This window comes from Salmo salar, chromosome 27 (genome assembly GCF_965601325.2).
Source record: "Salmo salar chromosome 27, fSalSal1, whole genome shotgun sequence".
NCBI lineage: Eukaryota > Metazoa > Chordata > Actinopteri > Salmoniformes > Salmonidae > Salmo > Salmo salar.
Window position 1 is genome coordinate 4,491,025 of NC_138317.1, and position 144,179 is coordinate 4,635,203.

Consider the following 144,179-nt stretch of genomic DNA (forward strand, 5'->3'; position numbering starts at 1 on the left):
TGGTTTGAATTAATACATGAAACACAGATTTTCCGTTTTAACTGCTGTCAATAATAGAGAGAAATAGTGTAATGACTGGTGCACTAAATGTAAATACCTGTATTTTGCCACAGGCCTTTTTGGGGCAGCTTATCTTCGGGGAGACCCAGATTGCGTTGTGGTGGGTGGGAATCTCCCTCACGTTTTCTGGCCTCCTGGTGCTTCAGAGGGCAGCCCCCAATGACCGAGCCAGGAAGGACGAATGACAACCTGTCGGAAGGCACAACTAATTAACTGATATAGAATGAAACCAGTAATGCAACCTATAGCCTACTATCTGTGACAAACAATAGCATTTCTCGGGTGAATGGCAACTTTGGAAGGTAAAGCACTGTCAAAACATACCATGTAAGGAATATACAGTGATTTTTCTTGTTTTAAACACTTTGACATCATCAGCAATGTGTGCATGACATCAATACTTGAGAACACAAAAGCTGTATTTTGCTCACATATCCTAAGATGACACTCACTGTAAACTTCCACACCAACATTGCATGTTCAAGGTAATGTGTGAATGGAAGTGGTCTCACAAATGCTGCTACTGCTAGATATACGCAGATACAGCAAACACGTTGATATTCTCATAGCTTATTACTGTATATTACATGATGCGGCTCAGAGAATACACATCATGACCTTGTTAGGAACTTCTCAGTTGTATCATGTTTATAGCCTCATATCTTGAGGACTTGACCCTTACAGAGTTTTGACATGTTTTGTGGATTCTGAGGAGGTTTGGCCTTGCCTGCCTTTATAACAAATGTCTAATAGAAAGTTCCTAACAAGGTCTAAACCCAATTAAGTCAAACCAAAGTACCCAAATATGTTGATCCTGCCTTTTACCCATTGTAACCACAGCAGTGTCTCTGTCAATGCATTGTGAAGTCAAACTGCTATGTGGCCCAAAAAAAATCGTAGTGACCTCAGCTGTCTGTAAAGTGATACTGTCTAGTTCACTCAAAAATCAAAGTTTGTCAGACATATTCAAACCTCAAAAGTCCATCCTTTCCAATTCATTTGGAGTTGAGGCACAGAGCTGGATCTACACAGCAGACGGCCTGGACCTCTGTACATTAGCCCACGTCTGACCTCAACTAAAATTTTGGAGTGAACTATCCCTTATTCCCTTTGGCAGAAGAGACTCATTATTTAATTGACCTAATGGGGTGTCTAAACAACAGTTACTCCAATGTCAGGCCTTTTAATTGAGTGTCACCAGCTGTTTGTCTTCCAGCTGTGGCCTGTATCATCAACAATGTCTATCCTAGTTTTCCAATGCAATTAAAATCAGTTTGAGGTTATCCTTGGGGTAAGGGAGGCATCCGGTAGCACAGTCCCTCCCTCTGCATCTTCCAAGACTTCCAAAAGGTCAAATGTTGCTGTGGGGTTTCTAACCCAAATACTGAAAGTAGTGTTTATTACTAGCATGCTTGTCCTCCAACGATGTGTACTTCCCTGATATTCCTTAACACTGTGATGTGCTATTGTGGAAATGGGCTTTTTGCGTAACACTGACAACGTTACCATAGACTGGAGTTTGACTTGACAACTTTACTATATGATCACACTTAGCTGTTGTTTTTTTATACGTATCATATGCATGCAACAACCAACGGTAGCTACCTGTATTCTGACTATCTATTAGACAATGATATGTCTGTATAAATGCAGAAGAACGCACACTATGAAATCCGTTCTCCATCCAGTTGCAGTACATTACAGACTGCAGGTTTTGTATGTAATGTAACCTACTTCCCTGGCAATGTGACTATGGTATTGAATCAGGATGGGAGACATTGGTGCTGACATTTCTCCTGTGTTCTTCAGTCAGTCTAAACATTTACCTGTGAAGCCACTGTCACTAAGGGCAAGAGGAATCAATGCACTAGAGTAGTGGTTTCATGAAATGATTATTTTATCGCCAGCCCCTGAATGGGACATGTTTGTAACAGTTATACTGTAGATATGGATATCATGTTATAAACTGTAGATATTAGTTTGGGAGGTGCATATGACTGACTGACCTGTTAAGATGTGTGTTCCAGATTAGTGCAGCACTGGGGCCCTACTAGGGGGAATAAGGAAAGGCAATGTGTTAAACAAAAATGCATTATTAAAAGAGTCCTTACTTGGACAAGCCACCTCCCCATCCTTTGAATATGTTGCTTGGCTCTTAGTAAATTGTGTATGATAAGGGAGGAAGTCTCAGAAAGTGTCTGTTAGCCAATAGAATTTGATTGCACATACTGATGCTGTGTCTGTGTGTGACAAACTGTTAGTCATCACTTATTGGACAACGGGGAGAGAAAAACAGGTGTTTGGGCAGACTGCAAACTCTTTGTCTGCGCTGGTAAGAAATAAGAACCATTCATATCAAGTCTAATATAACTTATTTTAAAATAACATTTGTAAGTGTAACTATTTTCTATTTACAGAAAATATTATGGACATGTGTAACCACTCATCCAAATATGAGATGGTGCACAATGTGAAATAAACCTCATCTAGGAAAGTGAACTGTTATTTGTTCATTCTGTCACGTTAAGGTATGACCCAGGTGCAGACAGTGTAGAAGAAACTAAAGTTTATTCTTTAAAATGGCCAGGCAAATGACAGGTCAAGGCAGGCACGGGTCAAAAATCCAGAGAGGGTGTAAAGTACCGGAACAGCAGGCAGGCTCAAGTCAGGCAGAGGTCGGTAATCCAGAGTAGTGGGGCAAAGGTACTGGACGACAGGCAGGCTTGAATGGTCAAAACCGGGAAACTAGAAAACAGGGATTACAGCAACGACAGGAGCAAGGGGGAAGAAAAAAAATGCTGGTAGGTTTGAACAAAGAAAACGAACTGGCAACAGACAACACAGGTATAAATACACAGGATAATGGGGAAGATGGGCGACACCTGGAGGGGACTGGAGACAATCACAAAGACAGGTGAAACAGATCATGGTGTGACAGTAGTACCCCCCCCCCCCCTCCAGGGGCACGACCTGGTGTTCTACTTGTGTGCATACCTGGTTGACCGGGGTGCCGGCGGTGGAAGTCGGCGATGAGGGCTGGGGACCCAGCTCATCTAGCGGGGACCCAGCACCTCTCCTCAGGGCCATAACCCTTCCAGTCAACCAGGTACTGGAAACCCCTGCCCTGTAGTCGAACACTCAGGAGACATCTCACCATGTACGCCGGATAGCCATCGATGACACGGGGAGGAGAATTGGGCCTGGAAACAGAAGACAAAGGGCTGTGAGACATGGGCTTAATCCTAGACACATGGAAAGTAGGGTGAATACGGAGGGTACGAGGGAACAAAAGATGAACAGCAGTGGGGTTAATGACTCTAGAGATGGGGAACGGGCTGATGAAACAGAGGGAAAGTTTACGGGACTCCACCTGGAGGGGCAGGTCGCCGGTGGAGAGACATACCCTCTGCCCAAGCCGATAGCGTGGAGCAGGGGTCCGGTGGCGATCCACTTGTCGCTGATACCTGGAAGTGGTCTTCAACAGAGCGGCCCGGGCTCTCTTCCAAGTATGGCGACAGAGACAGGTGAACATCTGGGCAGAGGGATTGCTGACTTCCTCCTCTTGCTCTGGGAAGACCGGAGGCTGATATCCCAAGGAACACAAGGGCGAGAGACCCGTGGCAGAGCAAGGAAGAGTTTTGCAGGCGTACTCAACCCATACCAGTAGCTGACTCCGGGTGGTAGGGTTGGCGGAGGCAGCGAAGAGTCGTCTCTAAGTCCTGGTTGGCTCGCTCTGACTGGCCGTTGGACTGGGTGTGGAATCCGGAGGACAGGCTGGCCAACAACCCAATGAGCATGCAGAACGCCTTCCAGAACCGGGCCGAAAATGGCAGATCCCGGTTGGAGACCATGTCCACCGGGAGTCCGTGGATCCGGAAGATGTGCTGCACCATAAGCTGGGCCGTCTCCTTGGCCGAGGGTAGTTTGGGGAGAGGAATGAAGTGGGTGGCTTTGGAAAACCAGTCAACTACAGTCAGGATGGCTGTGTTGCCCTCAGATGGGGGGTGACCCGTGACGAAATCCAGGAAAAAATGGGACCAGGGACGGTGAGGGACAGGCAGTGAGATTTTTTGCTTATTGGGTTGAAATTAAATGATACTAGATTACTTTAGGAAAAAAAACTGGTGTTGACTGATCAGTTCAAATGATTGAGATAAAGAGCCGTTGTGTTGAACACTGCGATGTTTAACAGTGAGAACAGCAGAATGGTGAACTTACTAAATTAAATGAGAGTTTGACTGTGTGATAATAGGTTGCTTCTTGTGTAAATATTTTCTGTCTGGATGGACCAGCCAGAGCTTGACGAGGAGTCTTGTTCTGTGCGCAGACCGTGGAGGCAGCGACAAACACGGAAACATCCGGAACCATAGTAGGCCACCAAAAGCGCTGTCGCATGAAGGCCAGGGTCCGACGAGAGCCTGGGTGACAGGCAAGCCTGGAGGAATGGGCCCACTTCAGGACCGCGGAGAGGACAGTGTCAGGCACAAACATCCGGTTATCTGGGGCCCCCCCAGGGTTCTGCTCTGCCTCCCGGACCTGTCTCCCTATACCCCAGCTGAGTGCCGTCGCCAGGCACGAGGTGGGAAAGATGGTCTCGGGCTCCAGGGTGGTAACCGTGGGGTTATAGCGGCGAGACAGGGCATCCGGCTTGACATTCTTCGACCCTGGCCGGTAGGAGAGGGAAAAGTTGGGCCCTGCTGTTTACCCGGTTCATCTCGCTTGCCTGGAGTTGAGGCGCGGAGATACTCCAGGTTTTTGTGGTCGGTCCACACAATGAACAAATGTTCCGCCCCTTTTAGCCAGTGCCTCCAATGCCATCTTCACAGCGAGAATCTCCCGATTCCCCACATCGTAGTTCCTCTCATTCGCGTTGAGGTGGTGGGAGAAGAAGGCACAGGGATGCAGCTTAAGGTCCAGGGCAGAACGTTGAGACAGGACAGCCCACACTCCGACATCCGAAGCGTCGGCCTCCACCATGAACTGACGGGAAGGGTCAGGATGAACCAGGATAGGAGCAGTGGTGAAGCGGTGTTTAAGGTCCCGGAACGCCCAGTCAGTGACAGAGGACCACGTGAACGGAACTTTGGTAGAGGAGTGCAGACAGGGGGAGGCCAGGGTGCTGTAACCCCGGATAAAGCGGTGATAAAAAGTTGGCGAACCGCAGGTAGCACTGCAGCTGCACCCTGCACGTAGGCTAAGGCCAATCCACCACTGCTCTCACCTTCTCAGGATCCATCTGGACACTCCCAGCAGAGTGGATGTAGCCCAGAAAGGGAATGGTGGAGCAATGGAACTCGCACTTTTCCACCTTCACAAACAACTGGTTCTCCAGAAGGTGCTGGAGAACCTGTCGGAAGTGGAGCGCGTATTCTGGGGGGAGCGGGAGAAGACAAGGATGCCAATGTAGATGAAGACAAACCGGATCAACATGTCGCAGAGAACATCATTCACCAGAGCCTGGAACACGGCAGGGGTGTTGTTGAGGCATGACCAGATATTCGTAGTGGCCGCGTTGAAGGTGGTCTTCCACTTGTCCCCCTCTCGTATCCATACCAGGTAGTAGGCATTTCATAGATCCAGCTTGGAGACAACAGTGGCCCCCTGGAGTGGCTTGAAGGCCGAGAAAATGAGTGGTAGCGGATAACGGTTCTTCATAGTAATGTCATTGAGTCCGCAGTAATCAATGCACAGGCCTTGTCCTTTTTCTCCACGAAGAAGAACCCTGTGCCAGCGGGAGAGGGACGGATAAATCCTGTAGCTAGGGGGTCCCCAATGTAGGTCTCCATAGCCTTGGTCTCTGGTCCCGACAGAGAGTACAGACGTCCCCGGGGCGGCGTGGTGCTAGGGAGAAGGTCAATCCCGCAGTCATAGGAGCAGTGCAGCGGAAGGGAAGTAGCCAGGGACTTGCTGAACACCTGATTGAGCCTGGTCTTTTACCGGGCAAGAGGACACAAAATGAAGTCCCGCAATACAGACAGCTCCTTGTGTTGATCCTGTGTTGAGGTTCCGCTGGCGACAGCCCAGCCCGGCCTAGTTGCATAGCCTCGGTAAACAGTGCCTCGGCCATCTTCGGTGACTCTCAAGGAAAGTCGTAAACCTCAGGTGCTCTCGGCAGCGGGACCGTCAGGGACTTCTGGGATGACTCAGAGGCGAGGTGAAATCTCTGGACGTGCGAGCGAAAATGTATTTCTTCTCCATCCGTCGTTCCCGCAATCGCCCATCGATGGAGTCAAGATCTGTGGGTAACTCCCGAGCAGCAAGCTCGTCCTTAACTTCCTCCGAGATGCCGTGCAGGAACATGTCGAACAGTGCTTCATGGTTCCACGCACTCGCCGCTGCCAACGTGCGGAAATCCACCGCATAGTTGGCCACTCTGCAGGCGTCCTGCCGGAGCTGGATTAGCTTCCGGGCAGCTTCTGGGGCATCAAAAACCTTCCTCACCTCTCCCACGAACCCCTCCAGACTCGGGCACATGGGCACACTGTCGGGCACACTGTTGTTTCCATACAGCGGTAGCCCAGGCGAGAGCCTTCCCAGACATCAGCGTGATGAGTTAGGCTATCTTGGAGCGATCCAAGGGGAAGGAAGGATGAAGCTCGAAAGTGAGGGCACACTGAGCTAAAAATGCCCGACAGGTGCTCGGCTTTCCACTAAAGCGTTCCCGGGGGAGGTAAACGGGGCTCCCGTGAAGGTGGAGTGGTGGTGCTGCTAACCGCAGTGTTATTGAGGGGCGGTGGGGTTACCACCGTGGCAGGCAGCCCCCCAGACAACCTGCATAATTGCTCCAGCAGCATGTCCAATGCCAGGTCATGGCACTCAGCCAACGTTTGGACCACGTCCATAAGACCACAAAGCAATTCCTAGTGCCTACCAATGAAGGCTTCTTGGGAGGAGATGGCATTGCCACAGCTGGCCCGGGTCTGCTAGGTCAGTCATGGCCAGTTCTATCACGTTTTAAGATATGACCCAGGTGCAGAAGAAACTAAAGTACATTTTTTAAACAGGGGTAGGAAAACAACAGGTCAAGGCAGGCAGGGGTCAATAATCCAGAGAGGGTGTAAGGCACCGGAACAGCAAGTTGGCTCAGGTCAGGCAGAGGTTGGAAATCCAGAGTAGTGGGGCAAAAGTACAGGACGACAGGCAGGCTCAGGGCAGGCAGGAATGGTCAAAACCGGGAAACTAGAAAACAGGGACTATAGCAAAGACAGGCGCAAGGGAAAACCGCTGGTACGTTTGAACAAACAAAAAAAATGGCAACAGACAAACAGAGAACACAAGTATAAGTAAACGGGATAATGGGGAAGATGGGTGACACCTGGAGGGGGTGGAGACAATCACAAAGACAGGTGAAACAGATCAGGGTGTGACACATTAATTATTCTAAATGACTCATCTAAAACTCCAAGAGACTAATTAACTACTGTCAATGGAAAGAGATGCAGATACAGGCAGAATTTATAAGGTTACATGTCCAGTAAATTTCTCAGATGACCTAATAAATTGATTGTCAAATGAAATTGTATTTGTCACATGTGCCGAATACCACAGGTGTAGACCTTATCGTGAAATGCTTACTTTCAAGCCCTTAACCAACAATGCAGTTCAAGTAATAGAGTTAAGAAAATATTTACTAAATAAACTAAAGGAAAAGGAAAAAAAGTAACACAATAAAATAACAATAACGATGCTATATACAGGGGGTACCGGTACCGAGTCAATGTGTGGGGGTACAGGTTAGTCTAGGTAATTTGCACATGTAGGTAGGGGGAAAGTGACTATGCATAGATAATAAACCCCGAGTAGCAGCAGTGTAAAAACAAAGGGGGGGGGGGTCAATTTGATTAATTGTTCAGCAGTCTTATGGCTTGGGGGTAGAAGCTGTTAAGGAGCCTTTTGGACCTGGACTTGGCGATCCGGTACTGCTTTCCGTGCGGTAGCAGAGAGAACAGTCTATGACATGGGTGACTGGAGTCTTTGACAATTTTTGGGCCTTCCTCTGACACCGCCTACTATATAGGTCCTGGATGGCAGGAAGCTTGGCCCCAGTGATGTACTGGGCCGTACGCACTACCCTTTATAGCTCCTTACGGTCGGGGGCCGAGTAGTTGCCATACCAGGCATTGATGCAACTGGTCAGGATGTTCTCGATGGTGCAGCTGTAGAACTTTTTGAGGATCTCGGGACCCATGCCAAATCTTTTCAGTCTCCTGAGGGGGAAAAGGTGTTGTCGTGCCCTCTTCACGACTGTCTTGGTGTGTTTGGAACATGATAGTTTGTTGGTGATGTGGACACCAAGGAATTTGAAACTCTCGACCCGCTCCTCTACAGCCCCATCGATGTGAATTGGGGCATGTTCGGCCCTCCTTTCAGACAAAGTCCAGTGTGCTACTAGCATAACAAGTAAGGCATACGATAAATTGAAACTGTACAGAGAAAATAGGCCTATGAAAACATGAAGGTCATTCAGAATGCACCACTACATTAACTATTCCACAGGTACAGTATATTGTCTACCTGGAAATAGTCTTAATGGGATAGTTCACTGAAAAACTAACTTTATCTATTTAAATACGTTTTTGAGTGAACAATCCCTTTAATAAGACAAAAATGTTGACAGATGGACGACCATTTAAAAAAAAAACAATACATTTATTGTCATTAATTTCCATATAACTCCAGTAACTTCAACTTTTGCATTCGGATAAACATTGAAAGAGATGCACTTTGTAAAACATTTATTTATAGCAGTGTGTTTGAAAAATGTATAAATAAAGAGACAGATATGAAAGAATACTAGTCCCTTTGTCCAGTGGCGTAAAAAACGTAAGTAAAAATACTTTAAAGTACTACTTAAGTAGTTATTTGGGGTATCTGTACTTTACTATTTTACTTTTAATTCACTACATTCCTCAAGAAAATAAACCACTTTTTACTCCATACATTTCCCCAAACACCCAAAAGTACATTTTGAATGCTTAGCAGGTCAGGACAATGGTCCAATTCACACACATATAGAGAACATCCATGGTCATCCCTATTTCCTCTGATCTGGCCAACCCACTAAATATACATGCTTCGTTTGTAAATTACGTCTGAGTGTTGGAGTGTGCTCCTGGCTATCCGGAAATTTAAAAAACAAGAAAACGGTGGCATCTGGTTTGCTTAATATAATGAATTTGAAATTATTTATACTTTTGATACTTAAGTATATTTTAGCAATTACATTTACTTTTGATACCTACTTAATTATATTTAAATTCAAATACTTTTAGACTTTTACTCAAGTAGTATTTTACTGGGTGGCTTTAACTTTTACTTGAGTAATTTTCTATTAAGGCGTCATACTTTTACTCAAGTATGACAATTGGGTATTTTTTCTACCACTGACACCTTTCGCTAAAACTAGATTTGTCCGTCGGACTACCAGATTGTGAAGCGTGATTCATCACTCCAGAGAATGCGTTTCCACTGCTCTAGAGTCTAATGTTGGCGTGCTTTACACCACTCCAGCCGATGCTTGGCATTGCGCATGGTGATCTTAAGCTTGTGTGCGGCTGCTCGGCCATGGAAACAAATTTCATGAAGCTTCAGACGAACAGTTATTGCGCTGACGTTGCTTCCAGAGGTAGTTTGGATCTCAGTAGTGAGTGTTGCAACTGAGGACAGACCATTTTTACACGTTACGTGCTTTAGCACTCAGTGGTCCCGTTCTGTGAGTTTGTGTGGCCTACCACTTCACGGCTGAGCCGTTGTTGCTCCTAGAAGTTTTCACTTCACCATATGTGCAAGTACAGTTGACCGGGGCAGCTCTATCAGGACAAAAATTTGACTAACTGACTTGTTGGAAGCTAACTGACTATGGAGATTGCATGGCAGTGTGCTCGATTTTATACACCTGTCAGCAATGGATGTGGCCGAAATAACCAAATCCACAAATTTGAAGGGGTGTTCACATCCGTTTGCATATACAGTGCATTCGGAAAGTATTCAGACCCCTTAGACTTTTTCCACATTTTGTAATGTTACAGCCTTATTCAAAAATATATATATTTTTTAAATCCTTTTATTCATCAATCTACATACAATAATGACAAAGCAAAAACAGGTTGTTTTTTTGGTGCAAAAACCTCCAGAAATATCACATTAACATAAGTATTCAGACCCTTTAACTTAGTACTTTGTTGAAGCGCCTTTGGCAACGATTACAGCCTCGAGTCTTATTGGGTATGATGCTAAAAGCTTGGTACACCTGTATTTGGGGAGTTTCTCCCATTCTTCTCTGCAGATCCTCTCGAGCTCTGTCAGGTTGGATGGGGAGTGCCGCTGTACAGCTATTTTCACGTATCTCCAGAGATGTTTGATCGGGCCACTCAAGGATATTGAGAGACTTGTCCCGAAGCCACTCCTGCGTTATCTTGGCTGTGTGGTTAGGGTCGTTGTCCTTTTGGAAGGTGAACCTTCACCCCAGTCTGAGGTCCTGAGCGCTCTGGAGCAGGTTTTCATCAAGGATCTCTCTGTACTTTGGAAGGTGAACCTTCACCCCATTCTGAGGTCCTGAGCACTCTGGAGCAGGTTTTCATCAAGGATCTCTCTGTGCTTTGCTCCTTTCATCTTTCCTTCGATCCTGACTTAGTCTCCCACTCTCTGCCTCTGAAAAACATCCCACAGCATGATGCTGCCACCACCATGCTTCACCGTAGGGATGGTGCCAGGTTTCCTCCAGATGTGACGCTTGGCATTCAAGCCAAAGAGAGAGTCCTTTAGGTGCCTTTTGGCAAACTCCTAGTGGGCTGTCATGTAGCTTTTACAGAAGAGTGGCTTCCGTCTGGCCACTCTACCATAAAGGCCTGATTGGTGGAGAGCTGCAGAGATGGTTGTCCTTCTGGAAGGTTCTCCCATCTCCACAGATGAACTCTGGAACTCTGTCAGAGTGACCATCTGATTCTTGGTCACCTCCCTAAGGCCCTTCTCCCCCGATTGCTCAGTTTGGTGGGCAGCCAGCTCTAGGAAGAGTCTTGGTGGTTCCAAACTTCTTCCATTTAAGAATGATGGAGGCCACTGTGTTCTTGGGGACCTTCAATGCTGCAGACATGTTTTGGTACCATTCCCTAGATCTGTGCCTCGACACAATCCTGTCTCGGAGCTCTACGTTCAATTCCTATGACCTCGTGGCTTGTTTTTTTCTCTGACATGCACTGTCAACTGTGGAAACTCATATAGATAGGTGTGTGCCTTTCCAAATCATGTCCAATCAATTGCATTTACCACAGGGGAACTCCAATCAAGTTGGAGAAACTTCTCAAGGATGATCAATTGAAACAGGATGCACCTGTGCTCAATTTTGATTCTCATAGCAAAGGGTCTGAATACTTACAGTACCAGTCAAAAGTTTAGACACACCAACTCATTCAAGGGTTTGTCTTTATTTTGACTATTTTCTACATTGTAGAATAATAGTGAAGACATCAACACTATGAAATAACAAATATGGAATCATGTAGTAACTAAAAAAGTGTTAAAGAAATTTGAGATTCTTCAAAGTACCCACACTTTGCCTTGACAACAGCTTTGCACACTCTTGGCATTCTCTCAACCAGCTTTATGAGGTAGTCACCTGAAACACATTTTAATTAAGAGGTGTGCCTAAAAGTTAAAAGTTCATTTGTGGAATTTCTTTCCTTCTTAATTCGTTTGAGCCAATCAGTTGTGTTGTGACAAGGTAGGGGTGGTATACAGAACATAGCACTATTTGATAAAAGTCCAAGTCCATATTATGGCAAGAACAGCTCAAATAAGCAAAGAGAAATGACAGTCCATCATTGTTTTAAGACATTATGGTCAGTCAATGCAGAACATTTTAAGAACTTTGTAAGTTTCTTCCGGTGCAGTCGCAAAAACCATCAAGTGCTATGATGAAACTGGCTCTCATGAGGACCGCCACAGGAAAGGAAGACCCAGAGTTACCTCTGCTGCAGAGGATAAGTTCATTAGAGTTACCAGCCTCAGAAATTGCAGCCCAAAAAAATGCTTCACAGAGTTCAAGTAACAGACACATCTCAACACCAACTGTTCAGAGGAGACTGCGTGAATCAGGCCTTCATGGTCAAATTGCTGCAAAGAAACCACTACTAAAGGACACCAATAATAAGAAGAGACTTGCTTGGGCCAAGACACACGAGCAATGGACGTAAGACCGGTAGAAGTCTGTCCTTTGGTCTGATGAGTCCAAATTTGATATTTTTGGTTCCAACCGCCATGTCTTTGTGAGACGCAGAGTAGGTGAACGGATGATCTCTGCATGTGTGGTTCCTACAGTGAAGCATGGAGGAGGAGGTATGATAGTGTGGGGGTGCTTTGCTGTTGACACGGTCTGTGATTTATTTCAAATTCAAGGCACACTTAACCAGTATGACTACCACAGCATTCTGCAGCGATACGCCATCCCAACGGGTTTGCGCTTAGTGGGACTATCATTTGTTTTTCAACTCGACAATGACCCAACACACCTCCAGGCTGTGTAAGTGCTAATTGACCAAGAAGGAGAGATGGAGTGCTGCATCAGATGACCTGGCCTCCACAATCACCCGACCTCAACCCAATTGAGATGGTTTGGGATGAGTTGGACCGCAGAGTGAAGGAAAAGCAGCCAACAAGTGCTCAGCATATGTGGAAACTCCTTCAAGACTGTTGGAAAAGCATTCCAGGTGAAGCTGGTTGAGAGAATGCCAAGAGTGTGCAAAGCTGTCATCAAGGCAAATGGTGGCTACTTTGAAGAATATAAAATATAACAAATATTTTGATTTGTTTAATACCTTTTTTGGTTACTACATGATTCCATGTGTTATTTCATAACAAAATAGTAAAAAATAAAGGAAAACCCTTGAATGAGTAGGTGTGTCCAAACTTTTGACTGGTAGTGTATGTAAATAAGCTATTCATGTTTTTTATTTTTAATATATTTGCAAAACAAATCTAAAAACCTATTTTTGCTTTGTCATTATGGGGTATTTTTATTTATTTAACTAGGCAAATCAGTTAAGAACAAATTCTTATTTACAATGACGGCCTACCCTGGCCAAACCCGGACGACGCTGGGCCAATTGTGCTCCGCCCTATGGGACTCCCAATCACGGCCTGATGTGACGCAGCCTGGAGTCGAACCAGGGACTGCAGTGACGCCTCTTGCATTGAGATGCAGTGCCTTAGACTGCTGCGCCACTCGGGAGATTGATGAGGAAAATGTTAGAATAAGGCTGTAGCATAACATGTTCAAACAGTAAAAGGGACTGAATACTTTCCAAATGCACTGTATAGTTTATTTTGAGTAGATAAATATTCAACCCCATGAGTCAATGCATGTTAGAAACACTGTTGGCGATTACAACTGTGAGTTTTTCTGGGTAAGTCTAAGAGCTTTCCACACCTGGATTGTGTAACATTTGTACATTATTCTTTACATTTTTCAAGCTCTGTCAAATTGGTTGTTGGTCATCACTAGACAACCATTTTCAGGTCTGCCATAGATTTTCAAGATGATTTAAGTCCAAACTTGAACTCGGCTACTCTTCAATATTCACTGTCTTCTTGGTAAGCAACTCCAGTGTAGATTTGGCCTTGTGTTTTAGCTTATTGTCCTGCTGAAAATGTATTAATCTCCCAGTGTCTTGTGGAAAGCAGACTGAACCAGGTTTCCCTCTAGGATTTTGCTTAGCTCCATTACTTGAATTTTTTATCCAGAAAAACTCCCCAGTCCGAATATGCCCATAACATGATGCAGCCACCACTATGCTTGAAAATATGGAGTGGTACTCAGTAATGTGTTGTATTGAATTTGCCCCAAATATAACACTTTGGACAAAAAGTTAATTGCTTTGCCAAACTGTTTTTGCAGTATTGTTGTTTTGGAATATTTGTTATACTGTACATGCTTCCTTCTTTTCACTTAAGTTATACATGTGGAGTAACTACAATGTTGTTGATCCATTCTCAATTTTCTCCTATCACCAATGGCCAATCACCAAAGTGAGCAATGGCCTCATGGCAACTGAGTTAGGAAGGATGCCTGTACTGAATCTTTGTAGTAATTGGTTGTATTGATACACCATCCATAGTGTAATTAATAGCTTCACCATGCTCATAGGGATATTCAATGTCTGCTTTTTTATTTCTATCCATTTACCAATAGGTGCCCTTCTTTGCAAGGCATTGGAAAACCTCCCTGGTCTTTGTGGTTGAAATTCACTGGTCAACTGAGGGCCCTTACAGATAATTGTATGTGTGGTGTACAGAGATAAGGTAGTCATTCAAAAATCATTGCACACAGAGCGAGTCCATGCAACTTATTATCTGACTCATTAAGCACACTTTTACTCCTGAACGTATGTAGGCTTGCCATAACAAAAAGGGGTTGAATACTTATTGATTTAAGACATTTCAGCTTTTCATTTTGAATTCATTTGTAAACATTTTCCACTTTAATTTTATGTGAAGGCCAGTGATAAAAAAAAACTATATTGAGTCCCTTTTAAATTCAAGCTGTAACACAACAAAATGTGGAAAAAGTCAAGGGGTGTGAATACTTTCTGAAGGCACTGTATGTCATGTAGCGGAGTCTACCATTAATGTACTGAAAGGGGGTAACATGAGCCTTGAACCAGTCTCTTTCTAAGGAACCTCATACCCCATTACTTCTGATGTCTCTCCTCAAAGTGACTCTGGCACAGACAGACATCAATCAGATTCAGGAACATCTACAAAGAATTAATCTACAAATCTACAAAGAATTAATACATGCCTGTGAGGCGTGTAGATGATGAGCAGATAATTAGTTGAAGTTATTTGGTTAAAAGGTCAAACTGTAATGAGCTGGAAAAGGAAGCACCTTTTAAATATAAAATAATGTATTTTTGGAGAGCATTTAGTCTGATATGATAGTCAACTTTAGTCACAGTATTTGATAGTTAGGTCATTCTACGAAAATGGTGGGTTTCCTGTCCCGGCCTTATTCACCAGGAAAAACATTTAAAAGTGTGAGATAATGACACAAAAAATATTGTTTCAGGAGTCATGGTTTAGTAACATATTTTGAGTTTTTCTCCCTCTTTAAATGTCATAATACAAAGACAAGTATTATAGTTATTTAGTGGACTACTTAAAAACTGAAATATCAAATAAATATTACAAATAATTTACAAGTAATAGCTGTCCCTCAATTTCATGTCACTGGTGTTAAAATGTATAAAAACCACCACTTTGAGAAAAATGCTACATCCTTGCCAACTTCTTCCTGGGTCAAAGGTTCATTAGAGACGGGACTGTTTTGAAAAGCACATGGTGAGTGTGCACTCTCTCTTCATATGTTAACAATTTGATGATTAACTTGGTAATTTCATGTGAGGACTTAAGATGTGTCACACAGTTTATAGTAAGGGGAAAGGAAATACAATTGCACGATTAAGTGATTTATTTATCATTTAAGAAGTGTGGTTTGAGCTACAGTGGCCGCCGTCTTAGATATGCCATCTTGTCTGCAGATTTGTCACTATTGTTATCGTTCTTGCTGGTAACGCCAGTGACAATCAATAACACCACAAACTTTTTTCTCAAAGTAATGTTTTATAAAACCCTCAACAATTATATAAAAAAAATACTTATTAGCATGTTATTACTGTTTCAATATTGTAATCACATAATTAAAAAAGACTGAAATTACATTCTAGAAAGCCTGAATTGTCATCTAAAATATAGGTAACACCAGTGACAAAAAGGCAGCACAAGCATTTAAAAAAAATGTAAAGTTGTAAAAATATAAAAATATGTTAAGCTGTCATTTATGTTGATTTATAACGTTAAGTGGTTAACTATTATCTGACTATATGTTTTGATAAAATAAAATAATTAACATTTGTAAAAGTTTGCTGTCCAAAAAGCCACCATTTTCATAGTTATATAATAGAGTTATACCCAGTTATATGTGAGTCACTACAGAGCTTATAAGGGTCCATCAGTTCAAGTAGGAGATAGCAGTATTGAGATTTAGGTAGTTGAGTGTTCTGCTTTAGAATTAAAAAAAGGTACACCAACTCAGAAAGATATGGTAGTAGATTTGATTGAAGCATCTTAAACTTTAAAGTCACCTATTCATAAACAAATTAACTACTTAGAAAAAGTGACTGTCCGGCCTCTCGAGTGGAGCATCACAGTGCTTGAGGCATCACTACAGATCCGGGTTCGATCCCGGGCTGTGACACAGCCGTCTGGGAGACCCATGAGGCGGCGCACAATTGGCCCAGCATCGTCTGGGTTAGGGGAGGGTTTGGGCGGTCAGAATTTCCTTGACCCATCGCGCTCCAGCGACTCCTGTGGCGGGCCGGCTGCCTGCACTCTGACTTCGGTCGCCAGGTGTATGGTGTTTCCTCCAACACATTGGTGTGGCTGACTTCCGGGTTAAGCGTGCAGTGTGTCAAAAAGCAGTGCTGCTTGGTAGGGTCGTGTTTCGGAGGACGCATTGCTCTCTACCGTCTCCTCTTCCGAGTCAGTACGGGAGTTGCAGCGATGGGACAAGACTAACTACCAATTGGGGAGAAAAAGGGGTAAAAATAAAAACAAACAGGAAAGGTGACTGTCATGATAGTGTCATGCTGCTTTAGTGACTTCAAAGTTTATTTTATTCTTCCTAATACATTTTTTAAAAATCTATCAAATGTGGTCCATACACATTTCAAATGACACCCATGCCGTGCAAATGCACTCTGCATTCTCAATTAAGAGAGAAACATTTTTGTTTGATGAATACATAACCATTGTGTTCATTCAGCATGGCTTTGACAGTCTGTAAAATGCATTTTCATAAAAGGCAAAAGTTTCTGAAAGTTCCCCTGTGGCCTCAATGGTACATTCCACCATAAGCTGTACAAAATGATATGCAGGGAGGGTGAAAGAGTTCAGAGATTCCTCATTCGTAAGCCAGAAAATATGGCACCAAAAATATTCTACATGAGTTAGGCTGTGTCCCAAATGGCACTCTATTCCCTACACAGTACACTACTTTTGACTAGAGCCCTGTGGGAATGGAGCCCCAATTGGGATGTAGCCATAGCCATTCTGTTCATCACCAACAGCCCATACTCTTTCTATAGTAAGGCTTGTGAACTCACGATTGATTGTGTGATCATTTTCTCACAGACAAAGGCATTTTCACTGAAGTATCTGCTTTGAATGAAGCTTGTTTGTTTGCCATTGGTGCCCAATTGCTTTGAGCCAATCTACACCGTCTCTTAGACTGTCTCTAGGAGACCGGTCTGTGCCTTTTCATAGTGTGTGAACTAGTTAGCATTGTCCACAATGTTCTTTCAGGTTTCAGTGCACGTTTCACTGGCCTAAATGTCATTACCAATGTTTGTCCCGCAAAGCTTAGCTGTGCCAGATTCATAAACACAATGTCAAGCCGGTAGCCTGGTTTTGATATGACATTTAACAAATTCCATTTAGTGAACACAGGGGAATTACACTTAGCTGCATGCTTCTGTTCCAAAAAGTTCAATAATATGTACATTTGATTTACCAGTTTTGGAGTTATTCAGTGATCAAATGAAAATCTCAGAGGGCATTACAGTACTTTTTCTATAGAAACAGTTGTCACATACACCAGCCAGTAAGACATCATTCTACAACAGACAACCATCCACCATTGTCACCAGCCGCTACTGCAGTTGGACTCTCAATCCATTGTTGTTCCCAATCTCATCCTGTCATGACCTTTGGAGGGGACCCATCCTGCACATGGACATGACTGACAGTCTGTGAGAGGAAGCAGATACCCTATTAAGCTGATATTTAAGGTTACAGAGCTACAAAAATATCTTTACCCAACTGTCATTGTCCATGGTGTACTGTCCTATAAGCAAACATTTGGGGGGGGGACTGAGCAAATTTTAGGTGTTGTGAGCAGAAACTTGAACGTTGTGAGAATTTTGTGCAAGTTCCGGCACACGATTACAGTGAATACTGAGGCGGTACCCTTACAGTTTTAGACAGTAGCCAATAGGCTATTGTGGCTATTTGAGCATAATGTAGTCCTACCGACAAAACCAATGGAGCAAATCCCATAACATGTTCAGATAGAAATCAACAGCTATTTCTATGATATAGCCTACAGTAGTCTATGTGGTGTTCAATGCAGGCCTACAGTAGTCTATATGAGGTGTTCAGGTCTACAGTAGTCTGTATGTGGTGTTCAGGCCTACAGTAGTCTATATGAGGGGTTCAACACAGGCCTACAGTAGTCTATATGAGGTGTTCAGGCCTACAGTAGTCTATATGTGGTGTTCAATGCAGGCCTACAGTAGTCTATATGTGGTGTTCAATGCAGGCCTACAGGAGTCTATATGAGTTGTTCAATACAGGCCTACAATAGTCTATATGTGGTGTTCAGGCCTACAGTAGTCTATGAGGTGTTCAATACAGGCCTACAGTAGTCTATATGAGTTGTTCAATACAGGCCTACAGTAGTCTATATGTGGTGTTCAATACAGGCCTACAGTAGTCTGTATGTGGTGTTCAATGCAGGCCTACAGTAGTCTGTATGTGGTGTTCAATGCAGGCCTACAGGAGTCTATATGAGTTGTTCAATACAGGCCTACAGGAGTCTATATGAGTTGTTCAATACAGGCCTACAGTAGTCTATATGAGTTGTTCAATACAGGTCTACCGTAGTCTATATGAGGTGTTCAGGTCTACAGTAGTCTATATGTGGTGTTCAGGTCTACAGTAGTCTATATGAGGTGTTCAGGCCTACAGTAGTCTATATGAGGTGTTCAGGCCTACAGTAGTCTATATGAGGTGTTCAGGCCTACAGTAGTCTGTATGTGATGTTCAATGCAGGCCCACAGTAGTCTATATGTGGTGTTCAGGCCTACAGTAGTCTATATGTGGTGTTCAGGCCTACAGTAGTCTATATGAGGTGTTCAGGCCTACAGTAGTCTATATGTGGTGTTTAATGCAGGTCTACATTGCATTATACCTTTAAACATTTTTACATTATGAAGGGTTTGACATTAATTAATGACTTTTTACTTGGTCTGTAACACCATGGGCCAAATATGTACATTGCATGATGCAAGAAACCACTTTAGAAATAATCAACTATTATTACCATTCAGATAATTAGACAATGTAGCCTACCCCTCTGCCTACTGGCTCATTTCCATATTCAAGCCGGTCTCAAAATACAACACTGTCCCCTTTAATTAAGACACACACATGCTTTTTACCTGACTAGTTTTCAAAAACAGCTTAAAGGGGCTGATATAATTAAGCAATAAGGCCTGAGGGGGTATGGTATATGGCCAATATACCACGGCTACGGGCTGTTCTTCAGCACGACGCAACGTGGAGTGCCTGGATACAGCCCTTAGCGGTGGTATATTGGCCATACACCACAAACCCCTGAGGTGCCTTACTGCTATTATAAACTGTTTACCAACGTAATTAGAGCAGTAAAAATACATGTTTTGTCATACCCGTGGTATACAGTCTGATATAGCTGTCAGCTATTCAGCATTCAGGGCTCGAACATCCCAGTTTATAATGTTGATTCAATCACAGAAAAAACGTTGATCTATGTAGTGCAAACTAATGAGGTGAACTCAGTGAAGTTCAATCTCTCGAGTCTGCGCGGCATGGCATTTCTTCTGTGCGGCAGTCCTGCAGGAGGTGAGCAGCCGCACATGCACGCTGCTTAGAGGGAGCATTGCCTATAAGGCAAAGAATCTGCAGCTTGCAGCAACAGATTTGACTGTTCTAAACAGCAAATGTAATGCCTTGTGGGTCGGTAGTACATCAACAGCGTGGCAACGGCACCAAGGCTATAGCTTATACCATTTAGGATACATTATGGAAAGGCTGATGTACTGCAACATTGGAAGAGAAAATATGCCTATCGGAACTGATCGTTTTCGTCCACTGAAAAGCCCATCTGAATTCAGCTCATGCGTTTGCTTTGTTTAGGCCTAGTCCTCAAACAGGACATGACCAAATACAGGAAATACTGTACGTTGGGTTTAAGAGTGTCTACCCTTTCTATCCCAATGGTAAAGTCTAGTTTATAGCCAAGTCAGATACAGTCTCTGGCTAGGTTACATCAATAAAGGCTTTCTTTAATGATAAACGTGAGAAAAGCAGAGACTCATTTTACAGTTGATGGTTTTGCAGGGCTTGGCTGTGATTGTGAACAGAAGGGAACAGAACGTATATTTCATACAGATATCAAAATCAACACCAGGCAAAGAAAGAAACCAAAATAAGTGACAAGTATTAAAAACGGGCAGATAAAGATTTTTTTTCACAAAGAAGATTTAAAAAAATTATCAAAAACAGAAAAGGAGAAGAAGTGTCAAGAGTTCATGCTCAGTGAAGTCAGGCGGTGGGAACACCATCGCCTCATCAGTCCGCACCCTGAAAGACAGGCTGGTAGCATGAGTGCTGGAGCTTGGCTTCTTCTTGTCAGACAACGTACTGGTAATAGTCTGCCTTCCCGTGGTCAGGGGTTGCAAAGGGACTTAGCCAGGCTATAGAGAACGGATGGCCAAATACCACCCTCATGTTCATCCACTTTGTCCTTTTAACCCATCTTCTCTCCTCCTTTTTCAACTGCTCTATGCCCTGTAGATAAGATCCAACAGGCAAAACATCAGGAGACCATGTGTCTCAAAATGATCCTAGCTTCTTATAGATCTTGGGGACAGTTCCATCAAGAAGCTGAATAAAGCCATGTGCAATCTGGATCTAATAACTCAGCAGCATGGTTGGGGCCAATTCCATTTCAATTCAGGAAGCAAACTGGAATTCTAATTCCAATTGTCCTCAACGCTTTTCCATGACAAAAAATGGAATTGGAATTCCAGTTGACTTCCTAAATGTTAAAATGGAATCAACCCCAAACCTGCTGAGCAGCGATGGTTAAGAAGGAAGAGGGGAGCATTGAGTGGGGGAGTGAATGGGAGCAAAGGGATGCTGGTAGTGTGTTCAGGTCACTTACCGTCTCATCGGTACAGATGGAATGGACCTGGGTCCCAAACATCACTGAGGTGAAAATGAGGAAGAGGAGTCCCTCAAAGCACAGGAAGATGAGGAGGATGACGGTCGCAGGAGGAGAGAATGTACTGCACTCTGGGGAGGGCCGAGGGAAGGAAGGGAGAGAAGAGGTGTAAACTGGAGGGCACTGATAGTCTGGAAACTGAGGAGAGGGGTGCTGGATTCCTTCTCATCAGGTAAGTATTATCTTAGGGGGCAGGAGAGACAAAGGTTGATATCCTGTATGTGTCATTGACCAATTAAGTCATGCTTTAACAAAGAGAGAGTCAAAGGATGTGAAAGGAGAAGAATCAGGGAACTGGAAAGGAAAACAACATGACACTTATGAAGTAGTGGAAATAAATAATTACAAATGGAAACCACAACACCAAATCCATGAAATGTGTTTCTCTGTTGCGGAATAACCACGCAAAGTTAAACACAGTATGGTGGATTTGACAGAGCATGCTAACGCATAGCTGAACAGCATGGTACTCACTCGTCCAGTCTGACTCAAAGCAGAAGATAAAATGGAAGGCCACCATCACCAGGGCATGGAGGGATATCAGTGCAATGTACATCTGAAGGGAGACAAATATTACATCATCAGGTAACACAGTAGTAACATTACATCAGTTAACCATGCAGTGCTCTTATTTTGAAAAAGTATTTATCATAATTTGGTCAAGATTTTGGACATAATGGAATAATGTGTTGTATTGATGAATGTGGGCGAGAATTTGCAGGTCTGTAGGAGGACATTTGAATTAGTCAGCATTAACTGTAAGGTATGATTGCTGGAGACAAGTAGCAGCACCTCATGTGCGTGAGTCAATAACAGCTTGTGGTGAATGTATGTTCGAGTAATAGCTGAGTAGCTCGAGGCTAAAAACACTCACTGTGAAAAGCACAAAGAATTTCTGGTTCTTCTCTCCTACGCAGTTGTTGACCCATGGGCAATGGTGGTCCATCTTCTTGATACAGCGTTTACACACACTGCGAGGGGCACACACACACACGAACATAACAGCATGGTGCAGCCACATAGAGAAGAGGCCTGGAAACACAAGCTGCTCCTTCTGGAAGCATGAAGACCAGCCACAACGCCTAGTTAATTCAATCCAGCAATTCAAAACACGCACACCAACACAGCAGAGTGAGTGGAGAGATCCTCCACTCCTTCTAGCCTTAGCTGCATGGTGCACACTGTCTGCGCCCCAAATGGCACTCTAGTCCCTATAATGGCACACTATATAGGGAATAGGGTTACATTTGGGACAAACGACATGTTGACATTGTTGGAGGTGAGCGATGGGAATAACCTGCTGAACTGGACTGTACTCCCCCATCACACAGGGGAGTCACGGCGGAGATATATTATTGAAGTGAGAGGGTAGCAGACTGACAACTCAACTAGGCCCTGACACATCATCAGCAATCATCTGCCATATGGAGCTGCAATATGCTTTAATAGAGGTGCTCTGATGCCATGGTATTCTCTGAAGGTGGAACAAGTGTTACAGTACGGTGTCATGATATTTATACTATATGGTCACATCAATTCACATTTTTTTGTTGCTACGTACTTTTTTTCCCAATTCCTACTTCAACTAATCCCTTTTCGTTTTAGCCATTGTCGTCCCCTTGAAACTAGGTTCAAGCACTTCAAAGTCCAGGGAACAACTCCTTAGCCATCCAGTAAGTACCAGTGGGTAGAAGTAATGCCGCAAGGCTGAGGCTAAACAACATTGGCAGGAGAGAACATTGGATGAAAATAAGTGTAACAGGACAGACTAGACTGCAGCAGTCCTGTACTGTACCTGCAGTGGTGAGCTCTGTCAGGCTTTATACTGCAGCACTTGGGACATTTGTAGACCACCTGACCGGGCTTGAGCTGCAGGCTCTCGATAAACTCCTTGGTGGCGTTCCCTTTAGGCACCGCACCCTGGGAGAGAGGCACGGGTTAGGACAGGGGCATTCACTCATATCTGAAACCTATCTGAAAACAATACACACAGTTCTGAAGGAGTTCTCTACAAGCAGGTTTTCTAGTGAAGACAACTTATTTCTAGACTGAAAGCACTGCATTTGACAGTTTAGCCTGAGAGTCCATTCACTGACTCACTGGGTGTTTCCCAATAAAATCTCCTTTCTCCTGAAGTGTGTACTCGTTCACCACTGCCCGCCAATCTAAAAGCATTGGATTGGTGGAGGCATGGGCTAGTAAGAATACCCACCATATTTTTTTATTCCAGTCATTCTCTTTCAAATCCGTGAAGGAAAGTGTACAACTGCATACTTGGGGGGGGGGGGGGAACAAAGCCACAGAATCACTGAGACAGACAGACAAAGCCAGCCAGACTAACCGGGTCTGTGCACATGGCCCGGGCGTGCGAAGCCAGAGCGAGGAAGGCGAGGGTACTGAACAGTGCCCCGTTGATTAGACTATAGAGCAGGTTCTTGGCGGGCAGCAGCATGACGAAGAGCACCACGAACTCGGCGTAGAAGACCAGGCACCAGGTGATGACGCCGCACACGATGCCGCAGCAGTCGCGGATAAACCACATGGCGTCGGAGCGGGGGCGGGTCGGGGGAGGGGCACAGTGCTCGGGCTGCAGGTAACCGGCTTGCCTCTCGATGTCCCTGCAACGGTGCGTCGGGCTCTTCTTCATTCTAGAACGGATGCAGCTCTCGCCACATGCTGCTGGGAAAAGGATTTGGATGGTTAGGAATAGGCTACAGATGTAGGTGTCAACGAAGTGATGTCTGATGTGCCAATGCATTTTCTATGTTGTTGGAATGTGCAGTTGTTGTAGTGTAAATATATAGAGGTGGTAAATGAGAAACTACAGGTGTATACAGAAGTGATAAGGAAGTGAAGTGTCAATGTTGCATTGACCGTACAGACAGTATTGTTGGAATGCGTTCGCTTTTCTATTATTTGTTGGAACGTGGCGTTGTAGACTGAAAACAAATGTTTGACTGAAAAGGCTAGAGACCTGTGTGTTGCATAATCTAAACGCATCTGAACTACGGCGACGTAGCAACGTTGACATGCAATTCAATCATCTGTCCGCGAACGGACAGGGAGTGAGTGGAGAGGAGAGTGAAGTTCCTGTTAGTCTGAGTATTCTAAAGCAAGTCAATTAGCCTGGTCAAAATGTCTCTGTGGTCAGTTTTGGCCCCCGTTTAGTAGAAACAGAATGTCAGGGTACTAAATATAGCTATATATGTCAAACAATATGAAGAAAAAAAAAACAAGTTCACAAAAACCAGAGTATTCACTGCCTTTTCAAATGTATTTATCAATCAAATGTATTTTATAAAGCCATTTTTACAAAAGCAGTTGCTACAAGGTGCTTATACAGATACCCAACATAAATCCCCAACGAGCAAGCAATGTAGATGTAGAAGCACAGTGGCTAGGAAAAACTTCCCCCTCTGAAATCTGGCCTACGAGAGGTCAGAATTACATCCATTGATGTGGCCAATTCAATCTCACTTTTATGATTAGCCAGACTAGCTTAATTGAGCTTTAGCCTATCGGCTTTGAGGGGAACCCTGGTCCAACTGACATTCCTGCCAAAATTGTTTTCATATCATGTTTGTAAAAGCATCCCTAACAGCCAGGGATATAGGCCAGTGAGTAAGTAGCCTCATAGTGACAATCAACATGAGATAAACACATTACTACACACACAAATGCACAAGACCACACAGTGCCCTCCCCCATCCTCTGGTTGTCTCCAACATACACGACAGTATTGTAGCCTGGTTAGTGCCTAGCGACAGACTCTGGACAGTCTGCCGACACACAACAGGCTTCGAGCCCACCTGCTGTGTTAGTGGGCATGATGTCCAGTCTGGCCATGGCTATCATTTTCCCCACTCAGCCCAGACATTACCATCTGCTGCTGATAGCCTGGATGTGTTAGCATAGCAGTAACTGCATCTAGCTAATTCACCGGGTCAGTGTGTCACTCTCTCTCTCTCACACACACACACACACACACACACACACACACACACACACACACACACACACACACACACACACACACACACACACACACACACACACACACACACACACACACACACACACACCCTGCAAATTGGGCGTAGCGAATAGCCAGAATGCAAGGATCCCTCTATGGATTTGATAAGCGCAGGTGTGGAATGTTTGCGTTAGCCTAGTTAATCATAAAATCATGATGCATATAATTTGTTTTGTCAAACAGCCAACAATTGAAAGGCCTTTGCTCCTATCCCTAAAATTAATTCAGTTTGAGTCATTTCTGGTAAAACTTGCTTTAGACAAAGGAAGTGGAATGCTAATATCTCGTAGGGGTTGTTCCATGTCATTTCAGCAAGCCATGACACCCACCATCTCAGATTGTTCTGAAATCATTTCTGTTGTTAGAAACATGTAAGATCTGCATTCCTGCAACATTATTTTACTGAAATATAATGATCTGAGAAATTAAGTAGATTGATTGCCCCAAATTGGCCATTTTAACTTCTAGGATTCATATAACATTCAATAAATATAGTACCTAACATCTGATTTAGACCAAAACATTTTCTAACAATGAGTAAGACATGAGGAATCCAAATAGGGTCAAAAGCCACCCCCCCCCCACCCCCCCAACGAGTATACAGTATCAGTTCTCCATGTCTGACAAGTAGTATGGAGCTGTGGCTCTGAGTATTGTTTCTTCATCCTATGTAATTGTTCTCAGTGAGGGAGCCTCCGTCGAGTCATTGAGCGTAGGGCCCCTCTCCTGACGGCGACCCTAGATGGAAGAACACCATCTAGTGGTCAGAACCGGGTAATATCAGGACGCAGGATGGGACATAAACCTAACAACTTTAATGACTCATTTCTCTGAACAGGGGGAAACTAGTATTTCCTAAATATATTTCCTAAATATTGGTGCATTACGGTAATAATAAGCAGGTTTTGGTAATTAGTGTTTCAGTTTGCCATTAAACTGTACTGAGCTCTATTAGAGATTCAGTAACCCAATACGTCATCAAACTGTACTGAGCTCTATTAGAGATTCAGTAACCCAATACATCATCAAACTGTACTGAGCTCTATTAGAGATTCAATAACCCAACACGTCATCAAACTGTACTGAGCTCTATTAGAGATTCAGTAACCCAATACGTCATCAAACTGTACTGAGCTCTATTAGAGATTCAGTAACCCAATACGTCATCAAACTGTACTGAGCTCTATTAGAGATTCAGTAACCCAATACGTCATCAAACTGTACTGAGCTCTATTAGAGATTCAGTAACCCAACACGTCATCAAACTGTACTGAGCTCTATTAGAGATTCAGTAACCCAATAGATCATCAAACTGTACTGAGCTCTATTAGAGATTCAGTAACCCAATACATCATCAAACTGTACTGAGCTCTATTAGAGATTCAGTAACCCAATAGCATCATCAAACTGTACTGAGCTCTATTAGAGATTCAGTAACCCAATACGTCATCAAACTGTACTGATCAAACTGTACTGAGCTCTATTAGAGATTCAGTAACCCAACACGTCATCAAACTGTACTGAGCTCTATTAGAGATTCAGTAACCCAATAGATCATCAAACTGTACTGAGCTCTATTAGAGATTCAGTAACCCAATACGTCATCAAACTGTACTGAGCTCTATTAGAGATTCAGTAACCCAACACGTCATCAAACTGTACTGAGCTCTATTAGAGATTCAGTAACCCAATAGATCATCAAACTGTACTGAGCTCTATTAGAGATTCAGTAACCCAATACATCATCAAACTGTACTGAGCTCTATTAGAGATTCAGTAACCCAATAGATCATCAAACTGTACTGAGCTCTATTAGAGATTCAGTAACCCAATACATCATCAAACTGTACTGAGCTCTATTAGAGATTCAGTAACCCAATAGATCATCAAACTGTACTGAGCTCTATTAGAGATTCAGTAACCCAATACATCATCAAACTGTACTGAGCTCTATTAGAGATTCAGTAACCCAATAGATCATCAAACTGTGTCACTTGTTAATCCCAAATTATTTGCATAAAACAACATCTTAATGCAATCGACTAAAATACCTCTTATTTTAGCATAAGTACTGTAATTATGTGCATGTATTTTCAAACGTCAAAAGTGGACTTAAGCATGAAAAAAATGCCTCTTTTTAGAAAAAGTAATTTCTCAAGTCTTTCAAATGTATTTAAAATGAGACACTGTGCCATAAACTAGGCATCTTAGTATTCAGAATGATAGTTGATTGTTGCAAATGCATAATGGTTTTCTAATTCAATTTGCTACTGCTATGGTTAACTGGTTTCTGAGAATCACCCGGTGGGTGTTGAAATCCTCTTTCTTGTGCTTTTTGAGGTGGAACAACCCATAAGCGAATCAATGTTGAGAGATGACTGAGCGTCACTCCCGTAAGAGTGAACAAAGCTAACAGTATCTTGTACAACATCATAAATACGGTTTCATAGAAACCCAATAAGTCAGGAACGTCACAGAAACGTTGCACTATATCATCTCTTAATGCTTCATAAATCCAGTGACAATCTGTTACCAAGGACAATACTACATAATGAAGTCACTATAGCTACTATGGCATTTGTACACATAAGCCAAAGCACTGTCAAGAAAAACACTTCCAAGCAAGCGTCGATTAGCTATTATGTGCTAAATCAATGCTCTTTTGTGGTTGGCTGGAAGGGGGAGTGTATAAACTACTCCTTCACTGAATGACATGCTGCTGTTATTCTGAATGAACTGATTTGATTTTAGTATCATCTTTGTCTTACAGCAGAAAGTCCTTTTACAAAACTGCCATTCTATTCTGCCGTTCCAGACAGCAATAGTTCATTTCTTTATTTAACTAGGCAAGTCAGTTAAGAACAAATTCTTATTTACAATGAGGGCCTACCCCGGCCAAACCCTAACTACGCTGGGTCAATTGTGCGCCGCCCTATGGAACTCCCAATCACATTTAGCCTAAGTTTCAGAATACAACTGATACTCAACCATTAATAAACATAACGGCATATAATGTCAAATAGATGACTTCAATGTACCATTTGCAGAAGACTGGAGTGTGAGCACTACACTGTATGAGTGCTATACCGCTGAACGAGACATCCGTTTAATACATGATTTATAGGGATGCAGGACGACCTGCTGCTTGGATGCCTCCAAACAGTAATTAATACAACTGAGGAATGATGGCAGACACCAAGGAAGAGAGGATGGGAGTGGAGGAGAGGTGAGTCTCAATAGGACGAAATAGCAGTTAACAGGCTGATGAGACTTCCGTTTATAACCTCTGCTGGCAGTGGCTGACTGACAGCTGAAAATATACTGCTAACCTAGCCGAAAGGCCGGCAGATGGCGATATCGATCTGCTATTGATGGTACTAACCCTATCCATTTATTTTGACATTTCCTAACAAAACACCTTACACTGAGTGTAATAGTAAGATGACAAATTGAATAAAACTGGTCTTTTGATCAGTTAACCTTCTATGTTAAGTCACAATCACTGTTATTGAGCTAGAATAATATGGTTCATTAGCTAATGCAACAAATCTCGATTCCGCTGTCAGATTCAGAATATAACGCGAGCTAGCTTCGTAGCTCCAATGATTAGCAATGGTTTCACAGGTTTTATGGCTTTACTTACTTAGTTAGCTCATTTGGTTAGTTTAAAATGAGACGCTGTGCCATAAACTATGCATCTAGTAGAAACAACCATGATGGTTTCAACTCACCTCTTTCCTGGTTGAGGAAATACTTTTCAAAGAGAAACGTTACTCTGTTTGACTGTCTGGCACGGAAACGTTAGCTAGGTAACGTTACACCATTCACAACAGTAAATCGTAGCTGATTATATCACGTTAGCTAGTTTACGTTCACTAGCTAGTTATCCTTGCTAGTGTGGAGGTAGTTAGCACTACCCCTTGTTGTGTCTCACTATTCACGCTTGACGTATCGAGTCCATCGTTAAACTACAAAACCACATAGTTTCAAGATGTCCTGTGATTCATTTGGAAATGTCCATAAGTGCAGACCTAACGTTACTAGTTAGGTGGGTGGATGCCTGTTTCCCCATTACTCAATATAGAAAGCGCTCTCTGGCAAGCAAGAAAAAAATCTGAGGAGAAAACAGGAAGTACCCTGCCTTCCATGCGCAACACTTCTGTGCGCTCCAAAGGTTATCTGGCGTTCCAAGCACCTGAACATGCCCCTTTCGTTATCAGTATATTTGTTGCCTCTCCAAGCACATCTAGGAACAGATTTGCCTACCCCAATCCCAAACTCAATCCCAAAGAACTGCATCTAAAAATCGATGTAGGATATTAAGTGTAGCTAATGGCCCCAAAGGCCGGCAGATGGTGATATTGAGTCGTTTTAGTGTAACGTCCAAAGCGAATGCATGCAGCTAGCTATTTAGTGTATAACACATATATCCTCCATGGACCAGTTTGTACATAAATCGAGTCTGAATTGAGAATGTTTTAATGATGAGAATGCGGAAAATATGGGTACTTTCTTTATGAAACACATTTTCCACCACCATGTAAGAGTGGCTAATGGTAGTTTTTAACTTTTGAATTTTTTAACATTTTTATTCATTTTAGCAGACGCTCTTATCCAGAGCGACTTACAGTAGTGAATGCATACATTTCATACATTTTTTCTCCGTACTGGTCCCCCGTGGGAATCGAACCCACAACCCTGGTGTTGCAAACACCATGCTCTGCCAACTGAGCCACACGGGACACTGTACTTCCTGATGATGTGCCACGCTTTCAGCCAGGGGTTGTATTCATGACAGAAACATTTACCATTTAAGAACCAAACCAGAGAAAACTGAACAAAACGGGGAGGGTTCTACCTGAATTTGTCCAATAGAAACTCTCGTTTGCGTTTTCTGTTTGGAGTAAACGGTTTGCAACAGAATCAGCATAATGATTACACCCCAGGACTAGCATTCATAGGCATTAGCTGCTCCAGCATGGTTATGGAAAGTGGTGTTTCATAAGGAAATGACGTCAATTTCCCCTGTTTTTTTCTCACCATGAAATCGAGTTGAGGAGGAAATCGAAGCCTTTGCAGCCTGAATGGAGAATGTTTTATGTTTGAACCGGTCCACGGGGATTCAAGTGTAGCCTGCTGCATGGGCTCCCTTTGGACAGTACGATGAAACGACTCAATATCGCCATCTGCCGGCATTTGGGCTATGCCTCTAACTCAATTTAAACTCCAACTGCACTATAAAGTAGTCTTTTGCAAAATATCATCCCTCGCCTACTTTTATGTAATAACTATAGCTATTTGGTTCATAAAAATGGCCAAGTTAAAACATAGCAGTAATCAAAGAAATATCGATCTTAAAATTGTCTGAGTTTGAATTCATAACAAGCTAAATCATTGACATGTTATCTAAAAGGAGCAACACTGGATAGTTTCTGCCACTGAGGTATAATAAGAAGCTGAGTTTTATCTGCGCCTTTTTGCCGCTCTTTGATGACGTAGCCAGCGGAAGAACACATGTGGTGTTTTAGTGCAACGCATCATGGCTACTGTACAAGTCAGTGAGGCTGAAAAGGTGTATATTTTGCATGGTGTACGGGTAGGTGGTATTCTGAAAGATATTGCTACGTGCTCTTGTTCAGTTGACCTTTTTGCGCGAATTCATTGTTTTATGGCTAGCTGTCTTTCTTTACCACAGCGAAAGGCATCCTTTTGACATAGCTAGCTAACAAGCTAACGTTAATGCCAAATTTGACAAGATATTGTTCTTATGTTCTATGGTCATTTTTTCACCAGGATGACTTACGGGTTGATGGACGAGGATGCGAGGACTACAGACACATGGAGATTGAGACAGAAATGGTGTCAAATACAGATGGCTCAGCCAAAGTGACACTGGTAATTTAAATGCTCCTTGCAAAACAATGTTGCACATCAAAAAGCTAACAGTGCAATCTCACATGTCAGACAGTGAGATACATGTATCATATCCCTGCATTCAATATATGTGTCTTGTCCCTTGTAGGGGCATACAGACGTGCTAGTGGGAGTCAAAGCTGAAATGGGAAAGCCAAGGCCCATGGTCCCAGGTGAAGGCTACCTGGAGTTTTTTGTTGATTGGTAAGTGCATTGTTGTTTTGGTTGGAGTACAGTATAATTCTAATATGAGAGACACTGGTGGTAGTGTTGTAACAAGTCATCTATGATGAATCGCCCTCTTCTTGTACCCCTACTAGCTCTGCCAATGCCACACCAGAATTTGAAGGTCGGGGTGGTGATGAGCTGGGCATGGAGTTGAGCAACACCCTCTACAAAGTGTTCAACAACAGATACAGTGTGGACCTGAAAAGCCTCTGCATCAGCCCAGGGGAACACTGTTGGGTGCTCTATGTGGACGTGCTGGTGAGTGACTGACACGGCAACGGGGCCTCAAAGTAGAGGTCTTAACAGGTTCCAAAATGGATCTGTGGCTTTCCCACCCGACACGATATGCATCAATTAAATATTTTTTCAAACCGTTCCGAATGGACCCAAGGACAGTCAGACCCATTCCGAAAAGGCCTGTGGCAAAACCGACCCGTGCCGTTTTGGATCCAAGAGACCCGTTCAGATCTGAGTAGAAAGAAACCTCCAACCTGGTGCTACCAGCACCCTCAAAAGAACGATATTGGCCAAATGATCCACAGTTACATGTCCTTAACTGCCTATAACAAATTACAAAAAACTATTTGTTTTGTCGTGTAGCATATTCAAAACTTCATAGCCGATTGTTTTATTGGTTTTTACTTTCCTAAAACAATAATTGTCGACCTCACGGTTCAGATGTATGAGATTTGAGCGCTAAATGCTTTGGGGCATTGCTTGCATTTAGGCCTATAGTCCACTGTAGGATATTGATATTTAAAAAAAAATAATAATAATGAAAGAAGAGAAGCTTAGGCCTTAGAGAGATGCCGGCTCCGTGTTCCCAACACCACTATGCATTCTTTATCCTTGTCAGATAGGCTATTGCTGCTATACAGATAAAGGTGTACAGAAGGAGGCAAATTCGTTAATTTTTAATCAGATTATTGTGTTTTTTTTAAAATAAAGATAAGCATTACATCTTCAATGAATAAAGGAGGAACTCTGGTAGGCCTAAAACATTCTTCCTCACTGCAAGTTCAACAGCAGGTGTCAATTGAAGCTCTGGTGCCAGGGGCGGATTTAGTGATTTGGAGGCCCCAGGCGAGGGCCAGTCTGATTGTCCAACAAATCACTTCAAAATGTAGGTCACATTTTACATGTTCATCCAAAATAATTCCAGCATCCAAATAGTTCACTGTGCACCTGCCAGCTTTTCTTCAAATCGCAAGTGGCTGAAACTACTGTATCTCACCGGAGAAAGCATCGGAACAAGCGAAACGGCGCCCCTCTGTCTTACTATATGTAGCCCATGTATCTGATTTTTGTCTGGCCCCCAAAAATTGTATTACATGCTATACTCTTTTTAGCCAGACAGCATCGATACATGGACTACACATGCATATCATTTGCCTTGACGATGATGGCAGTATTATCAGCAGCACCTGTCTTTTTACAAAAGAAATGTGTATTGTATACCCCTCTAAATACCCTTAGAGTCTAAGGGCCCGGGGCTGGATTTCTCCTAAGCTAGCCTCTTTGACAACCAGGCTTCCTTAATACGGGTAAGCCTGGGGAGGTTTAGGGGGAGGTTTATGGCAGAAAAATTGCTAAAAAGGGTGGAGACGCGATGTAAATCAGTGACCCCCGCGCTACATGTCAAACCAATCAAATGCCTTGCTTGGGCGAATCTCCAATAGTGCTCAGTAGATTAATGTCGCAGGTGCAACAGTGTGTGCATATTCGTTTTACAGTCTATGGCGGGAAACCGCTGATTAAAACCTCAGCAAATGTTGGCGTATGTCGATTTTTGTGTATAGAGCACACTTCTGACAAGACAGATTTATATTTTTCCTCCAGGTGTTCTTTCATTTTCTGCAATGTTGCTAACTAGCGTACGGAACAACTCTCTGCAAAATGTCCCTCCCGGTCTGGAAACAGTGACAAACCTAACACGTAGCACCAACAGGCATGTGGGGGGAGGGTTCTTAAAATGTAACATCCAATCAAAATCTTGCTGCTGGGAGCCAACGGACCATTCAAACCGTTTTTGCAATTCTCCAGACCTCCCAAGGGAGGCGTGACAGCGATGTGATTTTGGAGGTGTTGCGATGCTTCTACTAAGCTAAAATGTGGAATTGTTTTAAGATGTTCATATCAAGGATAAGTTGGCTATCTGATTTAGAGTTTTAGGATTCCTGTAGGTATACTTTTTTAATGAAACATTGAATTTGGCCTAACTGCCATTAGCCCATAGAAGTACATTGAATAACAGATTCATACATGGGGGGGGGGACAGTCACAAATGTAATCAAAAGGAAGAATGTTTAAGTGTCTGTCCTATATCTGAGCGAGATATGGGAAAAAAACGTTTTTAACCGTGGTTTTAGCTGTGTACCTTTGACGTGGAGATGCCCTATTCACTTCCATACATTTTTTGGTCCTGTACCGGGTTACCTTCAGACTAGTCCTGTGGCACTTGTGGGGTTTTTAGAGCAAAACGGAGGGAGTCTTTCCATAGAGGTATCATATTATTTTTTTATAAACTGGATGGTTCGAGCCCTGAATGCTGATTGGCTGAGAGCTGTGGTATATCACGTGTATGACAAAACATGTATTTTTACTGCTCTAATTAAGTTGGTGACCAGTTTATAATAGCAGTAAGGCACCTCTGGGGTTTGTGGTATATGGCCAATATACCACGGCAAGGGCTGTATCCAGGCACTCCACGTTGCGTTGTGCTTAAGAACAGCCCTTAGCCGTGGTATATTGGCCATATACCACACCCCCTCAGGCCTTATTGCTTAAGTAGACCAAACCATTCGGACACTGCAGACGTTTTAGTGACAAGACTGAATTTCGAGATGTCGCCTGGTCTGACAAACACAGCTGTAGTAAAGCCACCTTCCACTGCAGATGTGGAATGCCGACATCGGCAGATGCGGTGGATTGAAGTGCAGCCCATGTATAAAAAAAACTCTATCTTTAAAAGACAGATTTTGAGTGGGATGTTTTGGTTATTTATTGTCTCGAGGAGCATAGTGGACCTCAAGCGGATAAATTATTATATATACAGTACCAGTCAAAAGTTTGGACACCTACTCATTTAAGGGTTTTTCTTTATTTGTACTATTTTCTACATTGAAGAATAATAGTGAAGACATTAACTATGAAATAACACATGGAATCATGTAGTAACCAAAAAAAGTGTTACACAAAAGGTTTTTCTTATTACTGGTAGGTCCCTATAGTAGACCTACCAGTAATTCTATTTTATTGCTACAAATACAGCATTACAGTTGGAACTTAATTAGGCCAAAGAAAATCTCTCGGAATGAAATAAAAACACTACTTGCATATTTAAAGAACTGGTTTAAACTTTCACAAAAGTTTTGAACAGGCTAGGCCTATATTGCAGCAATTACCAACAAAGGCGAGTTCCCAATGTAGGCCTACGAATGACAGCAATAGGCTAATGATATTTATTTTACAACAGGCCTACTTCAGTAGCGGTGCGTGGGTAAAATCACTGGGGAAGTCGAGCCAGAAAATGTAAAGGCATATTAAAATATGTGTTGTGATAATTGCGTTGTTTGGTCTATAATCTGTTAGTTCATATACTGTACCTTGCGACCGTGATATATAGGCCTAAAAATACAGTGGCAGAATACATTCAACCACACCTTTGTTTCATCACACAAACTGGAGAGCGACCTCTGTCCAGTGAAGTCCACAAAGCATATTGCATGTAACAAATAGTTGCATGACCTACTAAACAACTATTGATTTAGAACCACGGAGAGTTAACTGCAAGTCGCAAAGAAAACAGGAGCTGCCTCCACTATTCCAGCACCATTTCAACATCATCAAATCGCCTCTGCTTAGGCTAATAGTGACAATTAAAAGATAACAAAAACAATTTAGTCCAATCAACTTAGAATTAGTGCATTCATGTTAGGTGAGTGAGACAACATATCACCATCAGGGGGGGGGGCAGGAAAGAGAAGAGCTTTGACTGAGCTGAGCGGGAGCTGCCCTCCGTAGGGCTGGGAGAGCCAAGAGACCAGAGGTGGCAGTAGTGCTCGGGTTGGGATGTAGGGTTTGCGCATATTTAAAATATATATATGTATGTATGTGAAGTCATCACTTTTTGTTTTGTTTCTCAGCTCCTGCAGTGTGATGGAAATCTTTTTGATGCCATCTCTGTTGCCATTAAAGCAGCTCTCTTCAATACAAAGTAAGGCACTAAGCTTCAGTTACCATTTTGCTCATTAAATTGCAATAAATAGATGCTGTGATTTCATAAAGTCTGTCCTACAGCGCTCAAACAATAGAACATCTAGTCCTGAGTCAAACACTTTCTTCACCTTCCCTCTCTCCCAACAGAATTCCCAAAGTGCACATCTCTGAGGATGAGGAAGGAGGGAAGGAAATCGAGCTGTCAGACGACCCCTATGACTGCATGCGACTCAATGTGGAGAACGTTCCCTGCATCGTGACCTTGTGCAAGGTGGGTTCGGTCATTCACATGGCAACACCTGCTGAGACGGTATTATTAGTGTAACAAATCGCATCATTTACATGAGTTTAGTTTAGACAAAGGATAGTAGGCTGGACGGTTTTGTCCACAAATGATGGTTAGTCACATATTATTTGTGTGTGTCCTCGTCTCACTCCAGGTGGGCCATAGGCACGTGGTGGATGCCACGCTGCAGGAGAAGGCGTGTTCAGTGGCCAGCCTAATCATCTCTGTCACACGCAAGGGGACGGTCACCTGTGTCAGGAAGGTGGGGGGAGGCAGCCTGGACCCAGAGAGCATCTTTGAGATGACAGAGGTGAAATAGGATGCCTGTGCTCTTTTTCATACCATCTGTCCTCACCCAGGCAAAGTTATTAGCATAGAATGTTCAGTTGTATCAAAGTTTAACCTTATCAGCACAACACAAAGTTGGTTACACAATTACACCTTTTGTGTAGAGGAAATTCATGAAGTGTGTGTGAATGTACAGTTTATTTTGTTTATGTGAATGCATTGCAATGTACAGTGCATTCGGAAAGTATTCAGACCCCTTCCCTTTTCCACATTTTGTTACGTTAAAGCCTTATTCTAAATTGGGGATTTTTTTTTTAATCCAATCTACACACAATACTCCATAATGACAAAGAGAAAACGGGTTTTTAGATATTCTTGCAACTGTGTTAAAAATAAGACACACAAGTATTCAGCCCCTTGCTTATTCACATAATTATTAAGATCCTTTGCTTTGAGCACCGAAATTGAGCTCGCGTGCATCCTGTTTCCGTTGATCATCCTTGAGATGTTTCTACAACTTGATTGGACATGATTTGAAAAGGCACACACCTGTCTATATAAGGTCCCACAGTTGACTGCATGTCAGAGCAAAAACCAAGCCATGATGTCAAAGGAATTGTCAGTAGATCTCCGAGACAGGATTGTGTCGAGGCACAGATCAGGGGAAAGGTACCAAAACATTTCTGCAGCATTGAAGGTCACCAAGAACACAGTGGCCTCCATCATTCTTAAATGGAAGAAGTTTGTAACCACCAAGACTCTTCCTAGACGTGGGCACCCGGCCAAACTGAGCAATCGGGGCAGAAGGGAAGGTGACCAAGAACCCGATGGTCACTCTGACAGAGCTCCAGAGTTCCTCTGTGGCGATGGGAGAACCTTTCAGAAGGACAACCATTTCTGTAGCATTCCACCAATCAGGCCTTTATGTTAGAGTGGCCAGATGGAACCTCTCCTCAGTAAAAGGCACATAACAGCCCTCTTGGAGTTTGCCAAAAGGCACATAAAGACTCTCAGACCATGAGAAACAAGATTATCTGGTCTGATGAAACCAAGATTGAACTCTTTGGCCTGAATGCCAAGCGTCACATCTGGAGGAAACCTGGCACCATCCCTGCAAAGTACAGAGAGATCCTTGATGATATCTGCTCCAGAGTGCTCAGGACCTCAGACTGGGGCGACGGTTCACTTTCCAACAGGACAACGACCATAAGCACACAGCCAAGACAATGCAGGAGTGGCTTCTGGACTAGTCTCTGAATGTCCTTGAGTGGCCCAGTCAGAGCCCGGACTTGAACCCGATCGAACATCTCTGGAGAGACCTGAAAATAGTGGTGCAACGACGTTCCCCATCCAACCTGACAGAGCTTGAGAGGATCTGCAAAGAAGAATGGGAGAAACTCCCCAAATACAGGTGTGCCAAGCTTGTAGCGTCATAACCAAGAATACTCAAAGCTGTAATCGCTGCCAAAGGTACTTCAACAAAGTACTGAGTAAAGGGTCTGAATACTTATGTAAATATGATATTTCTTTAAAAAAAAAAGTTTTGTATATAGAAAATTTTTGCGTGCCGGCGGAGATACAATCTTCGGCAAAATCATTCGCAAGGAGATTTCTGCAAAAATATTATTTGAAGATGAAGTTTGGGGTCACTTTGAAATGTCCTTGTTTTTGGAAGAAAAGTACTTTTTTTGCCAATTTAAAATAACATCAAATTGATCAGAAATACAGTGTAGACATTGTTAATGTTGTAAATGACTATTGTAGCTGGAAACAGCTTTTTTTAATACATACACATATGTATGTATGTATGTATGTATGTATATGTCTTTTTTTAATAGAATATCTACGTAGGTGTACAGAGGCCCATTATCATCAACCATCACTCCTGTGTTCCAATGGCACGTTGTTAGCTAATCCAAGTTTATAATTTTAAAACGATCATTAGAAAACGCTTTTGCGATTGTTAGCACAGCTGAAAACTGATTAAAGAAGCAATAAAACTGATTAAAGAAGCAATAAAACTGGCCACCTTTAGACAATTTGAGTATCTGGACCATCAGCATTTGTGGGTTCGATTACAGGCTCAAAATGGCCAGAAACAAATAACTTTCTTCTGAAACTCGTCAGTCTATTTCTTGTTCTGAGAAATGAAGGCTATTCCATGCGAGAAATTGCCAAGAAACTGTAGATCTCGTACAACGCTGTGTACTACTCCCTTCACAGAACAGCGCAAACTCTCTAAACAGAATAGAAAGAGTGGGAGGCCCCGGTGCACAACTGAGCAAGAGAACTAGTACATTAGTGTCTAGTTTGAGAAACAGACGCCTCCTTAGTCAACTGGCAGCTTCATTAAATAGTACCCGCAAAACACCAGTCTCAACGTCAACAGTGAAGAGGCGACTCCGGGATGCTGGCCTTCTAGGCAGAGTTGCAAAGAAAAAGCCATATCTCAGACTGGCCAATAAAAATAAAAGATTAAGATGGGTAAAAGAAGACAGACACTGGACAGAGGAACTCTGCCTAGAAGGCCAGCATCCTGGAGTCGGCTCTTCACTGTTGATGTTGAGACTGCTGTTTTGCGGGTAATATTTAATGAAGCCGCCAGTCATTTACAACATTAACAATGTCTACACTATTTCTGATCAATTTGATGTTATTTTAATGGACAACACATTTGCTTTTCTTTCAAAAACAAGAATTTCTAAGTGACCGCAAACTTTTGAACACACAGTACCAGTCAAAGGTTTGGACACGCCTACTCAATCCAGGGTTTTTATTTTATTTTTCCTAATTTTTGTAGAGTAATATTGAAGACATCAAAACTATGAAATGACACGTATAGAATAATGTAGTAACCAAAAAAGTGTTAAATCAAAATATATTTTGTATTTGAGTTTTGTCAAAGAAGCCACCCTTTGCATTCTCTCAACCAGCTTTACCTGGAATGCTTTTCCAACTGTCTTGAAGGAGTTCTCCAACTCATCCCAAACCATCTCAATTGGGTTGAGGTCAGGTGATTGTGGAGGCCAGGTCATCTGATGCAGCACTCATCACTCTCCTTGTTCAAATAGTCATTACACAGCCTGGAGGTGAGTTGGGTCATTGTCCTGTTGAAAAACAAATGATGACGCAAATCACATGGGATGGCATATTGCTGCAGAATGCTGTAGTAGCCATGCTGGTTAAGTCTGCCTTGAATTCTAAATAAATCACTGACAGTGTCAACAGCAAAGCACCATCACACCTCCTCCTCCTCCGTGCTTTACGGTGGGAACCACACATGCGGATGTCTATTCACCTACTCTGCCTCCACAAAGACACGGCGGTTGGAACCAAAAATCTCAAATTTGGACTCATCAGACCAAAGGGCAGATTTCCACTGGTCTAATGTCAATTGCTTGTGTTTCTTGGCCCAAGTCTATTCTTCTTATTGGTGTACTTTAGTGGTGATTTCTTTGCAGCAATTTGACCATGAAGGCCTGATTTCACACAGTCTCCTCTGAACATTTGATGTTGAGATGTGTCTGTTACTTGAACTCTGAAGCATTTTTCGGGCTGAAATTTCTGAGGCGGGTAACTCCTAATGAACTTATCCTCTGCAGCAGAGGTAACTCTGGGTCTTCCTTTCCTGTGGTGGTCCTCATGAGAGCCAGTTTCATCATACGGCTTGATGGTTTTTGTAGCTGCACTTAAAGAAACTTTCAAAGTTCTTGACATTTTCCGGTTTGACTGACCTTCATGTCTTAAAGTAATGATGGACTGTCGTTTCTCTTTGCTTATTTGAGTTATTCTTGCCATAATATGGACTTGGTCTTTTACCAAATAGGGCTATCTTCCGTATACCACCCCTACCTTGTCACAACACAACTGATTGGCTCAAACCCATTAAGAAGGAAAGAAATTCCACAAATGTAGTTTTTAACAAGGAACACATGTTAATTGAAATGCATTCCAGGTGACTACCTCATGAGGCTGGTTGAGAGAATGCCAAGAGTGTGCAAAGTTGTCATCAAGGCAAAGTGTAGCTACTTTGAAGAATCTCATTCAAAATATATTTTGATTCGTTTAACACTTTTTTTGTTGGTTACTACATGATTCTGTGTAATTTCATAGTTTTGATGTCTTCACTAGTATACAATGTATTTAATTTTTTTTAAATAAAAACCCTTGAGTGGGAGTGTCAGCTTTTGACTGGTACTGTGTGTGTATATATATCTCCAACACAAACATATTCTGATGCTCTGTTGTGTCTCTCTACAGACAGGGAAACGAGTAGGGAAAGCCCTCCACGCCCCCCTCATGCAGCTTCTGCAGGAGGAGGAGAGTCTGGGAAAGAAGAGACAGAAAGTGGGCTTTCTTGGTTAGCATCACTGTTTTTGTAAATGTTTGCTATTCTAATAAAGCATTTTTTATTTGTACAGTCTGTTTTTCCTTGTCTGTTTTCATTTATTTAAAGACTTATGCAATGTGTCTTCCTTACACATCAAAGCAGGGAAATTCTGAATCACCAATACAAATTGTGTATGAGTATTTTGAACAGTGTCTTCTTGGCATTCAAATGGCTCCAATAAAAACTAAAGTCCCTTACCTTTTGAGTCTTCCAGGTTGGGCAGGATTTCACAAATGTTCAGCATTAAGTGAAGTTAATATCAAAAGTGCTTATACTGTATATCTTTTAAACTGAATGTTTTTCTGTAATTGAGTAGATACAACTCTGAACGTCGCTGTGTCCTATTGTCCCTGCCACGTGTTAATGTCATCAGAGGAGCAGAAAGAGCACAGCTGAAAGAGCAGATGTGAGACTTGACCATTTCCACTGTGTAGGAACCCTGGCCTGGGGCGTCTGCTCTGAAAGAGCTACCACACAGCCTTCGACAACACGCCCTTGGGGGTGTAATCAGTACCCCCTTGTCCAAGGACTAGAACAACCATCTCAGCGACTACATCCACCAGCACATTGGCCCAGATGAGCTGATCTGGTTGGACATCAGCGACATGGTGACTGAAAGCAAATGGACGGACCAGGCAGGCAACAGCATCCTCTACAAGAACTCTTGATTCCAGATCCCCAAAGACAAATAGTTCCCAGAACTGTGCCATCCCCTCAGAGGCCATTGGTGGGACAAGAACTGTCATGAGAAGGCCTCTATCTACAAGTTCAACAGCAGCTGAGGAGTGCCATTTCTTTTATCTGCATTTCCCCTGCTTGAATTATATTTTATGTTGCCTACCAAAAAAAACATGTTATTTTCAACAATGTATGCTTTAAACCCCTGAATTTTGGACCTTTTAGAAAACGTTTATTTTCTAGAGCCAGACAAAAAGAACAGGTGAAACTGGTACATGTTGGAGAATTCTTTGTAAAATATAATGGAGTGGTTTCCTGGACACAGATTAAGGATTAATCTGCATCAATGACACATTTTCATGTGAATTTGCATATTGTTTTCTACATGTATGAAATCCTTAAATTACTATCCAGATTTTTGGTACTTAATCCAATGCTTTCCTATCTAATTTACAATAATTATTTCAGACAGCTTGCCTTTGAATACTTGTTTTATCACACAATATCTAGACTGAAAAATATATATAAAAAAACAATTATGAAATTAGAATGAAAACCCAACTATACTTTACTGAACAAAAAATGTTTTTGGGAATGTTCATTGAACAGTGATTAATATATTTAAAAAAGTGATAATATTTTCAGACCGAGGACAAGATTTTAAACCGAAGTTTATTGCCAATCTGATGACCCTTGGCTTCTGACTAAAGGTTTGGTTGTTTCCTGTAAGAGTCCCTCAACAAATACTCAACAATGGTAACCACTCCAATGAAAACCTTCCAAACAAATCGGTCTTCCGTGGTTCAAGGTTATAACAAGCTACAAGACAGGACTTAAAAGGTCACAGGTTTTAGCCAAAGGATTAAATAATGTCACTTTTCCCCATAACAAGGAAACCTTTTGTCTTTTCTTTGCAAGTTTTAGTATTTTTAAAAAGGCATCTTGTTTTGAATTGATTGCCTTGTCTATCCTAAAAAAACTATTATTCACAATATCACACTGTACACTTTCACAGACCACTCAAAATGTCAAATTCATTTATTAAAAGAATTGGCAAAGAAAAAGTTTGGTAATGTCTAAAAATACATTTACAGAGAAAAACATTTGGCAAACAGCATAAACAATGCAAAAAAAGCTAAAAGTAACTCAAGGTTACTCATTAGATACAAAAGAAACAAAACAAGCAACCCTGCTCCTAAATCCATGGCACACCAGTGGTCCAGGGCAACATTCATTCCATTAAGTACATACTAGCATATAAAACAAATAACATACAATCAAGAAATATACACAAAAACCAAGTCGACCAGTATTGTAAAAACAGAAGAGCAGCACCATGTGCTGTAAGGAAGCTTAGACTCAGAGGCTCCAATGAAATGTAGTACCAGTGTTGTCTGATGGTCTTATGCAGTAGACACCAGCAATACAGACTCCCCGATTGTTATGCAAAGGCGCATTTCCGCTCCATTTCTACACTGCAGTGAACTTGCAACAATGTGAAATGATTAACAGTACGCTAAATGGATTCCTCCCCATCCGAGCCGATGAAGATCTCTGGATCTAGGATTTGGTCTGCACCCGACAGTCGAATCGTATTTATATCCCCAGTGCTCTTGAATGTGTACAGCTCATTGTCTACCATCCTGCGGTCCATGAAGCCCATGCTGTTGTGACGGTTTATGGGCGTGCGAGGTCTTGATGGCATGAAGGATTCCGACGGGTCCAGGAAAGGTCTGTACATGTCTTTCTCAGGCACCAGTTCAGGCTCATGGTCTGCAGCAGTCTCTGTGATCTCTGGCACTCCGTCCTGGAGCGGCATGAATGTCCGGTAGGTGTCGACCGGCTGTCCTTGGAAGTGGGCCTGGATGGTGCCCACATAGCTGGGCTCGCGGAGCAGGTGGCCATACACCATGGTGTCTTCGATGGAGGCGTAGACATGAGACTCATTGTCCGACCGGGTTTTGGAGAACATGCCGTCGCCTGGGATGAAGATATTATTCCCTTTCCTTACGTAGATGGAAGCCTCATTGACCATCGTTCTTTTCTTCTTCCTGTAAAGCATGAAAGAGGAATACAAATGGTTTTGAGTCAGACAAACTACAGCGGGGGAAACAGCCAAGTCATGGATTGGCCTTAATATCAAAGCTATACAGATTGTTTTGGTGAGGCAGGTGTTCTCACCTTAGCACCAAGCAGACGACTGTCAGCACAATGACCATAAGGAGCAGCACTGCTCCCACAGTCCCCAGAATGGCACTCTGGAGCAGTTCTACAGAGACACACACACAAGAAGATAATCATGATTAGATATGGTAATAATTAGACAAATATAGCAGCATGTACTGTAGCAATGAAATGGGGTGCTGGTTTATGAGCAGGCTGAAAGACAGTTGCATGGAAGCATTATACTGTACATCCTCCCTTGTAACAAAGTTACTCCCATGTAACAATTCAAAACACTATGGCAAGTTTCAAGTTGACATTAAAATGTTTTACAAAGATTCCATTTTCTCATCCTTTGACGTATTGCTTAGATTTTCTCAAATCGTACTAGAGACAGTAATACATGCTAAGAGTTAAGGTTCACAACTGAATTGCATGTTGTTTATTTATACTTCATTTTTTTATCAACACCTGCTTTGGCATACACCTTCCTACCCTCAAGAACAGCAATCAGTTTCAAGTTGATAGAGCGAAGAAAAGTTGAATTAGGGTTTGAATGAGAGCGCAATATTATTTTGTAGAAAGTTGCGATTTTCTCTTCCATCTTTTGACATATCGCTGAGCTTTTTCATACTTAGTAGAGAGGGATGAACATATATTCTGAGTTGAGTCAAGCTTCACTGCCAGCACCCCTAAATACAGTGTTGATGATTATGAGACCACCATGTATCCCTAATAAGTGCCCTAAGTGTATTGATGTAATTTAAGAAATATAAACAATTGTTTTCATTTTCCCTCAAATTTAAGATCTCTTAAAGAGTTATTGAAATAACCAGAAATGGTCTTGAGAGAAAAATGCTAGAATTATGCAGATATCTTATCACAACCATAATTCAGTCAACTCCATAATAACATTACAAACAGGTCCTTACTGCTAGTATTCTGTAGGGTGACCTTGCTGAGCACACTGAAGTGTCTGTCCTCTGGCAAACAGTTGGACATGTTGAGGTAGAAGCTCTCAGGGACCATCAGCTTGTCCTCTGCAGCCTCATCCTCCCTTTGACTCAATATCTCCTCTGGAGAGCCCAGGGTCTGCACCTTGATGCACGTGTGCCCCTGGCCACACTTGGGCTGGCTGATGTTAGTGAACAGCAGGTTGGCCTGGAGGTGGCCCGGCAGATTGACGATCCAGGACACGGTGGAGTACGGCTTCATACCGCTGGGCCAGTTTGGGGTGGCCAGGAGGGCAGGGGAACCCATTCTGGGCTGGACAGTATATATGATGCTCTCTGATAGAGAAAAAGTAAGTGATGAGGAACAATCATTTTCAATACAGTTTGAAGAGAGGGAGAATGGAATTTTCCACTGAATCAATTTTTAAAACAAATCCCCTTGCTATTGCTGTATTTCAGTGCCCTCTTGTGGATGTTACACAAGGAATCATAAAAAGGTAAGTGAAGAGGGTATTAAAGTAGCTGTCCAGTGTTTCCAGATTTCTATGAATTGTGACCTATAATTAATTAAAATATGAGTGAAATAATTACACTTTTCTGGAAGGAAAACTAAGTAGGCCAAAAATAAGCTTTGTGTTGGAATGGTGTAGACGTACCTAGGGCTGTGGCAGACAACATTTTGTCAGCCGGTAATTGTCAAGCAAATAACTGCTGGTCTCACAGTAATTGACCATTAATTAACAAAAACACATTTAGCATCTCCTGGCTTCCACACACAGCCTACAAGCCACTGATGCAGACATTTGGAACATCTACATTTTATAAAGTATAACAAATCCATGTAACATAGCCTACACCTTCACAATAAATCCATTCTTTATTTAGACAGGTCTAAAGAAACATGATATGAAGTAAATGTGGTCCATTTCAGAAGAACAGAATAGCATACTCCGAGTTGTCTTTATGTTAGGTCCTGATCTGGCTATGCCATATGGCTGTGAGCTACACTAGTTCATTTAGCAGACAAGATTTGCGTGGCATAATTTTATAGTATGAAGAATACAATTTGAACAAAGCTGAATAAAATAAAGGATATTTTCTCCAAACAATTTGAGGGCGTGCGCACATGCGGCTATTCTGTGTTGAGCGGTTAGCAAAGAAATATGCATTCCTATATGCTTAATTTAGAGTTATTCATGTAACTTTAGATCTACCAACGTTGGGCTATATGTTTTGATTTTTAATACATTGTATGGCTGCATGATGAGACTAATGATGATTTGAAAAAGTCGCTTGAAAAGGCATGAGCTCTGCTTTGTTTTTTTGCGCAGGCTGTACACACTTCAATCCCTCATTCACAATTTGACAAGCACTTGATAATGCCTCGAATTTCCCAGCGGCATCCCCTTTGTGTGGCCGTAATGCTCCTTAAAAAAATCTGTGCCTTTTGCAGCCAGTGGCCGTTGAGCCCGAGGGCTAAATATAATAATTATAATTCTCTCCCTGAGTGCTACAAAGCACCTCTCACTCACATGGCTCTCCATCACGTGATCGGGTCTTTCTCACAGGCTACAAGTGAAGACTGACATTGGGGACGCACCTGCGCACGTCCTTATCCAATTCCGAGTGCATATTGAAGATATTGGAAGAACGGTCCACATTTACTTTTTGTCAGCAAACAAGATGAGTAGGCCAAATGAACAGCAAAGCACTAGCCTATGTCAATCTACTATCCCTCATAGTACAAAAGTTGACATATTCTATTCTGTGCGACTAATAAATATTCCAAACAGTCTGGGACAGTTGTGGGATGCGACAGATCCCAAATTAATACAACCACTAGCAACAAAAAAACATTTATTTTTTTACACTGGGCATCATTCTCAAGTGAGAATACATAATTCACAAGTGATAGGCTAATATTGTCACCCATCAGATTCTTGATTTAATGGTTTCTTTACATATACTAAATAATAGATGTGTGACATTTGTTTTGATTTAGAATGGACCATTATCATGCACCTGTATCGAAACAGGGGCAGCAGGAAAAAATACATGTCATCTATGCACTTAAATAGAGAATGGAGGATGTTTTTTCCGTGGTTCATTTTCATGCCAGCCAGGTAGGCTATACTCCTGTTGTAAAGAGAAGCAATGTGCTTAATATTAGGAAGGTTGATAAATAAATATAGTAGGTCTAGCCTATAGAAAGCTGATGGGATCTTCATATTTTTAATAAAGGCCATCACTCTGTTCTCGCACGCAATTGCATAGCCTATAGAAATGTTGCACAACATGAACTCATGGGCTTTCATTAAGTATTTGATTAGATTTTCAAATACTTTTGCATTGATGTAAGAGTGATTATATGGACAATAGAGTGCTGAGTACCAGGCAGTTAGCAAGTTTGGTAGGCTACTATATGACCAGCAGCAGCATCAGAGCTTGGAGAAGCCTAATTACCGTGACTAAACTGTCACATTGAATTTGACTGCCTTCATGACTCGCGACCGCCGCTGTGACGGTAATATGGTCACTGTAACAGTTCTAGGCATACCCCAACAACAGAATGGTGTGAGCGTATACCGTTCATTATAAATATACTGCTGATTGGCCAGCTCCTCCTCCTCAGAAGTATGACATCATACTCTAAGGAAATTGCAAATCTTTTTTAAACGGTCTGTTTGAGATACAAGTTTGATACAAGTTTTTGAAGTGAATTTATGCTTTGGCCACCAATGGGGATATAGGATGAGTCAATTTGGGTATGAGTTCAAATAATGAGATTTTCACTGGACAGTTACTTTAAAAGATTTAAAACGTGAAAAAAAAGACTGCAAATCCGGTTAGTTAGCATACCTGAGATTTCGTCACTGAAGGACACATTGAGGAAAGGCCCTTGAATCAGGCTAAGGTCCTTGGCTGTGGCAGTGACAGAGACGTTGGAGTGCACTTGGACTTTGCGAATGATGCCTTCGGAGCAGAAGTAGCCAATGGAGGACCCATCACCCTCGGCTATGTGAAGGGAGACACTCCCATTGCACTCCTGTCCTGGCAGGGACTGCCTGAGGTTTCCTGTGGGGGACAGTAGATCCACAGTGCCATATACTGGGACGTTGAGGTGCCAGGTGAAGCTTTGTAGTAGCGTAGGGAGGCACATCGGAATTTTGGGGACCGTGAGAAGAGTCCCACTCACAGAGCATGAGTCCAAACTCTGGCATCCTGGAATAGATCCACAAAGGCTTGAGAGGTTATAATGGTTTACACATAGTGCTTTCAGAGTATTCACACCCCTTTACTTTTTCCACATCTTGTTGTGTTACAAAGGGGGAATAAAATGGATTTGTCATTTTTTGTCAATGATCTACAATGATCAATGATCTTTATGTTTTAGGTTATCGTCCTGCTGAAAGGTGAATTAATCTCCCAGGGCCTGGTGGAAAGCAGACTGAACCAGGTTTTCCTCTATGATTTTGCCAGTGCTTAGCTCCATTCCCTTTATTTTTTATCCAGAAAAACTGTCCTTAAGGATTACAAGCATACCCATAACATGATACAGCCATCACTGTGTTTGAAAATATAGAGAGTGGTACTCAGTAATGTGTTGTATTTGCCCCACACATAACAGGGTATTCAGGCCAAATTTTGTACAGTATTACTTTAGTGCCCTGTTGCAAACATGATGCAATTTTTTGAATATTTGAGGCTTCCTTCTTTTCACTCTGGCAATTAGGTTAGTAAAAGCCTAAAATGATTTGGTTTTAAATATACTTCAGTATCAAAAGAAAATGTAATTGCTAACATATACTTGAGTATCAAAAGTAAAAGTATGAATAATTTCAAATTCCTTATATTAAGCAAACCAGACAGCAAAATGTTCTTATCTTTTTAATTTACGGATAGCCAGGGGCACGCTCCAACACTCAGACATAATTTACAAATGAAGCATGTGTTTAGTGAGTTTGCCAGATCAGAGGCAGTAGGGTTGACCAGGGATGTTCTCTTGATAAGTGTGTGAATTAGACCATTTTCCTGTCCTGCTAAGTATTCAAAATGTACTTTTGGGTGTCAGGGAAAATGTATGGAGTAAAAAGTACATTCTTTTTTTTTTGGAATGTAGTGAATTAAAAGTCAAACATAAATAGTCAAGTAAAGTACAGATACCCCCCCAAAAAAATACTTTAGTACTTTCAAGTATTTTTTTAGTACTTTCAAGTATGTACTTTACACCACTGAAAATTAATAACTTCACAATGCTCAAAGGGATATTCAGTTACATCTAACAATAGATGCCCTTCTTTTCATTGGAAAACCTCGTGGTTGAATCTGTGTTTGAAATTCACTGCTCGACTGAGGGACCTTAAAGATAATTGTAAGTGTTGGGTACAGAGATGAGGTAATCATTAAAAAAAATGTTAAACACCATTATTGCATACAGAGTGAGTTCATGCACCTTATTATGTGACCTGTACCTATGGTTTTCGTGGCTGTCAGACGTACGTCTTCACTTGGACAGTCCAGGAAAGAAAGACTTGCTTTGCTCCCTGAGGGAACGGTGATCTTCTCCTGGACCACAGAGTCCTTCCTCATCTCACAGTGGGAGTCAGAGCCCATCTTCTCAATGTGGAGGAATGGTCCTTCCTCCTCTGACAGATTTACAGTGCAGAGAACTGACCAGGGAATACAAGACAAACAGGCACAATCATCCTGAGAAATAGGTCACTGATCACCACTCAATTAATTTGATTGAATGATCAGGCTAATTTTAGGCCAAAAGTTTATAATGGAAATATTAGTGGTGTATTGGTTTTGAAAAGTCTAAGGTTGGTTTAACAGATTGCATGCACAGAATAAATAAGCATCTTTGGATCTTATTTGTGATTGCTTACAGCACAATCATGTCATATAACAATTTCTGATGGCCAATAGTCTTTGTACCTGGATGGCCGCTCCTCATTACCGAGATCCTGAAATGGAGGGACAGGCCCTGTTTGGTCTTGTCAGTCTCACAGTTAAACAAGGTCATGGTGAAGCTGCCCTGCCTGTGTGTTGGCTGAGGGTCCACCAGGGTCTTCTGGATGCCCACCTCCTCTCCCTCCTTGTCGTAAATCACCATCACGTTCTTCTTCCGGCAGAGAGGCGCCGTGTAATTCAGGAAGTTAACTGTGTAGTTATGCATGCCGGGCACCATGAAGTCCCACCTCATCAGGTCATTGTCAGAGAAACCTCTAGGGTAGTTGGCTGAGAGAAAGTTTGTATCGGACACCCCACGAGATAGGTTGACTTTTACCACAGCCAGCACTGGAAGGAAGAGGGTTAAATAAGGCATAATGACATGAGTAATTCTGTCAATAGAGGGAAACCGAATATATATAGGCTAATAGAGATGACCTAAGTGACCTCAACAGGCATTCATTTTCTATGGCTCCTCCAATAGCTGCCAGACACTCACTTTTAATCTCCGGCCCAACAGTGACCTTGAAGTCCAGCGGCTCCAGCTTCCTGTCCCCAGGGACCTGCAGGGACACTCGGCCCTTGTACAGCACCTGGACCGTGGTGATGGTGCCATCTGGGCAGAACATGCCAACGGTGGCGGGCCCGGTGCGCTGGTACGTGATGATGGTGTAGGTATGCTCCTCAGGACAGGTTTCAGAGGGTGGGATCTGTCTCATTCCCGGTGATGGGAAGTCCAGCTGGAAGGAGAGGCCAGGTGGAACCTTCAGGTCCCAGGTGAAGGTTCTGTTGAAGTCTGGGAAGAGGGAGGATTCCGCCTGGACGATGTTCCCGCTGCAGGCGATCTCTGTGCAATCTGGAGGAGGAAAAACATCCAATTGGCGACAGATTTTCATGCGAATATTCTAAAATCTGCATAAAGAAAATTAACTTGTTTCAGTGCATGATAACGTAGTGCTCACAAAATGTACTTTTTAAGCTACATTTTAATGTACTGAATAAAAATCTAAAAGCTCAATGTGTCTCCATCGCATTTTCAACTCACAAAAACTGTTAAATAGCAAATGTGTCTACTCTGGTCTTGGCACATGCGCTCTAGCCTACCGCTCAGATACAGTGCGGGCAGGCTGTGCGGGTAGGCTACTCTACATGATTAGATTATTATGGATGAGAGAATATTTTTATCTGTCAAACGGCAGTCAAGCATCGATCATCACGTCACAAGAATAAGAATCTCAATATTTATTGGAAAGGAGCATCAAGCTCATCCCCGTGTACCATGCTGTGAAGTTCATCATAACTTACTTCATCTGTAGCCTAATAAACTGCATGGTTTCCCAAGTCGTAGTGGGAGGACCACACACATATCATAACCTGACTCCAAGTTTACTTCGATATGATGATGATGATTATTATTATATAAATATTTGCGCATAATTAATTTTACAGACACAAAAAGATCCCAACATGTCTAATGAACAAATTATCTTTGAGCATTTATAAAATTGTAACGAAACCTCCTGTAGTTTCCATCCCAGCTTTTGAGATGTAGTTTTTATGGGGTATGACTACGTGGATGGAATCATGGTTAGTGAAGCTAACTGATGAGCAAGGGTTGACACTTTTAAAACTCTCTTATTGGGTCCATTGTGCCAGGAAAGCTCAATCAAGTGCTACTAGAAATCAGGTTTGGTCAGGGCCCTGTTGAGGCGAGGAAAATGGGTCAGAGGTGTCTTACCAATATCCCTGTTGATCTGCACACTGAAGACATCTTGTGGCTGTGGGCAGGTGAACTTCACAGAGGTGTTGTGGGCGTCTTTCAGGATGAGTTCTTTGGAGTTACAGGTAGGCCCCTCCCCAACACACACACTGCACTCTTTGGCTTTGGCATCTCTGCTGATGGTGACGATAGTGTCTGGCTCTGGGGTCACTGACATCATCCGGCTCTCTGAGGAAGATTTGAAACATAAGCACTCAAACTACACTGAACAAAAATATAAATACAACAAGTACTGGTCCCATGTTTCAGGAGATTAAATAAAAAGGTCCCAGAAATGTTCATACGCACAAAAAGCTTATTTCTCTCAAATGTCACAAATTTGTTTACATCCCTGTTAGTGAGCATTTCTTCTTTGCCAAGATAATTCATCCACCTGACAGGTACGGCATATCAAGAAGCTGATTAAACAGCATGATCATTACACAGGCGCACCTTGTGCTGGGGACAATAAAAGGCCACTCTAAAATGTGCAGTTTTGTCACAACTCAATGCCACAGATATCTCAAATTTTGACGAAGCATGCAATTGGCATGCTGACTGCAACAATGACCACCAGAGCTGTTGCCAGAGAATTGAATGTTAATTTCTCTACCATAAGCCGCCTCCGATGTCGTTATTGAGAATTTGGCAGTACGTCCAACCGGCCTCACAACCGCAGACCCATTGTGAGGCCCATTTTTTTAAGGTACACTACATACACAAAAGTATGTGGACCCCCTTTCAAATTGGTGGATTCAGATATTTCAGCCACACCCATTGCTGACGGGTGTATAAAATCGAGCACACAGCCATACAATCGCCAAAGACAAACAATGGCAGTAGAATGGCCTGTACTGAAGAGCTCAGCGACTTTCAACAAGGCACTGTCATAGGATGCCACCTTTCAAACAAGTCTGTTTGTCAAAGTTCTGACCTGTTAGAGCTGCACCCGTCAACTGTGCTGTAATTGTGAAGTGGAAACGTCTAGGAGCAACAACAGCTCAGCCGCGAAGTAGTAGGCCACACAAGCTCCAAGAACGGGACCGGCGAGTACTGAAGCGCGTAGCGCGTAAAAAATAATCTGTCCCTGGTTGCAACACTCACTACACTCACTTCTCTAGAGTGATGAATCGCGCTTCACAATCTGGCAGTCCGACAGACAAATCAGGGTTTGGCGGATGCCAGGAGAACGCTACCTGCCCCAATGCATAGTGCCAACTGTAAACTTTGGTGGAGGAGGAATCATGGTCTGGGGCCGTTTTTCATGGTTCGGGCTAGGCCCCTTAGTTCCAGTGAAGGGAAATCTTAATGCTACAGCATAAAATGACATTCTAGACGATTCTGTGCTTCCAACTTTGTGGCAACAGTTTGGGGAAGGCCTTTCCTGTTTCTGCATGACAATGCCCCTGGGCACAAAGTGAGGTCCATAAAGAAACGGTTTGTCAAGATCAGTGTGGAAGAACTTGACTGGCCTGCACAGAGGCCTCACCTCAACCCCATCGAAGACCTTTAGGGTGAACTTGGAACGCCGACTACAAGTGCAGGTGTCCACATACTTTGTAGTGCATATCTGCATTCCCAGTCATGTGAAATCCATAGATTAGGGCCTAATTTCCTTATATAAACTGTAACATCTTTGAAATTGTTGCATGTTGGGTTTATATTTTTGTTCAGTATAATTTATCATTCTGTTTTCAACAAAATATAATTTGTTGTACATAAACTACATTACCAAAAGTATGTGGACCGGTTGGAAAGGTGGCATCCTATGACGGTGCCACGTTGAAAGTCACTGAGCTCTTCAGTAATGCCATTCTACTGCCAATGTTTGTCTAAGGAGATTGAATATACGCCTGTCAGCAACGGGTGTGGCTTAAATAGCCAAATCCACTAATTTGAAGGGGTCTCCACATCGTTTTGTGTATATAGTGTCTATGGTTCACATTATTGTGAGGCATGAACAGAAGAGTTGAAAGAGCTTACGTTTCTTCATTGGTTTGGCAGTGGCCGTGAATATAGAGGAATTCACCTTCCCGCCGTTTTGAACTTGCAAAGACACCGTGGCGTTGCTCAGTATATCTAAGTGAGCCACAAGGCCATTTCTGCAGTATGTCTGAGTTTTGACCTCTCCTTCAGTGCTGGTCCTGGTTACAGCGTACTGGTAGCCATCTTGACACTTCTCTGCTTCAGTCATCTCCTTCAGCCTGTCACTAGGGAAGTCCAAACTCAAAACGGTCTTCTCTGGCACATTTAGGTGCCAGACGAGGGTTCTAATGAACTCTGGGAAGAGGGAAGGCTGAGCTGCACCTGTGGCAGGGCTGCAAGAGTCCTTGGTGCAATCTGGGTAAAATAAAAGGACATAACAGGTAACAGGAGAAGAAACACAAACAAAACCTGCTTAACAGTTCACCCTTAGTGCTAGATTTGAAAGGTGGCCTTAGCTGTTTTTATGCAGTATCCTTGTTGACACAACTACCACCCACAGTGTGCATATCAAATTCTGAAGCAGCTGTCTGTGGTGTATGTCTTTTTGACTGGTTAGATCGAATTGAGGTGGCAGCCTAAAGGGAAACCCAATACAACAACGTTTCTCTAGACTCACCAATTTTTCTGTGGATCTCGATGGCAAAGGCCCTCTGTGGCGGTTCAGTGCAGTTGAAGAGCAAGGTGATGTCCTCATCTGGGACCAGGGCCAGAGATGAGTGACAGGCCGTCTGGGTGTCATTCTCACGGACTGTGCACACGGAACACTGTTCCAATGGAAGGAACAGCGAGGACGACACATTCACAGCGGCATCTTTGTCAGGGTGGACATTCATGTGCAGACATTCTGAGGGAACAGAACAAAGAAAAAGGTTATTTTTCATATTTTGCAGTCCAAACAGAAAAGGCTAATCTACTACTATATTGTTGTATTGAGGAGTAAAACTGTTGTTTGAATCAATAAACAGGCTAAGATTTGTGAGGTGAAGGTAACAACAGATACATGAGAGAAAAAAGGTTATAAAACAGTGACATAGCATTTCAGTTTCACTGAACATTGGGAGTAGGCTAGAACCTATTTGCATGTCTGGACTCGAGGCTGCACTGGTTATTGCACAAATACACATCCTTCCAGAACACTCTGCTACATTTTCTTTCAGAGGAAAATATGAATTTAGGTTCTCTGTGACATTCAAATTGACAGGAAGTAGCCTGTATCAAGTCCAGTGTCAGATGACTGGTTTGTGCCTAAACCTACCACGGCGGAAGCTATTTTGTCTTTGAATAGCATATCAACATATAAAAAAATTCAACTTTAATAACAATCAAAAAATGTGACTTGTGTTGATGCTTCTGCAAACAGCGTGGTACCAAGCACACCGGCCACTGTGTACTCGACTGTAAAGTAGCACCCACAATTAAGTCAGTACTCAGACTGAAGTCTTATCAAAGCCCTTGTTACAGTTATGTAGGTGATCTAACAAGTGTGTTCGAAGAAAAAGTAGTGTACTCTCATATTGTTTGAGAAACTCATCCTTTATTTGAAAACCTAAATATTTTGAGGAAAGTCTAGTGGTTACATGGTGTACATCTTATGGTGTTAAGATGGAAGTTTGGTATGGTTAACTCAATACTTTCCATAGGCTGTTCTCTGTGAGAAAAATACTATTGTAGTGCACCTACAAGAACATGCAGGAAATGTTCATCACCTAAACTTGCAGAGACTTGAAGCAAGCCCAGAACAATGACAGAATTCACATCACACAGAATTGTAAAAAGTGTTGCCGAAGGGCGATTCCTCACAAAACTAGAATTTTGGGAGGATTTTTATGACAATTAATCAACAACAAAAAAAAGAGGGTCCTTTGGAGGAGAAGTTGTTGACATTTGTATCTTAAAGCATAATTGAGAAATAATTAATTGACATTGGAATATTTGACATTTTGGCCTTACCCAGGCCTCCTTTAATAAGACTCCATAATGTTTTATAGATTCCACAAAGCAAAAATTGGTGTCATATGAAGCTTTACTGATTTGGCAAATATATATATATATATATACACACACACACACAATAAAGCGAAGCCAGTTCAGAAAGAACACCTGATGCCGGATGCACACTCAGGTTATGACATCAGCTGATATTGCACCAATTAGATGAATCCTTCTACCTTTACATGGTGGTCTATGTAAAGTTTCCACACACATCCTAGGATGGCTGGCACGGGAAAGATACGATTTTTCCAGCCCACCACCACCCCCAGCCTCCATCTCTTTGGCTGTGCTTCTGTTTCATTCAGGGAGATTGAGATAGCATATTGAGCACACTGTCTGTAGTTATTTTATTATCTTAAATGATAGAGGCTTGCTCTGGCAGTGAGATGCCCCGGAAGAGCAGAGTGTAAACCCAAGACCTAATGAAATGTATTTTTTAATAAATCGTTAAACAAATGTAAGTAGTGTTTTCTGTCTGAAATATACAGCATATCAAAGTTCCAAAGTGGGATCTCTGCTACTTTTAGAGTTGGAATGCTTAAACTGGATTCTCAGAGTAGCCTCTACCAGGCTTTCACCTTAACTTCGGTATGAATGCCTATAGAAGACCTTTTCAGAAATAGGCTTAAAGAAGGTGGAATGTAAACAGAGACTGAAGAGAAAGTGAGACATCCGGCTCCCTAATTTTTTCCTGATAGGGGCGGGGCCGCTCTGGTTTGCTTATTGCCCCCAACCCGTGGAGGAGGTGTCCCAGAGCGAGATATCTCACGAGCAGGGAACAATGGGCACATTCCTCTGCTCACGTTGCTGACACCTGCCAGATCTTACAACACCTGGATATGTATTTTACATATCAGCTAACCACATATTTATTAGCAATCTGTCAGTCGATGACAACGTCTGAGCAGGGGACCGCAACCAATAAGTAGGACAGAGCAAGCTGTTCCCTCTCTCACATGAGCATGCCAGATATTGATCACGTTTCCCTGCTCAGATTTTGCATGCATAAATACGCTGCACGCAATATCGGAGCAGGGGAATGCGACCAACGTTAAACGGCTTCAGTCATTCATCTTGAATTTATCCACCATCTTTGGTGCATCTAAGACCTTTGCCCCTCCCAACAATTGGAATAGGCACGTTCAAACAGAGGCAGAGAATCTAAACTGAAAGCAAATCATTTTCATTGATACCGACATGGAGTAGTGTCATTTCAACCAAATTATATACAAAATAAAAACTATTTCATAAATATCAATTTTCAAAAGTATAGTATGCTAGCACTGTAAATGAGCATACTCTAGATAATTTTGGCTTCTGAAGAGGGATGGAAGGGGTGGTTGTTTAAAAAATGTTTTTACTTCTGAGCCACTAGCAATCAGCACTCCATTCATACCTATCTTCCCCAGGCTCTAGAGAACAAGGTGAGTGAGACATGGGGTGCATTCAGTTCACTTGCTACATTGCAGAATGGTTTGTACTGAACGTCACGTTACCCCAAAACGTTCTTGTATGCCTCTTAAAAATGGACTTTGAGATCCGTTTGCTCAGTTCTGTGGGTGTGCCTTGACGAAAATGAGTGGCATATTTAAAGGGCAGCAGTGCATTTTGAACCTACAACCCAAACCCACCCAGGTCGTTCACTACAGCACCGTTTTTGTTTAATTGAACGTTACACTACATTTTTTCATACTGAATACAGGCCTGGAAGCCGAGGCCACCAACAGAGTGAATGTGAAAATGGATTCAAAATGGTCGCCCTCTGCTGGTGATTTGCAGGATGTCCAATAATACAAGTAAACAGAGAGCTGGATTTCATACCAAAGGAAGTATACCAAACTTTTTTGATATACTCAGAAGACCATTATTAGCATGTTTTAATCACTCCTATATAAAAACGGTAGATTATCGGACACGCAAGAAGAAGGTCTGATTTCATTACTACTGAAACAGGATCCAAGTGGTATATATAAAGATAACTGTCAAGAGGAGTAAAACAAGGTTGTCCACTATCGGCATATCTATTTATCATTGCCATCGAAATGTTAGCTGTTAAAATTAGACCCAACAATAATATTACGGGATTAAAAATCCATGGCTTAAAAAGTCTAGTTATGGTGGTTTTGGGGGAGTGGCTTCTTCCTTGCTGAGCGGCCATTCAGGTTATGTCGATATAGGACTCATTTTACTGTGGATATAGATACTTTTGTACCTGTTCCCTCCAGCATCTTCACAAGGTCCTTTGCTGTTCTGGGATTGATTTGTACTTTTCGCACCAAAGTACGTTAATCTATAGAAGACAGAATGCGTCTCCATCCTGAGCGGTATGACGGCTGCGTGGTCCCATGGTGTTTATACTTGTGCACTATTGTTTGTACAGATGAACGTGGTACTGTCAGGCGTTTGGAAATTACTCCCAAGGATGAACCCAGCTTGTGGAGGTCTACAATTTTTTTGCTGAGGTCTTGGCTGATTTCTTTTGATTTTCCCATGAAAATAGCATACTTACAAAGTTGTGGCAAATTGGCTTAAGGACCACAAAGTCAAGGTATTGGAGTGGCCATCACAAAGCCCTGACCTCAATCCTATAGAAAATCTGTGGGAAGAATTGAAAAAGTTTGTGCAAGCAAGGAGGCCTACAAACCTGACTCAGTTACACTGGCTCTGTCAGGAGGAATGGGCCAAAATTCACCCAACTTATTGTGGGAAGCTTGTGGAAGGCTACCCAAAACGTTTGACCCAAGTTAAACAATTTAAAAGGCAATGCTACCAAATACTAATTGAGTGTATGTAAACTTGTTGGGAACAGATTCCTGTTGGAACGTTCCACAAATTATACCCACCCCTTCAAGCCTATAAACTCCCAAGATTAGGCTGGTGTAACCGATGTCAAATGGCTAGCTAGTTAGCGGGGTGCGCACAAATGCGTTTCAAATGTCACTCGCTCTGAGACTTGGAGTAGTTGTTTCCCTTGCTCTACATGGGTAACGCTGCTTCGAGGGTGGCTGTTGTCGATGTGTTCCTGGTTCGAGCCCAGGTAGGAGTGAGGAGAGGGACGGAAGCTATACTGTTACACTGGCAATACTAAAGTGCCTATAAGAACATCCAATAGTAAAAGGTATATGAAATACAAATCGTATAGAGAGAAATAGTCCTATAATAACAACAACCTAAAACTTCTTACCTGGGAATATTGAATACTCATGTTAAAAGGAACCACCAGCTTTCATATGTTCTCATGTTCTGAGCAAGGAACTTAAACGTTAGCTTTCTTACATGGCACATATTGCACTTTTACTTTCTTCTCCAACACTTTGTTTTTGCATTATTTAAACCAAATTGAACATGTTTCATTATTTATTTGAGGCTAAATTGATTTTATTGATGTATTATATTAAGTTAAAATAAGTGTTCATTCAGTATTGTATTGTTGTAATTGTCATTATTACAAATAAATATATATTTGTTTTTATTTATATATATTTGTATTTTATTTCATTTAAAAAAAAATTTATTTATTTATTTATTATTATTATTATTTATTTTTTTTATAAAAAAAATAAATAAAAAAATAAAATAAAATCGGATGATTAATCGGTATCGGCCTTTTTTGGTCCTCCAATAATCGGTATCGGCGTTGAAAAATCATTATCGGTCGACCTCTAATTCTGACATTTCACATTCTTAAAATAAGGTGGGAATCCTAACAGACCTAAGACAGGGATTTTTTTATTAGGATTAAATGTCAGGAATTGTGAAAAACTGAGTTTAAATGTATTTATCTAAGGTGTATGTAAACTTCCGACTTCAACTGTACATACATACATGAACTCAGCAAAAAAAGAAACATCCCTTTTTCAGGACCCTGTCTCTCAGAGATAATTCATAAAAATCCAAATAACTTCAGAATTTAAACACTTTCCTATGCTTGTTCAATGATCCATAAACAATTAATGAACATGCACCTGTGGAAACGTTGTTAAGACACTAACAGTTTACAGACGTTATGCAATTAAGGTCATAGTTATGAAAACTTAGGACACTAAAGAGGCGTTTCTACTGACTCTGAAAAACACCAAAAGAAAGATGCCCAGGGTCCCTGCATTAACGTGCCTTAGGCATGCTGCAAGGAGGCACGAGTACTGCAGATGTGGCCAGGGTAATAAATTGCAATGTCCGTACTGTGAGACGCCTAAGACAGCGCTACAGGGAGACAGGACGGACAGCTGATCATCCTCGCAGTGGCCGACCACACCACGTGTAACAACACCTGCACAGGATCGGGACATCCGAACATCACACCTGCGGGACAGGTACAGGATGGCAACAACAACTGCCCGAGTTACACCAGGAACGCACAATCCCTCCATCAGTGCTCAGACTGTCCGCAATACGCTGAGAGAGGCTGGACTGAGGGCTTGTAGGCCTGTTGTAAGGCAGGTCCTCACCAGACATCACCGGCAACAACGTTGCCTATGGGCACAAACCCACCATCGCTGGACCAGACAGGACTGTCAAAAAGTGCTCTTCACTCACGAGTCGCGGTTTTGTCTTACCTTGGGTGATGGTCGGATTCGTGTTTATCATCGAAGGAATGAACGTTACACCGAGGCCTGTACTCTGGAGCGGGATCGATTTGGAGGTGGAGGTCCATCATGGTCTGGGGCGGTGTGTCACAGCATCATCGGACTGAGCTTGTTGTCATTGCAGGCAATCTCAACGCTGTGCGTTACAGGGAAGACATCCTCCTCCCTCATATGGTACCCTTCCTGACATGACCCTCCAGCATGACAATGCCACCAGCCATACTGCTCATTCTGTGTGTGATTTCCTGCAAGACAGGAATGTCAGTGTTCTGCCATGGCCATCGAAGAGCCCGGATCTCAATCCTATTGAGCACGTCTGGGACCTGTTGGATCAGAGGGTGAGGGGTGAGGGCTAGGGACATTTCCCTCCCCCCTCCCCCCCAGGAATGTCTGGGAACTTGCAGATGCCTTGGTGGAAGAGTGGGGTAACATCTCACAGCAAGAACTGGCAAATCTGGTGCAGTCCATGAGGAGGAGATGCACTGCAGTACTTAATGCAGCTGGTGGCCACACCAGATACTGACTGTTACTTTTGATTTTGACCCCTCCTTTGTTCAGGGACACATTATTCCATTTCTGTTAGTCACATGTCTGTGGAACTTGTTCAGTTTATGTCTCAGTTGTTGAATCTTGTTATGTTCATACAAATATTTACACATGTTAAGTTTGCTGAAAATAAACACAGTTGACAGTGAGAGGATGTTTCTTTTTTTGCTGAGTTTACATACACAATATTTTATCCTACAATTTGGAATAAGAAAAGGCTTGATTTCTAGTCAAATAGATGAAAAGGGTCTTACAAAACATCTACCAGAAAAAGTCTTAAATGGTATTAGAAATACATCAAGAATACATAAAAAACAATAATGTTGAAGTTAATACCCTTGCCAACTAATAACACTCATATTTAGTTTGGGATAAATAATTTGTCTTCTGTAAGTTTAAGAAATACTGCCTTGTAATTCTGTTACCAAAAACCCACATATCTAAGATATTTTCAAATGTATCTTCCTCATGAAGGAGAATAGTGAAAGTTCACAGAAGTAACAAGTAATGGTATATCTACCATTTAATTATAGTGATTTTACTTACACACACACACCCCCCCTTCAAGCTAATGGGCAGTCAGTCTGACTGCAACATTCTAACAGTGTAATTAATACATGCCGTAGCAAAAATAATCATTTGGTTGTGTTTATGAAGGGTTTGGGTAACATTAGAATATGATTTGTATTTTATTTCAAATAACACAATAGCATTTGCATTAAACCTAGCCCTAACCTTCCTATGGTGAAGCATGGTGGTGGCAGCATCATGCTGTGGAGATGTTCTTCAGTGGCAGGAACTGGGAGACTAGTCAGCATCGATAGAAAGATGAATGGAGCAGAGTACAGAGAAATCCTTGATGAAAACCTGCTCAGGACCTCAGACTGTGGCGAAGGATCACCTTCCAACAGGACAACGACCCTAAGCACACAGCCAAGACAACGCAGGAGCGGCTTGTGTAAACTTCCGACTTCAACTGTATATAACATAGGTAGATGACGTAATGACGCCACGGAAAATACAGCGCTACACGTGCAACACAGCATTCCAAACCTAGCCCACAATGTCTGTTTTGTGGATCTATTTTGAAGTGTCAAAGGAAGATAACAAAAAGGCCAAATGCAATGTTTGTGCTGCTTTTATTTCCCGAGGGGAGAAAGTGAAATCTTTCAATACCACAAACCTAATTACTCATTTGAAAGTGCGTCACCCCCAGACGTTCAGCCCCTACTTAGAACAAAATCAGAACAAACTAAGTGCTTCCAACAACTACACAAGTTCAAGTCGAGCAGTCATTTGAAAGAGTAAGAACAGTTCAGTGAGACAATTCAAAAGGTGAAATCCATTAACGCCAAGATAATGGAATTCATTGCCCTTGACAATCAACAGTTCTCTGTCGTTGATGATGTTCGCTTTTGCCAACCGGGTCAGCACCTCGAGCCCCGGTACACACTACCAAGTAGGCGATTTTTCAGATGTTGCCCTACCGGAGTTACACAGTATTGTTGAAATACACATCCATGAGCTACTTGCTATGGGCATCACTGCTATTAGCTTCACGACTGACATTTGGACCAGCGATGTCAGCCCCATGAGCATGCTGAGTCTGACAGCAGAGTGGGTCGATGAGGATTTCGTACTGAGGAAAGCCGTATTGCATGCTCCAGAATGTGCTGGTTCTCATACCGCTGCGGCCATTTCTATGGCATTTGAGAACATGTTTGAAACATGAACACACACCTAGCTCCATTCAAACAACTGACTGGAGAAATAAGCTCATCAACTGCGTCTGCAGCAGACGTGATACCCTCCGTCATGGCATTGAAACTCTACAAGCAAAAGTACTCTACTAGAGGCTGTGAACAAGCAATTCGTGGCATTCTCTCTGAGCCTCTTTACTGTGGTCGCCACCATTCTCGATGCAAAGTACAGGGACCGCTACTTCGATGCAGACAAACAGGGTTTACGTGAAATGTTACAGACACAGATGGACAAGATGGAAACGGACAGAGTGACAGTGCACACCGAGGAAGATGACCCACAACAGAAGATGCGACGGACAGACAGAGCTGAAACTTTACTGCTTGACATGTATGATGAAATCCTGGTTGAGAATGAAACGACTGAACAATGAAACAGCATAGCAAGTAAGTGAAAGAAATAGGTTTTGATGATGTTTTACTGGTAATGGGGACATACGTAAATGCCAACAAAATAACTTTTTGGTCAGTGTGTGTGTGTGGAATGCAGTCAGCATTCCAATTGCACGCTCCCTCTAAACTTGAGACATCTGTGGCATTGTGTTCTGTGACAAAACAGCACATTTTAGAGTAACCTTTTATTGTCCTGTATAATGATCATGCTGTTTAATCAGCTTCTTGATATTCCACACCTGCCAGGTGGACAGATTAACTTGGCAAAGGAGAAATGCTCACTAACATGGATGTAAACAAATTTGTTTACAATTTTTTACAAACATTTCAGAGCAATAAGCTTTTTGTGGGTATGGACATTTCTGGGATCTTTTATTTCAGCTCATGAAACATGGGACCAACATTTTATGTTGCATTTATATTTTTGTGCAGTGTAGTTTCGGTATAGTTTAGGTTCAGTTTCGAGGCAATTATCAGGCTCAATATCAGATGGGCACTGCACTCTCAACTGTGTGAAGAAGGAGCGGAGAAGGCCCAACTTTTGGGAGAACGAGGGGCAACGGGGGAAAAAACATTTTAAAAAATGACACGCCCTCCTAAAACTGGTTAAAACTCCAGTTCTGTTTGTGATTTAAGATTCTAACAACGGCAGTGTGTTATATAGACTTATTTAGGAAAAGTCAAGGACGGAGCGGGGCAAGACTTAAAAAATGGCAGAGTAATAAAAAATGTTTTTATCATGAACAGTTGGATAAGATGAGAAAAAAAAGAAGGAACCCACACAGACATGTTTAATACGTTTTATGTACACACTTTATTCAAATATTTATGAAATGCATATTGTTATATTTGGTAGCACTTATTTGTTTTTCCGTCGCCTCCAACCCCATTCGATGAGTGGAACGGATGTGGGTGGGGCTAGGTCAACATAAGGGTGCTAATTTAAAAAAAACTCACATAAGCTCTGATGAAGGCCGTGAGGCCGATACGTAAAGCTTATTAAAGATCAGTGATACTATCAAGAGCAGTGTGTGGGTCCCTTCTTTTTTTCTCATCTTATACAACTGTTCATGATAAAAACAAAAATAATCACCTGCTACGGTCCTCCCTTCCACTGGCATACTGTTATATTCATTTCATATCTGTTATCTTTCAGTTCTCTGGTGGTCAAATCAAGTGTGTTAAGCCTAAGATCACCATGTGCAATGTCAAGCGTTGGCTGGAGTGGTGTAAAGCTCGCCGCCATTGGACTCTGGAGCAGTGGAAACCCGTTCTCTGGAGTGATGAATCACGCTTCACCATCTGGCAGTCTGACAGAAGGCTCTGGGTTTGACGGATGCCAGGAGAACGCTACCTGCCCGAATGTATAGTGCCAACTGTAAACTTTGGTGGAGGAGGAATAATGTTCTGGGGCTGTTTTTCATGGTTCGGACTAGGCCCCTTAGTTCCAGTGAAGGGAAATCTTAATGCTACAGCATACAATGACATTCTAGACGATTCTGTGCTTCCAACTTTGTGGAAACAGTTTGGGGAAGGCCTTTCCTGTGTCAGCATCACAATGCCCCTGGGCACAAAGCGAGGTCCATACAGAAATGGTTTGTCGAGATCGGTGTGGAAGAACCTAACTGGCCTGCACAGAGGCCTGACCTCAACCCCATCAAAGACCTTGAGGATGAATTAGAATGCCGACTGCACGCCAGGCCTAATCGTCCAACATCAGTGCCTGATCTCACTAATGCTCGTGGCTGAATGGAAGCAAGTCCCAGCAACAATGTTCCAACATATAGTGGAAAGCCTTCCCAGAAGAGTGGAGGCTGTTATAGCAGCAAAGGGGGGACTAACTCCATATTAATGCCCATGATTTTGGAATGAGATGTTCGACAAGCAGTGTCCACATACTTTTTGGCATGTAAAGTATACTTTCCAAATGCACTGTATACAGTACCAGTCAAAAGTTTGGACACACCTACTCATTCCAGGGTTTTTCCTTTATTTTTACTATTTTCTACATTGTAGAATAATACCGAAGACATCAAAACTATGAAATAACACATATGAAATCAAGTAGAAACCCAAAAAGTTAACAAATATATATTTTATATTTGAGATTCTTCAAAGTAGCGACCCTTTGCCTTGATGACAGCTTTTTTGGTTCGTAATTTCATGAGGAATCACCCATATGTCCTGTGTAGGCTCAGCTCACAATGACCTCAGACTGTGAGAACATGAATATAAATAAGAGGTGTGTCAGGAACAAGTAGTAAACAGTAGTAAACAGTAAATCCATGTTCTGTTTAGAGTGAGATATGCCTCTTACATGTGTGTAGATCTTTGTTTCGATCTTTGTCATCTACTTCTGCACGTGGCCGTGCCCGCGTCGCATATAAATGACTAGTTCAGGTAAAGATGCTAGGAAATGCTAGATGTGCAGCAGCTAAGATGGCGAGGACCCTCCTCACACGGTGCAAAACATGGATTTTCTCTGGTGTTTGTAGAACCACCTGCATCTGGACACAGACATTTATAAGATAACGGTTTTCCAGAATCAAGAACAAAGAGAGTATCGCCAATACCGGCTTAGTTGAAGAATCTATGGTGGCAGTCTGTATGGGTAAACCTGTAACGTCCACTAATAGACACCAACAACCTTTGGTTATATCACATTATCTGGCGTAAAAACTGTAGCAACAACATAACCTCAGCTCAGTATAACCCTGGCCTGTCTGCTATATCTTTAACCTTTATGTTTAGGTCCCCTCAATATCAAATTATTCTATGTCCTTTTGTTTATTTGGATGGCTCTGACTTAGAATATGTGGACAACTACAAATACCTAGGTGTCTGGTTAGACTGTAAACTCTCCTTCCAGACTCACATTAAGCATCTCCAATCCAAAAGTAAATCTAGAATCGGCTTCCTATTCCGCAACAAAGCCTCCTTTACTCATGCTGTCAAACATACCCTCGTAAAACTGACTATCCTACCGATCCTTGACTTCGGCGATGTCATTTACAAAATAGCCTCCAACACTCTATTCATCAAACTGGATGTAGTCTAACACAGTGACATTCGTTTTGTCACCAAAGCCCCATATACTACCCACCACTGCGACCTGTATGCTCTCGTTGGCTGGTCCTCGCTTCATATTCGTCGCCCACCCCACTGGCTCCAGGTCATCTATAAGTCTTTGCTAGGTAAAGCCCCGCCTTATCTCAGCACACTGGTCACCATAGCAACACCCACCCGTAGCACACGCTCCAGCAGGTATATTTCACTGGTCATCCCCAAAGCCAACACTTCCTTTGGCTGCTTTTCCTTCCAGTTCTCTGCTGCCAATGACTGGAAGGAAATGCAAAAATCACTGAAGCTGGAGACTTATATCTCCCTCACTAACTTTGTCAGCAATCAGAGCAGCTTACCGATCACTGTACACAGCCAATCTGTAAATAGCACACCCAACTACCTCATCCCCATATTATTACTTACCCTCTTGATCTTTTGCACCCCAGTATCTTTACTTTCACATCATCATCTGCACATCTATCACGCCAGTGTTACTGCTAAATTGTAATTATTTCACCTCTATGGCCTATTTATTGCCTTACCTCTCTAATCTTCTACATTTGCACACACACTGTACATAGATTTTTCTATTGTGTTATTGACTATATGTTTGTTTATGTGTAACTCTGTGTTGTTGTGTTTGTAGCACTGCTTTGCTTTATCTTGGCCAGGTCGCAGTTGTAATGAGAACTTGTTCTCAACTGGTCTACCTGGTTAAATAAAGGTGAAATAAAAATACATTCAAAAAAAATATAGATTTTTTTTTTTTTTACACGTCTGGGAATTGCCATCGACTTCACGATTCGATATTATCATGATATTTAGGTGCCGATACAATATGTATAAGCGATTCGATACTGTGATTTTATTGTGATTTCATGTTCCAAACATATTGCTCACCATATGTCTGCTGCAGAGAGACAAGAGAGAGCCATGAAAGGATGAGTTTTGATCAGTCATGGAAAGAAAAGTGCTGAAAACAAATTGGCTCCCTATTTAAAAAGTAGATATTGAAAAAGCTATGAATTAAAAATACAGGAGTTTTGGAGCAGGTACAGTCAACTATGGCAACAATTATATTGCAATATTGTTAAAACGATACAAAACTATGTATCATCCAAAATAATATACCGATTTGTAACTGTATCGATCCCCCCCATCACTAATTTATAAGATTTCGAGAATTGAGAACAAAAGAGAGTATCGCCAATCCCAGGCTAGTTGAAAAATAATGCCGTTTTGTATAGGCGAACATGTAACGTCCATTAATTAATGAACAGCACAAATCTTTGGTTATTTATATCACATTATCTGGTGTGTAAACTGTAGCAAGGTATGTTGCTTGCATGTTATGTGTTAGGCCTCTCATTTCACAGTGTCAACTCAATCAACATGATATCTGACACAAGTTGGAGAAAGGTGTCTGACTATTTTAGTACAAATTGTGCCTAAGTGCAGTTTAAATACAACATGTGTTCTATTGAAATTAACTTCCGTATAAAGAGGTCGTTTTCAGACTGTCCTACCTGTCTAACGTTAAAATGTCATGTGGGCAAAATGTCATACCCATTTGTAAACTATTTCCAGTTGCAGTGGATCAAGAATATGCAGAACGCTGTTACAGATTAACGTTACATTAAAAAGTTTCACAATCATGTATAATAATTTTAAAAAATGCACGCAAATATACAAAACTAAAAACTGAAGTACAATATAATTCTTACTTTTATCGACAACATCATATTCTGCAACATTGCGAATATGTAAAGGCCACACTCAGTACATGATTTATAATTTATTGTTAACGTCTGCTTGCTTTGTTTGTAAGGTTGTTTTGAATGTTCTCTCACCTGACAGGTTGAGGAGTAACAAAATAACAATTCCCAGGAGCGCTCCAGCGCAAATTGTAGTGAGCCGCATGTCCCCTGATAAAAATACAAAAAGATGTGGCTTAAATATTTCTGGATAAATGTTGTTATCAAAACCACGACATTTGCCTTTTTTAAATCCCAGGTAAAAATATTTTCAATGGCGGTGACCAACCAGTAGCTTCCTGATTTACATGACCTGTTTCACTCAGAGGGCGACGTGTAGACTACCGTAAATCGATCTGTCGAAACTTGACGGAAGAATTTAGCCGTTGACAGGCTGGTCTCTTAGACTATACGTAACATAGTAAACGAAAATCCGGGCCACTCAAATTAGTATGTTATGTTTGGTATGGTTACATAAGACAGAGAGTTAATAAAGGCCAACATTTAAGGAAGGTGTTTGGTCATGTGTATAACCCAAAAGTTGCTAGTTTGAAACTCATCACGGACAACATTAGCATTTTAGCTAATTAGCAACTTTGCAACTAACTTGTTGCTTACTACATTTTAGCTAATTTGCAACTATTAGCTAACTAGCATGTTAGCTAACCCTTCCCATAACCCTTTAACCTAACTCCTAACCTTAACCCCTAGCCTAGCTAACATTAGCCACCTAGCTAACATTTTTAGCCACAACAAATTTGAATTTGTAACATATCATACATATTGCAAATTCGTAACATATTGTACAAATTGCAGTTGGGAATGTATCATATGAATTGTAATTGTTAACATATCATACGAATTGTAATTCGTAACATATAAGAAATGGATGACGGACATCCACAAATGAATACATACCACACCATGTTACATATCATATCATACAAATTTTAGTGTTCCCGGACTTTTGTCTAGTATAGATGTGGTAAAGAGGTCAATCGAACTCGACCAAAACAATGGAATTGCCATGGAAATGCATGGAGGAAAGGGCGTGAGGGAAAGATCCCGAGTCTCTCCCAGCAAAATTAGCCCACATTTAGGCTATTGTTTATACGTGTATTTCACACTATGTTGAGGTAGAAATTGGAGTATAATGCTTGTATGGATGTCAACCACTGCCAGTCAGTGCCGTTTAAGATGAGGGAGGACAAAAACAAAATTCATGAGCATGGCCTTATTTCTATTGAAGCATATTGGATGTCACTCATTCATATTCCATTCACCCAGTTCAATGTAACAGTGATAGGTTTAGGCTACTACATGATACTCAAATTTTCCCTATACCCATCATGAGGTTGCTACAACTTAGCCTATGAATGAAAGTTTACAACATATGTGCACACAGGTCGAACGGCAAATTTGAGGTGACAGACAGTGACATATGGACAGACAGTGACATTCAATACCGCCTTGCACACTCCTGCCTGCATTTAGCTGATACAGGGTGTAATCATTTGTCCAACGAGAGTTTCTATTGGACAAAATCAGGTATGTTTATCCTCGTTTTGTTCGGGTTGCTTCGTTTAAAAAATGTTTTTCAACAGAATCCACCCCGATCACACATAAACACAGTTCTCTTTCAGAGCAGCCACTATGTATTCCTTCTCGCATCTCCTCTCCTCTCACATCTTCCCTTCGCTTGTGGACTTCAATGCACAACACATCAGCTGTATGTGACCAGGTGAAAAAAACTTTCCAAGCGAAACCGCTACACACACCCTACATCGTTGTTATCACATTAGCTAAAGTAACGTCATAGTCAGCATAGCTAATATAACTAATTAGTTAGTAAACCTGCTAAAAATCATGCAGTAACGTTACAGTGTACAGTAAGCAATTACATCGGCGGGCCCCGGTGGCACTACATTAGTAAAATCAAAAGCTTACCTTGACTTGGAAGAGTTCCAGTGTTGTGTTGGAATGTCATAGCCAGCTAGCTAACATAGCATCCCTCTGTTTGAGCAGGGTGTTTCAGAAGGATAAACTAGCCAGCTGCATTTGCTAGCTAAGTAAGTTAAAGTAATTTTTCTTTAACGAAATCTCATCTCTATTTCTTTCTTGCTTCTCCTTCATTTTGGAACTACTCACCACATGTTATACACTGCAGTGCTAGCTAGCTGTAGCTTATGCTTTCAGTACTAGATTAATTCTCTGATCCTTTGATTGGATGGAAAAAAATTCAGTTCATGCTGCAAGAGCTCTGATAGGTTGGAGGACGTCCTTCGGATGTTACTGTGAGTAAGTCATAATTACTGTGTAAGTCTATGGAAGAGGATTAGAACCATGAGCCTCCTAGGTTTTGTATTGAAGTCAATGTACCCAGAGGAGGACGGAAGCTAGCTGTTCTCCAGCTACACCATGGTGCTACCCAACAGAGTGCTGTTGACGCTACTGCAGGCCTTCTTTGCAAAATAGTATGTTTTAATAAATTATTTGGTGACGTGATGATATTTAGTAAAGTTTTATCGAAAATTGATAACTTTTTCTATGTTTTATTATTTTTATTTGTATGAAATTCACTGAGGAAGATGGTCCTGCCCTTCCTCCTCTGAGGAACCTCCACTGATGTCAACCCCAACACATGTTCATGTCATCGTTACCAATCAACTGCATTACAGTTAGAAACGAATTTGACTACCACCACCGATTTCTGTATGCTAGCTATGCTAACCAGTTTATACGAACAGGAGTTAGCATTTAGCAAGTACTTCTTCTAAACCTGAAAAGGGACAACTTATTCAGTGAAAACAGCCAAATATAGCCAAATCAGTAACCATATTGTAGGCCAGTTACAATACAAAAATCTTGACAGATTTGACAAATATTTACTTTGTTTGATCAGATTTCTTGAAGGAGTGCCAATCTGGTCAATGGAACGTCTGTGTTCCATTGACTCCTTGCAGATGATCCATTGACTCCTCTACCGCATCTATGTTACGTCTACCCCTGAGTCCAGGTTGCCGTTGAAGCCTTGACACCCTCCTCCCTGTTTTGGCTTTATTGATGCCATACAATGAATAACAATATTTCATTAATTGTGAGAAGACTACATTTTTTAAGTGTGCAGCATTCTTTTGGCAAACATTGTGCATCCCTCATTGTGTGTTGTGTTGATTATATTGCAGAGGGCAGGCCCAATTCTGGGGTTATGTATTATTTGTTTTCTGTAACATCAATATTTTAGTACACTAGGAAAGGAGATTCTGTTTTCCAAAGACAATTTGAAAAAATAAAGAAGAAGGTGTAGCCTAGGCTATAGTTTTTTATTTGACAGAATGCTTTTGACATATTTCTATATAGGCTAACCTGTGTTACTTGTTTATGAAAGACTTCATAAACAACCTTATCTGCCACAGTGTCATCATGTATCAGGTTTTTTTTCAGTGGACCTGTGCAGATGTCAACTTTTGGGCTTTTCTCTCACTGCAGTATTGAGACATCCTCCTGCCTCCACATGCCTTATGCCATATAGCTAGCATTCCTGAGATGGAGCCCGGGGCACAAGATAGGAACCCTAGGAAGACCACATGAGGGGAGCAACACACAACTAATGGTCACTGATTAAAGTAACTGCCCAGTGTTTCCAGATTTCTATTAAATATTCCCTATAATTACTTTTTGGGTATGAGTTAACAAAATATGAACTTTTAAGAGTGAGATTGTTACTGAACAGTTACGTTTAATCTGACTTGCAGTTACATAATGGTTAAATCAACACATGTGGGAGCTCAGGATGACAGACGAGATTCCCACTACTAATTACCAGTTGGAGAGCCGTTGAAGTGGATTTCCCCAGTTGTGCATGGTTAATTTCCACTTCCCACTAGGTTATGAACGCAGAATAATTTATCTCCTTCTCCCCACTGCTATGTTGTCCCAAACATCTCAAAGCTTTGCTCAACCCCAAGTTGTTGAGTGTCCAGCTGGCCTCGTGTCGCGACTTCCGCCGAAGTCGGTTCCTCTCCTTGTTCGGGCGGCGCTCGGCGGGCAAAAGCAGCAGGGTGAGTGCTATGAAGGATCCTTAGGACGGATAGGTGAGTACTATGGTTCCGGTTAAGCTACGTCCCAAGGATCCCGCATAAGCACTGATCAGAGAGGAAGAGGCGACGCCTCTTGTTTTTTCTGCCTAATGAAGAAAAAGTCCATATTGAAATGGCGTCAGTCACTGCTCGTGGTATGACCCTTTGCATCTTGGCGCTGTTAAACTTTGTCTTCGTTTTTATAACCGGTGCAGACTTTGTTCGTTTTATCTCATTTCGAGCGATATATCATAACATCACTGGAGAGTCGCCACTGTGTCAAGGTATGTTTCCTGACTCTTTGGCAAAGGGTTGTGTGTTCATCAGGAAAAGTAGCACATTGTGGTCTCAAACTATACAAACGGTTCATAGCTGTTGCAACTTCCGGATACATTGTTTCAGTAGCATGTTAGAATGTTTTTTTGAATGTTTCATTCAACTCAATAAATACTTTTGGAACGGGAACCGAGACCTTAGAACAAGTACTGCAGTCGAAATCGAACGCAGTGATGTAACGTTAATGTCAGTGATGTAACGTTAATGTGCATGTGCAAAACAATGTTAGCTCAACATGGCCCGGTTTCCCAAAAACATCTTAAGGGTCGGAATCTTTTTTTCTTCATTTTTCACCTAAAATGACATACCCAAATCTAACTGGATGTAGCTCAGGACCTGAAGCAAGGATATGCATAGTCTTGATCCCATTTGAAAGGAAACACTTTGAAGTTTGTGCAAATGTAAAATGAATGTAGGAGAATATAAAACATTTAGATGTGGTAAAAGATAATACAAACAAAAAGACATGCGATAATATCGGAGTCTAGGCACAATTTAGATTTTGGCCACTAGATGACAGCAGTGTGTGTGCAAAGTTTCAGATTGATCCAGTGAAGCATTGCAGTACTGCACAATATTTTCTATGAAGTCTGCCCAAATGTGCCGAATTGGTCAATTGATGCATTTTCAAGTACATAACTATAGAGAACATACAAAAATGATATGGTAATACAACATTTAAGCTTACACAGTCCAATGAATGTTATACATGATGGATCATTAGCTTATACACTAACTTTCACACACCTAGATGGCGGGGTGGGTGTGAAGCCAGAGACAGCAGTAGGGTCAAACTGTAGAACCCAGTTCCTACATTTGACTATAACAATAGATTTGTATCAAACAAAACTATGCTACATTTTATCTCTGGGACCCTCAGGATGACATCAGAGCAAGATTACTGAATGTAACTACATTATTTACCTTCAGAGGTGAATGTATCAAACCAGTTGCCGTGATTAACGTTTTTGTTTTTGTGAACTCTCCTCAAACAATAGCATGGTATTTTTTCACTGTAATAGATACTGTAAATTGGATAGTGCAGTTAGCTTAAATTCTTGTTAATCTTTCTGCCCATATAAGACATGTCTGTCCTGGGAAGTTTGCTGTTACTTACAACGTCATTCTTGCCACATTAGCGCCCGTTAGCAACAACCGTCCCGGTATAAGGACACCGATCCCTTAGAGGTTAAGGCTATGTTCATCGTTAGAACCAATGCTTTTGGGAAACAGGGCCAAGACTTGTACCCTCTGACTAACAAGGTCACTTCAACAATGGGAATTCATCATTATACTTTGCTCTAAGACTTTGTTGTTGTCTTGTACTGATAATCACCAATACCTAACCTACCACGCCATATAATTATCGTATCCCTCTGTCCATATCTCTGTACTTTATATAGACTCTGTACCATGGTCTGTAGCTTTGCGGGACAGCTCTGTTCTCAAGTCTGTGGTTGTGGATCTGGGGCTTCTGGCTCTTTTTACTGTCCAGCACAGCCTATTGGCCTGGGCTCCAGTCAAGCAGGCCTGTCAGTCTGTCCTGGGGGTACTGAACCGGGCTATGTACTGCTCAACCACTGCTCTGGCTCTCCAGGTAACACACACACACACTTTCATTTATAAAATCTTATGGTCTTAAAAATATTAGACAATTCTACATTTAAATACCCCCTTTGCTGTCCTACTTCACTGTCTTGTCCCTGTTATAGATATTGATGCATTACTGGCAGCCTGTGACGGATGCACCCTGTCTGTGGTCAGTACGTAATGCCCCATGGAATACCTGGTTCCCGCTGCTCTGTTTCACCCTGCACTTCCTCTGCTGGTCCATCATCTGCAGTATACTGCTGATATTTGACTATCCTGAACTACTGGGCATCAAGCAGGTAAAGTAAACCCATGCAGCTGTAACAGAGTAAGATTGCAGTCACGTGATTGCAATCAGAGGACCACTAGTTTGAGGCCAGTAAGGGGACAGGGACAGTGGATGAAGTGATACTGTTCACTTTGACACTGGTTACACCAAAGCATTTTCATGCATCACATTTGATCATTGTCCCTCTCCCACGCACTGTAATAGGCCTACAATTTTAATAATCTGCATAAATGCTGTCTTTGATGGGATGCCAAAGCTGGAATTAGTCAGCAATAGAATGATTAAGAATATCCTTCTGATGAAATGTAAATAACTGGTATAATATCTGCAATAAGTAATTTATCCCTTTCTCCCGGTCTCCCTCCATCCTCCCTCTTCCATCCCTCCATCTCTCTCAGGTTTATTATGAGTGCCTTGGTTTGGGAGACCCTCTGGCTCTCAAGTCCCCCCGGGCTCAGCGTCTCTTCGCCCACCTGCGTCACCCCGTGTGTGTGGAGCTGGCTGTGGTGCTGTGGCTCCTCCCTGCCCTGCCCCTGGACAGGCTGCTGCTGGCGGGGAGTCTGTCGGCCTACCTGGCCCTGGCTCACTCCCTGGATACGCAGGACTGTGCCTACCTCAGTGTCCAGCTGCATAGCAAACTGCGGCTCTTCTCTTTGCCACAGGATGTCACTGCTCAGAACAATGACAACCACAAGCAAGAGTGAATTGAAGTCATGGGTGTTGTAAGCTAGGTTTCCATCCAATTGCCAAAACATAAGAATATTCTTAAAATCCACATTAAAACAATATGCACATTTTCACACCAAAGATGTTTCCATCAAATTGACTTGTTGGGGATTAAATGCCTTTTGCGGTTAAATTCCGACGTACAGAATATTTTAAATAAAATAAAAAAAAGTGAAATGGGTTTCCATCGCATTTTAAACTCTACTGATTTTATTCTCACACAAAAATTAGCGTTATACGGCGTGGACTTTACTCACATAAAAAGGTTGGATGGAAACCTGGTTATAGAGAGCAATAGTAATGGCATCTTTTTGAAGGCACTAACTCCGCCATAGCTCGTTGGTCAAAGCCTATGGGGAAAGGAATGTTTTTTTTTTTGTCTCAACGCCGAAAGTAAAGTCTGTGGTAAACACCGGTTTAGGTGATCTTATAGGTTTTGTTCTATTAGAATATCTTCATCAGCTAATGTCAATTTATGTTAATTTAAAGCATTTATGTAATCAAAACAAGCACGTAAATTCCAATTTCCATTGAAAAGTTTCGGAATTGAAAAACATTGGAAGAGAATTGGCGTTAGGATTTCATTGTACTTTTTGAAATGACTGGAATTGAAATGGAATTGACCCCAACCCTGGTAATCTCATAGAACAAAATGTGTAAGATCTTCTAAGTCTGTGTTAACCTCAGACTCTATTTCTGGTGTTTATCCCAAAACCCCATTCTTTCCCCATTAATATCTCTTATAGGAATGGCTGAATGAACCAAAGGTAACTCATTTCAATTTTTTGGGGGACTACAAGCTGGCGAGCTTTATTACTACACATACATGAATGGGATCAGATGGGTTGTTTGTATGGCTGCACACAGCAATTGACAAAAGTACACACTGCTGTTGTTTGTTAACTTCACTTGGTAGGGGTAACGCTGTTGATTTTAGAAAATGATCAGATTCAGAACGTCTGTAAATATATCACCAAGAATTTACGCATAGCTTTTAACATCAATGTATTTGTGAGTAATTACTCAGAATATATATATTTTTTTATCTAAAAGAGTATATTTTTTTATAGCCTATGAACATAAAATTACATTTTACATTCCACCACCAAGTGCTAACTCATAGAGATCCTATTAAATTACTAGAAGGGCTATGTCATAAACCGTCATACTTCCAGAATGGTGTAAAATGGCAGCCATATTGGTCAGGGAGAAATCCAAACCTGTCTAACTGGAATGAATGGCAGTAGAGGTACAATCCTGATTTTACTTATGCAGGAAAATAAAAGTAAGGCATATGACATAAGAAATTGTGTAATAGAATTATTGTCAACATAAATATTGTCATAATTATAAATTCAGTTTATACAGGGTTTCTACACATTTTCTGTATAAATAGCCTCTAAAATATATGTAAACAGACCATAAATGCCTCCTTCGGAAGCTGTGAGTTCTATTATATGATACAATATCAGTAGGCTACTTGTTGCATTTACAACTTGTCTAAGTCCTATCATCAACTGATTTCAGCTAGTCTATGGTTGTGGGATGTTGGCATATTGGCAGTTAATTTGAGGAAGAAAATCCTTCCGCTAAAACTGGCTGGCTACCTAGCTAACAAACACAGTGCAGATAAATTCTTTTTTACACTATTTTATCACTTCACTGGCAAACCATGGTTGACCAACCAGTGGCGGTTCTAGACCATTTCAACTGGGGGGGCCAAGCTGGGGCCAGTTGTGCTGTTAGAGGGGCCAGTTATTGTTGTCATATCGTTTTCTTCACTGCATTGCAGGCATTAGCAGGCAAAAGACCATGTTCATAATCATCATTTTTGCCACTGTCTAATAACGGATATAACGGATGTAAAAGAACAAATGTTTGCTATCGTTATGTAAAAATGATTTCATACTCCACATTTAGGGGGGCCACAAGGGGGTCCATTGTTGTCACAGGGGCACTGCCCCCGCCCAGAACCGCTAGTGTGACCAACCTCCTGACAAAAATGGTTGACCTATATCCCATCATAAGGTTCATGGCCATTCTAGTATTCTAATCATATAGGCCAACTGCTGTTCCACACTGTATTATTGTCAAAATTGGATTATGTCAGTGCTACATTTTGCTGTTGTCTTTCGTTTTTTTGTATTTGTCCTGTTCCTTTCCTATGCCCCCCACACACACATTCTGTCACATTTTGAGGGTGTCTTTGTCTTATCCTTTTCTCTCCATCATCATTGTTTTATTGCGCTGTGTCCTTGATATATCCTTTGTGTTGCAGTAAATCAATGTATAAGAACTTCAATAGCTGAATTCCTTCTAATTCCAATAGATTCATTGTATTGTGAGCATGGATTATAGGAGAGGATAAGGTATTCATTGTTTAATTATTTTATATAGGTCTAATTACAGTATATATTTTTTAACTACATGGATTCATTTAATAAGATATTATATAGGTGGAACTACCTTAGAGCAAACTGTTCATGGGGTGCCATATTTTCATCAGTTTGGTACCAACACAAGTTCTTTGTTACACTGGAACAAATTATAAGCAACTAAAACAAAATATCTCAATAAATGCAAGCCATAATGCATTTTTTTTCTGTTGTCATTTTTTCTCATTCTTTTTTAGAGTTAATTTAAGTTTGATTTAGGCTCTTACCATTGATGTAGGCCAGGAGAATGTAACTCTTACCCTACGAAGTTTGGAGCCTGCTGGTTTTCTGTTCTACCTGATAATTAATTACACCCATCTGGTGTCCCAGGTCTCAATCAGTCCCTGATTAGAGGGGAACAATTTAAAAAAGCAGTGGAACTGACTTCAAGGTTAAGAGTTGAGTTTGAGGGATGTGGGCTGTTCTCTTATGCATGATTCCTCAACTGTCTAATCTGGGAAAGTAAAAAAAATCCAAGAGAAAATCCTATCAGATTTTGGAACCTATCCTATAGGATTTTATCCTATAGGATTTTATCCTATAGGATTCCAATACAAGAATCCAGTAGAAAAATCCTATCAGATTTTGGACCCAGTTCTATTGGACTGTTATTCCCAGATTCTGTGTGGTTAGTTTGAACAGGATGTGTAATCCAACTCGCACCTCTCATTCTATTGATTTCAACCAGCTACATTTTGGAGTGATGCATTTTGATTTGGTGGTCGCCAAAACGGAAAGAAAAACACTTACAGTACCAGTCAAAAGTTTGGACACACCTACTCATTCAAGGGGTATTCTTTATTTTACTATTTTCTACATTGAAGAATAATAGTGAAGACATCAAATCTATGAAATAACACTGTCTTGACTTGACTATCATTAATCTGATGACTTATTTTATCAACTAACTATGTTTAATTGTTACTCAATTAAATGAATCATATAACAATTAACTCATTAGGAATTTGGGGCACCACAGGAAAATGTTGTTTAATTAGTTACTATCTCCCGACTTAAACTCTAAAGAGATATAGATATCTCTTACATCAATAACAGTCACTTATTAAATCATTACCTCATATCAGTCTCATTCTGAACATCACATACTTCTTGATATCTGCAAGAACCCTAACCTTATTGATGAATCAGCAATACACAAATTGGCTTAATTATTTATATACTAACTACCTAAAGAATAACACAATACATAAACACACAACACACATGCGATAAAAGTCCCAAGTGGACTGACAAGATATGATGGCTTGTTACAAAAGGGAGGGGTCAATAGAAACAGAAAGGTAGAGACAAAGAGACTAAACTTATCGTTGTTACATTTGGAACCTACGCTCAAAGGAATAGTAATACTTTGCACATGAACCTCCGCTCATTCGGATAAGAAATGCAATATATATATATTTACACAGTTGTCTTTCTCTGTCATCTCTCTGTTGAAACCAATCGGTCCTTCTATGAGGAAGGGGCTGGATAGGTGTGAGGCTCTGGTTTGTCCACCAGAGGTCACAATGTCAGTTGTAGAGCTTCTCTGGTAGTGAAGTGCTTGTTAGAACAGTTACTTCAGATGTACCAATGGTTGTATGTGGGGATTCTCCTTCCCACCTTGTGACTTAAGTCAAAGTTCGAGGACCACTTTTAAACTGTGAATGTTTCTGGTCCTCCTAGGTGATCTTCACACTTGCTTCAGAGTTTCTAACCATTTCAATGGGTAGACCACGGTCTATCGTCTTTTGGTCTCGTAGTGGTCTCAGAGTTTAAACCATTTGTAACGTTCAGCTCGCGCTGTATGTCGGCTGGTCTGGTAGTGGTCTCAAGGTTGATTCTTCAGGTTCAAGCTCCCAATCACTTTACACGTCAGCAGCAACCCGGCATGTTTTGGTCAGTAGTTTTAACCATTCGTAACGTCCGGCTTACACCATTCGTCTGCTTGGTCTGGTGTAAATTTCATTAGCAAGGCTTTTATACTCAGGTAAAAAGGGGCGTTCCATCACGCCGACACAATGTCTGTGCTCAGTTGGGCATGGTTACTGACTGGGAACAAGTTTATCTGAAAAACAATTATCTAATTTAGAAGGTTAAAATAACATGTTATCTTCCCAATAATTATTCTCATATTTAATAATATATTTTATACAACATTTAGATGTAAACTTGATACATAGGACACTTTCAGTTACAGTTACTTTGTTATACCATCCTTAACCTGTTGGGGCTAGGGGGCAGTATTTTCACGGCCGAATAAAAAACGTACCCGATTTAATCTGGTTACTACTCCTGCCCAGTAACTAGAATATGCATATAATTATTGGCTTTGGATAGAAAACACCCTAAAGTTTCTAAAACTGTTTGAATGGTGTCTGTGAGTATAACAGAACTCATATGGCAGGCAAAAACCTGAGAAGATTCCTTACAGGAAGTGTCCTGTCTGACAAGTTCTTGTTCTTCTTTGCTCTGTTTATTGAAAACTGAGGATCTTTGCTGTAACGTGACACTTCCTACGGCTCCCATAGGCTCTCAGAACCCGGGAAAAAGCTGAATGATGTAATTCCAGCCTCTGGCTGAAAAACATTAGCGGGTTTGGATAGTGGCCGGTCAGAGTACCATCAGACTGAGGCTGGTGCACGAGTCGACCCCATGTTTTATTTTCTTTCGTCTTTGAACGTAAACACGCTTTCCCGGTCGGAATATTATCGCTTTTTTACGAGAAAAATGGCATAAAAATTGATTTTAAACAGCGGTTGACATGCTTCGAAGTACGGTAATGGAATATTTAGACATTTTTTGTCACGAAATGCGTCGTGCGCGTCACCCTTCTTTACCATTCGGATAGTGTCTTGAACGCACGAACAAAACAGAGGATATTTGAACATAACTATGGATTATTTTGAACCAAACCAACATTTGTTATTGAAGTAGAAGTCCTGGGAGTGCATTCTGACGAAGAACAGCAAAGGTAATAACATTTTTCTTATAGTAAATCTGACTTTGGTCAGGGCTAAACTTGGTGGGTGTCTAAATAGCTAGCCCTGTGATGCCGGGCTATCTACTCAGAATATTGCAAAATGTGCTTTCACCGAAAAGCTATTTTAAAATCGGACATAGCGAGTGCATAGAGGAGTTCTGTATCTATAATTCTTAAAATAATTGTTATGTTTTTTGTGAACGTTTATCGTGAGTAATTTAGTAAATTCACCGGAAGTTTGCGGGGGGTATGCTAGTTCTGAACGTCACATGCTAATGTAAAAAGCTGGTTTTTGATATAAATATGAACTTGATTGAACAAAACATGCATGTATTGTATAACATAATGTCCTAGGGTTGTCATCTGATGAAGATCATCAAAGGTTAGTGCTGCATTTAGCTGTGGTTTGGGTTTATGTGACATTATATGCTAGCTTGAAAAATGGGTGTCTGATTATTTCTGGCTGGGTACTCTGCTGACATAATCTAATGTTTTGCTTTCGTTGTAAAGCCTTTTTGAAATCGGACAGTGTGGTTAGATTAACGAGAGTCTTGTCTTTAAAATGGTGTAAAATAGTAATATGTTTGAGAAATTGAAGTAATAGCATTTCTAAGGTATTTGAATAACGCGCCACGGGATTCAACTGGCTGTTGACGTAGGTGAGACGATTTCGTCCCGCCGACCCTAGAGAGGTTAATGATATCACAAAATAATAAACCATATGACATGATTATTCTTTAGATCTCCACCAACCATTCCAAACATTTGGACATCAGAAATAATGTTCCAATGTCCAATCCTTTGGAGAAAAAGGGTTTCCCAGCAAAAGTCTCTCTGAAACAAAGAAATGTCAGTCTTCACATACTAGAGAGCCAGAGGGAGAGTTTCTGCAAACTATTTATGACCGGCTATTAAGACATACAACTGGCCCAACTCCCCCCTCTCCTCTCCTGTGTGTGTGTGTGGGGGGGGGTGTCTGGCTATCTGTCAGTCATTGCCAAGCTGATCTGGAACCTTTGATCCTCACCAAGGAGAGAGAGTCATTACAACACATATGGAATCATGTAGTAACCAAAAAAGTGTTAACCTCTCTAGGGCAGGCGGGACGAATTCGTCCCACCTACGTAACAGCCAGTTGAATCCTGTGGCGCGATTTTCAAATACCTTAAAAATCCTATTACTTCAATTTCTCAAACATATGACTATTTTACAGCTATTTAAAGACAAGACTCTCGTTAATCTAACCACAATGTCTGATTTCAAAAAGGCTTTACAACGAAAGCAAAACATTAGATTATGTCAGCAGAGTACCCAGCCAGAAATAATCAGACACCCATTTTTCAAGCTAGCATATAATGTCACATAAACCCAAAACACAGCTAAATGCAGCACTAACCTTTGATGATCTTCATCAGATGACAACCCTAGGACATTATGTTATACAATACATGCATGTTTTGTTCAATCAAGTTCATATTTATATCAAAAAACAGCTTTTTACATTAGCATGTGACGTTCAGAACTAGCATACCCCCCCGCAAACTTCCGGGGAATTTACTAACAATTTACTAAATTACTCACGATAAACGTTCACAAAAAGCATAACAATTATTTTAAGAATTATAGATACAGAACTCCTCTATGCACTCGATATGTCCGATTTTAAAATAGCTTTTTGGTGAAAGCACATTTTGCAATATTCTAAGTACATAGCCCAGCCATCACGGGCTAGCTATTTAGACACCCGGCAAGTTTAGCCTTCACCAAAATCAGATTTACTATAACAAAAATGTTATTACCTTTGTTGTCTTCGTCAGAATGCACTCCCAGGACTTCTACTTAAATAACAAATGTTGGTTTGGTCCCAAATAATCCATCGTTATATCCAAATAGCGGCGTTTTGTTCGTGCGTTCCAGAAACTATCCAAAATGGTAAATCAGGGTCGCGCGCATGGTGCAATTCGTGACAAAAAAATTCTAAATATTCCATTACCGTACTTTGAAGCATGTCAACCGCTGTTTAAAATCAATTTTTATGCAATTTATCTCGTAAAAAAGCGATAATATTCCGACCGGGAATCTCCTTTTCGGTAAACAGAGGAAAAAACTCAAAGACGGGGGCGGCCAGTGCACACGCCTAAGCCCACAGTCCCTTGATCGGCCACTTGAGAAAGGCGATAATGTGTTTCAGCCTGGGGCTGGAATGACGACATTCAGGTTTTTCCCGGGCTCTGAGAGCCTATTGGAGCCGTGGGAAGTGTCACGTTACTGCAGAGATCCTTTGTAATGGAATGAGATGTCAAAGAAAGACAATAAATGGTCAGACAGGCCACTTCCTGTAAAGGAATCTCTCAGGTTTTGACCTGCCATTTGAGTTCTGTTATACTCACAGACACCATTCAAACAGTTTTAGAAACTTTGGAGTGTTTTCCATCCAAAGCCAATAATTATATGCATATTCTAGTTACTGGGCAGGAGTAGTAACCAGATTAAATCGGGTATGTTTTTTATCCAGCCGTGTCAATACTGCCCCCTAGCCCTAACAGGTTAAACAAATCTAAATATATTTTACATTTGAGGTTCTTCAAAGTAGCCACCTTTTGCCTTGATGATAGCTTTGCACACTCTTGGTATTCTCTCAACCATCTTCATGAGGTAGTCACCTGCAATGCATTTCAATTAACCTGTTATGGCTAGGGGGCAGTATTTTCACGGCTGGATAAAAAACGTACCCGATTTAATCTGATTATTACTCCTGCCCAGAAACTAGAATATGCATATAATTATTAGCTTTGGATAGAAAACACTCCAAAGTTTCTAAACTGGTGTCCCCCAGGGCTCTGTTCTAGGCCCTCTCCTATTCTCGCTATACACCAAGTCACTTGGCTCTGTCATATCCTCACATGGTCTCTCCTATCATTGCTATGCAGACGACACACAATTAATCTTCTCCTTTCCCCCTTCTGATAACCAGGCGGTGAATCGCATCTCTGCATGTCTGTCAGACATATCAGTGTGGATGACGGATCACCAGCTCAAGCTGAACCTCGGAAAGACGGAGCTGCTCTTCCTCCCGGGGAAGGACTGCCCGTTCCATGATCTCGCCATCACGGTTGACAACTCCCTTGTGTCCTCCTCCCAGAGTGCTAAGAACCTTGGCGTGATCCTGGACAACACCCTGTCGTTCTCCACTAACATCAAGGCGGTGACCCGATCCTGTAGGTTCATGCTCTACAACATTCGCAGAGTACGACCCTGCCTCACACAGGAAGCGGCGCAGGTCCTAATCCAGGCACTTGTCATCCCCCGTCTGGATTACTGCAACTCGCTGTTGGCTGGGCTCCCTGCCTGTGCCATTAAACCCCTACAACTCATCCAGAACGCCGCAGCCCGTCTGGTGTTCAACCTTCCCAAGTTCTCTCACGTCACCCCGCTCCTCCGCTCTCTCCACTGGCTTCCAGTTGAAGCTCGCATCCGCTACAAGACCATGGTGATTGCCTACGGAGCTGTGAAGGGAACGGCACCTCCATACCTTCAGGCTCTGATCAGGCCCTACACCCAAACAAGGGCACTGCGTTCATCCACCACTGGCCTGCTGGCCCCCCTACCTCTGAGGAAGCACAGTTCCCGCTCAGCCCAGTCAAAACTGTTCGCTGCTCTGGCACCCCAATGGTGGAACAAGCTCCCTCACGACGCCAGGACAGCGGAGTCAATCACCACCTTCCGGAGACACCTGAAACCCCACCTCTTTAAGGAATACCTTGGATAGGATAAAGTAATCCTTCTAACCCCCCCCCCCCCTTAAAAGATTTAGATGCACTATTGTAAAGTGGTTGTTCCACTGGATATCATAAGGTGAATGCACCATTTTGTAAGTCGCTCTGGATAAGAGCGTCTGCTAAATGACTTAAATGTAAATGTAAATGTAAAACTGTTTGAATGGTGTCTGTGAGTATAACATAACTCATTTGGCAGGCCAAAACCTGAGAAGATTCTGTACAGGAAGTACCCTGTCTGACCATTTCTTGGCCTTCTTTACCATCTCTATCCATTACAAAGGATCTCTGCTCTTACGTGACACTTCCCACGGCTCCAATGGGCTCTCAGAGCCCGGGAAAAAGCTGAATGACGTAATTCAAAGCCCTGGCTGAAACACATTATCGTGTTTGTCAAGTGGCCGATCAGGGGACAGTGGGCTTAGGCGCGTGCACTGGCTGCCCCCGTCTTTCTGTTTTTCCCTCTTTTTACCGAAACTCAGATTCCCGGTCGGAATATTATCGCTTTTTTACGAGAAAAATGGCATAAAAATAGATTTTAAACAGTGGTTGACATGCTTCGAAGTACGGTAATGAAATATTTAGAAATCTTTTGTCACGAAATGCGCCATGCGCACGACCCTTATTTACCATTCGGATAGTGTCTGGAACGCACGAACAAAACGCCGCTATTTGGATATAACGATGGATTATTTTGGACCAAACCAACATTTGTTATTGAAGTAGCAGTCGAAAGAAAACAAAGCATTCTGTCGACGCGGGCACGAGCCTGAGTCTCACAGTACTGTAACCAGCCACTACCCAAACGCGCTACTTTCTTTCAACCAGAGCCTGCAAAGCCACGATTCAGCTTTTTGCCGCCTTCTGAGAGCCCATGGGAGCCGTAGGAAGTGTCACGTAACAGCAGAGATCCTCTTTAATGGATAGATATAATCAAGAAGGGCAAGAAATTGTCAGACAGGCCACTTCCTGCATGGAATCTTCTCAGGTTTTGGCCTGCCAAATGAGTTCTGTTATAGTCACAGACACCATTCAAACAGTTTTAGAAACTTTGGAGTGTTTTCTATCCAAAGCTAATAATTATATGCATATTCTAGTTTCTGGGCAGGAGTAATAATCAGATTAAATCGGGTACGTTTTTTATCCGGCTGTGAAAATACTGCCCCCTAGCCATAACAGGTTAATGCACTTAAGCCAGTCAGTTGTGTTGTGACAAGGAAGGGGTGGTATACAGAAGATAGCTCTATTTGGTAAAGGACCAAGTCTATGTTATGGCAAGAACAGCTCAAATATGCAAAGAGAAACGATAGTCCATCATTACTTTAAGACATGAAGGTCAGTCAATCTGGACAATCTCAAGAACTTTGAAAGTTTCTTAAAACCTGTTTAGGATAGGGGGCAGTATTTTCACGGCCGGATGAAAAAACGTACCCGATTTACACTGGTTACTACTCTTGCCCAGAAACGAGAATATGCATATTATTAGTAGATGTGGATAGAGAACACTCTGAAGTTTCTAAAACTGTTTGAATGGTGTCTGTGAGTATAACAGAACTCATATGGCAGGCAAAAACCTGAGAAAATTCCAAGCAGGAAGTGGCCTGTCTGAGAATTTGTAGTTCTTCTTTTGATTCTTTAACGAAACTACAGTATCTGTGGGGTTACGTTGCACTTTCTAAGGCTTCCATTGGCTGTCTAAAGCCTTCAGAAAGGGGATTGAGCCGTCTCCTGTCTCTGGGCAGAGTATAGTAGGTCAGTTTCTCAGTGGTCTGCCTGGGGACAAAGAGATTGGATATGCGCATTCACGCGAGAACGCTGTTTTTTCTTTTCCTCTTTGAATGAATACACTATTGTCCGGTTGGAATATTAGCGCTATTTTACCAGAAAAATACCAGAAAAATTGATTTTAAACAGCGTTTGACATGCTTCTAAGTACGGTAATGGAACATTTGGACTTTTTTTGTCTCAAAATGTGCTCGCGTGTTACCCTTTGGATAGTGACCTGAACGCATGAACAAAACGGAGGGATTTGGACATAACTATGGATTATTTCGAACAAAAACAACATTTCTTGTGGAAGTAGCAGTCCTAGGAGTGCATTCTGACGAAGATCAGCAAAGGTAATACAATATTTCTAAAACTAATTCTGAGTTTAGTTTGTCCCGAACTTGGCGGGTGTCAAATTAGCTAGCCGTGATGGCTGAGCTATGTACTCAGAATATTGAAAAATGTGCTTTCGCCGAAAAGCTATTTTCAAATCTGACATAGCGATTGCATAAAGGAGTTCTGTATCTATAATTCTTAAAATAATTGTTGTGTATTTTGTCAACGTTAAGGATGAGTAATTTTGTAAATTCACCGGAAGTGTTTGGTGGGAATGCATGTTCTGAACATCACACGCCAATGTAAAAAGCTGTTTTTGGATATAAATATGAACTTGGTTGAACAAAACATACATGTATTATATAACATAATGTCCTAGGAATGTCATCTGATGAAGAGCATCAAAGGTTAGTGCTTCATTTAGCTGTGTTTTGGGTTTTTGTGACCTGTATGCTTGCTTGGAAAATGGCTGTGTGATTATTTTGGTCTATGTACGCTCCTAACATAATGTAATGTTTTGCTTTCGCTGTAAAGCCTTTTTGAAATCGGACAATGTGGTTAGATTAACGAGAGTCTTATCTTTAAAATGGTGTAAAATAGTCGTATGTTTGAAAAAATTTTATTCTTGCATTTTTTTGGTTTTTGTATTTCGTGCCACGCTGTTCCATTGGATATTGGCTAGGCGTTCCGCTAGCGTCCTCCCGCGTCCTTCCGCTGTCCTCAACATTAAAATGCAGTCTCAAAAACCATCAAGCGCTATGATGAAACTTGCTCTCATGAGGACCGCCACAGGAAAGGAAGATCCAGAGTTACCTCTGCTGCAAAGGATAAGTTCATTAGAGTTAACTGCACCTCAGATTGCAGCTCAAATAAATGCTTCACAGAGTTCAAGTAACAGACACAACTGTTCAAAGGAGACTGCGTAAATCAGGCCTTCATGGTCAAATTGCTAAAAAAAAAACACTACTAAAGGACACCAATAAGAAGAAGAGACTTGCTTGAGCCAAGAAACACAAGCATTTGACATTAGACCGGTGGAAATCTGTCCTTTGGTCTGATGAGTCCAAATTTGAGATTTTTGGTATCAACCGTCATGTCTTTGTGAGACGCAGAGTAGGTGAACGGATGATATCCGCATGTGTGGTTCCCACCATGAAGCATGGCAGAGGAGGTGTGATGGTGTGGGGGTGATTTGATAGTGACACTGTCCGTGATTTATTTAGAATTCAAAGCACATTTAACCAGCATGGCTACCACAGCATTCTGCAGCGATTCGCCATCCCATCTGGTTTGCGCTTAGTTGGACTATCATTTGTTTTTCAACAGGACAATGACCCAAAACACACCTCCAGGCAGTGTAAGGCCTATTTGACCAAGGAGAGTGATGGAGTGCTGCATCAGATGACCTAGCCTCCACAATCACCCAACCTCAACTCAATTGAGATGGTTGAGTGAAATAATAGCAGCCAACAAGTGTTCAGCATATATGGGAACTCCTTCAAGAGCATTCCTCATGAATCTGGTTGAGAGATTGCCAAGAGTGTGTAAAGCTGTCATCAAGGCAAAGGGTGGCTACTTTGGAGAATCTCAAATAGAAAATATATTTTGATTTGTTTAACACTTTTCTTGGTTACTACACGATTCCATATGTGTTCGTTTTGATGTCTTCATTGTTATTCTATAATGTAGAAAATAGTAAAAAAAAAAAAAGTAGGTGTGTCCAAACTTTTGACTGGTACTGTAAGTGTTGCATTTTTCTTTCAGTTTTGGCGACCACCAAATCAAAATGTATCACTCCAAAATGTAGCTGGTTGTCTTCAGCAGGTTGTCCTCTAACACGTAACGCAAATAATATTTCCGGTTTCCATGTGGTTTTTGAGTTGTGTTAGTTTCAACAGCGCATACAACCTGATCAATATGAGTGACTAATTGCCACTTGTCAACAGGGTTTTGGTGCATATTGTAACGGCTGTCGGAAGACAGAGTAGACCAAGGTGCAGCGGAGTTAGTGTTCATCTTGAAATTTAATTCGAACAAAGAGAACACTACAAAAATGAACAAAACACGACAGCAAAACAGTCCCGTTAGGAAACACTACTAAACAGAAACAATCCCCCACAAAACCCAAAAGAAAAACAGGCTCCTTATGTGTGACTCCCAATCAGCAACAACGAACTACAGCTGTGCCTGATTGGGAGCCACACACGGCCCAAAACAAAGAAATACAAAAACATAGAAAAATGAACATAGAACGCCCACCCAATGTAACACCCTGGCCTAACCAAAAATAAAGAACAAAAACCCCTCTCTATGGCCAGGGCGTTACACATATGCAGGTGCTCCTTTAAAAAAATACTCAATTGTGGCACATGTACAGCATGTGTAGGTAGTACATTTTATGTTTATGATTTCAATATATCATAAACTGTTTATTGATTTGGACACTTCAAAATGGTGTTTTGATATGGTAGTAGTTTTTTTATAGTAGTTTTTTAGCTAGCATAAAAAAGCATAATATGCTGTACAATGACGAAAATATGACTAAAACCTTGACAACTTCGTCAGGAACATATGGAAACAAATACTGTACTCATGGTTCTTGCATTTACGCACAGCACAGTGAAGGATAAACAGAACAATAATGTTAGAAAAGCGGAGGTTCTCTGCACAGCCACAGCTGGCAAGCTGAATTTGGGAGTTAGGCTAACACTGATGAGCTCGTGCTTGCTGTGACATCATCAGTCCCTCTTAAAGGAACCTGGCATAGGCCCATCCACTTGGGAGCCAGGCCGACCCACTGGGGAGCCAGGCCCAGCCAATCAGAATGTGTTTTCCACACAAAAGGGCTTAATTACAGACCAAAATTCTCCTCCGTATCCCCGCAGTTGAAGAAGCCGGATGTGGAGGTCCTAGGCTGGCATGGTTACGCGTGGTCTGCGGTTGTGAGGCAGGTTTGACATACTGCCAAATTCTCTAAAATGACGTTGGATGCAGCTTATGGTAGAAAAATTAAGATGTAATTATCTGGCAACAGCTCTGGTGGACATTCCTGCAATCAGAATGCCAATTGCACGCTCCCTCAAAACTTGAGACATCTGTGGCAGTTTAGAGTGGCCTTTTATTGTCCCCAGCACAAGGTGTGTAATGATCATGCTGTTTAATCAGCGTCTTGATATTGAACACCTGCCAGGTGGATTATCTTGACAAAGGATAAAATGCTCACTAACAGGGATGTAAACAAATTTGTGCACAAAATTTGAAAGAAATAAGCTTTTGTGCATATGGAAGATTTCTGGGATCTTTTACTTCAGCTCATGAAACATGGGACCAGTACCTTTACTGTTGCATTTATATTTTAGTTCAGTGTATAATTTTATGGGTTCGTTTAAGAAAAATATATTCTAATAGGATTCTGATTGGGGTGACAAAATCCTACAAGATTTATCAAAAACCTATTGGATCCAATCAGATTACTTTTGATTTCCAATAGGATTCCAATAGGATTCTGATAGAGGTCATACAAAATCCTATAGGATTGCCAGAATTATATAGGGTCCAATAGGATTACTTTTGATTCCCAATAGGAAAAAACGTAATCCAATAGAATTCCAATAGGATTCTGATACAGTTGACACAAAATCCTATAGGACTACGAGAACCCTATAGGACCCAATATGATTACTCTCTATTTCAAATAGGAAAAAAGTTGTCCAATAGGATACCAATAGGATTCTGATAGAGGTGACACAAAATCCTATAGGATTGTGAGAATCTTATAGGATTCTATTGGAAAAATCACACATTTTTTGACTTGGGATTCCACCAGGGAAGACAGGTTGAAGCTTTTTACATCACCTCGGGTAATTTGCATCATCTCAACCCTCATGTTCTGGCTGAGGTGACCCCCTTCTTTCCCTCTCTCTCTCTCTCTCTCTCTCTCTCTCGCTCTCTCTCTCTTACAATTAGAGGGACGGAGGGATGAAGGGGTGACCGGCAGACGGGAGTCTTCTTTAAACGCCTTTTCTTAGGTCGGCCATTATGGTGTGTGCCACTAACTCCCCTGATGGAATTAAATGTAATTAGTGGATTACAGTAGTCGGACAGCACTGCAGTTGGTGTATATTTACTACCAATGGAGGTGTTTTAAATTGATATGCTCTAATTCACAGTGTAGTCGTCATTAGATAATCGAGCTAAATAAACATTATTAATCCTGACTTTTTGACAACATCGATTAATCAACTATATCAGAAAGCTTTAGATAGAGACCAATCTTCCAGTTGGTGCTTTGAGCGCGTTAAGAACAACGGGTGGCGCACAGTCGCCCGTCATTCAGAAGATGACTACTCTCAAACCAAAACAGAGGGGGATATAAAGCATTACTGCGGAATACCAAGGATTTGGTAAGTTTGGAAAATGATTTTTGAACATTATTTGCGTGCATGCTTAAAACGAGGAGTGCGTAATTGTGGTGAACGCTTGGCTTGCAAATGTATAGCTACGTGCAGACCAGAGGCATAGTTTGCATGTTATTCTAAACGGCAACACTAAACTATCCGTCGATGGTGTGTGCACTTTTTATGATTAGAGAAAGTAACCACCAGGGGAGGAAAAAGCCTGTGTAAAATGTCATCCAGTAAATAGGCTATGTAGTTGAGTTACATAGCCTCTACACATGATGTCATAGAAAGTACAAAGTAGGCCTATTAATAGGCAACATTTCAATAAAAAGTCTATTCTGATTTGAAAGCAAAGTGAGGCACAAATTTTTCTCCAGTTTTCTATGATCAGTTTGAAATTGAAATAAACATATGTTTATTATATTTATTACATATGTGTCCTTTTTGGCAGACCTGTTGCCAGAGCGTTAAAAGAAAGGAAGATTAAGGAACTTGCCAAAAGCAAGACCTCTTCTCTGTTATGTCTGTCTCCTCTTTACCGGAATGGAAACAACTCCTGCTGGAGAGAAAAAGGAGGGAGGAGGAGGAGCGAGAGAAGAGAGAAAAAGAGGAGGAGGACAAACTCACCAGCATGCCTGCCTGGAAGCGAGGGATCATCCAGAGGAGGAGAATGAAACAGGAGAGTTTCGGGGACAAGGAGAGGGAGGGCCCCCTCCAAGTCAAGGAGGGCAGGCCCACCTCTGATCCTGCGAGTGACCTGGACAGCTCTACACTAGTGCAGCTGAGAAGTGAACCACCACTCAGCCCAGACATCACAGGGCCTTGGCTGGATGAAGAGGCTAAACCGCCGAGTCTGGTGTTAAAGGAGACCATCATCCCTGTCGGACAAAACTCATTCATTCGCACACATGGCGGATGGAGGAGGGGAAGAGAAGCAGAGAGGGCTGGGGAAATGGGCCACGAGAAAGGGAATGAGCAGGATATAGAAGTAGGGAGAGAGAGGGAAAAGGAGAAAGAAAGAGGCCACGTCAAAGGTCATGATGGAGAGTCTGGGAAGGGAAGAGATATACAAATAGAGCGATACAGGGACAGGAGTGGGGGCAGAGAAAGGGACAGAAGTGACAGGAGAGAGGCTAGCAGGGATACTGTGAGAGACAGGGAAAGGGATTGCCCAAGGGGGAGAAAAGAGGAGGAGAGGGAGGAGGGAGACTCAGATTCTCCAACCCCCAAGTACCCCTATCCACTAGTCCCAGGCCTTCGTACCATCAGAGCAGACAACATCATCATTATTGAACAGGACAGAAAGGGAAGTGATGAAAGGAGGAGTAGAAGGAGAGAGTGGGAGAGGAAGGTAATGGAAGAGAAGCAGGAAAGTAGAGATGTAAAGATGGACCTCAAGGAGTTTCTGGCTGGTGGAGGGAGTGTCACAGAGATCCGAGCATCAGAAATATTGATAATTAAACCCTTAGCTGGCACTGAGGACTCAAGAAGTGGAGGTCTAAAAGGGACAGGCAGGGAAGGAGATGGAGAAAGAGGGAGAGATGCCAAGTGCAATAAAGATGGAGGGAAGGACTGTGAGAGGCAGCTGGAGAGAGAGGTGGCATGGTTGATGATGAAAGATAAAGAGAGGGAAAACTTGAGGGAGAAAGACCGACCACGGATACAAGTAGCTTCTTCAGAAAAAGAGGATAGGAGATATGGTGACACAGATGACAGTATCCACAACGAGAGAGGAGTTAGGGTGAGTGAGCTGCTGAGTAAATTTGGGGAGCATACAAAGAAATTCAGAGAACATCCAAAACCCCCGTCTCGGTCTAAAAGCTCAGAATGTTTCATCCGGCCTGGCAGGGACAGAGAAACGTTTTGTCTGGAAGAGGACGATGATGGAGACAGGAGAGGGGAGGAGAAACATGCAGGATTCAGGGGTGTGCCCAAGCGGTCATTCAGTTTCACTGACCGTGTGATATGCGCAAAGGAGAATGGCATGCAGGATGAGGGGAACCATGATAGGAAGGTGGTGGAGAGGACATATTCAGACAGGAGGGTGGCAGCAAGGGGAGATGTAGTGGAGGGGGAATGGTCAGAGAGGGGAGGCAAGCAGGGGTGCTGGACCTGGCTTTCAGATAAAGAGCGGGCAGGGAAGCATGGAGAGGGATGCATAAAAGCAGACAGGGCGGTAGGGGGACAGCATGAGAGACAGCCTGCTTTGGAAAGTAACACCGGGAAAGAGATTGACCGTTGGATCGAGAGAGTAACAGGAGTGGAGTTAGATTTTAGTAACAAGGGGACAGAGGAACTAACAGAGAATATGTATGGGGAGGTAGGGTTTACAATGGCCTCAGTTAAAAACACAGAGGCCTCATTTGCGCGAAGAGTGCCCATCAAACATGATGGGCGAGAGAGAGCAGTGGAAAGAGAGGTAAAGCAAACGAGAGAAGAAAGCGAGAGAGGGATGGACAGGGCGAGGAGCAAAGAGAGAGAGGGGGTGGATGGAAGACAGGCAGAACCTCAAGTGCGAGAGAGAAAGGGGTCCGACTTTAGGAGAGGATCAGATTCAAGGCACATGAAGAGGGTATCAGAGGTAAGGGACTGCACCATTTCAGTTGAAACAACTCAGCAAAACTGTGTCATCACCCTCTCCGTAGACAGAGCCAGTCCTCCTCAGTCTGTCGATAGTCATTACAAACATGTGTCAGCATTTACAGAGTGCTCATCAACTTTGCTCAGCACTGTGGCACATAAAGGAACAGATTGGCATAGTAGTCAAGGAGCACTGGGGCACCATTCAACCCAGTCACCACTGTCACAGCACACAGAGGATCTCATCAACAAGATAGAGAGAGTGGGGGGGACTGTGAATGAACGTGACAATCACAAAGGGACCCAAACATTGATGCAGGATAGCAAAGGCGTGATGAGGGAGGACACAGAGACTGAGAGAGGGAGCAAAGCTTATAGGAAGCCAGGTGAGGTAAGCAAGGACACTACACATCCACCTGGCGCACACGTGCGCAGTCATGTTTATCCCAAAAAGTCAGTTCAGGAAGTGACCCCTAAGTGTCCTAAGTCTCCAAAGCGCGTTGCCTCAGTTGGAATCCCTCCAATGCCACTTGAGATACACATACCCAGAACAGTGTTCTATGGTGTGGGGGAGCCAAGCCTCCAAAGCAAATACAACCAGAGCTGCGAAGGAGAGGGAGGGAAAGGTGTGGAGAGGAAGAACAGTTGGAGGATCGGCAAGCCCTTGTCTCACATCGAATCCTTGCGAGAGAAAATCCAACAGAGAGAGAAGGGGAGGCTGTGGAACATGGAGGGAGTGGCAGCGATGGGGGATGATGGAGATGCGACTGAGGGGACAGAAAAGGCTGGGACTAGAAGGACTAGAAAAGCTTCAAGTTCAGACTGGTGTGAGGAAGGAGAGATGGGGAACGAAATGGAGCGAGAGAGACAGAGACAGGAAGGCTCCGCACCGCAGACAACATCCACTCAGTTTGACGTCACACAGGAAGTGAGCGTGTCGAAAGCCGTCTCCCAGCTTCCTGTTCCTCTCTCATTCTCGCAAGCTGTCAAAGGAGAGAAAGAAACCGGGGGGAACTCCATCGCAGCCTGTGAAGTAGCCTTGTTCAGCTGTCACACGACTGAGAGAGAGGAAGATCCAACCAAACATGTACTAGCGGAGTTACGGTGCGACAGGGGTCGGCAGAGGAAACAGAACACCGGAGGCAGAGGAGAAGAAGGAGAGGATAAACTCTCGGAGGAAGAATACAGGCTGCATTATCTATCTCCTTCACACTCTCCCGTGCCCTTAGACTCTCTCTCCCCCTCTCTGCTTCACCCTCCCTCTCTTGCTGAGATGAGCCGGATCTATAACTTGAAAACGGTGGGGTCCAGGACGGCGTTGTGCATGAGTGACAGGACCGTGGATAGGCCTATCCCGTCACACACTCCGAAGGTACAGTCCCACATATCCGCAGAACAACAGGAGCCATGCAGTCCAGAGATATCAGTTGGGAGGCTGACACAGAAGAAGCTGTGGGGTGGTGGTGGGGCATCTGGGAATAAAGCCTCTTCCAGCGATGAGAAGTCCGGACTTCAGACTGTACAGCGTCAGGTGGAACAGCTTCAGTTGCGAGAACAACAGGAAGTACAGAGACTATCACATGATGACAACTCAGCACGGTCGTCTTTTGGACAAAATAATAATTTGAAAGATAAAGAGTCTAAAGCTCAGCAAAGCCCTAGGATATCACACAACCAGCCTAATAAGGAACCTCAGCAGGAGCATCCAAGGCAAAAGGACCATCAAACAATCCTAAGTCCCAGAAAATCTCAGTCCAATCTGCAACTGCACTCTGAAAGGCCTCCTCAACCCATGCAGGCCCAGTCCAACCAACCCAAACAGGCCCGATCCATTACCATCAACTCCAGATCTCTCCTGACCCCCTCTCCTGAGAACTCATTACACCCAGACCAGGGAGTCCCAACCACCCAATCAGCTTCCCCATCCCAGTCCCCCTCCGTCTCTCCCTCCCCTTCCCCTTCTCCGAGCCATTTCACCATCAGAAGCCTCTCTGGAGGCCAGCAGGTCAAGAGGGGCACCACCATCACCATCACCCCCAGGAAGCCTGTTGGAGGGGCAGCCGTGGAAGCAGTTTCAGTATCCTCAGGACCCCTGGCCAATACGTCTGCCCAGTCCCAGATGCCTGTCCTAACCGAGGAAGTAGAGAGAGGCAAGAAGAGGTACCCCACTGCGGAGGAGATCGAAGTGATCGGCGGGTATCAGAACCTGGACAAGTCCTGCCTGGTCAAGACTTCCAAAGCATCTCCCAAAGGGGTGAGTGTAGACTGCCTTTTGGCATATTGCAGCCTATGCACTACAAATTGTATTGATGATGTATCGCATCTTGTAGTGATGATCATGGATCCCATCATCTAAGGTTGTGTTTAATAAAGACCCAATTGGTAAAACAAAACAAAAATTGCGGAAAATGGCTTGAATAGACTATCAGTATGTTATGGGATAAGATCGATGATAGTGTTTTGAGTTGTCACACTCATACTGTGACGGTCAGAAAACGTCACCTCTTTCCTACTTGCTTCCATTTGAACCTTTTTATCACCAGTCCCCAGAATGCTCCCCATCATGTAGAATCCCCTTTCACTAGCATTAGAACATCCTGTTTGATTGAACTGAGGAGTTAGAACACATCAACTGAGCTAAGCCTGTTAAAGCCTTATCAAGCATGACATCATGATTCTCAGCTGTAAAGTAGCCTACTGGTAGCAGTGGCTGTGTGGTCTCATTTAATAATAAACTAATTATAAACCCTTTATAAATCATTTGTTAGGGTAACCGTAGTGTATAGAATTACCAGTCACTTTCAAATTAGCCTTCATGTAACACTTGAGGCTAGGAGGGGTAGAGAGGAAATCACACAGACAACCAGAGCCACCCCTCCTCCCCCCTATCTCTTTCTGTCTGTCTAACCGGAGGTTTTGCAGAGACGAGGTATGTGGGTTGTGAATCAGTTATCACTTCTTTCTGTTTCATATAGAAAGACAAGTTATCCCACAAAAGTTAAAAATGCTTTTAACATTGCGTCCCCTTTTCGTGAAAACATTTGGAGCCATAGCCCGTTAGTGACTGGATGCTTCCCGGTACCATTTCAGACACAGAAGAGTCTTTTAGAGTACTGTAATTAGGACGCCTACATAACAAAGTGGCTCATCGGGGCAGAACTAAAGACAAGGCTGGCAGTCTCCCCACACAAATAAAGCAAGAGCTTTAGAATGGGATGAGTCTGGTACAGTCTGTTTATATAGTAAGTTAGACCAGAATGTGCATATTTAAAGCAATTACTGTATACAGTCTACCTATTGTTATATACTTAAACATGTATGGTTTATGTACTGTACTTTACTCAGACAGCATGACCTTTAGTATAAAGCATGTTGCTATTGCATTTTGCCTATCAGCATCTTGTTTCCTTTAGTTTTCTGTCCATAATGTAAGATGCTACACAGTTCACGGACTGCGTCACACCATTATATTGCAGGTTACTTCCTCTGCCAGATCCTGTCTTTCAATGAGTCTGCTGTTGTTGCCTTCCCGACAAGTCTTCCTTTGTATTTTCCTGTTTCTGCTGAGTTTGTTTTGCTGCATTGGAATTTTGGCAAACGTTGACCTATTGGCATATAACAACAGCATTTGCAGGATAGGAAAGAAATGAATAGTCTCGCGATGCCTATGCCATCCTTTCAAGGCTTGTTCGATATATGGGAATGAATTATAACACCTCAAATGAAAAATAACTAACTGGTTAATTTAGCAATGGCACTATAGTTGAGGAAGCTCTCGCCATGTTTATTGTATAGTTTTTGCAACATTGACTATTGATGCTGTCCTACTGTAACCAAATTTCCAAATTATACTTTTTCAAATGGGGTCATCAAGCCCAATTTTGGTGCGACTGAGGAGGAACAGCCTCTCATGAAAGAGGAGGGTGGGATTAAACAGAAGTGTAGTGAGGGGAAACTCAACAACTGTGATTCCCTAGCTGACACTGCATGTCTGAGTCCCTGGTCAAAACGAATGCACTTTACAGAGAAAAGGGTGACATTTTGGATGCATTCACTGGATATATGCTCTCATTTCCTCTTTCAGGCCTGCTCACTTCCTCTGAATGATAGAGACAGAGAAATAGCAAATCTAGGGGAGAGTGGGGTAAGTTGAGCCAAACAGTTAGTTGAGCCACCCCTAGTTTCTAAGAAACCATACACAAGATTAATCATGTGACCAAATATTTAGGAAGAGGTCATCATTTCATGGAGTCTATGAAGGAAGAAACCACATGGAAAATGTGGTAAGCAAGTTAGTTAAAAAAATAAAAGATTTTCACAAACTCAAATGAATATATTGTGTTGTAGGTTTCATGATGCTTGTATCTAAACCAAATGTTAGAGTTTCAAGATTGTTTTATACATCAGTTGGTGTCTCTATAAGCTTCAATATGAGGTCCTAAACCTAGCATGAAAGTGCCTCCTAGCTGTGTGGGCTAATATATAGTAGTCAAAATGTTTGCCTTGGGATAAGTGGCCAGGGTTTCCCAAACTCAGTCCTCTGGACCCAAAGGGGTTCATGTTTTGGTTTTATCCCTAGCACTACAAATCTGATTCAATTAATCAAAGCTTGATGACGAGTTGATTATTTGAATCAGCTGTGTAGTGCTAGGGAAAAAACTAAACGTGCACCCCTGTTGTCCCCAGGACCGAGTTTGGGAAATGCTGGGGTAATTTGAGCCAATGGCCACCGACCCCCATTCAAATTATGATTACATTTTGTCTGTTTTATGCATTATATGCATAGTATTTTTGCCATGTGTCATGCATATGAACTAAAGATAGTGCATTTTTATTGTGACAGAGCAGACATCATCATGCCCCATGTTTACAAACGTAAACAAGCAGGGGTGTAGCCCCCCTTGAGGTTCTTGAGAGCTCAGACATGGAATTGAGAGAAGGGAAAAAGTCAATTCGAGCAGCAGCAAGGGATGAAAAAAATGTACTGAATGACACTGAAGAGGTACATTGACAAAAAATAAATGTACCGTTCGAAAGAGAGGCTATGATAGAGTAGCAGAGGCACACAAGGTCTGATCTGATGACATGGAGTCTGAGATGGTAAACATATCAAGAATCTTGCGGACCAGTTTCATGGGCTTAGTAGCCTCAAATGCAGAGAACTTGCCTACAAATTGGCACATCGAAACAACATCCCTGTCCCAGACAAGTGGTCAAGAAATGGGAGGATAAGTGATATTGAACAGAGAGCTCTATATCTGAATGTAGGTATACATTTAGGATATACAATATACCACTCCCCCATTTCATTAATTCAACTTTGACCTACCAGCACCATCACCCATTGTCACAGGATTCCATCACCCACTTACCCCAAGGCTGCTCAACTTACCTGTCACTATGCTCAAGAGACCACTTTATTTGGACAAGCTATGTTTTCAAAACTGTTATGTTTACATTAATTCTGATTATTTCCAGGGATACACAACATCCTGAAATATATAGATATCTTTGTTAGAAAGAACACTATATTTCCCTTGATGTAGTGACGCTGAATGTAAAAAACGGCTCAACATACCCCGATCTCCCCTAAAGACATTGGTTTTGAGTGAATAAATTATGCAAGGTTGTTTATTAATCGACTATGATACAGGATGTGGATTATGACAAAGTATCATCCTCTGTAACTGAATGGACATACTCTGACCGAAATCATCCAAATATATCCAAACCTAATTGGATGCATCATTCACCTGAATGAATCTCACCCACTCAGTCCACACTGAGTAATGAGAAAACCCCCAAGAATCGTTTGTTTGGTATCTGGTATCTGTTCGGCACCAAATCCTGTAATGTACTCCATCTCTCCTTTACTATTGTCGTCCTGCTGTAACTCTTCCGTAGCCTATTGGTGCTTCCTGGCCACCTGTTGCTCACGTTGCTGTCCTTGAGATCATCTCACAGGCTCATAGGCTCCCTTGGCACATCTATTTCTCTCAAACTAGACCAAGGTACCATTCTCGTCGACAGTGGCTGCCCCACATCCTGTGTAAGACATTTTTTCGAGTATTCGTAAAGGTTCCCGATGTGCCTATTTTATTTTTATTTAACCTTTATTTAACTAGGCAAGTCAGTTAAGTACAAATTCTTATTTACAATGACGGTCTACTCCGGCCAAACCCAGACGACGCTGGGCCAATTGTGCGCCGCCCTGTGGGACTCCCAATCACGGCCGGATGTGATACAGCATGGATTCGAACCAGGGACTGTAGTGACACCTCTTGCACTGAGATGCAGTGCCTTAGACCACTGTGCCACTTGGGAGCAGCGATTGACACAGTGCGCCTCCTTTCTTCCTCATTCTCTCTCTCTGGTTCTCTGTCTGTCCTCCATGTTCTCCCCTGCTGTGTTAGCCTGGGCTAATCAGTTCAGTAAGGGATTAGCCTCCTGGGCCTGAGCTTGATTCGTCTAACTTCTCTCACACCAGTTTATTATCAGGAGTGTGTGGACAGTCAGTCTGTTGTGAATATAAATGTACTACACCGACCTATAATAAAATGTACTATAACGACCTACACATACCTCCCAGGGGCCAGGTTTTACTTCCTGTTGGGTCCAGGCAGCAACTTTGTTTACACCAAAGTGAACGCAATGTCTGTGCTAACCCTCAGGGAGGGTCCGACTCAGTACAACCTAATTATGTCGTTTTTATGAGTGCCTTCAGCATCTCCCTTTCATTCGAAATAAGGGCAACACTGAAAGTACAGGTTCTTTTTTGTTATTGTTCTTGAAGCATGTCCATCCTTATTATGTAACACTGCAATGTGGTCAGGCTGTCTGTAAGGGTGTGGCTCATTTGTGTGCACTGTACTAAGCCTCTCTCCTGTGTCTGTCTTGTTTGCCTCCTCCAGGTGAAGGTGTGCTTCGACGAGACCCAGCTGGAGCAGGTGTGTGAGTACCCATCAGAGACCTCCATGTTTGACTCCACCCACTACCCCTTACTTGGTCAGGAGAAAGGGAGGGAGGAGGAGGTGCAGGAGGAAGAGGAGGAGGAGAGAGGAGTGCTTGTGTCCAGGAGCAGCAGGAATGTGGGGGCAGCAGCTGGCCTGAGAGTGATGAGAGTGGGTCAGTATATGTCACTTCCTTACAAATACACTACATGACCAAAAGTATGGGCATTAATATGGAGTTGATCCCCCCTTTGTTATTATAACAGCCTTCACTCTTCTGGGTAGGCTTTCCACTAGATGTTGGAACATTGCTGCAGGGACTTGCTTCCATTCAGCCACAATAGCATTAGTGCGGTCGGGCACTGATGTTGAATGATTAGGCCTGGCTCGCAGACGGCGTTCCAATTCATTCCAAAGGTTTTCGATGGGGTTGAGGTCAGGGCTCTGTGCAGGCGAGTCAAGTTCTGCCACACCGATCTCAGCATTTCTGTATGAACCTTGCTTTATGCACAGGGGCATTGTCATGTTGAAACGGGAAAGGGCCTTCCCCAAACTGTTGCCACAAAGTTGGAAGCACAGAATCATCTAGAATGTCATTGTATGCTGTAGCGTTAAAATTACCATTCACTGGAACTAAGGGGCCTAGCCTGAACCATGAAAAATGGCCCCAAACCATTATTTCTCCTCCACCAAACTTTACAGTTGGCACTATGCATTGGGTCAGGTAGCGTTCTTCTGGCATCTACCAAACCCAGATTCATCCATCGGACCTCCAGATGGTGAAGCATGATCACTCCAGAGAGTGCGTTTCCCATGCTCCAGTCTAATGGCTGCAAGCTCTACACCACTCCAGCCAACGCTTGGCATTGCACATGGTGAGCTTAGGCTTGTGTGTGGCTGCTCCGCCATTGATACCCATTTCATGAAGCTCCTGACGAAAAGACGTTGCTTCCAGTATCAGGAATCAAGGTAAGATGCAGACATGTCGAATTGACAATGGTTTAATATTCCAACAGGGGCAGGCAATAGACAGATCAAGGCAGGGGTCAGTAAACCAGAGGTGGGGCAACAGTACCGGACGGCAGGCAGGCTCAGGGTCAGGGTAGGCAGAGGTCAACAATCCAGAGGTGGGGCAAAGGTACAGGTCAGCAGGCAGGCTCAGCGTCAAGGGCAGGCAGAGTGGTCAGGCAGGTGGGCTCAGAGTCAGGACAGGCAAGGGTCAAAACCAGGAGGGCGAGAAAAAGGAGAGACTGGAAAAAACAGGAGCTGAGAAAAAACGCTGATTGACTTGACAAACTAGACGAACTGGCAATGGACAAACAGAGAACACAGGAGACAAAGGGCTGTGAGACATAAGTTTGACTCTGGACACATGAAAGGTGGGATGTATACGAAGAGTACTGGGCAACAGAAGACTAACAGCAGAGGGGCTAATAATCTTGGAGATGGGAAATGGACCGATAAACCAGGGAGAGAGTTTTCCGGATTCCACCCGGAAGGGCAGATCCCGGGTGGATAACCATACCTTCTGCCCAAGACGATACCGGGGGGCCGGGGTCCGATGGCGATCCGCCTGTTGTTGATACCTGGAGGTGGTCTTGAGGAGGGCCGACTGGGATTTCCTCCAGGTACGACGACAGCGGCGGACAAACATCTGGGCAGAAGGTACACTGACCTCTTCCTCCTGCTCGGGAAAGAGCAGGGGATGATATCCCAAAGAACACTCAATCGGAGATAGGCCCATGGCATAGCAGGGAAGGGTGTTGTGGGCGTACTCAACACACACTAGCTGCTACCTCCAGGAGGTGGGATTGGCGGAGACCAGGCAGCGCAGAGTAGTCTCAAGATCCTGGTTGGCTCGCTCCGACTGGCCATTGGACTGGGGGTGGAACCCAGAAGTCAGGCTGGCCGACAACCCAATGAGGGCACAGAGCACTTCCAGAACCTGGACAAGAACTGAGGCCCCCAGTCAGAGACCATGTCCGCGGGCAGTCCATGGATCCGGAAGAGGTGCTGCACCATGAACTGGGCCTTCTCCTTGGCCGAGGGTAGTTTAGGGAGAGGGATGAAGTGAGCGGCCTTGGAAAACTGGTCAACCACAGTCAGGATGGCAGTGTTGCCCTCAGACGGGGTAAGACCCATGATGAAATCCAGGGATATGTGGGACCAGGATCGGTGAGGGGCAGGCAGTGGTTGCAGAAGACCAGCCTGGGCTTGCCGAGGAGTCTTATTTTGAGCACAGACCGTGCAGGCGTATACAAACGCGGCGACATCCGGAACCATCATAGGCCACCAAAAGCATTGTCGTATGAAGGCCAGGGTCCGACGGGACCCCGGGTGGCAGGCAAGCCTGGAGGAATGGGCCCACTCCAGGACCGCAGAGCGGACAGCATCAGGCACAAACATCCGATTATCAGGGGCCCCCAGGATTCGGCTAGGACCGCTGCACCTCTCAGACCTGTTTCCCTATACCCCAGTTGAGTGCTGTCACCAAGCACGAGGTGGGAAGGATGGTCTCAGGCTCCGGGGTGGTACCCGTGGGGCTATAGCAGCAGGAAACTGCATTCGGCTTGACATTCTTGGATCCCAGCATTACGAGAGGGAAAAGTTGAACCGTATGAACAGCAGGGCCCATCTGGCTTGCCTGGAGTTGAGGCTCTTGGCGGTGTGGAGATACTCCAGGTTGCTGTGGTCGATTCACAGGATGAATGGGTGTTCCGCCCCCTCCAGCCAGTGCCTCCATTCCTCCAACGCCATCTTCACCGCGAGAAGCTCACGATTCCCCACATCGTAGTTCTTTTCCGTGGCGTTGAGACGGTGTGAAAAGAAGGTGCAGGGATGTAGCTTGAGGTCCAGGGCAGAATGCTGGGACAGGACCGCCCCCACTCCGACATCAGAAGCATCGGCCTCCACCACAAACTGGTGGGAAGTGTCCGGATGAACCAAGATGGGAGCTGTGGTGAAGTGATGTTTGAGGTCCCGGAATGCCCGGTCAGCAGCTGGAGACCACGTGAATTGAACCTTGGGCGAGGTGAGTGCAGACAGGGGGGAAGTCAGGGTGCTGTAACCCCCAGATAAAGCGGCGATAGAAGTTGGCAAACCCCAGGAAGCATTGCAACTGCAGCCTGGAAGTAGGCTGGGGCCAATCCACCATCACTCTCACCTTCCCGGGATCCATTTTCACACTCCCTGCAACGATGATGAAACCCAGAAAAGAGATGGTGGAACGATTGAACTCACACTTCTCTGCTTTTACAAACAGCTGGTTCTCCAGGAGGCGTTGGAGAACCTGTCAGACGTGGAGCACATATTCTTGGCTGGAACGGGAGAAGATGAGGACAAAGACAAACCGGTTCAACATGTCCCGGAGAACGTCATTGACCAGACACTGGAACACAGCAGGGGCATTGGTAAGGCCAAATGGCATGAACAGATACTCGTAATGACCACAGGCCGTGTTGAAGGCGGTCTTCCACTCGCAAGGTGGGATCCCTGGGCGTGCAAGCAAAATCCAATTTCCTCTACCTCCGTTGTTCCCGTAATCACCCATCGATACGGATGGTCAAAGCGATGAGGGAATCAAGCTCAGTAGGTAACTACCGGGCTGCAAGCTCATCCTTGACCTCCTCCGAGACGCCGTGCAGGAACATATCGAACAGTGCCTCTTGATTCCAAGCACTCTCCGCTTGTTCCAACACAGCAGTAGCCCAGGTGAGAGCCCTCCCGGTCATCAGCGTGATGAGGTAGGCTATCTTGGAGCGATCCGAGGGGAAGGAGGAGGGCTGAAGCTTGAAGACGAGGACACACTGAGCTAGGATCGCCCGACAGGTGCTTGGCTCTCCATTGAAGCGTTCCGGAGGAGGTAAGTGGGGCTCCCGAGAAGGTGGAGTGATCGATGAGACGCCGCTGCTAGTACTTCGCGGCTGAGCTGTTGTTGCTTCTAGACATTTCCACTTCACAATAAAAGCATTTACAGTTGACCAGGGCAGCTCTAGCAGGGCAGAAATTTGAAGAACTGACTTTTTGGAAAACATGACTGCCATGTTGAAAGTCACTGAGCGCTTCAGTAAGGCCATTCTACTGCCAATATTTGTCTATGGAGATTGCATGGCTGTGTGCTCGATTGTATACACCTGTCAGCAACGGGTGTTGCTATAATAGCCCGAATCCACTCATTTGAAGGTGTGTCCACATACTTTTGTATTTGTAGTGCAGTTGAATACCTGTGCAAACCATTGCAAAACATTCTGCAACGAAACCAAGTGTTTCTAATTGGACAAGTCCAGGTTAGTCCCTCTCAGTTTTCGCCCTTCTGCATCCGTTTTGTTTCCAGTGAATACACCCCTCAGTCATGAAATGTGGTTGTCCAGTCTGAATTGTGTCTCATAACTCCTCTTTATCTCTTTATTTTACAGATGAGTCTTGCCATCGATAGACATCAGTCGGTTCGCCAAATTGCTCAAGTTATGTGGTTAAGATTTGATTTATCTTGCAATATGACTTTTATTTTCCTGTATTTTGTTTCTTTGAAATTATTCATTTAATGTTTGTAATCTTTTTTGATGTACAATGTTTTATTTTACATAGGATCAGGGACTATTGGTTTTGATAACAGTTTTATGTAGTTTGTGAGATGAATGTGTAACGATGTGCGCTGAGAGTCGGGAAGCAAATTCAGGGAGTGAGTGTTTTAATAAATAAACGCAACATAATACAAACCAAGAAACACGAACAACGCACAGACATGAAACAGAAACAATAACGCCTGAGGAAGGAACCAAATGGAGTGACATATATAAGGAACGTAATCAGGGAAGTGATGGGGTCCAGGCGTGTCTGATGATGCGCAGGTGCGCGTAACAATGGTGACAGGTGTGCGCCATAACGAGCAGCCTGGTGTCCAACAGGCTGGAGAGGGAGCACACGTGACAGAATGGTGGAGCCTCAACTCCTCTATTTCAGGGTAAAAGTGTAAAGACAATATGAAAACATGGTACATATTGTAGCCTATACGTTTTACTATATACACTTGTTGTATTTTTACTGTCAGGTGTGTACTATTGGGTGATGATCACACGTCTATGCAAGTTAGTGGATTACAAATGTATGGTAAAAAGGGTCCGGTCAGTTTAGTTTTAGTTAGCTTAGTTCAACAACACAACGTCTCTACTGTATATAAACTCTGCATCAGCACTGTAACGATTCAATGTGCATTCCAAATGACACCCTATTCCCGATAGGGCTCTGGACAAAAGTAGTGCACTATGTGCCCTGGTCAAAAGTAGTGCACTATAAAGGGATTAGAATGTCATTTTGGACGCATCCTCAATGAAGCTTACAGTATATCATCTGGTCCCTGTGCCTGCTGGATTTGCTCATACAGATGATATAAAGAACAGGTCATCTACAAGTTCAAGATTAATTTTGAGCCTTGTGAACACCCCTCATATGTAGTTTCTGGCAAACCATGGCTATATGTAACATCATGACAATTCTCTTTTATTCAATTACTGTTTCTGTTTGAACCACAAAATGGATTTCAGCTAGCCTTAATGCAGATTATTGAAAACACTGATGATACGTTATGGAATAATCACCAATAGACATTATTATAATATATTTTTTTATGTTTCACTGTTTGCCCTTTAGTGGAATTAATGTGGTAGAATGAAAAAGAGTAGTATATCTGCTGTATCTATACTAATGTGACTGCACAGTTTTGAATGGAAAAGGTATTATGTTTGTGACTCTGGTGTTATTGTGTGAGACTACAGCACATGGGTGATGTGGGTGAAAACATGATTTAAGGGATGTTTACAACATTTAATGCATAGAATGGTCCTTTGGAGGAAGGATTGGTGACATATATTTGGCATTTGTATCTAAAAGCATAATTGAGAAATAATTCATCAAAGTTGGAATATTTATGAAATGTTGGTTTTACACAGGTCTCTTTTAAGACCACTTATGTTAATCTGTAGGTGCTACAAAGCAAACATTGGTGGCATATGAAGCTTTACCGCTTGCTCTGTAATGTGGTTAGTATTTTGTTTTCAATAACAATTTTCTTGCATTAATTTATGAATACCGAAGAATAAGTATATTTTTTGATTTAGCAATTTTTTATATATATTGTTGAACGTAATATACTCTATGGACATATCAAAGTTCTCTGCTACTTTTAGAATTATTATCCAATTTGTAAGCATTAAGAACAGAGTGAATGTGAAAATGGATTCAAAATGGTTGCCCTGTGCTGGTGATTTGCAGGATGTACAATATGTTGAAAAATTGCCAAATATTTTTTTCTATATTCTATATTCTTGTTTATATTATATTCATTAATTTATGTAAGAAAATTGTTATTGAAATCAAAATATCACTCATGTTTCAAAGTAAGCGGTAAAGATTTATTAGACAGGTTTTTGTAGCACCTACATATGAAACATTATGGCATCTGAAAGGAGGCCTGGGTAAGGCCAAAATGTAATAAATATGACTACTTCGATTAATTATTTCTCAATTCTGCTTTTAAATACAAATGTCAAATATATGTCAATCATCCTTCCTCCAAAGAAGCATTCTATGGATTAAATGTTGTGAAAATCTCCCAAATCATGGTATTTTTTCATCCTGGTTTTGTGAGGAATCACCGACATCCCAAATAAGGGCACAAACGATATAATGGCTCCATGGGATGCTGTCATCTCAATTTTAGGTGCTCTTTTTTGATGAAAAATAATCTAAATGAAGAATATCAAATTGATGGTATATCTGATTTATGCTCCCACGAGTGCAATTTTAATACTTGGTTTTATTCTGTTTTCTATTGTGGTCGAAGAAGCTGGCTTCATGAGAGAAAAACATCAAATAAATTATTTGAAACTAATTGAAGTGTCATGATGGGTTGTGTAGATGTGACTATGCATACATTTATGTTTCAAGGATATTTAGAGAGTATGTGATATTACCATGTCATGGTGGGACTTCTTGTGCACAAACGTGGCTGCATTGATGCAATAATTTACAATTACAGCACAGAGGTTACAGTGTCGCTGTCCAAACCAATGATGTATATAAACCCTGGATTACTGTTGCTATGTATTGACCAAGAACAGGCTTTGAAGCCACCGGTCAGCCTTATTGACACTCCTCAGAAAATAAGTAATCCACAGGAATGAATAGAATTCTACAGTATTTCAATTAAATGTTTAAATGACAAAATTAGATGTATTTAAGTATTTTGTGTGTTGTAGTAGGGACAGTAACATTAGTACTTTCCAAAAAGTATACTTTAAGGAAAATGTTTAAATATTTTCTTACATTTTTTTGTTTAGCTCTCATAATATAATTTAGAAGTATGCACTAAGTTGTCTGTAATATAACAAACGTGTCAAAAACAAATGTAGACATTAATAAGTGCATTTCTATAGCTTCCAAAATATTTTTTACAATGGTGGTGGAGAGCCCAGATGGAGGCACGGTGGCTTCAACACAGCACCCCCTGTCAGTCATCTAGTGCAGTGTTTAGGAAAAAAAGAAGTCCAATAGGATTTGATACAGGTGACACAAAATCCTATAGGACTGCGAGAATCTTACAGGATCCAATATGAATACCTTTAATTTCCAATTGGAAAACATTAGTCCAATAGGATACCAAAATGATTCTGATAGAGGTGACACAAAATCCTATAGGATTGTGAATATAGAATTCTATTGGAAAAATCACTAATCCTATAGGATTTTTTAAACTAGGGTGGATTGTTTAGCTTCATTGCGCAGGTAGTAAACTGTATGCACCAAACTAATAAGAAGTCGGAGAAATTGGATATCATTGTGAATGCAGCTAAAAGGTTATTGGATCTGCAGGACTTCACAGCCAAAGCATTGCAGGCAATTCTGTCGCAAGATGTATTGATTTTTAATACGATTTTTAATAACCTTGCAAAAAATTCTAAAAACCGGTTTCGCTTTGTCATTATGGGGTATTGTGTGCAGATTGAGGATTTTTTTTATTGAATCAATTTTTGAGTAAGGCTGTAACGTAACAAAATGTGGAAAAAGTCAACAGATCTGAATACTTTCCGAATGCACTGTATAAAGTATACCCAGAGCGCCTTTCACTTTCTAAATCAAAAGGAAGATGAACAGAATCAATTTTGGATCAACAATTTGCATTATTTTCTTACCATAAAAAAAAACTACTGAAGATCCTGCTGTTTTTTTTTGACAAATGATGTCAGAGGTGCAAGTGGGAAACTCAGAGCACGGAGATGATCGACGAGTTTCCCTAAGGTAATTACCAGTTGGAGGGGTGTTCAAGTGGATTTTTCTCAGTCTTATGCTGGTATTTCAATTATGAGATGTTGTGAACGCAGCAATAGTCGAGAAACCGGCCTATTTTCCTTTAAAGTTCATAATGCCACGATTTCAAAGATATACGATATCACAGAGAAGTTTATTATCTCACATCTCGGGAAAAGATTTGTAATGTTGTGCTTCTTGTTCAAGTAATTCATGCAAATGTTGGGTTTATAAGCTAGCATTCAATTGACTCCTTGAAGGAGTGTACCCAGGATGCACAAAGCGGCCCATTGTAAAGGTACGGGTAACGTACAGAATGGACATTAATACGAATCAAATGAAGTTTCCCCATTTATTAAAGTAATAGCCCTAGGTGACCCTAAATAACAGAAATGGTCAAACCACATATCAACTCATCTTATTACTCATCCGACTACACTCAACATTGTTTATCTGGACATGCATGTATGGTGTGTCTGGATCCAGCCAGGAGTGATGCTTTTACTCCTCAGTGCCCGTCCAACCGGTGACCCCGCTGGCCCAGACTCTGCAGGGGTACCTATGAGCACTGGAGCCCCTGATACCTGAAGAAGAGCTGGTCCACACCCGCAAGAAGATCCAAAAGTTTTGTGGAGAGGGGGGACTCGGTCCGCAACTTCAAGAGGGACTGGAGAGACGAGCTAGACACTTAAACAATTGGGTATGCAAACAATGTGGGAAATTGTGCACAATTTGTAACCGACTGATTTTCACGTAAATAGAGTGAGATAAGAAAATATCCGTTTTGGATGACACTTTATAGTACACACAATGCATGGTGCTAATTTCAAGTTCACTCTATGGCTCAAATTGCCTTTCCACAGCTGCCCTCCTTTCTGGACTGTCCTGCATGATTGATAGTTGTTTTTCTGTTGTTCTCTTCTCTGTCCTCTATTGTAAATATCTGACTGGTGGGTGCAGTGGGCGTACCTGGAGAGCAGACAGCCCCTGCCCATGCATTCTAACCCAGCCATCTCCCTGTGTGAGTGCCAGCCGGCAGAATACTGCCGGCTGGCCCTGTGAGATACGAGAGGAGCAGGCCGGTTTACTGACTGTACACAGACAGTCACAGACAGTGTTGACATGATTCTAGATGGATGATGTACACACACTCAGCACTTGCACCTGTGGATTTGCTGAGTAGAGAGTGAGCACAACCTACTCCGGTACAACTACTGACAGATTGTCACATGAAAGGGGTGATGGCTGCCTTTTAAGTTGAGGCTCCTCTGGTTTAGAGATGTTATTTTATAGATCTGTATCCTACACTGAGTGTATAGAACATTAAGAACACCTTCCTAATATTGAGTTGTACCCCCCCTTTTGGCCCTCAGAACAGCCTCAATTTGTCAGGGCATGGACTCTACAAAGTATTGAAAGCGTTCCACAGGGATGCGGGTCCATGTTGACTCCAATGCTTCCCACAGTTGTGTCAAGTTGGCTTGATGTCCTTTGGGTGGTGGACCATTCTTGATACACACAGGAAACTGTTGAGTGTGAAAAACCCAGCAACGTTACAGTTCTTGACACAAACCAGTGCGCCTGGCACCTACTACCATACCCCGTTCAAAGACAATCTTTTGTCTTGCCCATTCACCCTCTGAATGGCACACATATACAATCCATGTCTCAATTGTGTCAAGGGAAAAAAAATCCTTCTTTACTGTATAATGGCACTGGAAAGGATGGCTGCCATTTTATTTACTTTTAATGAACCGTGTTTTTTTTTTTTGCATTGTTTGTAACTTATTTTGTACATGATGTTGCTGTTACTGTCTCTTATGACCGAAAAGAGCTTCTGGACATCAGAACAGCGATTACTCACCTTAAATTGGACGAATAATTTTTATTTAATGAGTGGGATGGGAGATATTTACTGCAGACACCCGAACAGGCCCTCATCCCCGTCGCTCGCAGGAGAAAAGAGACGGAGATTGTGCGGAAGGAGATCGGGGTGCCTTGTGAGGATCAGGCGACTAGTGGCTAATCTGCCTTTGCCATCCGTACTGGTAGCCAACGTACAATCCCTGGAAAATAAATGGGATGAACTAAAAGCACATATATTTTACCAACGGGACATTAAAAACTGTAATATCTTATGTTTCACAGAGTCGTGGCTGAACAACGACATTAATAACATACAGCTGGCGGGTTATACACTCTATCGACAGGACAGAACAGCAGCCTCTAATAAGACAAGGAGTGGCGGGCTATGTATATTTGTAAACAACAGCTGGTGCACGATATCTAAGGAAGTCTCAAGGTTTTGCTCACCTGAGGTAGAGTATCTCATGATAAGCTGTAGACCACACTATCTACCTAGAGAGTTTTCATCTGTATTCCGTAGCCTTCTACATACCACCACAGCCCGATGCTGGCACTAAGACCACACTCAATGAGCTGTATACTGCCATAAGCAAACAGGGAAACGCTCATCCAGAGGCGATGCTCCTAGTGGCCGGGGACATTAATGTAGGGAAACTTAAATCAGTTTTACCTAATTTCTATCAGCATGTTAAATGTGCAACCAGATGGAAAAAAACTCTAGACCACCTTTACTCCACACACAGAAACGCGTACAAAGCTCTCCCTCGCCCTCCATTTGGCAAATCTGACCATAATTCTATCCTCCTGATTCCGGCTTACAAGCAAAAATTCAAGCAGGAAGCCCCAGTGACTCGGTCAGATGAAGCAGATGCTAAACTACAGGACTGTTTTGCTAGCACAGACTGGAATATGTTCTGGGATTCTTCCGATGGCATTGAGTAGTACACCACATCAGTCACTGGCTTCATCAATAAGTGCATCGATGACGTCGTCCCCACAGTGACTGTACGTACATACCCCAACCAGAAGCCATGGATTACAAGCAACATCCCCACTGAGCGAAAGGGTAGAGCTGCCGCTTTCAAGGTGAGGGACTCACCCGGAAGCTTACAAGAAATCCCGCTATGCCCTCTGACGAACCAACAAACAGGAAAAGCATCAAAACAGGACTAAGATCGAATCGTACTACACCGGCTCCGACGTTCGTCGGATGTGGCAGGGCTTGCAAACTATTACAGACTACAAAGGGAAGCACAGCCGAGAGCTGCCCAGTGACACGAGCCTACCAGACGAGCTAAATAACTTCTATGCTCGCTTCGAGGCAAGTAACACTGAAACATGCATGAGAACATCAGCTGTTCTGGACGACTGTGTGATCGTGCTCTCCACAGCCGATGTGAGACCTTTAAACAGGACAACATTCAAAAGGATGCAGGGCCAGACAGATTACCAGGATGTGTACTCTGAGCATGCGCTGACCAACTGGCAAGTGTCTTCACTGATATTTTCAACCTCTCCCTGTCTGAGTCTTTAATACCAACACGTTTCAAGCAGACCACCATAGTCCCTGTGCCAAAGAACACTAAGGTAACCTGCCTAAATGACTACTGACCCGTAGCACTATAGCCATGAAGTACTTTGAAAGGCTGGTCATGGCTCACATAACACCATTATCCCAAAAACCCATTTTCCCCAGTGTATTTATCCCTGTGTTTCCTGTCTCTCTGTACCAGTTCGTCTTGTATGTTTCCAAGTCAACCAGCGTTTTTCCCGTTCTCCTGCTTTTTGCATTCTCCTTTTTCTAATCCTCCCGGTTTTGACCCTTGCCTGTTTCTAGACTTTGTACCCACCTGCCTGACCATTCTGCCTGTCTTGACCACGAGCCTGTCTGCCATTCTGTACTTCCTGGGCTCTGATCTGGTTTTGACCTTTTTGCCTGTCCCCGACTACTCTATTACCTACCCTTTTGGATTAATAAACATTGTAAGACTCCAACCATCTACCTCCTGTGTCTGCATTTGGGTCTTGCCTTGTGCCTTGATAGTTCGAACTGGCCATGACAGACCCAGCAGACTTGGACCAGCTCCGCCAAGCTGTCTCCCTGCAGGGACCCACCATTGGGAGACATCAGGAGTTGCTACAGGGCTTTTTGGAAGGGCTCAGTTCCTTGACGGAATGTCACAACCATGGGTTAACTTCTTTGGGATAGGGGGCAGTATTTTCACGGCCGAATAAAAAACGTTCCCGATTTAATCTGGTTACTACTCCTGCCCAGAAACTAGAATATGCATATAATTAGTAGATTTGGATAGAAAACACTCTAAAGTTTCTAAAACTGTTTGAATGGTGTCTGTGAGTGTAACAGAACTCATATGGCAGGCCAACACCTGAGAAGATTCCATGCAGGAAGTGGCCCTGTCTGACAATTTGTTGTCCTTCTGTTGCATCTCTATCAACATTACAGCATCTGTGCTGTAACGTGACACTTTCTAAGGCTTGTGTTGGGATTTTCCTGTCTACAAAAACACAATCCTGTGATTGACTGGACCACAAGTTCCATCCTGGGTTGGAGCCCTGTGACGACCCTCCCGCTCTGTCTGCCGTATTCTCTCTTTTTGTTCTTGTTTCCTTGTTGGGATGCCGGTGGGCGGAGCTGGGAGGGTCGTCAGCTACATGGGAAACACCTGGGTCCGGGTGTGTCCCAGGATAAAGGCACCTCTTCCACATTCATGGAGGAGACTCTCTCCATGCAGACACCTTGTTGTTTTTGGTTGTGGTAGTTGTGGTTTTTTGGTTGTTTGCTTTGGCACCTTTCAACACTTTGCATTATGACATTCAGGTATGCAAAACACTCACTTACACTACTGATTACACACACCATTGTTAATTACTTAGTTACTTTATTTAATAAATATATATTTTGATACTCCTTGTCTCCACGTTGTCTCCCTTTTGTTGCGAACTCTGAGCCGGTTCGTAACAGTCCTTTTTGCCATTCCCACTGCCTTCAAGCAGCACAGCCTTCCCCAAGTCATCAAAAATGTTAGCAAGACTGCGGATGTCTCTGCTATTCCTACTGAATACCATGATCTTCTGGAAGTGCTCAGTAAGGCACGTGCATCTTCCCTTCCCACTCACCGTCCTTATGCTTGTGCCATTGACCTTCTCCCAGACACTACACCACCTCAAAGTCGGTTGTATTCTCTGTCCGGACCAGAGACCAAAGCTATGGAGGAGTACATAGAGGAGTCTCTGGCCACTGGGGCTGTCCGTCCTTCTGCATCTCCTGTCGGCGCAGGGTTTTTCTTTGTGGAGAAGCAGGACAAGACCCTGTGCCCATGCATTGACTACCGGACCCTTAACGATATCACTGTCAAAAATCATTACCCCCTACCTCTCCTCGGCGTTTGAACCTCTCCAGGGGGCTACCATGTTTTCCAAGTTTGACCTTCGGAATGCCTACCACCTGGTTCGGATACGCGAGGGGGATGAGTGGAAGACAGTCTTCAACACAGCCAGTGGACATTATGAGTACCAGGTCATGCCATTTGGACTCACCACTTGCTGTCTTCCAGGCTTTGGTCAATGACGTGCTTCGGGACATGCTATTCCAGTTTGTGTTCGTCTACCTGGACGACATCCTGTTTTTTTCCCCGATCTGCCCAAGATCATGTATTCCATGTCAGACAGGCCTCCTGGAAAACCAACTGTTCTTGAAAGCCGAGAAGTGAGTTCCACCACTCTTCTATCACCTTTCTGGGATATGTCATTGCTGAGCACAATGTTCAGATGGATCCTGGAAAGGTGAAAGCAGTGGTGGATTGGCCTCAACCAACGTCCAGGGTGCAGTTGCAACGGTTTCTTGGGTTTGTAAACTTCTACCGCTGTTTCATTCGGGATTACAGCACACTGGCGGCCCCCCTCTCGGCACTCACCTCCCCCAAGGTACCGTTCAAATGGTCTCCAGCTGTCGACAAAGCCTTTGTGGACCTGAAGCATCGGTTCACAACAGCACCCACCTCATCCATCTGGACCCCTCGCGTCAATTTGTGGGGGATGTGGTTGCTTCAGATGTTGGAGTGGGGGCCATCCTGTCCCAGCGATCTGCCCAGGACCACAGGGCCATCCCTGTGGCTTCCTGTCCCATTGTCTCAATCCTTCTGAGAGGAACTACAATGTTGGCAACCGAGAACTCCTGGCGGTGAAGATGGCGTTGGAGTGGCGGCACTGGCTGGAAGGAGCAGAACAGCCATTCCTGGTCTGGACCGACCATAAAAACGTGGAATATCTCCGTTCAGCCAAGTGCCTCAACTCAAGGCAGGCCTGGTGGGCCCTCCTATTTACTAGATTCAACTTGACCATTTCCTACCGTCCTGGGTCTTAAAATGTGAAGCTTGAAGCTCTCTCCTGCCTATACAGTACCTCTGCCACACCCTCAACTTCCGAAACCATTCTCCCTACCTTATAGCTTGCTGCCACTGTAGATTGGGGTATTGAGAACCTGGTTCACAAGGTGCAACGCTCCCAACCCAGACCTGAAGGGGGCCCGGCTAACCTGCTGTTTGTCCCTAACCCAGTCCTGTCCCGGATCCTGGAACGGGCTCATTCCTCCAGGCTGACTTGTCATCCAGGGTCCCGTTGTACACTAGCCTTCCTTTGACAACGTTTCCGGTGGTCCACAATGGTCCATGATGTCTCTGCCTTTGTCACCGCATGCACTGTGTGTGCTCAAAACAAGACTCCACAGCAAGCTCCTTCTGGCCTCCTGCAGCCACTACCGGTCTCGTATATCTCTGGACTTTGTCACTGGACTCTCTCTGTCCGATGGCAACACTGTCATTCTAACGGTAGTCGACCGGTTCTCCAAGGCCGCCCATTTCATCCCTCTCCCCAAACTACCTTCTGCCAAGGAGACGGCCCAGCTTATGGTGCAACATGTCGTCTGGATCCATGGACTCCCGGTAGACATGGTCTCCGATCAGGGTCCTCAGTGTTGTCGTCTCAGTTCTGGAAGATATTCTGCACTCTTATTGGGTCATCAGCCAGCCTGTCATCCGGATTCCATCCCCAAAATAACGGTCAGTTGGAGCGAGCCAACCGAGACCTGGAGACCCCCTTAAGGTGCCTGGTCTCAACTAACCCCACTGCCTGGAGCCGTCAACTGGTCTGGGTGGAGTATGCACGGTACACTCTTCCCAGTTCTGCCACGTGACTCTTCCCTTTCGAGTACTCCATGGGGTATCAGCCTCCACTCTTCCCTGAACAAGGGGTACTGTCACGCCCGATCTGTTTCACCTGTCCTTGTGATTGTCTACACCCCCTCCAGGTGTCACTTATTTTCCACAGTGTATTTATCCCTGTGTTTCCTGTCTCTCTGTGCCAGTTCGTCTTGTATGTTTCCAAGTCAACCAGCGTTTTTCCTGTTCTCCTGCTTTTTGCATTCTCCTTTTTCTAGTCCTCCCGGTTTTCACCCTTGCCTGTTTCTGAACTTTGTACCCGTCTGCCTGACATTCTGCCTGCCTAGACCACGAGCCATTCTGCCATTCTGTACCTCCTGGACTCTGATCTGTCTTTGACCTTTTTGCCTGTCCACGACCGTTCTCTTGCCTACCCCTTTGGATTAATAAACATTGTAAGACTCCAACCATCTGCCTCCTGTGTCTGCATTTGGGTCTTGCCTTGTGCTTTGATAATGTGAGAATGCTATTCATTGACTACAGCTCAGTGTTCAACACCATAGTGCTCTCAAAGCTCATCACTAAGGTCTGTGGGACTAAACACCTCCCTCTGCAACTGGATCCTGGACTTCCTGACAGGTCGCCTCCAAGTGGTAAGGATAGGTAACAACACATCCGCCACACTGATCCTCAACATGGGGGCCCCACAGGGCTGCGTGCTCAGTCCCCTCCTGTATTCCCTGTTCACTCATGACTGCACGGCCAGGCACGACTCCAACACCATCATTAAGTTTGCCGATGACACAACAGTGGTGGGCCTGATCACCGACAACGACGAGACAGCCTATAGGGAGGAGGTCAGAGACCTGACTGTGTGGTGCAAGGACAACAACCTCTCCCTCAACGTGATTAAGACAAAGGAGATTATTGTGGACCACAGGAGAAGGAGGACCGAGCATGCCTCTATTCTCATCAACAGGGCTGTAGTGGAGCAGGTTGAGAGCTTCAAGTTCCTTGGCGTCCACATCACCAACCAACTAACATAGTCGAAGCACACCAGGACAGACGTGAAGAGGCATGACAAAACCTATTCCCCCTCGGGAGACTGAAAAGATTTGGCATGGGTCCTCAGATCCTCAAAAGGTTCTACAGCTGCACCACTGAGACCATCCTGACAGGTTGCATCACTGCCTGGTATGGCAATGGCTTGGCCTCCAACCTCAAGGCACTATAGAGGGTAGTGCATTCGGCCCAGTACATCACCGGAGCCAAGCTTCCTGCCCTCCAGGACCTCTCTACCAGGCGGTGTCAGAGGAAGGCCCTAAACATTGTCAGACTCCAGCCATCCCAGTCATAAACTATTCTCTCTGCTACCGAATGGCAAGCGGTACTGGAGCACCAAGTCTAGGTCCAACATGCTTCTAAACAGCTTTTACCCCCAAGCCATAAGACTCCTGAACATCTAATCAAATGGATACCCAAACGATTTGCATTTCCCCCCCTTCTACACTGTTGCTACTCTCTGCTATTATCTATGCACAATCACTTTAGTAGCTCTACCTACATGTACATATTACCTCAACTAACCGGTGCCCCCGCACATTGACTCTGTACCGGTACCCCCTGTATATAGCCTCGCTATTGTTATTTACTGCTGCTCTTTAAGTATTTGTTAATTTTATTTCTTTTTTTCTGTATTTTCTTAACTGTATTGTTGGTTACTTATAACTTCTTCAGGATCGGTGGGTCCCCTGCAGGACGTTGAGCTAACTTAGACTAATGCGATTAGCATGAGGTTGTAAGTAACAAGAACATTTCCCAGGACATATACATATCTGATATTTTCAGAAAGCTTAAATTCCTGTTAATCTAACTGCACTGTCCAAGTTACAGTTAAAGAACACCATGCTATTGTTTGAGGAGAGTGCACAGTTTTGAACATGAAAAGTTATTAATAAACCAACTAGACACGTTTGGGCAGTCCTAATACAACATTTTGAACAGAAATACAATGTTTTATTGGATCAGTCTAAAACGTTGCACATACACTGCTGCCATCTAGTAGCCAACATCTAAATTGCAGCTGGGCCGGAATAATACATGATGGCCTTTCTCTTGCATTTCAAAATGATGGTACAAAAAATACAATAGAACGGTTGATTTTTTTTCTTTGTAATATCTTTTACCAGATCTATTATGTTATATTCTCCTACATTCCATTCGCATTTCCACAACATTCAAAGCGTTTCCTTTCAAATGGTACCAAGAATATGCATATGCTTTGTAGGTTTAAAGTAAAACCTTGAAATCAGCCCTAGCCTTTACAGGAAGCCAGAGGCTAGCACTTGAGCATTGTACTGAAATTTTGGGGATCTAGTCAAGATTCTCGCAGCTGTAATCTGCACTAACTGAAGTTTATTAAGGCCTAGTGCCATATTTGGGTAGGTGGAAAGTAGGTCATTGCTGTAATCTAATCTTGAAGTGACAAAAGCATGGATTGGCTTTTCCGTATCACAATTCAATTCTCTATTCTGCTCCCCAAGTGCTTTCAGCTGGACGTGTACAACAGTGACGGCTCCCGGATGACAGAGAGCCAGATCCATGCCCAGCTCCTGTGATGGGCATCCTGACCAGTGAGCACTGCCAGACCTGGTGCCAGGCCTGCAGCCGCCTGCTCAAAGGTAGACGGATGATAGAACACAGCATTATACTATACATACCATAAAAATACCTAAAGTATGGGACGTCCAGGGTGTGGAATACAGAGGCCGAAAATTTGTATTTTTTATTACCTTCAGTAAGGACTTAGGGGGACTGTTCACTCAGTGGTTCACCTCTTAACCTTTCTTCCATGTTCTCCCTCTTTTTCTTACACATAAATTGAACAAGGAGTCAGTGCGAGCGATTGAGAAGGGACTTTTCACCTTGTGTCTGGACTCTCCAGTCATGAGGGTCTCAGATGATAGGTATGAGCCATGTTCTTCTCTCTTTCTCCTCCACCCGCGCTCTATTGGTTAAGAGTGTTGGGCCAGTAATCGATAGGTTGCTGAATCAAATCTCCGAGCAGACAAGGTAAAAATCTGTCGTTCTGCCCCTAAGCAAGGCAGTTAACCCACTGTTCCCCATCCAATGAAGTCATGGATGTCGATTATGGCAGCCCCCCGCACCTCTCTAATTCAGAGGGGTTGGGTTAAATGCGGAAGACACATTTCAGTTGAATGCATTCAGTTGTACAACTGACTAGGTATCCCCCTTTCCCTTTTCTCTAATTTTTCCAGGGTCGCCGCCAATAATGGCTGATCTCTGGCTCTGACTCCACTCTCCGAGGGTGTCTCTGGGGGAGTGGGATATGCCAAACAATTATTTCCTATTCACATGTATAATATACACTTGTACAAATAGGACAAATGTAAGCACCCTCCTAATTATTATTGTTATGAATTCTCTCTCCATTTCCTCTTCTCAATTATTTATACAACCAAATTAATATTATTTCACCCATCCTTTGTTACTATTTTTGTAATTGCTGTACAGTATGAATTATTTTTGCTCATTTACATTTAACACACCAGGGACTTGTTGAGCACTTAAAACCTCTCTAGGGTACGTGGGACAAAATCGTCCCACACTATTCAACAACCATTGACAAATCAGAGCGCCAAATTTAAAACCACAAAATGTCATAATTCAAAGTTCTCAAACATAGGACTATTTTACACCATTTGAAAGATAAGACTCTCGTTAATCTAACCACATTGTCCGATTTCAAAAAGGCTTTACAGCGAAAGCAAAACATTAGATTATGTCAAGAGAGTACCCAGCCAAAAATAATCAAACAGCCATTTTCAAAGCAAGCATATATGTCACAAAAACCAAAACCACAGCTAAATGCAGCACTAACCTTTGATCTTCATCAGATGACACTCCTAGGACATTATGCTATACAATACATGCATGTTTTGTTCAATCAAGTTCATATTTATATCAAAAACCAGCTTTTTACATTAGCATGTGATGTTCAGAACTAGCATACCCACCGAAAACTTCCGGTGAATTTACTAAATTACTCATGAATAACATTCACAAAATACATAACAATTATTTTAAGAATTATAGATACAGAACTCCTTTATGCACTCGCTATGTCAGATTTTAAAATAGCTTTTCGGCGAAAGCACATTTTGCAATATTCTGAGTACATAGCCCGGCCATCAAGGCTAGCTAATTTGACACCCACCAAGTTTGGCCCTCACCAAACTCAGATTTACTATAAGAAAAATTGGATTACCTTTGCTGTTCTTCGTCAGAATGCACTCCCAGGACTTCTACTTCAACAACAAATGTTTTGGTTCCAAATAATCCATAGTTATATTCAAATAGCTCCGTTTTGTTCATGCGTTCAGGTCAGTATCCGAAGGGTGACGCGCAAGCGCATTTCGTGACAAAAAAATTCAAAATAATCCATTACCGTACTTCGAAGCATGTCAAACGCTGTTTAAAATCAATTTTTATGCGATTTTTCTCGTAAAATAGCGATAATACTTCAAAAGGGTGACGTTGTATTCATTCAAAGGCTGAAAGAAAAAAATGGAGTAGTCTCGTGGACGCGCATCTCCAGTGTCACTGTTCCCAGCCTGACCACTCACAAACAGAGCTCCTGTACTTCGCCCAGAGACTGCAGACACCCCATTACACTTTCTGGCGCCTTCTGAGAGCCAATGGAAGCCTTAGAAAATGTCACGTTACAGCAGAGATGCTGTATTTTCAATAGAGATGCCACAGAAGGAGAACAAATTGTCAGACAGGGCACTTCCTGTATGGAATCTTCTCAGGTTTTGGCCTGCCATATGAGTTCTGTTATACTCACAGACACCATTTAAACAGTTTTAGAAACTTTACAGTGTTTTCTATCCAAATCTACTAATTATATGCATATTCTCGTTTCTGGGCAAGAGTAGTAACCAGTTTAAATCGGGTTAAAAAAAAATATCCGGCCGTGCAAATACTGCCCCCTAGCCCCAACAGGTTAATTGGTTACGGCTGATTGATGCGTTTTGGATTATGAGATGAATTAGTCATGCAGTTCTATGTTACTTTGACCTTGACTGACAGGCACTCCAGTCGCATGGCAGCTCAAATCCTGCATGGGGGCGGGACACACTTGAACAGCGGCAATCTTGGTTTGACAAAACACTGCAGGTGTCACGTCCTGACCAGTGAAAAGGGTCATTTGCCATAGTAGAATGGTCAGGGCGTGGCAGGGAGGTTGTTTTGGGGGTTTTGGGGGTTTTTGGTTCAAGGGGAATTTGTTCTAGTTTTCATTTTCTATGCTTCGTTTTCTATGTTTGGCTGAGTATGGTTTCCAATCAGAGGCAGGTGTCTTTCGTTGTCTCTGATTGGAAGCCATACTTAGGCAGCCTGTTTTCCTTTGGGTTTTGTGGGTGGTTATTTTCCATTTAGTTGTTTTACCTGACGGAACTGTTGGTCGTTGTTATTTTGCTGTTTAAGTGTTCTCATAAATTAAATTAAGAATGAGCACTCAACACGCTGCGCCTTGGTCTGTTCACTACGACGGCTGTGACAGCAGGTGAGTGGAGCAGTAAAATTAACCAAATGACCAACCAATCATAGATCACATTTTGCAGAAGTACTTTATGGATAGTGTCTTTTTAGCCCATATGGGCTGGGCACCAAATGGTGTATGACACTGAAATAAAATAAATCAATCAGCAAAAAAAGTTCACGGACTGAGCAACAGTTGTTGGTAAATGAATGAATTCTTCCACTGTTCCTTCCTCTCTCCTAGTTTGTGGTGGGTGAGGATAACTCATGGGGGCTTCTGTATGAGCAGGCCACGGCTGAAGGTCCACCAATACCTACTCTTCCGGATCACATTCTACAATACTGGTCCGATAACACAGGGGAAGGTCTTATCTACTTTTGCTGCATTACTTGCTCAATTACATACAGTATGTATACAGTATTCACCTCAGTTTCTCAGGATTGCAAACAACTTGTAGTTGAGGTTTATCAGAAGAGAAACAATGAGTCAAACAATAAAAAACACACACACAATGCCAATTAACATTTATCCTTGGTCTTCTCTCTTCAGTAAGAAACCTGACCCAAAGAAAACCCCTTTGATCCCTCTTCAGATGCCCAAGAAGCTTTACTTCAACATTGACTGTGAGATTAAGAGATATCGAGCATACCAAGCAAAACCTTGATATGTGAGTTTGCATACCCTATGCAATTATTATCATGCATTATTTCCTCACTCCTGTGTTGTTACATATCATAGAGGCTTTATTGAATCTAAATATGCAGTTAATTTATATGGTGCACATACTGACTGGTTTGACACAGACTACAGTACTAACACTGTCGAGTGCATTGGTGTACTAGGTGATACTACAATGATAAGAAAACGCTCGGCCTCTGTGTAGTCGATGTTTGCTTTGCTATGAAATTCAACACGGCTCTGAGCTGAAATGAAAGTGACACGGACCAAAGCAAATGGAGGCGTGTAAACATGATTATCTGCCCTCAGTGTTGGTTTAACCTTTAGAAAACACGGTCAGAAGTGTAAGACGGCTCTGGTTGGCTTTAGTGCCCCCTAACCTCCTTATTCTATTTTAAGTAATTGTTTGTGATCCTGAGCTGGCTGTGTTATCCTGGGTTCAGACCATGTGCTGCCATCCTGTGGCCAAACTGACAACTGTCGATACATTTGTATCCCATTAGAGTGAAGATACATCTTTATAATTTTAATTGAACAGCTAACCTGGGCCCGTATACATGACGTGTCTCAGAGCAAGAAAGCTGATATTGGATCAGGGACATTCATTATAATCTACAAGGCAAAAACTGATCCTAGATCAGCACTCCCACTTTGATGCTTTATTCATGGAATTTGAATTTGTCATTTGAATTTTGCCATACTTTTCCCCCCAGACTGATCAATGACCTGGATATCCGGTGCTTCAACTTTCAGAGGTTTGGGAAGGAGTTGCCCAAACGGCACAATGTGAGTCCCAACTCCTTCATCCATGTGGCACTGCAGCTGGCCTACTACAAGTGAGCTCATAGGAATCACTTACAAAGGGCATTCAGCCTCAAACCAGGATACTGTATGCAATAATAAGGATAATGTGTGCAGTTGTTGTTGTTTTCACACTTTGTGGTACTGATTTTCATAGACGTGCTAGTAAATGTTCATACAAGAAGCATTATATTCTCATAGTAAATAAATGAGACAATATATGTTATTGGCAGCCAACTTTCTGAAAATGTAGAATATCTGCATTTTCAAATCAAGACTTTTCTGTAAATTAATTGTGATAAGCAGCAATTGTGTCCATATCGAATATCTGAATTGCGTTCAGTACGACAGAATGTTGTGCAACATTGAATTCAACTGAAACGGTACTGTACTGAACATCCGGTTTAAAAACGTTGTGATTATGGTGGCCCAAAGGGAAGTAACTATATGGTGTGCTGCACGAGTTTTGTGATTTCAGATGGTCACACCCATATTGATAAGGCCATACCTCACCACACTCACCAAATGGGAGCAAGCATACCTCAAAGGCTGTCAAAGATCATTGTGCACCGTTTTGGGCAAACGGGTCATTCAGTTCAAAGCGTCACGGAACGTAGCAAACGTTGAAGCAAACTGAACGCACCCCTGCTCTCCCTTTCTCCTTCTCTCCATCAGAGTTCACAATGAGGTCTGTGCCTCCTGTGACATCGCCTCCCAAAGGATGTTTCGAGGGGGCCGCACAGACTACATCCGCTCTCCCACCAATCAAATGCTCAAGTTTGTGCTTGCCTTTGACGACCCCACTATCTCGGTGAGAATCATACTCAGGGCTTGACATGTCCTTTGGACAAGTGGGAGAGAAAGATCCAGTCAGTTAAAAAGTGGTCTATAACACTATTTTTACATCATTGTATGATGCAAGGAGTCACTTTCCAAAATAAAATGCATTATTATTACCATAGATAATCAGACGAAAGTGTGCCTATTGGCTTCTTTGCATATTCAAGCCTACAACACTGCCCCTTTAAGGCGCTCCTGACGGGTGGTTGGGCCCCCTTACTCCCTATGTAATTGTAATTTTGCAATATTTTAAACAAATACGTTTTATGTCTTTATAAAATAATTACCTCATTCAATGAATTAGAGATCAAATGACTACTTCAAAGCAAGGTAACTAACTATGGCATGTTTATCTATAACCTAAAATATTCAGATGATCTATTGAAGTATTCGTCAATTAAGCTAGAATATTTGTCACAATGTTGAATAGAGTGGAATCACACCTTTCCAATGGTGTCAGGTTTATTTCTCAAGTCCCATTATTGAGCACTTGAGAGAGAGTTTTACAATAGGAGTATGTAGCATTGGTTTATAGTGCCTTTGGAAAGTATTCAGACCCTTTGACTTTTTCCACATTTTGTTACGTTACAGCCTTGTTCTAAAATTGTTTAAATGAAACAATGTCCTCAGCAATCTACACACAATACCCCATAAAGACAAACCGACATTTTTGCAAATGTATTAAAAACAAAAAACGGATACTTTATTTACGTAAGCATTCAGATCCTTTGCTATGATGCTCGAAATTGAGCTCTGGTGCATCCTGTTTCAATTTATCATCTTTGAGATGTTTCTACAACTTCATTGGAGTCCGCCTGTGGTAAATTCAATTGATTGGGCATGATTTGGAAAGGCACACCTGTTTAAATAATGTCTCACAGTTGACAGTGCATTACAGAGCAAAAACCAAGACATGAGGCCGAAGGAATTGTCCATAGAGATCCGAGACAGGATTGTGTCAAGGCACAGATCTGAGGAATGGTACCAAAAAATGGCTGCAGCACTGAAGGTCCCCAAGAACACAGTGGCCTCCATCATTCTTAAATGGAAAAAGTTTGGAACCACCAAGACTCTTCCAAAAGCTGGCCGCCCGGCCAAACTGATCAATCGGGGGAGAAGGGCCTTGGTCACTGTGACAGAGCTCTAGAGTTCCTCTGTGGAGATGGGAGGACCTTCTAGAAAGACAACCATCTCTGCAGCACTCCACCAATTAGGCCTTTATGGTAGAGTGGCCAGACGGAAGCCACTCCTCAGTAAAAGGCACATGACAGCCCGCTTGGACTTTGCCAAAAGGCATCTAAAGACTCTCAGATCATGAGAAACAAGATTCTCTGGTCTGATGAAACCAAGATTGAACTCTTTGGCCAGAATACCAAGCGTCACGTCTGGAGGAAACCTGGCACCATCCCTACGGTGAAGCATGGTGGTGGCAGCATCATGCTGTGGGGATGTTTTTCAGCTGCATGGACTGGGAGACTAGTCAGGATTGAGGCAAAGATGAATGGAGCAAAGTACAGAGAACCTGCTCCAGGGTGCTCAGGACCTCAGGCTGGGGCGAAGGTTCACCTTTCAACAGGACAACAACCTTAAGCACACAGCCAAGACAACGCAGGAGTGGCTTCGGGACAAGTCTCTGAATGTCCTTGTGTGGCCCATACAGAGCCCAGTCTTGAACCTGATCGAACATCTCTGGATAGACCTGAAAACAGCTGTGCAGCAACGCTCCACATCCAACCTGACTGCAGTTGAGAGGATCTGTAGAGAACATTGGGAGAAACTCCCCATCTACAGGTGTGCCAAGCTTGTAGCATCATAGCCAAGAAGACTCGAGGCTGTAATCGCTGCCAAAGGTGCTTCAACAAAGTAAAGGGTCTGAATACTTATGTAAATGTGATATTTCAGATTTTGTATTTGTTTTATTAGCAAAATGTCTAAACTGTTTTTGCTTTGTCATTATGGGGTATTGTGTGTAGATTAATGAGGGGAAAAAACGATTTAATGCATTTTAGAATAAGGTTGTAACCTAACAAAATGTGGAAAAAGTCAAGGGGTTCGAATACTTTCCGAAGGCACTGTATTTGTGGTCAGGTGATTCACACTCCATGGCTTTTCCAGGATTTTCATGACCGATGCGCTCTACAGAAATTGGGATAGCAGGTCGCAAAACTTTGAATCCGGAAGACACTGATCCAATTCTGATTGGAGTAATTGTTTGAAATTGTGAATTGTTGGTTATAAACAAATGTACTTTTCCATTCAGACAATATAGAGTACCAGTCAAAAGTTGACACACCTACTCATTCAAGGTTTATTTTTTAATTCCACCATTATTACGCACACCTGCCTTTCCCCCATCATGCGCATCAGCGATTATTGGACTCACCTGGACTCTATCACCTCTGTCATTACCTTCCCTGTATATGTCTGGTTCCTCGCTCTGTTCCCTGCTTCAGCATTGATTGTCGTATGTCCCCGTGTGCCGACGCTGTGCCTGTCTTGTTACCTGTTTGTTCCTGATTAAATGTTGACTCCCCGTACCTGCTTCTCATCTCCGGCATCGATCCTTACAGAATGCTGAAGCCACTATACAAAACATTGGGGAGCAATGGCGTTCCGGGTTGGGGGTGACGTTGATAGAACCGGGGCTGCCTAAGCCAAATCGTCGGGCTGTCACGCCCTAGCTAGCTCGAGAGGTTCTTGCCCCGGTTGGCTCGGAAGGCGCCCATCCCACGTCGGGCCTCAGCTGGATCGTCAGGTTTTTATGCCCAGCCTGCTCGTCAGGCTGCTACATCTCTGCCGGATCATCGGGCTCGAATGCCGCAGCGGGATTGTCAGGCTCCTATGCCTCAGTGGGCTCGCCAGGCTCCCATGCCTCTGCCGGTTCGTCGAGAGTTTACGCCCAGACGGCTTGCCCAGCGCCCATGCCTCGGAGGGCCCGTCATACTATGCGTTGGTCCTTACATTGTGCAAAGTTGTCATCAAGGCACTCTCGGCATTCTCTCAACCAGCTTCACCTGGAATGCTTTTCCAATAGCCTTGAAGGAGTTCCCACATATGCTGAGCACTTGTTGGCTGCTGTTCCTTCATTCTGCGGTCCAACTCATTCCAAACCATCTCAATTGGGTTGAGGTTGGGTGATTGTGGAGGCCAGGTCATCTGATGCAGCACTCCATCACTCTCCTTCTTGGTAAAATGGCCCTTACACAGCCTGGAGGTGTGTTGGGTCATTATCCTGTAAAAGAAAAAAAAGAGTTCCACTATGCGCAAACCAGATGGGATGGCGTATCGCTGCAGAATGCTGTGGTAGCCATGCGGGTTCAGTGTGCCTTGAATTCTAAATAAATCACTGACAGTGTCACCAGCAAATAACCCCCACACCATCACACCTCCTCCTCCATGCTTCACGGTGGGAACCACACATGTGGATATCATCTGTTCACCTATTCTGCGTCTCACAAAGACACACCGGTTGGAACCAAAAATCTCAGATTTGGACAGATTTCCACCGGTCTAATGTCCATTGCTTGTGTTTTTTGGCCCAAGCAAGTCTCTTCTTCCTACTGGTGTCCTTTAGTAGTGGTTTCTTTGCAGCAATTTGACCATGAAGGCCTGATTCACACAGTCTCCTCTGAACAGTTGATGTTGATGTGTCTGTTACTTGAACTCTGAAGTATTTATTTGGGCTGGAATTTCTGAGGCTGGTAACTAATGAACTTATCCTCTGCAGCAGAGGTAGCTCTGGGTCTTCCATTCCTGTGGCGATCCTCATGAGAGCCAGTTTCATTTTTGCGCTTGATGATTTTTGCGACTGCACTTGAAGAAACTTTCAAAGTTCTTGAAATGTATATATTGACTGACCTTCATGTCTTAAAGTAATGATGGCCTGTCATTTCTCTTTGCTTATTTGAGCTGTTCTTGCCATAATATGGACTTGCTCTATTACCAAATAGGGCTATCTTCTGTATACGACCCCTACCCTTGTCACAACACAACTGATTGGCTCAAACACATTAAGAAGGAAAGAAATTCCACAAATTAACTTTTAACAAGCCACACCTGTTAATTGAAATGCGTTCCAGGTGGCTGGTTAAATTTAACACTTTTTTTGGTTACTACATGATTCCATGTGTTATTTCATAGTTTTGATGTCTTCACTACTATTCTACAATGTAGAAAATAGTAAAAATAAAGAAAAAGCCTGGAATGAGTAGGTGTGTGTCACGATTCCCACCGACGGTGGCGCCCCCTCGTGCTCGGGTGGCGCTCGGCGGTCGTCGTCACCGGCCTATTAGCTGCCACCGATTCCCTTTTGCTTTTCCCTTTTTTTGGTTTTGGACACCTGTGGTCAATTAGCCATTAGAGGGGCTATTTAGTTTAGCTGGCCCGCTCCTTGTTGTGCGGGATTGATTATTGTATGTCGACTTCTTGTTCGTGTCGGCTTTGCATTGTCGCTCATTGTGTTTATTCCCCTGTGCTTGGGAACTTTGTTTTTGCTTCAGTGTTATTAAAAACAACACTCCCTGTGTTCATTGCTTCCTGCGCCTCATTCCTGAAACGCGACTACCAAAGCCCTTACAGTGTGTCCAAACTTTTGACTGGTAATGTAAATATATATTCTGCTTGTCTGTCAATTTTTTTATTTTTTTTTTTTTTTTTTTTACTCGTCCTGGACAAGCGTTAATGTTGAGCCCTGATACTAATAGCTGTTTTAACCATTGTCAACCAATCTGGGGTTGTTTTAACTACCTTAGTGGAATGCTCTGATTGTAACGTCGCTGTGGATAAGAGTGGCTGCTATATGACTAAAATCTAAATGTATTTGAGCTTACATATTCATTCAGGATTTGTGGAAACGGCACCACTTTTCGCCCCTCAGCGTCTTTAATATCCCAAACGGACGTGGCAGTTTCACAAATGAAGGATTCTGGATTTAGTGACTGTTTGATAAACCGAAGGCACAACACAATCTCTTGTTTCATGGGTGGCTGAGAAAAACAACTACTTTCAATTATTAATAAAGTCAACAATACATGGCAGGTTTACAAGGGATTATGACCCGACGTTTACATTATTGGTGCGTATTGATTCTCTGTGTTGCAAAGCTGGAATTGCTCAGAAAGGCCGTAGAGACCTACGTCGCTCTTACTGATCAGGTAACTAAATGCTTCTGCTGCCATACTCTCAGTATTTTGTGTCACTTTTCCGTCACCTAACTACCTTTCTAATCAGGTACTCAAAGGACAGTCCATCGACCGCCACCTGCTGGGCTTGAAACTTCAGGCCATTGAGGAGGGACTGAGCGTGTCCAGACTGTTCATGGACACTGCTTATGTCCTGGCCATCCACTGGAAACTGAGAACAGGATAGGTAAAGTATAACTCCAGTGGAAGTTGACAGTATTGCAACATTCATTCCAATGACAGGAAATTATTATGTCATCTCAAGGTGAGTGTCAGATAATGCAATATTATATTGTGTCTAATGTGTCCCTCTCCATTAACATGTAGTTTAGTATTATCTTTTTGTGGTCACTTAGCTTATTAAAGTCATCACAGTGCCATTGATCTAGACAGATAATCATGTTTACATCAGGAATTTGTTGTCCTTGTACAGTCCCTCCAGGATTCCGTGATTGCAAAATTTGTAGCAAAATCAACAATTCCATGCATATTATCTTCTCTGCTCCTCTGGGGATGTAGAGGTGAATCCAGGCCCTGCAGTGCCTGGCTCCACTCCTACTCCCCAGGCGCTCTCTTTTGATGACTTCTGTAACCGTAATAACCTTGGTTTCATGCATGTTAAGATTAGAAGCCTCCTCCCTAAGTTTGTTTTATTCACTGCTTTAGCACACTCTGCCAACCCGGATGTCCTAGCTGTGTCTGAATCTTGGCTTAGGAAGTCCACCAAAAACTCTGAAATCTTCATCCCTAACTACAACGTTTTCAGACAAGATAGAACGACCAAAGGGGGCGGTGTTGCAATCTACTGCAGAGATAGCCTGCAGAGTTCTGTCCTGCTATCCAGGTCTGTACCCAAACAATTTGAACTTCTACTTTTAAAAATCCACCTCTCCAAAAACAAGTCTGTCACCGTTGCCGCCTGCTATAGACCCCCCTCGGCCCCTAGTTGTGCTCTGGACACCATATGTGAACTGATTGCCCCCCATCTATCTTCAGAGCTCGTGCTACTAGGTGACCTAAACTGGGACATGCTTAACACCCCAGCCATCCTACAATCCAAGCTTGATGCCCTCAATCTCACACAAATTATTAATGAACCCACCAGGTACAACCCCAAAGCCGCAAACACTGGCACCCTCATAGATATCATCCTAACCAACGTGCCCTCTAAATACACCTCTGCTGTTTTCAACCAAGATCTCAGCGATCACTGCCTCATTGCCTGCACCCGTAATGGGTCAGCGGTCAAACGACCTCCACTCATCACTGTCAAACGCTCCCTGAAACATTTCAACGAGCAAGCCTTTCTAATCGACCTGGCCCTGGTATCCTGGAAGGATATTGACCTCATCCCGTCAGTAGAGGATGCCTGGTTATTTTTAAAAAATGCCTTCCTCTCCATCTTAAATAAGCATGCCCCTTTCAAGAAATGTAGAACCAGGAACAGATATAGCCCTTGGTTCTCCCCAGACCTGACTGCCCTTAACCAACACAAAAATATCCTGTGGCGTTCTGCATTAGCATCGAACTGCCCCCGCGATATGCAACTTTTTAGGGAAGTTAGAAACCAATACACACAGGCAGTTAGAAACGCCAAGGCTAGCTTTTTCAAACAGAAATTCGCTTCGTGCAACTCCAACTCTAAAAAGTTCTGGGACATTGTAAAGTCCATGGAGAATAAGAACACCTCCTCCCAACTGCCCACTGCACTGAGGATAGGAAACTCTGTCACCACCGATAAGCCCACTATAATTGAGAATTTCAATAAGCATTTTTCTACGGCTGGCCATGCTTTCCACCTAACTACCCCTACTGCATTCAACAGCACTGCACCCCCCACAGCTACTCGCCCAAGCCTCCCCCATTTCTCCTTCTCCCAAATCCATTCAGCTGATGTTCTGAAAGAGCTGCAAAATCTGGACCCCTACAAATCAGCTGGGCTTGACAATCTGGACCCTTTCTTTCTAAAATTATCTGCCGAAATTATTGCAACCCCTATTACTAGCCTGTACAACCTCTCTTTCGTGTCGTCTGAGATTCCCATAGATTGGAAAGCAGCTGCTGTCATCCCCCTCTTCAAAGGAGGTGACACTCTTGACCCAAATTGCTACAGACCTATATCCATCCTACCCTGCCTTTCTAAGGTCTTCGAAAGCCAAGTCAACAAACAGATTACCGACCATTTCGAATCCCACCGCACCCTCTCCGCTATGCAATCTGGTTTCAGAGCTGGTCATGGGTGCACCTCAGCCACGCTCAAGGTCCTAAACGACATCGTAACCGCCATCGATAAGAAACAATACTGTGCTGCCGTATTCATTGACCTGGCCAAAGCTTTTGACTCTGTTAATCACCACATCCTCATCGGCAGACTCAGTAGCCTTGGTTTCTCAAACGATTGCGTCGCCTGGTTCACCAACTACTTCTCTGACAGAGTTCAGTGTGTCAAATCGGAGGGCCTACTGTCTGGACCTCTGGCAGTCTCTATGGGGGTACCACAGGGTTCAATTCTTGGGCCAACTCTTTTCTCTGTATACATAAATGATGTCGCTCTTGCTGCTGGTGAATCTCTGATCCACCTCTACGCAGACGACACCATTCTGTACACTTCTGGCCCTTCTTTGGACACTGTGTTAACAACCCTCCAGACGAGCTTCAATGCCATTCAACTCTCCTTCCGTGGTCTCCAACTGCTCCTAAACACAAGTAAAACTAAATGCATGCTCTTCAACCGATCGCTGCCTGCACCTGCCCGCCTGTCCAGCATCACTTCTCTGGACGGTTCTAACTTAGAATTTGTGGACAACTACAAATACCTAGGTGTCTGGTTAGACTGTAAACTCTCCTTCCAGACTCACATCAATCATCTCCAATCCAAAGTGAAATCTCGAATTGGCTTCCTATTTCGCAACAAAGCATCCTTCACTCATGCTGCCAAACATACCCTCGTAAAACTGACCATCCTACCAATCCTCGACTTCGGCGATGTCATTTACAAAATAGCTTCCAATACCCTACTCAACAAGCTGGATGCAGTCTATCACAGTGCCATCCGTTTTGTCACCAAAGCCCCATATACTACCCACCACTGCGACCTGTACGCTCTCGTTGGCTGGCCTTCGCTTCATAATCGTCGCCAAACACATTGGCTCCAGGTCATCTACAAGACCCTGCTAGGTAAAGTCCCCCCTTATCTCCGCTCACTGGTCACCATAGCAGCACCCACCTGTAGCACGCGCTCCAGCAGGTATATCTCTCTGGTCACCCCTAAAGCCAACTCCTCCTTTGGTCGTCTCTCCTTCCAGTTCTCTGCTGCCAATGACTGGAACGAACTACAAAAATCTCTGAAACTGGAAACACTCATCTCCCTCACTAGCTTTAAGCACCAGCTGTCAGAGCAGCTCACAGATCACTGCACCTGTACATAGCCCATCTATAATTTAGCCTAAACTACTACCTCTTCCCCTACTGTATTTATTTATTTTCTTTATTTTGCTCCTTTGCACCATATTATTTATATTTTTATCTCTGAACTTTCTTCAAACTACAAATCTACCATTCCAGTGTTTTTCTTGCTATACTTTATTTACTTTGCCACCATGGCATTTTTTTTGCCTTTACCTCCCTTATCTCACATCATTTGCTCACATTGTATATAGTCATTTTTTTTTTTCTACTGCATCATTGATTGTATGTTGTTTTACTCCATGTGTAACTCTGTGTTTTTGTATGTTGTCGAACTGCTTTGCTTTATCTTGGCCAGGTCGCAATTGTAAATGAGAACTTGTTCTCAACTTGCCTACCTGGTTAAATAAAGGTGAAATAAATAAAAATAAAAATAAATAAAAATTATGTAAGGGCTTGAAATTTGACCAATCACAGCACTATTTACACTTAAAACAGTCAAATCATCGCAATATTATCACATAAAACTGACCCATCACAACAGTACAAATAGTGGGGTCGCAATTTAATCCAATCACTGCACCTTTACCACATAAAATGGTTCAATCAAACTACACTTCAATAAACATTTTCCCTCATCAGCGCATTTTCACGAAAGATTGGAGAAAATCATTGCATATTGCCATGCAAGATGTCAGAATTACCGCATTCTTGCCCACAAATGGCAGAAACCCCCAAGCCCGTGCTTATCTGTTTGTTGTCAAGTGAATTGGGTCAGGGCCGGAGCAGAGGGCCGCAAGGGGATGGGTCCCCCAGAAGAGGGCCAGGTAGCCCACCCAAACAAGGCCAATGTCCAGCACATCACCTACTAGATTTTTTGAAAATAATAATAAGAATAATAATAATAATCATAATAATCATAATAATCATAAATACAAAAGAAACAAAACAAAAACAAGTTCTGTAGTGTTGCCATGATCAAATACAGACTTTAAAGTGTTGGGTTCTGAGAATATGAAATACTTATTCAAGTCAATGAGGGAGTGCTTAGGTTTAGAGGGTCTACACCAGAAGTGAATGGTTATCTATAGGAGGAAAGTATATGGTGGGGGCAATTAGGCTTTGAATGTGCTGAGTGTAGGGAAAATGATCACGTGGCAGGCATTGATATTGGGAGAGAGCCATGGATTAGTGATGAAGGGGGGTCGAGATCAGGTCACGTTAAGGGAGAAAAAGGTTTATGGCCCGTATTACTTAAGTAATAAAGATAGAATATTTGTTCAGATGTGTAGGAAGAGACTCGGCATAGAGAAAGTGTTAAATATCAGTGCATGTGAGAACTATGTCTAAGTGCAGCTGTATTGACCCTCTGGGAAGAAAAAAATTGTTTAAGCTTTCATAATGTCCGTTGAGTTTTTACTCAGAATTAGAACCTAACAAAAATAACTGTCCAGTGTTTCCAAATTTCTATGAAATACAGGGCATTCGGAAAGTATTCAGACCCCTTTTTCCACATTTATGTTACAGCCTTATTCCAAAAATGTATTAAAGTTGTTTTTCTCATCAATCTATGCACTACCCCATAATGACAAAGCAAAAACATGTTTTTAGAAATGTTTGCAAATGTATTAATCAAAACTGAAATATCACATTTACATACGTATTCAGACCCTTTATTCAGTACTTTGTTGAAGCACCTTTGGCAGAGATTACAGCCTCGAGTCTTCTTGGGTAAGACACTACAAGCTTGGAAAACCTGTATTTGGGGAGTTTCTCCCATTCTTCTCTGCAGATCCTCTCAAGCTCTGTCAGGTTGAATGAGGAGCATCGCTGCACAGCTATTTTCAGGTCTCTCCAGAGATGTTTGATCGGGCACTGGCTGGGCCACTCAAGGACATTCAGAGACTTTTCCCGAAGCCACTCCTGTGTTGTCTTGGGTGTGTGCTTAGGGTCATTGTCCTGCTGGAAGGTGAACCTTTGCCCCAATCTGAGAAGGGTTTAATCTCTCTGTACTTTGCTCCGTTCATCTTTCCCTCGATCCTGATTAGTCTACCACCACCATGCTTCACCGTAGGGATGGTATTGGCCAGGTGATGAGTGGTGCCTAGTTTCTTCCAGACGTGACATTTGGCATTCAGGCCAAAGAGTTCACTCTTGGTTTCATCAGACCAGAGAATATTGTTTCTTATGGTCTGAGAGTCCTTTGCCTTTTGGCAAACTCAGAGCGGGCTGTCATGTGCCTTTTACTGAGGAGTGGCATCCCGTCTGGCCACTCTACCATAAAGGCCTGATTGGTGGAGTGCTGCAGAGATGGTTGTCCTTCCCATCTCCACAAAGGAACTCTGGAGCTCTGTCAGAGTGACCATCGGGGTCTTGGTCACCTCCCTGACCAAGGCCCTTTTCCCCCGATTGCTCAGTTTTGCCGGGCAGCCAGCTCTAGGAAGAGTTTTGGTGGTTCCAAACTTCTTCCATTTAAGAATGATGGAGGCCACTGTGTTCTTGGGGACCTTCAAAGCTGCAGACATTTTTTGGTACCCTTCCCCAGATCTGTGCCTCGACACAATCATGTCTCAGAACTCTACAGACAATTCATTTTTTGCTCTGACATGCACTGTCAACTTTGGGACATTATAAAGACAAGTTTGTATCTTACCAAATCATGCCCAATCAATTGAATTTACCAAAGTTGGACTCAAATCATCTCAAGGATGATCAATGGAAACAGGATGCACCTGAGCTCAATTTTGAGTCTCGTAGCAAAGGGTCTGAATACTTTTGTAAATAAAGTCGTTTTCGCTTTGTCATAATGTGTTATTTTGTGTAGATTGAGGATTTTAAAAATGTATTTAACACATAAAAAAAGGCTGTAACGCAACAAAATGTGGAAAAAGTCAAGGGGTCTGAATACTTTTCGAATGCGCAGTATGTTGATTTTGGGGTGGTGCTGAAGATCATGAATATGAAGTTAAACATTTTGGAAGTTTTCCTTTAATAACCTTGTCAGGGGCTGGAGTTAAGCCAGAGGGCCACTAGGGGGCAGTGTTCGATAGTCATCCCAGAAACATCTGACAGTGCCTCCTGAGTGGCGCAGTGGTCTAATGCACTGCATCGCAGTGCTAGCTGTGCCACTAGAGATTCTAGGTTTGAGTCCAGGCTCTGTCGCAACCGGCCGTGACCGAGAGACCCATGGGGTGGCGCACAATTGGCCCAGCCGATTGGGAGGGTTTGGCCGGCAGGGATGTCCTTGTCCCATTGCACGCTAGCAACTACTGTGGCGAGCCAGGTGTAGCGCACGCTGACACGGTCGCTAGGTGTACGGTGTTTCCTCCACACATTGGTGCAGCTGGCTTCCGGGTTAAGTGAGCATTGTGTCAAGAAGCAGTTCAGCTTGGTTGGGTTGTGTTTCAGAGGACACACGACTCTTGACCTTCGCCTCGTCCGAGTTGCAGCGACGAGACAAGACTGTAACTACCAATTGGATACCACGAAATTGGGGAGAAAAGGGGGGATTTTTTTTTTTTTTAAAGAAACATCTGTCAGAGTTTTCATGCTAGTGAGGGCCGAGAATCCACTCTCACATAGGTACATGGATGCAAAGAGCATCAGTGTCTTAACAGCGCGATTTGCCAAGGCTAGAAACTCAGAGCTGCCCTATCCAGAAATCTGGCAGTGGCTTCTGAATAAATTCAATTTTCACAGAACTGCATGTTGCAATTTCGATTTCGGCTCTCATGTTCAGATGTCAATAAGTGGACTGGAGGCAAGGCGTGAAAGGGATAACGAATCCAGTTGTTTGTGTCGTCCGTTTAGGGAAAGTAAACCCAGCAAAAAAAGAAACGTCCTCTCACTGTCATCTGCGTTTATTTTCAGCAAACATTTGTATGAACATATGATTCAACAACTGAGACATAAACAAGTTCCACAGACATGTGACTAACAGAAATGGAATAATGTGTCCCTGAACAAAGGGGGGGGGGGGGGGGGGGTCAAAATCAAAAGTAGCAGTCAGTATCTGGTGTGGCCACCAGCTGCAATAGATACTGCAGTGTATCTCCTCCACATGGACTGCACCAGATTTGCCAGATCTTGCTGTGAGATGTTACCCCACTCTTCCACCAAGGCACCTGAAGTTCCTGGACATTTCTGGGGGGAATGTCCCTAGCCCTCACCGTCCGATCCAACAGGTCCCAGACGTGCTCAATCGGATTGAGATCCGGGCTCTTCACTGGCCACGGCAGAACACTGACATTCCCTGTCTTGCAGGAAATCACGCACGGAACGAGCAGTGTGGCTGGTGGCATTGTCATCCCGGAGGGTCATGTCAGGATGAGTCTGCAGGAAGGGTACCACATAAGGGAGGAGGATGTTTTCCCTGTAACACACAGCATTGAGATTGCCTGCAATGACAACAAGCTCAGTCAGATGATGCTGTGACACACCGCCCCAGACCATGATGGACCTCCAACTCCAAATCGATCGAGACAAAACTGCAACTCGTGAGTGAAGAGCACTTTTTGCCAGTCCTGTCTGGTCCAGCGACGGTGGGTTTGTGCCCATAGGCAACGTTGTTGCCGGTGATGTCTGGTGAGGACCTGCCTTACAACAAGCCTACAAGCCCTCAGTCCAGCCTCTCAAACTACTGCGGACAGTCTGAGCACTGATGGAGGGATTGTGCGGTCCTGGTGTAACTCGGGCAGTTGTTGTTGCCATCCCGTAACTGTCCAGCAGGTGTGATGTTCGGATGTACCAATCCTGTGCAGGTGTTGTTACACGTGGTCTGCCACTGCGAGGACGATCAGCTGTCTGTCCTGTCTCCCTGTAGCGCTGTCTTAGGCGTCTCACAGTACGGACATTGCAATTTACTGCCTTGGCCACATCTGCAGTCCTCATGCCTCCTTGCAGCATGCCTAAGGCACGTTCACGCAGATGACCAGGGACCCTGGACATCTTTCTTTTTGTGTTTTTTAGAGTCGGTAGAATGGCCTCTTTTTAGTGTCCTAAGTTTTCATAACTGTGACCTTAATTGCCTACCGTCTGTAAGCTGTTAGTGTCTTAACGACCATTCCACATGCATGTTCATTAATTGTTTATGGTTCATTGAACATGCATGGGAAACTGTATAAAACCTTCACAATGAAGATCTGTGAAGTTATTCGTTTTTTTTACGAATTGTCTTTGAAAGACCGGGTCCTGAAAAGAGTACGTATTCTTTTTTTGCTGAGTTTATCTGCGTAATTGCGACCACAGCTCACTCAGGTGCTTCGCTATATCACATTTGACATTGTGCGTAAGCTTGAGCTCATTTGCACACCAAAAAAATCATACAGTGATGGAAAGACCTGTGGGTTGTCCCTGTTAATGCAGACAGAAAAGAGCTCCAACTTAATCTCAGCCTCAATTTTGTCCCGCACATTGAATATAATTGCAGAGAGTCCATGTAATCCTAGATTCAGATCATTCAGGTGAGAAAGAACATCACCCAGATAGGCCAGTCGTGTGAGAAACTCGTCATCATGCAAGCAGTCAGACAAGTGAAAATTATGGTCAGTAAAGAAAACTTTAAGCTCGTCTCTCAATTTAAAAAAAAAAACGTGTCAACACCTTGCCCCTTGATAACCCGCACATATTGTGTATGTTGTAAACGCGTTACATGGTCACTGCCCATATCATTGCATAATGCAGAAAATACATGAGAGTTCAGTGGCCTTGCTTTAACAAAGTTAACCATTTTCACTGTAGTGTCCAAAACGTCTTTAAAGGTGTCAGGCATTCCCTTGGCAGCAGGAGGCTCTCGCAGGAAACTGCAGTGTACCCAAGTGGCATCTGGAGCAACTGCTTGCATGCTCGTTACCACTCCACTATGTCTCCATGTCATGGCTTTTGCGCCATCAGTAAAGATACCAACACATCTTAACCAACAAAGTTCATTTGATGTCACAAAGCTGTCCAGTACTTTAACAAAATCCTATCATGTTGTCCTGGTTTCCAGTGGTTTGCAGAAAAGGATGTCTTCCTTATTTGACCCCCCATAAACGTAATGGACATATACGAGGAGCTGTGCCAGGCCCGCCACGTCTATTGACTCATCCAGCTATAACGCATATACAGTTGAAGTCGGAAGTTTGCATACACCTTAGCCAAATAAATTTAAACTCAGTTTTTCACAATTTACAGACATTTTAATTCTAGTAAAAATTCCCTGTCTTAGGTCAGTTAGGATCACCACTTTATTTTAAGAATGTGAAATTTCAGAATAATAGTAGAGAGAATGATTTATTTCAGCTTTAATTTCTTTCATCACATTCCCAGTGGGTCAGAAGATTACATACTAATTGAGTATATTTGGTAGCATTGCCTTTAAATTCTTTAACCTGGGTCAAACATTTCGTGTAGCCTTCCAAAAGCTTCCCACAATAAGTTGGGGGAATTTTGGCCCATTCCTCCTGACAGAGCTGGTGTAACTGAGTCAGGTTTGTAGGTCTCCTTGCTCGCACACGCTCTTTCAGTTATGCCCACAAATTTTCTATAGGATTGAGGTCAGGGCTTTGATGGCCACTCCAATACCTTGACTTTGTTGTCCTTAAGCCATTTTGCCACAACTTTGGAAGCATGCTTGGGGTCATTGTCAATTTGGAAGACCCATTTACAACCAAGCTTTAAATTCCTGACTGATGTCTTGAGATGTTGCTTCAATATATCCACATACTTTTCCTCATGATGTGCACCAGTCCCTAATGCAGCAAAGCACCCCCACAACATGATGCTGCCACCCCCGTGCTTCACAGTTGGGATGGTGTTCTTCGGCTTGCAAGCCTCCCCCTTTTCCCTCCAAACATAACAATTGTCATTATGGCCAAACAGTTCTATATTTGTTTCATCAGACCACCTTTTTCTCCAAAAAGTACGATATTTGTCCCCATGTGCAGTTGCAAATCGTAGTCTGGCTTTTTTTATGGCAGTTTTGGAGCAGTGGCTTCTTCCTTGCTGAGCGACCTTTCAGTTTATGTCGATATAGGACTCGTTTTCCTGTGGATATAGATACTTTTGTACCTGTTTCCTCCAGCATCTTCACAAGGTCCTTTGCTGTTGTTCTGGGATTGATTTGCACTTTTCACACCAAAGTACGTTCATCTCTAGGACACAGAACGTGTCTCCTTCCTGAGCGGTATGACGGCTGCGTGGTCCCATTGTGTTTATACTTGCGTACAGATGAGCGTGGTACCTTGAGGCGTTTGGAAATTGCTCCCAGGGATGAACCAGACTTGTGGAGGTCAACCATTTCTTTTCTGAGGTCTTGGCTGATTTCTTTTGATTTTCCCATGATGTCAAGCAAAGAGGCACTGAGTTTGAAGGTAGGCCTTGAAATGCATCCACAGATACATCTCCAATTGACTCAAATGATGTCAATTAGTCTATCAGAAGCTTCTAAAGCCATGACATCATTTTCTGGAATTTTCCAAGCTGTTTAAAGGCACAGTCAACTTGGTATATGTAAACTTCTGACCCACTGGAATTGTGATACAGAGTTAAGTGAAATAATCTGTCTGTAAACAATTGTTGGAAAAATGACTTGTCATGCACAAAGTAGATGTCCTAACCAACTTGCCAAAACTATAGTTTGTTAACAAGAAATTTGTGGAGTGGTTCAGAAACGAGTTTTAATGACTCCAACCTAAGTGTATGTAAACTTCCGACTTCAACTGTAATTCACTGGCTTGTATGCGAAGCAGTAATTGTTTCAAAACATTTCCTGCCATGTCACTGATGCGTCGTGAATCAGTGTTGTTTTGATAAAGGAATTGTCTGTATAGTTTTTTGTCCTTTTCCCAGGATTGTCTCAGCCATATCCATGGTAGCAGGAAGAATTAAGTCCTCCACAATAGTGTGGGGCTTGCCTGTCCTAGCTACTTGGTAGCTCACTATATAAGACGCTTCTAGCCCCTTCTTATTAATGGTATCTGTTGCTTTTAATACATGTCTTACTACTCAAAGGTAATCTTTATTCTCGCTCAAAAAACTGCCATGGCTTATTTTTCAAATTGTCATGTTTCGTTTCTAAATGTCGGCACAAAAGTGAAGATTTCCCGTGAGAGAGTAACGGTTAATGTGATTGGATGTTAATTATTTGAATAGGGTACCTGTCTTTGACATTGTTATTTTGCTGAACCCTAGATGGTTTAATTTTATTTTTGGCAGTGAAACAAGGCTACTCGGGCAAAAAAAGAGAACCTCGCCCGAATGTATACTGCTCAAAAAAATAAAGGGAACACTTAAACAACACAATGTAACTCCAAGTCAATCACACTTCTGTGAAATCAAACTGTCCACTTAGGAAGCAACACTGATTGACAATACATTTCACATGCTGTTGTGCAAATGCAATAGAAAACAGGTGGAAATTATAGGCAATTAGCAAGACACCCCCAATAAAGGAGTGGTTCTGCAGGTGGGGACCACAGACCACTTCTCAGTTCCTATGCTTCCTGGCTGATGTTTTGGTCACTTTTGAATGCTGGCAGTGCTTTCACTCTAGTGGTAGCATGAGACGGAGTCCACAACCCACACAAGTGGCTCAGGTAGTGCAGCTCATCCAGGATGTCACATCAATGCGAGCTGTGGCAAGAAGGTTTGCTGTGTCTGTCAGCGTAGTGTCCAGAGCATGGAGGTGCTACCAGGAGACAGGCCAGTACATCAAGAGACGTGGAGGAGGCCATAGGAGGGCAACAACCCAGCAGCAGGACCGCTACCTCCGCCTTTGTGCAAGGAGGAGCAGGAGAAGCACTGCCAGAGCCCTGCAAAATAACCTCCAGCAGGCCACAAATGTGCATGTGTCTGCTCAAACGGTCAGAAACAGACTCCATGAGGGTGGTATGAGGGCCCGACGTCCACAGGTGGGGGTTGTGCTTACAGCCCAACACCGTGCAGGACGTTTGGCATTTGCCAGAGAACACCAAGATTGGCAAATTCGCCACTGGCACCCTGTGCTCTTCACAGACGAAAGCAGGTTCACACTGAGCACGTGACAGACGTGAAAGTCTGGAGACGCCGTGGAAAACGTTCTGCTGCCTGCAACATCCTCCAGCATGACCGGTTTGGCGGTGGGTCAGTCGTGGGGTGGCATTTCTTTGGGGGGCCGCACAGCCCATGTGCTCGCCAGAGGTAGCCTGACTGCCATTAGGTACCGAGATGAGATCCCCAGACCCCTTGTGAGACCATATGCTGGTGCGGTTGGCCCTGGGTTCCTCCTAATGCAAGACAATGCTAGACCTCATGTGGCTGGAGTGTGTCAGCAGTTCCTGCAAGAGGAAGGCATTGATGCTATGGACTGGCCCGCCCGTTCCCCAGACCTGAATCCAATTGAGCACATCTGGGACATCATGTCTCGCTCCATCCACCAACGCCACGTTGCACCACAGACTGTCCAGGAGTTGGCAGATGCTTTAGTCCAGGTCTGGGAGGAGATCCCTCAGGAGACCATCCGCCACCTCATCAGGAGCATGCCCAGGCGTTGTAGGGAGGTCATACAGGCACGTGGAGGCCACACACACTACTGAGCCTCATTTTGACTTGTTTTAAGGACATTACATCAAAGTTGGATCAGCCTGTAGTGTGGTTTTCCACTTTAATTTTGAGTGTGACTCCAAATCCAGACCTCCATGGGTTGATAAATTGGATTTCCATTGATTATTTTTGTGATTTTGTCAGCACATTCAACTATGTAAAGTATTTAATAAGAATTTCTTTCATTCAGATCTAGGATGTGTTGTTTAAGTGTTCCCTTTATTTTTTTGAGCAGTGTATATCCCTGTTGGAAAATGTGAAGATTTATAATAATTTAAATAAATGTTAAATGTGAGTCACATTTTTGTTTGGCGTACCCCCCCGACTGCATTGCGCATACCGCTGGGGGTTCTGACATGGAAAGAGGTGTTCCTAATGTTTTGTACATTCAGTGTCTAAATGGTTCCTAGCCCCTCATGCATTATACTTTCTGTCCCTAACACTAAACCAGAAACAAAATAACATCAAAATATGTTATCAAACTGAATAAAAACTAGTAAATCAAGTCTGAACTAACTTAAACTTGAAATAAAAATCTAAAAACGGGTAGATTTAAAAAATTTAATATTATAGAAAAATCACAGAACTATAACCTTGCCTGGCATAAAATGTACTAGTCTAAGTTGAATGAGACTGTCTAGCGCAGCTAGAGGAAGACTGGATTTTTTTTCCGAATTTGACTCCATTCCCTATATGACAGTGTACAATCTAGGCATTGTTCCAATTGTGTTTTGATTTTCACAATGGGTGCAGATTGCATAGAGCACATAATGGAGTCGATAGAAGCGATGTTAGCTTTGATTGAGCCGTTGTATCAATAGTGTCGACAGTACTGGAGTAGGACTGAGTTATAAAGTTGCTAAACATTTTGCTTACAAGGTTTTGGATCTGCAAATACACTTAACAAAAATGTAAAACGCTACATGTTTCATGAGCTGAAATAAAAGATCCCAGAAATCTTACAGAAGCACAAAAAGCTTATTCTCAAACATTTTGTGCACAAAATGTACAACTCAACTCTCTGTGGTGTGAAAGAGGTATGGGACTGTATGCGTGAGTAAGGATGACAAAAGGCAGAGAATTACCATTTACAAGGAATTTTCCGTTACACCATAATTTTGGGAAAAGGGGCTGGACGGAACCAAAGTAAATGTCAAAGCCCCCTCTCTTACCTTACTTGCCTACCCACTACTGACCTATCTAGCACCACCTGGTGCACTAACCAAAATACAGGGGATGGTCCACCCAGGTCTTACCTAGTGTGTAAAGACAGTGAATACTACGGGTTATGTATGCCCGCAGGCCTCTTGTCTAAGCACTCCCTAGGTGCCTTCCCCTTCCCCCCTGGGAACAAATGAAACAGAATTACACAAATGTAAGTCAATAATCAAAACACTGCATCCTATTGACACACACAGGACTTACTAATTAGCTCTCTCTCTCTCACACCAAGCAACACAAGATATCAAAGAAGCTTGCTCTGAGCCACAACCAATACAGGACATAACCCTCAGCAATCAGCCTCCTCTCTCAGCAATCATCTGGTTCCCTTCTGAGCAACAGAACACTGGCTTATATTGCTCCAGGAGTCTGTAATTGAAGACAGCTGCGTCCTGACGAGGGGGCGGGGTCAGCTCTCCAATCATCAATGGAGGTCGACCAATCAGCTGCTTGGGGAGAATTTCAGGAAGCCATTTCCTGAAACACACTCACAAATACAAACTACAACACAGAAACTGGGGAACGTAACAGCAGGTATAAGCTACGGACAACTAACACAATTTGCATTTTATCAGTGGCAATTTGAATGCACAGAGATACCGTGACGAGATCCTGAGGCTCATTGTCGTGTCATTCATCAGCCGCCATCACCTCCTGTTTCAGCATGATAAGCCCAACCCCATGTCGCACGAATCTGTACACAATTTTTGGAAGCTGAAAATGTCCCAGCTGTCCTGCATACTCACTATACATGTCACCCATTGAGCATGTTTGGATGCTCTGGATCGACGTGTACCAGTTCCTGCCAGTATCCAGAAACTTCGCACAGCCATTGAATAGGAGTGGGACAACGTTTACAGGCCACAATCAACAGCCTGGTCAACCCTATGCGAAGGAGATGTGTCGCGCTACATAAGGCAAATGGTGGTCACACCAGATACTGACTGGTTTTCTGATCCACACCCCTGCCTTTTTTTTAAGTTATCTGTGACCAACAGATGCATATCTATTCCCAGATGTGAAATCCATAGATTAGGGCCTAATTAATGTATTTCAGTTTACTGATTTCCTTATATGAACTGTAACTCAGTAAAATCTTTGAAATTGTTGGATGTTATAGATGTGTGTGTGTGTGTATATAAGTATTTCCATTTTTTCCCCCTTTTTTTATTGGTTATCAACACCTCATTTGTGATCTATCAGTGAAACCTATTTTTCCCAGTTTTCCTGACCTCTCTCCTCTCGAGTTCTTAAAGCAAAAGGTCATACACACCATATGGTGTGTTTCTTTAACAATATCTATCCATTGTGTCACGGTGGGAGGGTCTTTTTGTAGCCATTTCCTAGTGATAGCCTTTTTACTGGCTGCCAGTAGGACCTTTTAAGAGGTACTTTTCTCTAATGTGTAAGTTATCAGGTATTTCACCCAAATACAAAGACAATCATGTTTGTTCTATGTCAAATCCCATTATTTTTTCAGTGTTAGATCTTATTTCTCCCCAGTAATGTTCGATTGCGGGGCAGGACCAAAAGATATGAGAGTGATCCACCCTTGATAGCCCGCATTCTCTCCAATAAGGGTGTAGGGAGCCAGTCTGTTTTGATTTCAGTTTAGGTGTTATGCAGAAACGTATAACATTCTTCCAACAGAATTCTCTCCATGACTGAGTTGGTGGAGCTTTGTTGAGTCTCAAATATGTTCAACCATATTTCATCAGTTATTTCAATGTTAAGTTCCTCCTCCCATTTCTTTTTAATATAGTTTGTAGAATGTTTCTTTGAGGATTAAATACCCAAGTAAATATTTGAAATATGTTTTTTGTTACTCCCTAAGTTGTATGCATTAGTGAATAGTTGGGTCAATCACTTTTATCTCCCTTAAGAAATAGTGTCTGTAAAAATCTTGTTTATCCAAGCCATGTTTTTTTTCTTAGGTCCTGGAAGTTATCTAGGTCCCCATTCCTTATAATTGTACTGCATGATGTGATGCCTTTCTGCATCCACTGTTTAAATCTGCTATCCTGAATTGCAGGGATGAAGCTGGGGTCGTATGTGGGCCAACTCAGCAGTTTGACCTCTGTCTAAATGATTTTGCTTAACTACCCTTAACCATGTCTTCAGAGAGAAATGAATCCACTGATTTTGTCTATTGTATATTTCTATTACCATGTCCTTATTTCCCAAAACTGATTGTATGGGTGTCTCTGTCAAAGTAGTCTCCATGTCTTTCCATTTGGATT

At 42.9% G+C, this 144,179-nt stretch overlaps 5 protein-coding genes, 1 non-coding gene and 1 pseudogene across 10 annotated transcripts in view; 5 read left to right on the forward strand and 2 right to left on the reverse strand.

Moving 5' to 3' along the window:
- Positions 1-2,189, forward strand: part of LOC106588204 (uncharacterized) — a 3,873-nt gene extending 1,684 nt beyond the window's left edge. The window contains exon 3 of the transcript XR_014382982.1: positions 114-2,189. This is a non-coding gene — a transcript (uncharacterized LOC106588204). The remainder of the gene's footprint in view (positions 1-113) is intronic.
- A 12,921-nt stretch (positions 2,190-15,110) lies between these two features.
- zdhhc3b (zDHHC palmitoyltransferase 3b) lies at positions 15,111-29,496 on the reverse strand. 2 transcript variants are annotated; one of them, XM_014176970.3, is made up of 7 exons: positions 28,922-29,496; positions 23,499-23,833; positions 22,953-23,077; positions 22,032-22,128; positions 21,632-21,713; positions 21,098-21,228; positions 15,111-20,721 (listed from the first exon to the last, which is right to left on the reverse strand). In XM_014176970.3, the coding sequence occupies exons 2-7, from the start codon at positions 23,802-23,804 to the stop codon at positions 20,563-20,565; spliced, it is 900 nt and encodes a 299-aa protein (XP_014032445.1). In that variant the 5' UTR covers positions 23,805-23,833; positions 28,922-29,496; the 3' UTR covers positions 15,111-20,562. The 2 variants fall into 2 exon arrangements, with proteins under 2 accessions (XP_014032445.1, XP_014032444.1); XM_014176969.3 differs by having other exon boundaries at positions 23,499-23,836; positions 28,922-29,495.
- Positions 29,497-30,702: 1,206 nt separating this feature from the next.
- Positions 30,703-40,542, forward strand: exosc7 (exosome component 7). The gene is given in 8 exon segments (NM_001141420.1): positions 30,703-30,786; positions 30,984-31,085; positions 31,213-31,307; positions 31,424-31,589; positions 35,477-35,547; positions 35,697-35,820; positions 35,990-36,145; positions 40,384-40,542. Coding segments are annotated over 8 exon segments (876 nt in total). The 5' UTR covers positions 30,703-30,729; the 3' UTR covers positions 40,489-40,542.
- Positions 40,543-42,211: 1,669 nt separating this feature from the next.
- cdcp1b (CUB domain containing protein 1b) lies at positions 42,212-71,118 on the reverse strand. 3 transcript variants are annotated; one of them, XM_082970320.1, is made up of 12 exons: positions 67,413-67,461; positions 67,196-67,270; positions 53,622-53,849; positions 53,003-53,359; positions 50,999-51,208; positions 49,760-50,116; positions 49,246-49,608; positions 48,780-48,977; positions 47,167-47,529; positions 44,287-44,643; positions 43,373-43,460; positions 42,212-43,242 (listed from the first exon to the last, which is right to left on the reverse strand). In XM_082970320.1, the coding sequence occupies exons 2-12, from the start codon at positions 67,263-67,265 to the stop codon at positions 42,708-42,710; spliced, it is 3,126 nt and encodes a 1,041-aa protein (XP_082826446.1). In that variant the 5' UTR covers positions 67,266-67,270; positions 67,413-67,461; the 3' UTR covers positions 42,212-42,707. The 3 variants fall into 3 exon arrangements, with proteins under 3 accessions (XP_082826446.1, XP_082826447.1, XP_082826445.1); XM_082970321.1 differs by lacking the exons at positions 67,196-67,270; positions 67,413-67,461 and adding an exon at positions 70,923-71,118; XM_082970319.1 differs by having other exon boundaries at positions 67,196-67,434.
- Positions 71,119-71,158: 40 nt separating this feature from the next.
- nrm (nurim) lies at positions 71,159-76,713 on the forward strand. Its single transcript, XM_014176978.3, has 4 exons — positions 71,159-71,462; positions 72,918-73,111; positions 73,227-73,403; positions 73,792-76,713. Exons 1-4 carry the CDS (start codon positions 71,312-71,314, stop codon positions 74,095-74,097), a joined length of 828 nt encoding a protein of 275 aa, XP_014032453.1. The 5' UTR covers positions 71,159-71,311; the 3' UTR covers positions 74,098-76,713.
- A 16,444-nt stretch (positions 76,714-93,157) lies between these two features.
- ppp1r18 (protein phosphatase 1, regulatory subunit 18) lies at positions 93,158-106,232 on the forward strand. 2 transcript variants are annotated; one of them, XM_014176980.3, is made up of 3 exons: positions 93,160-94,647; positions 99,305-99,518; positions 103,759-106,232. In XM_014176980.3, the coding sequence occupies exons 1-3, from the start codon at positions 93,235-93,237 to the stop codon at positions 103,776-103,778; spliced, it is 1,647 nt and encodes a 548-aa protein (XP_014032455.3). In that variant the 5' UTR covers positions 93,160-93,234; the 3' UTR covers positions 103,779-106,232. The 2 variants fall into 2 exon arrangements, with proteins under 2 accessions (XP_014032454.3, XP_014032455.3); XM_014176979.3 differs by having other exon boundaries at positions 93,158-94,647; positions 99,305-106,232.
- Positions 106,233-112,741: 6,509 nt separating this feature from the next.
- On the forward strand, positions 112,742-127,939 carry LOC106588143 (carnitine O-acetyltransferase-like; annotated as a pseudogene).
- Positions 127,940-144,179: the final 16,240 nt, after the last annotated feature.

Bases quoted from the DNA above. Each gene is read 5' to 3' on its own strand.
- cdcp1b (XM_082970320.1), bottom strand. From the start codon at position 67,265: ATGCGGCTCACTACAATTTGCGCTGGAGCGCTCCTGGGAATTGTTATT. The intron at 53,850-67,195 runs GTGAGAGAACAT...CTGTTCCCTCAG, and splicing joins GTTACTCCTCAACCTGTCAG to AATGTCTGCACATGAATGTC. The intron at 48,978-49,245 runs GTACAAAGACTA...TTCCCTGGTCAG, and splicing joins AATGAGGAGCGGCCATCCAG to TTCTCTGCACTGTAAATCTG.
- nrm (XM_014176978.3), top strand. From the start codon at position 71,312: ATGGCGTCAGTCACTGCTCGTGGTATGACCCTTTGCATCTTGGCGCTG. The intron at 71,463-72,917 runs GTATGTTTCCTG...TACTTTATATAG, and splicing joins AGAGTCGCCACTGTGTCAAG to ACTCTGTACCATGGTCTGTA. The intron at 73,404-73,791 runs GTAAAGTAAACC...CATCTCTCTCAG, and splicing joins AACTACTGGGCATCAAGCAG to GTTTATTATGAGTGCCTTGG.
- zdhhc3b (XM_014176970.3), bottom strand. From the start codon at position 23,804: ATGAAGAAGAGCCCGACGCACCGTTGCAGGGACATCGAGAGGCAAGCC. The intron at 22,129-22,952 runs GTACAGTACAGG...TGCCCCTCGCAG, and splicing joins GACAGAGCTCACCACTGCAG to TGTGTGTAAACGCTGTATCA. The intron at 20,722-21,097 runs GTAAGTGACCTG...TCTTATCTACAG, and splicing joins CCATCTGTACCGATGAGACG to GGCATAGAGCAGTTGAAAAA.
- ppp1r18 (XM_014176979.3), top strand. From the start codon at position 93,235: ATGGGGAACGAAATGGAGCGAGAGAGACAGAGACAGGAAGGCTCCGCA. The intron at 94,648-99,304 runs GTGAGTGTAGAC...TGCCTCCTCCAG, and splicing joins CCAAAGCATCTCCCAAAGGG to GTGAAGGTGTGCTTCGACGA.